General features: G+C 39.8%; 4 protein-coding genes across 18 annotated transcripts; 2 read left to right on the top strand and 2 right to left on the bottom strand.

Annotated features, from left to right (window-relative positions):
- Positions 1–2294: 2294 nt before the first annotated feature.
- Positions 2295–3231, bottom strand: MED18 (mediator complex subunit 18). Its single transcript, XM_027710038.2, has 2 exons — positions 3116–3231; positions 2295–2982 (listed from the first exon to the last, which is right to left on the bottom strand). Exons 1-2 carry the CDS (start codon positions 3186–3188, stop codon positions 2429–2431), a joined length of 627 nt encoding a protein of 208 aa, XP_027565839.1. The 5' UTR covers positions 3189–3231; the 3' UTR covers positions 2295–2428.
- Positions 3232–11529: 8298 nt separating this feature from the next.
- HMGCR (3-hydroxy-3-methylglutaryl-CoA reductase) lies at positions 11530–30369 on the bottom strand. 4 transcript variants are annotated; one of them, XM_039384559.1, is made up of 20 exons: positions 30347–30369; positions 26781–26976; positions 26279–26390; positions 25614–25701; positions 25435–25519; positions 23819–23924; positions 22370–22476; positions 21860–21976; positions 21205–21356; positions 20107–20351; positions 19794–19963; positions 19140–19334; positions 17942–18100; positions 17651–17808; positions 16439–16544; positions 15328–15498; positions 14345–14485; positions 14063–14221; positions 13641–13795; positions 11530–13492 (listed from the first exon to the last, which is right to left on the bottom strand). In XM_039384559.1, exons 2-20 carry the CDS (start codon positions 26943–26945, stop codon positions 13438–13440), a joined length of 2646 nt encoding a protein of 881 aa, XP_039240493.1. In that variant the 5' UTR covers positions 26946–26976; positions 30347–30369; the 3' UTR covers positions 11530–13437. The 4 variants fall into 4 exon arrangements, with proteins under 4 accessions (XP_039240493.1, XP_027565813.1, XP_027565814.1 ...); XM_027710012.2 differs by lacking the exon at positions 30347–30369 and adding an exon at positions 29966–30027; XM_027710013.2 differs by lacking the exon at positions 30347–30369 and adding an exon at positions 29600–29811.
- Positions 30370–32757: 2388 nt separating this feature from the next.
- ANKRD31 (ankyrin repeat domain 31) lies at positions 32758–93877 on the top strand. Of its 8 annotated transcripts, none has more exons than XM_027709998.2 (24): positions 32758–32969; positions 33697–33752; positions 35382–35461; positions 38826–38872; positions 39490–39584; positions 40597–40637; positions 40821–40913; positions 45692–46351; positions 49427–49548; positions 50006–50127; positions 52719–52889; positions 55769–55911; positions 58746–58890; positions 64396–64602; positions 65393–65535; positions 68126–68285; positions 68724–68806; positions 69567–69648; positions 71727–71823; positions 73391–74420; positions 76591–76731; positions 79038–79134; positions 82263–82460; positions 92339–93877. In XM_027709998.2, exons 1-24 carry the CDS (start codon positions 32788–32790, stop codon positions 92488–92490), a joined length of 4347 nt encoding a protein of 1448 aa, XP_027565799.2. In that variant the 5' UTR covers positions 32758–32787; the 3' UTR covers positions 92491–93877. The 8 variants fall into 8 exon arrangements, with proteins under 8 accessions (XP_027565799.2, XP_039240492.1, XP_027565801.2 ...); XM_039384558.1 differs by having other exon boundaries at positions 49424–49548; positions 68147–68285; XM_027710000.2 differs by having other exon boundaries at positions 49424–49548; positions 68126–68279.
- Positions 93878–96750: 2873 nt separating this feature from the next.
- On the top strand, positions 96751–112716 carry GCNT4 (glucosaminyl (N-acetyl) transferase 4). Of its 5 annotated transcripts, none has more exons than XM_039384561.1 (3): positions 98656–98734; positions 100783–100989; positions 111128–112716. In XM_039384561.1, the coding sequence occupies exon 3, from the start codon at positions 111129–111131 to the stop codon at positions 112494–112496; it is 1368 nt and encodes a 455-aa protein (XP_039240495.1). In that variant the 5' UTR covers positions 98656–98734; positions 100783–100989; position 111128; the 3' UTR covers positions 112497–112716. The 5 variants fall into 5 exon arrangements, with proteins under 5 accessions (XP_039240496.1, XP_039240495.1, XP_027565819.1 ...); XM_027710018.2 differs by lacking the exon at positions 98656–98734 and adding an exon at positions 103301–103376 and having other exon boundaries at positions 100969–100989; XM_039384562.1 differs by lacking the exons at positions 98656–98734; positions 100783–100989 and adding an exon at positions 96751–96821.
- The last annotated feature ends 7992 nt before the right edge of the window (positions 112717–120708 follow it).

The raw sequence follows: 120708 nt of genomic DNA, 5'->3' as shown, positions 1-120708 counted from the left end.
ACAGGGTAAGCATCATATAGAGCAATTCCAAAGTATTTCAGCTCATCTTCCTTTGTACATAATTAACAACATTCTGAAAGCTTCCATGGGAAGAACAGAGATCCAGTACTGAGATGTGCCAAAGGATACACTTGTGGCTTTTTCCAAAGTAAGCATAACTTTAGGAACCGAGATGAGCTTCCACAGAGCAAGCTTTCTTAATACTAGCTGATGCCTAATGGATCAATAGCAATCCTACCTTTATTTGCTACCCAGGGATTTCTTTTTTATATAGTAATCAGTAAATTTTTAGAAACCTTATAGGTATGCAAGACTGGAGAAACAGTTTGAAATAACAGAAGGCATTACTTGCACAGAAAAGAAAATTATCTCAAGCTCAGCTGCATCAGGCCTCAGCTAATATATTGCAACAGAGTCCTGAGGCAAGCCCTGTCCTTGAAGAATGTGGCTATTTCATCTTGCAAAAAGAAATCCCCAAAAATAGAATGAAAAAAATATGGTCACGCTTGACATTCCTGGTCCCATAACTTATGTGCTTAGTTTAAGAACTACCTATTTTCCAGTAAAGAGAGATTGAGCATTTCTGTGTAACTACAATTTGACCCTGGATAATGAATGATAATTAAGGATATGCCATGCAATTTACTAGTGTGTATTACTGATACTAGTAGTCTTTAGTCTCCAGCTTTTATAAGCTAACTTTTATAGGAGAAAAATATATTTCATTAGATAGGAGAAAGGGAGATGCTTTTTGAGTATTTCAACTGCCCGAAAGTGTTCTCAGCTGTAGCCATTGATGCAGTAAGCTCTTCTCTGCACACCTGCCTCTTCTGTGCAAGGATTACAGCTAAAATAAGGAAGCCTGGTACTGTTGGTAGCTGCAGTTTGGAAGGTTTAAACTAATTCTCCCTAAAAAGAACAAATTTTTTAATTATTATTTTTGGGTCAATCTATAGTCAGACCTATTGTCATCTAAAGTGTAAATGCTTCAGTTAGTGTGAACAGAATTGCAGGTGTGCTTGTACCCTCTAGAAAACACTTTCAGTCTGGGTAATGAGCAGTCACACAGCTTACACCTCACTGCTTCTGCCCTGCTGGAAATCACTGCTCTGTCTGCAGCGTAGTTGTGCTCACGTACCATCCAAGTACTCGGCTTTTCCCCACATCCACACTAGAGCCTGTGGCATTGGAATGCTTAAGACACTGCACTTAGGTTAAGTGCTGATCAGTTGTCAAGGCTTATCTTGCCCAAACTCCAGTGTTGAAAATGTAGCTGTTAACTTAAAAGGCTTTTTTTGAAGGTTTTTCTGGGAGTGGTCCCTGCCTTTAGTTGTTACATAAAGCAACTTGTGCTGAAGTGTGGCAACGTTTCAGGCAGAGGTTGGTACAGTATTGGGTAAAATGGTTGTCCTCTGTAAAAAACTTGAGAAATGTAAATAAGTTCCTTTATATTTCCTGGTTTTCCCAAACTTTTTTTGATTGAACTGTATTTGAAAACCCTCAAAACCTAATTCAAATAGCACTGAATTATCACTGAAGTATTAGGTTACTAACCATTGTGCTATCGAGAGAGGTACGAAACAAAATCATCAGTAGTTCAATTAGCAGCTGGTACTATTTTAATAATTTTTTAAATAAAAATTGCGAATAATTTTTTTTATAAAAATGCAGCAAAAGTGCGCTTAACATTTCAATATTCAGTATTGCTGTCAGCTGCGACAAGCCCAATAACAAAAAACAGCTTGTAACTTACTTTTTATTAACTAAGACTGCCATACTCAACTCCAATGAAAAAGATGGAACACCATTAAAAGATGTAAAAACCCCTTGCATATGTCAATATTACTAAATTGTCTTCCACTTCCAACTTTGGTTATATCAGAAACAGTTTCCCTACAAGCGTCTTTGTCCTGGCTGTTCCTGTCACATGTGCTATTATGAAGAGGTGTACACCTGCTCTTTTATACTGCAGTTCCTGGGTTTATGCTTGTATTAAACAGAACCTCCTGTATTAAAAGATATTAACTTCATGTATTACGTAAAAATTTTGGATGACTGGGTAGGAAACGCAAATGGTGCTCAAAAAAACCAAACAAAGACAGCACTGGGTTGTGGGTACGAGAGGGATGAATTCCAGTAAAAATGACATTTTTAGAGTGTTAGGCAATAGCCTTTTAATAGGTATCTTCCCAGCAGGAAAACTACCAATATTAACATTTAATTTTTTTTTTTAATGGTGTTGAAGTCTCCACTTTTGTTCATATCCACTAGTGAAGGGAAAAGACACTCAGTAATTGCAAGTAACAGAACTGGTATGTAGTCCTTTATTCCCCTCTCCCTGTTTTGATTTGCCCTCAAAAAGCTTTTTAGAAAAACAGCCTTTTCTGGAACCCTTACAAAACCAGTGCCTTAACCGCCCACATTGCAGTCACATCAGTCTCTTGGGGTCAATCTTCTCCAGGTGCACCAGAGGCTTCAGCTGCTCAGCAAAGTTCCTCATGTCATCAGAGACCACGTCTTGCCCCGCTGGCGCAACCACGTTGAGCTCCACCAAGTAGGACAGGGAGAGCGGCTCGATGCTCTCCGTGTTTCCCGGCATCAGGATGCGGAAGATCTTGTACACCACGATCTTCATGATGCCCTTGCGGAACACGTGCCCCTTGGCCACGAACTCGTGGTCCATGCGGAAGCCCATCTCCACCAGGAAGTCCGTCAGGTTGTCGGATGTGGCAATGTCCACGCAGTTGCGCACCAGGGCGTGGCGGTTCTTGTCGCCGATCTCGGGCTGCCCCAGGTAACGCAGGTGCCAAGGCATCCCGGTCTTGTCCATGGAGCGCCGGGCGCGCAGCACGAACGGGCTGGCCTGCTGCCCCTTCAGCAGGAACACCATCTCGTGGTCCAGGAACGTCTCGGGCTCCATGTTGTCGCACAGCCCGCGCAGGCGGTGCAGGAGGCTCTCCAGGCTCTGGTCCAGCACGCTCCCTGCGGACACAGCGCCGCCGTCACCCCCTCCCGGGCTCCCGCCGCTGCCCCCGGCCCGCCCGTGCGCGGCTCCTGCCCCGCACCCCCCGCTCCCCGGCGGCCACCCGCGTCGCCCGGCCCGCCCGCCGCCCACCTTGGAGCAGGTACTCCATCATGTTGATGGTTCCGCCCGTGACGGGCATCATCGTGACCGGCGGCGCCTCCATCGTGGCCGCCCGGACCAGCGGCGACGGGCGGGGGCGGCCGGAGCGGCGGCGGCGCGGGCGGCAGCGCCGCCTGGCGGCCCGGAGGTGCCGCCGGGCGCTGAGGGGCGGGGACGGAGCCGGCCCTCCCCGGTTCGCACAGCCGGGACGGGGCCTTCGGCGCGCCCAGCGACAGGACGGGCAGCTGTGGGCGGGAACTAAATCACAAGTTTAACGTCAACGTGAGGAAGAGCTTCTTTACATTGAGGGTGGCAGAGCACTGGGACAGGCTGCCCGGGAAGGTCATGGAGTTTCCCTCTCTAGAGACATTTTAAATCCACCTGGACATGTTTCTGTGTCAGCTGCGCGAGGTGACCCTGCCTTGGCAGGGGGGTTGGACTAAATGATCCCCAGAGGTCCCTTCCAACCCTAACAATTCTGTGATTCTGTATTTCTACTTTTTATTTTAGTCTGCACAAAGCAGGGATCTGGGTGGTTACCCATGAAAGGCTGGCTTGCCGATCATCAAAACTTTACGCTATTGATACATTTTAACAAACATGAATGCACCGTCATTCTTTGGTTACAAGTTGCATAACTTCTCTATTAATTAGCAATCAAACCCCTATTTGCCAGTTGTATCTCTCACTTCTCCTGCTCATTAGTTCCCACGTGCAGTTCTTCCCTCCATTTGAGCCAGGGGGCCGTTTTGAGTAGGTAGTGAGTCCATAGTCACAGTCACTCCCTGTCGGTATTATGTTTCCCCTAGGTACTGCCCAATCCTGCTGACTTCACTCCTGGCGGCTCTCGTCCAGACAGCCTGTTCATCTTGGGGTTGTCTTCTGTTTTCCTCAAAACAAAAGATTATCCAAGCGTATGACATTCACAATGCAAGTGCTTAGTCATAATTGTTCAGCTACAGCTACTGATAACAACCAATAAAAAAATCTGCAAAGTTCGGTTCAGACTTTGAGGGGTTCAGATCTTGAGGCACACAGCACAGCTCCTCCCACTCCCCTCCGCAGGGGGAGGTGGTGTGTGCAATGATTCCATGTAACATCTCCATTGAAAATACCCCAATCTGTCTCTCGCTACCTGCCATTCAGTGCACCAGGGTGCAGCAGCAAAGGGGCCAAGGCTCTGAGATGTTGTGGGCTGGGCTTCAGCACCTGCAGCAGTTTGGGTTAAAAATTGTTATCAGGGGTGCAACAGGTGCGATCCATTGGTTCAGAAAGGCAGAAATCTCACCTGGACACAGCCAGGTTTGAACTGTTTCTAGGTGGAAAGCCTCTGTGTTCAAAAACTAGCAAAAATGCCCAGTATGTACCAGTTACATTTGCTCCTGTTCGTCCCCCAAACTAGAGTTATATATTTGACCTTTTCCTCAGCAAACAAACAAACCTTCCTGCCACACAGAAGGTGAACAGTGAGTCTGTCTTTCCTTCGTCAGCACTGACACAGCAGTGGTGTCCCCTGCCTCCCCCCATTACATTGTATAAGTTTTCACACAAGTTGAAGACCTGGAAATGAGAAATGGCAGAAGTGTGCACTCCCAGGGCAGCGATGTTTTATTTCAGCACTGAGGTATTAGAGGTCTCTTGGAGTAGTGCCAGGCAGGGGTGACCTGAGGGGCACAGTGCAATCCATAATGGAAATATGAGGGAACCACACCCCAGGGAGCCACCACAGTCAACACACATTGTACATACTTCTCAGATTGCAGAGAAGAGGCCTGTGTTGAAGTAAAGTAATAAAATAGTCAATAAAAGGTTTGGGTAATGGTTTAAAAGCTTCCTTACACTTCAAGGAGCAAAAAATAAGTTTTCTCTTATATACAGATCAACTATAGTTAATCTGATCATAATACAGTTAGCATGAAAAAACTGATATTGAGAGAGATACCTAGAAAAAGTAAAAAATGCATTTTAGCATTTCACAAAGAGGCTTTTCTGAGGCTTGCTTCTTTCTGTGGTGATACAAATTGTTTCTTCTGCCTAGCTGAGGTGCACAGTAGGGTTAGTTCAGATACCTAAAAAATCTAAGAGGATGTCAGTCTTCTATTTTGAAGTGCAAATTGCTGCAAAGCTGCAGCAACCTTAAGTATTTTTGCCCCACAGTCTAAGAAACTATGCAATGGTGCCATTCAGAAAATAAATGTTTCCCCAAACTGGTCAACCCCCCTGTAGTTCTCTCCTCACCAGTAGTGTAAAAAACAACAGAGAAAGAGCTGCTGAGCTCTTTCACGTGGGCTTGGAGGCTCTGTGGTGCACCTCCATACTTTAAAGGTATCCTAAAAAAACCTTTTTCTGCAGTTCTTGAAGATAAGATGCAGCAGACAGCAACAACAGTTGATCAGGCAGATGGAGGAGGTGGAGAGAAACAGAGATAGAAATGGAGGGTAAACATGTTATTCCAAGCCACCTACCTAAGTTCTATTCCACTCCCTTTAAAACCCTTCTGACTCACCTGTCTGAGTCAGGGAAATAGGATGCCCTTGTGGGGCCAGGCCTTTATCTCAGCTCTGTGTCACAACTTGTCAAGTGCTCAGAGCAGAGCAGACCCATGTTCACACTGAAATAACACCAGCAATAGGGAGGGTCAGTTAGATGTAAACTGGATGGGAAGTTTTTTTCTTCCTTGTTACTAAAACTGGGACTTTCTTTTCTCACTCATCTCACAGGCTTTGGGTCCAAATCCCCACTGTGTCACATCTATTAATCAAAAATGCTTTTAGACTAAGCATACAACATGTTCCATTCATTAATGGTGAATTAAAAACAACAAGTCTTTCACTGTACAATTCTGTGTGCGAGCTTGTTGAAATTAGTTCACAGAACCACAGAATCATTGAAATTGGAAAAGACCCCCAAGGTCATTGAGTCCCACCTATGACCAAACATCACCATGTCAATTAGACCATGGCACTAAGTGCCACATTGTCATTTTTTTTTTAACATCTCTCAGGATGATGATTCCATCACTTCCCCAGGCAGCCCCTTCCAATGCTTGACAACCCTTTCGGTAAATAAATTCCTCCTGATGTCCAACTGTAAGGGGGGTACTTTTGAATTAGTTGATCAATGGAGCATAGAGGCGTGAGAAAGGAATCATATTAGGATGTGAAACCAGCTGGAGTATGGTGCAATGTAACTTCATGGCACAAGCTAATTGTAAGGTCCATTGTGCTTTTTAGCAAGTCAACTTGATAGCCCCTATTATCAGAGCTGAGTTCTTCCTTGGTTTTGCTACACATTGCAGGATAGATACATCTACCCTTGAAACACAATGGTAGAGGTCATACATAGGGGTGAGAAAGATGATGATGGGAGGAAGATTATGTGGGCAGGGGTCGCTCGCCCCTTGCCCTACAAGTAGGGCACGCGCAGACTGTTGCCATGAGGTAATGATTAGCTGGTGTTTGGCTGCCATTCAGGCATCACCTTATACTGTGTACTGGCCCTACATAGTGTAATGTGGAACTGATAAAAATGGGGTGTCAGAGCTGCTGAGCTGAGCGATCCTCATCCTACCACCGAGACTGTGTTGCTCCGCGGGGACGCCCGCTAAGCACGGGCACCGACCAGCTGCTGCAGATCCTGACAGCCCTGGCCTGTCTGTGTGGGCAAGCACAGTTTATTGATAGGAAGCAACTGAGAGAACAAACTTTTTTAATATCCCTTTAGTGTCCCTTTAATTCCCCTTTTGCTATTGAATATTTTTACATAAATAAGTTTTTCATAGTATTTTTCCTTTAATTTCCCCTTTTACTAACTGATATCATGTTAATAGTTATCGATAATATTGTGTTAAGATCCCTTTTTGGTATCCCTTTAAACTCCCTTTTTACTAGTTAATATCGTATTATAAATGCTGTTCGTAGCATTTGTTTTTAAGGCCACACAATAAGGTAGTTATTTTGTATCTTTTTTAGCTTTTGATTCTTTTTACTAAGTTTATTATTATTATTACTATTCTCACTGTAATAAAAGATACTTTGTGTGTTTGAATGTTTCTGGCACTTATTTTTATTCGGGACATGTATCCAAATGAACTGTTACACCAACCTGAACCTCCCCTGGTGCAGCTTGAGGCCATTTCCTTTCTTGAGGCCATTTCTCCTCAAATTTGTTGCCTGGGAGAAGCAGCCAACCCCCACCTGGCTTTCAGGTAGCTGCAGAGAGCAATGAGGTCTCCCCTAAGCCTCCTTTTCTCCAGGGTAAACAACCCCAGCTCTCTCAGGTGCTCCTTGTGCACCAGACCTTTCATCAGCTCCATTGCCCTTCTCTGGACTCACTCCAGCATCTCAATGTTTTTCTTGTAGTGAGGAGCAATTACTCCACTCAGTTACGTAATAGGCAATTTATATCACAAGTTCATTACACAATTTGCATTTTTTAAAAGCCATCAACAGAATTGCAAGACACGGATTACTCACTAAGTGATTTTCTGTCTTAGATAACTCAGGGGCTGGGTTGTTCTTAGCCATTTCACCACAAGCAGTGATGTGTCAATAGCAGAGGCACTATTGTAAATAAAGGGACTATATAAGCTTACAGCACAGAGAGAGGAAACAAAAAAGTCAGGTAATTGATGACTAATTACCAGACTCAGTGTAATACATGTTATAATTTATTTCTCCCCACCTCACAAAGCAGGAACATTTTCCAAGATAGATATTTCAATGAGCTGGCCAGCCTGGTGGCTTCCAGACTTGGCTCTGTTCCTAAATTTGTATCACCAAAGCAAAAACTGAAGTTGCATTTAGTTTTCTATATTATGTAATTCTGTTCCCTGGATTTTAAATGGTCATTGTTAAATATTAAGAGAGACTGCTGTGAGAAAATTTATTTAGTGAATGTTCAACCCTTTAGACTTACCCCAAAACAATTTCCATATGGGGAAACCAAGATTATTTCTCAAAAAGTACAATTCTGTTTAGCCAGAAACTCTACCAAACAGCAATGTGCTCCTGATAGACCTGCTCATTTTCCCAGTGTTCAGAAAAGTAGAACTAATTTTAACTTTTAGAGTTGTTAAACTGGACCTTTTTCAAAGGGTTTTCACCCTTGGTAGCACATGCACCCTTGGACAGTGTATATAGGAGGCTTTGGCTGGTTGTGGCTTGTGGGCAAAACACTGTTGGAGTAATCAGTGCTGGGTAGAGGAAGGTTGCAGTATTGCCAAGTGGTTTTGAGGGTGAAGATTTTCTGGGCAGCTTTACATGGTGACTGACTCCTTGGAAGACCACTTTTCTGAGATTCTGGATCGATGATGGCAGCCTATGGCATACACACATTACAGGATTGACTTCCATTTGTCTTGGAGACCAATGGTTCATTAAGGGGAAGTAGGAAGCAATTTGGCAAACCAGGTGGAGAGCTAGAAGCTACAAACTCATGTGCTTAGACTTGCACTGAGCATGATAGACTTGCCTAAGTCTGGTCCTTCACTCGGTGGTTCTAGGAGAGACTGGTAGTTGGCTTAATTTTTATGGCATGGTTAATTTCATCCTGGTGTTACAGTTTGTGAAAATGGACTGACCTTGTAAAATTCTTCTCCAGAAGAATAAAGTGGCTAAGGAAGGAATTATTTACTATCAGGCTGCTCATACTGGAAGAGAGAAGTTGTAGTTGAAAGTGTTCAAGGCCAGGTTTGATGGGGCTTTGAGCAACCTGATGTTTTGGGTGGTTGATAAACAAAGAAATGCTTTCCATTCTGCTACTGCTGCCTAGTATGAGCTGCAAGGAGAAAGGATAAAGGGCTGGCTCCTGCTGACACACAGGCTGTGTCTAGTGCACTGTGTCCATGGGAGAGGCCTCCAGGAGGATGCAGGGAGAGGAGGAAAGCTGCATAATTATGTCTTCACTGTGTGCCACATATGGGCCACATGATGGGAAGAAAGAACCATCAGGTCCATTAGGCTGATGCCTTTTCAGCCTGTGTAATCGGCAGTGTTAGGTTACAGTTGGACTTGATGATCCTAAAGGTCTATTCCAACTTAAACAACTCTGTGATTCTCTGGTCTACGGAAGATGTTCCTGCCCATGGCAGGGGGGTTGGAACTAGATGATCTTTAAGGTCCCTTCCAACCCAAACCACTCTGTGATTCTAAGAGCTGGTCTTTACTCGGCTGTTGTGGATCTCAGCTGTTGTGGATACTAGCGCCAAGATCTATATTTTCTATTTTTGTACAGGCTGTGGCTGGAATGGAATTAGTTGTCTCCATAGTAGCCTGTACAGGGCTGTGTTCTGGATGAGACTAACAGCACTGGTTACATAGCAGCATTTTGGTTGTTGCTGAGCAGTTTGCCCAGCACCAATGTTTTCTTTTTTGTGCTTATTTCAGCCCTGCACCTGTTGGCCAGTGAGTAGGCTGCAGGTGGGCTAGAGGCTGTGAGGGAACACAGGGGGTCACATCTGATCCTGACTGACCACTGAGATATTCCATACCGTATGGCATTGTGCCGAGCACTAAAAGCTCTGGGAAAAATATGAGAAGGGGGGAACTGGTGTTTATGGCATTTGTCCTACCAAGTAACTGATGGTGTGTGGAGGGTCTGCCTGCTGATGGGAATAAACTTTATATTTTGCTTTCCATGTGAAGCTTCATTTTCCTATTAAACAGTCTTTATCTCAATCTATGAGTTTTCTCACTTTTGCCCTGCTGATGCTCTCCTCTGTCTTGCTGGGATGGGGGTGAGCAACAGCTAAAACCCCCAGAGTTCCCTGAAAGCAGACTGAAGATAAACCAGTAGTGAAGATGCATCACTGGGTAATTTGCAAAAGACCTGGAGCTCTGTAGAGATCAGGTTAGCTTTGGAGGCAGGGCTTCTCCTTCCCACAGGCCAGCAGTCATCTCTGAGCAGGAAGAGAAGGTACAGAATTGTCAGTACTAAGAGTGGCACTGGATGCACAGCACTGTCATTGCATTGTGTGTCAGGCAAGGTGGACCTGAGAGGAACACAAGCTTCCCCTGAGGCAACAGAGAGGATCCCAAACCATCATCTTGTTTCAGCAGATATCACTGTGCAGTGTAAACCTTCCCTCACTAAAGCCAAAGAAAAGAGGACAACACCCCAAAAATAGTAAGTGGTGTCCCAAAAGAGAGATGATAAGGTACCTGAAAAGCACTATGAGTAGCAGTAAGAGCTCTCACAGGACCCCAGAAGGCAGTTGGGAGTAGTAGGAAGACAGCCCACTCACCACAGCTGTATTCACCTTATGAGCAAGGGTCACACCAAGGATGAAAATTGTCCAAACAGTGTCTGTGCACGGACACACCCAGAGCCCAGATGTACTTGCATGCTCCTATGAGAAAGCAAGTGGTCTCCCAGCCATGCTCTTTTCTGGGAACTGGAGTGCCTGCCAAGAACACCTGTGCTAGGGCCTGTGCTGCAGGGCCCCATCCCATCTCCTGGAATCACAGCTGTGCTCGGAATGCAGCAATGTTGGTGTGCATCCCTGTGCCACAGGCACAGGAGCCGCTTCTTCTGTCATGAAGATTCAGTAACACGCTGTTCACTGGTGAGGTCTTACACCAGCTGAGGGAAATCAAAGTGGGCAACAAGTATGTGGTTAGAAACAGCTGGGGCTGCAGTGCTTGCAGCCTCACAGCTCCAAAACTTCCACACCAGGCAGTAGGAAAGGACTGGTGTGTTACAAGGGAACGTAAATACCAGCAGATTCAGGACATGAAGGAGAGAGGAGGTAATCTAGGTAAACAGAGAAGCAAAGCGTTACCAAACACACTACGTTTACTGGTTTTTTTCCTAGGGTTTTAAAATATTTGGGAAACTATATCAATTGTAATAGTACGGTATTTAAGTCACAGCAACTCCAGAAATTTGATTCCAGACAGGTGGTTTGGTTTTGCCAAGGACACAAAACAAACAGTGTAAGATGGTTTCTTGTACTAAAATTGCACACAGATTTGCAGTGATGTTGAAACACTCTACTATGGTGTATGCAGGGGAATGAGACTCATTCAGTTCCCTAAACTTAATGACGTTTGAAATGGTCGTTTTGTACCAGATGCCTCTGGTACAAAACCCATATGGCTGCAGAGACTGAAAAAGCACATCTGAGACTGCTGAATATGACTGAGATCAAGGATGGGAGCTGCACTGCAAGTGAGGAAAAGAGGGAGGAAGTAGGCTCCAGCAAGAGGCATCTCTAATGCTGCAGTGAGTTAGCTCTCCCCTTGGACAAACTGCCTCACTCAGCTCTGAGGAGAATACATGAGAACATGTCACAGCCCTGCTGTGTTTAGCACTGTACACCAATCATATCTTCCTTAACCTTCTTAATTTAGTTTGTATGTCACTAAGTTGTGAAGTAAGCTTAAAATATCACAAGTAAGCAGATGTCTTTTCCATGGTTTTACTGACACTGAAAAAGTAGTTCTGTACCAAAATGTACACAATTTAGTAATAATACAAAAAGTTAATTCTGCAAGACAGAATGTCAGTTAAATCCACCAAAATGAACACTGAACCACCATTTATTGCCAGAACAGTGTTACTTTAAATAAGATCACTGAATGAACAAAGAAACAATATATTTCCAGCTTTCCTTAAATAAAAATAGTAGCTATTAGCAACAAAATGCAAGAAGATAAACATTCATGGTATTTAATATTTACATGCCATCATAACATATCTAGCATGTAGTATGGCTTCATGCCTGCACATCAGCTATATGAGCTCATTACAATGGATATTAATGTGTTGATTTGACAAAGCAACCCATGATTTACATCAAATTTGCACATTAGAAGAGCACCTCTGCTAGTCACCCCTTTAGGAATGATGCTGTAGGAAACCCAGTCCAGTCCACTGATTCACTCCACAAAAACTTAAAAAAAAAAGCCCAAACAAACAAACAAAAAATTAAAAAAAAAAAAAAAATCAAGCATATCAATAATTTTTCTTCTGTGACTAACTAGGCAGGGCAATGCATTTAGGAATATTCTCAAAGATGAATCAAACCAGAATAAACCCGGGTTTTCTTTATTACAGTAAGAACACCTGAGACTGCTTCACTGGTCCAAGTACAGTATTTTATTAAAAAAACTGCTTGTTACATTAACATGTCATTTCATTGAATTTCCTTAATTAGTAATTTTCATTGAAAAAAGGGTAAGGTTTCTTCTTAAAATAAATACTCCCCCCTTAAAAAGAAAGTTTAAAAGGGAATTGAAACATAATAATAAAAAAAAAAAACTACTTTTTTTTTTTAAGAACAGTGTGATTTTCTGGCTTCATTTTACTTCAGCTTAAACAGTGGATACACACCTATTCCTGGGGAATAAGTGACACTGTATAAAAAAAATCCCCAACATAAGGTACACAATGTGTTTGTATATTCCTAAAGAGACTTCTTCTAAACTAAGTGTAAACATCTGGTTTTGATGCGTTTGAATGCACTCCTGTCAAAGTTTGAGAAACAGCATTTACTTAAGAACCTGCCTTGTCTGACAGGTAACTGTTTTTGACTTACCAGTTTCATTTTTCTACCTGAACAAAGCAACAAAACAGTTGAAGACACTGTTTTTTCCTACTTCAGTACAAATTATGCTTAACGGTTCAGAACTTTACAGATCACAAGTTTTACATAAAGGAATAACCTAAATTGTAGAGTTAAAATATTGAACACTGCTTAGCTGAAGCAGCAGCAAATTAAGTACTATATATATAGACAGATTTCTATAAAACTAGTATCATTCAATTAAACTGATAGCCTAAGACCTGTTTTACATGTGAACAAAACTAAAACTAGGAGTTCATAGAAAGTGATGAGGCTTGCCATGACTTAAAAAAACATGCTTGTCTAACCAGAAAATAAAATGGCAAGGGCCTGTGCATTAAAGCCAAGTTTACACCAACTTTTTTTGTTTTTTTGTTTTAAACACCCAAAGTGCATAACATCACTTTTCAGCTTAGTAAGTACCAGGACCTTGGTAAGCAAAATAATCTCAACCTGTAAAAACCTAAGACTGACCCTTTAAAAAATGATGTGTAAGATTAAGAATTCCAAAGCCATGTTCAAGACATCTGACAGAATTTCAGTCATGAAGTCATCACTAGCCACTGAAGAAGGTCAAAGGTGTAAACAGTCTCACGTAAGTCTGTTGATCTCTTAGTTTATCTTACACAGACATTATTGAGTTGAAGACAATCTTCATTCTAAACTTCACAGATTTTGGTTATTTTTTCCCCTGTGCTCCTTGTCAGTTATTAGAAAAATTCTTCATTTCAAAGCCATTTTAAAGTATTCAAGCTGCCTTCTTAGTGCAGGTTCCTTTAAGATCCTGTAGATTTATTTTTGACCTAATAAAACAGTAAGATAACTAATTAGATAGTTAAAATGTTACACTGCTCTTATGTGTTGCAGTTATTCATGTAATCATCACTGAATCTCATGTATTTATGAGAAGGGAAAAACAGCACAAAATTCAAGAATTTTTCCATTTTTTACCTGTTGTGGATCATGTGGCTTTTGACTAGATGCCCAGCTGCCAGAGCTGCCATTAGTGATAATTCCCCTGCCATCACTGTAGCACAGACAATTTTAGCAAGCTGACGGGCATTTTCACCAGGGTTATCTTGGCTGGCACCTTGAACCCCTAACATCTGCAGAGAAATGCAGGCAATATTATGCTGTCAATTTATGCTAAATTTAGTATGAACTTCCAAATTACTAGCTTTAAGTCCCTCTGATGTTATAAATGTCTAACCTTAGAACTGGCTATATGAAAACAATTCATTAGACAATTCTGAATTTTCATGGAAGATACAGCAAGTTTCAAGGGGCCCCATTCCCGCAACATTACTTGGACATCACATGAAAGTGAGCTTTAATTGAAGAAGCTATGTTGATTTGAGCTTTCTGAATTTTACCTGCAAACAGGCCTGCTGCGGGAGCAAGTTGGTGCCTCCGCCAACAGTCCCTATTTCTATGGAAGGCATCGTGCAGCTGATGTACAGGTCTTCGTTGGTGGAACCAGTGCGCTCCATCAGAGTGATGCAGTTAGAGCTGCCCACATTCTGTGCAGCATCCTTTGGATCAGGAAGGAGAAACAAAACAAATTCGAGATGCTCGAGTAAGTGTTTGATTGAGAATTACTGAACTAATCTGAGTTCAGTAAAAAAAAAACCTGAGTTGGTGTAAAACAAACCTACCTGACCACAGGCAATGTAGATGGCTGTCACAATGTTTGCTGCATGTGCATTGTAGCCACCTATGCTTCCAGCCATCGCAGACCCCACCAGATTTTTGTTTATATTGACTTCAACTAGAGCTTCTGTAGTTGTTTTCAATACCTAGACAAAGAGATAGATACATTTTGACTACCCCATTCCTTAAGCAGGAGTAGAAATACTCTATTTATGGTTAATAAGCCCTCACCCCTTGTTTGCTTCTATATGGAATGTGACTCAATCATTATCCTAACTTTTATTTTTGTTCCAAAGGAGACTTTTAAATGCAGGATGTTCCAGTAACAATGGAAAAGTCAGTGCTAAGGGTTTGGACTTGCATAGGCCTTTGAGAAAAGCTCATAGCTATCTACTCTATTTCAAATTCTCATTTATATTCAGAATAAAATGAACAAAATGAACTTGGCAGAAATATCCCATTAATTCACCATGACACAATAGCAACATTCCTGTCAAGTTGCTCCAGACTCTCAACTCTTCCCAATTTTGCTTTGTGTAAGACTATGGAGCCAAACTCAAGAGTTTCAACAGAAAACACTGTGATACATGGGCAAATAAACATTATGCACAGTAATATAAAATTAAGTGGCACATTTACACTATACTGATTGTATTCTGAAACCTTCAAGTAAGAGATTTACACTGAATTTAATATAAAAATGACCAAAGAGGGTCAAAAGAGAGAGTGTTGTGAGCAAAATTTAAGATATTCCTCCATAACAGGAATAAGAAGTGGTAACACAGATCTGCACAAAGTCTGCAACACTGAGAAAAAAAAAAATAACACTTACGTACTGGAGTTCAATGTCAGTAAATGTAATGATGTACAGGTCTGGGGGTCGAGGAAAAAATTCCCAAATTTACCTAAAACTATCCAGGCCCATTACAAAAGTTTTGCAGTTTTGCAAAATGTATGTATTTTTATAAACAAGAGAGCAGACACTTACTTCTCTAACAACCTTGGCTGGAATGACTGCTTCACAGACAACAGACTTCCCTCTTCCTTCTATCCAGTTTATAGCAGCCGGTTTTTTGTCTGTACAATAGTTACCACTAATAGCTATAACCTGAAGGTCAGGAAATTCTTCATTCAGCCTTGCCAGTGCTTTTTCAGTACCCTGTTAGGAGCAAAACAGGTAGTAGGCTAGGTTTATCATTATGGTTGCAAAATAAGCTACCCAGGGACAGTGGAACAGTAAGATTAGATTAAGTCTAATCAGATAATCAATTACAGTGGAAAAAAAGAATATAATTTCACAAAGAAACATGAAACGGGAGAGAAAAAATCCAAACTATTTTGACTTTTTTCTAACCATTTTGGGAATTATATGAGGAATAACTGGTTCTTCCCAATATATATGGACTCCCTGGATATATTCTAGGTGCATGGGCATATGGTACCATACTGAAGATACAACATGAACCCAGTGAAACACTACAGCCATTAAATTAATTAACTGTGGATAGTGGAAAGAGCTTCCCTATGGGTAATCAGTAGGAAATCTGTTACATTAGGACTTGTTTTTGACCAGATCCACTTATGTAATGACTATGATTGCCTATTCCATATAAAATGTAAGTCTAAGACTATTAATTTCAAATAGCTCAAGGCATCCCAACAATCCATGGACCACGTTTTTCCATGTTTGCATAAAAAAAAACCCCAACCAAACAAAACTAGAGAACATCCCTCTGCCACTATTCACCACACTCCTAACCCTGTACTTAGAAGGAAGTGATAAACACAGTAACAGATGAATTACTGCTAGATAAAATTTTTGGCTCAAAGCAACAGAGCAACCAGCTTAACTTCCCTATATCAAAAATACTTCCTTTACATAATTGAAAAAAAAAATTAGAATACAAAGTTACTTTTTTCTTTCATCATTTTCATCCTATTCTTGTTTACACTTGACAAACACTGGCATTATTTCATAGCACTGCAAACAGCATTATGTCTTGTCTGTCTTTCAGAAGTCAGTCACAGATTAATAGGCTATCTTTACTTTTAAAAGAAATACACATTTATCAAAAATGCTTAAGAGAATTGGTCCTTACTTTTGAAATCATATTCATTCCCATTGCATCCCCTGTTCCAGACTGAAAACGGATATAAAGGTTACGACCAGCCAAACTGATGAGAAGTTTTTGCAGGCGGGCAAACCTGCAAGAAAAAGATAAGTTTTAAGTGGCAAAATGACAGTAAATCATTGCAATACAGAATCACTGAATTATTGATGTTGGAAAAGACCTTTAAGGTCAACAAGTCCAGCCTCTGACAGAGCACTACCTTGTTAACTCAACCCACAGGACCAAGTGCCACATCCAGTTGTTTCTTTAGCACCTCCAGTGATGGTGTTTTCTCAGGTAAATACTATAAAAACATTCACTGTAAAAGTGTACACCGCCTTTTTATGTTTTCTACCACTGGACTTCATGAAATGAAGTAATCTGAGGTGTTAACCAATCCAATTCATTTGTACTCCTTAAAACATCTGTCTACCAGTTATAAACTAACAACAAGGCCTTCAGAAATTCTGCTGTCAGTTTTACTGCAAGGCAAAAGGCATACTTATCTTCAACAGAGTAAGCCCTAAAAGTCACACAAAACCCAGGAAATACTGCATTTTAAAAGCAGCATGAGTTCGTTCTGGCCGAAATACAGTGTCAGGCCTGTCATATACTCGCCTGACACTTTCAAGAAACAAAACAGGTGAGGAAATCTCTCTCTGAATCTTCCTAAAGCAAGCAGGTAATCATAAGCCTTAGAAAAAACTCCAGGGCTTAAAACAGACTTATTCTTAGTATTGGTTTACATTTTTTAGCATTTCATTTCTAGCATTAGTTTATCTTGTATTCTCTGGAACCTCATAGATTAGTTATCAATATTAGTCGTATCATCTGAAAGGTTAAATACCAAACTTTGAGGGGTTTTTTGCGTAGTAACTACTAAATATCAAAACAAGCTTATGCAAAGTTTTTTTAAATGATTAGACAAATTAATATTCTACTAAGTGTTACACAGTGTGAATGTATTTTTTGCTAAAATATAGGTGTTCACCATTATCATTGAATGATGTTTATTGATTGCAACTTCGGTATGGAGGCAGAGTGACTTTTGTTCTCTTAGATACATACTACACAGGATAGTAAAAATGAAGATGTAATTTCCTGTATTGCAGAACTCAAAAAAAAAACCAATTAGGAGTTTTCTATCATTCACAGAAGTCTTATGTTGGGCAATGAAGCTGGAATAGCCATTGTACTAACCTACTTGTGCTGTCAAAAGCTTCCTTCATTATTTTAAAGCCTTCAGGGCTCTCAAGCCAAACCTTCACCTCTGCAGCCTCGCAGGCAGTGGGCAGCCTTACAACAGGTCCTCGAGTCATCCCATCTGCAAGAATGCGGCTACTTGCTCCTCCACCAAGCTAATAACCAAAGCAGAAGGGAAACACAGTAAGATTACCGAAATTTTAGGGTTTAGGAAGTCAAAAATATGCGTTATATAACCCCAAGTACATTTTATAACATAGGAAGTTTTTCTAGTCAAACAATACTTACACATATTGCTCTACATCCTCTGTTTGTGCTTGCTACAAGACATCCTTCTGTTGTTGCCATTGGCACCTGAAACTCTTTGTTATCCAAAAACAGTGGTCCTGCTACACCTACAGGAATAGGCATATATCCAATCACGTTTTCACAGCAAGCTCCCATAACCTTAAAAAAAACATACAAAACAATCATTAAGGTTACACGGCAGTGGTACAGTACAGCATGCCACATACTATGCCTGACATATGTACCTGACTACAACAACGTATCTTAGTAAAAAAACCACAAACCTACCCATAAAGCAACTAATTCCCACCTCAAGAAGTTAACAGCTACAGCTGTCAACAGCTAATAGTGTTCAAGTGTAGGTAGATGTACTGAATTTTACAGAGTCTTAAATGCTATTAAAAAAACCCTTGTATTGTTAAATTAATTTTAAATAATCTTCAGTTTTGAGCTCAAAGCAGTATTATTCAGCTGAACTATAGCTCAGTATTAGTAGAATTCTGCATTTCTGAGATAAAGCAGCTGCATACTTTGATAGGAAATATTTTTTGGATAGCCTGCAAAATTCACCCACCTCCCTAGGTGGTGTTTAGAAACATCAAGAGCAATAAAAGGAAGTTTATGTTTGCCTTTTTATTTTTCCTTCTACATCAGTTTTGACCAAGCTCATTGTTAATTCACGTGTATCACTGCGTATTTATTTCACAGGATCACAGACTTCGGTTTGAATTGGAAGGGACCACGAAGACCATCCAGCTCTAACCCCTCCTGGGACACCTTCCACTAGACCAGGTTACTCAGAGCCCCACCCAACCTGGTCTTGAACATCTCCAGGGATGGGGAGTCCACAACCTCTCTGGGCAACCTAGTCCAGTGTCCAGCACCCTCACAATAAAGAATTTCTTTCTAACACCCTATACCCTCCTTCAGCTTAAGGTCCCTTGTCCTGTCACTACATGCCCTTGTGAAAAGTCCCTCTCCAGCTCTCTCGTAGGTAGGCCCCCTTCATACTGGAAGGCGTTATAAAGTCATCCTAAAGCCTTCTCTTTTCCAGGATCAACAACCCCAACTCTCTCAGCCTGTCCTCTCAGAAGAGGTGTTCCAGCTCGCTGATCAACTTAGTGGTTTTCCTCTGGACTTGTTCATGTGTTTGGAAAATCGTTTTACAATGAGTTTTGCTTGTCTACCTTTTACTTACCAAAGAATAATTATAATTCCTATAAGGAAGATATTGCAAAGATGAAGGTTCAGGGAGTTTCTTGGATAACATCTGTCTGCGAATGGACACACCTCGCTCCTGAGTTTCCATCAGGGTTTCCAGTTTGTATGCAGGAATATGCTTAGCATTAACTAAGCTGATAACCTCAGCATCGGTTAGAAATTTTGCTCCTTCCTGGAAATATAAAAGAAGGAGAGAGAAAATATAGATTCTCTTGGTGAAAATCCTTTTTAATGTTTCCAAACAAAAAAGGGTAACAACTTTCCTTTGATATTATCTGAATACAACTACAGGAGTCAACTGCCAACATTAGGTTTTACAGTAGGCCAGGATGTGATCAAAAACTTTTATGATCAGACACCCACCTACATATGCACATGAGGAAGCTTCAATGAATGACAATCCCTCCTCCCTTCCATCTCAACTGACTTAAGGTGAAATAACGCACTAAAGGGTTTTGTTTTAGTTGTGGCTCCCATGCACTCCCAAGTTATTAATGTAATGTAATTTTCTGGAGAATGACACTACAACCAGTGGGAACACGTAAAAGCTGCAAAATGAACTCTTAAGAATTCTTAAATCAGCCATTGCAGTAGAGGTTAAATAAAAGAGAAAAAATTTATTTTGCCATACCTGTGCATTTCCAAGTATACGAACACATTCCTCAATAGAACGTGGCTCTTTAGGTAACTCAATTTCTTCCTCTTTTTCATTAACAAGCGAAGAAGTTTCCACAGGGCTGCAACTGCCAACTACAAATGTAGCCTTGGTTGATGACTCTAATACAGGTTTTATGACTTCAGCTGCACAAAGACAATTAAAAGGAACTCTGGTTTACAAAATACTTAAGTTTTGGTACTAAATACAACATGTTACAACAGATTTCACTATTTATTCCTAATATTTATGAATAGGTTCAGACTTCAAAATGATAAGAATTACCTACCATTTCCATCTTTGGGAATGAAAGCTTCTTCCACTGTGTTAGATTTCTGATTGTTTTTCAGAAGTACAGATTGCTTCCTGCAACAATTCTCAGGGACCTTTTTCTGGACCATCACAGGAGATGTTATGGGATTCTTCAGTGAGAGGGTAGATTCAGTCTCTGCTTGCTCAAAGAAAATGTATTTGACGGCAAGGAGAAGGGCTAATCCAAGAGTGATTACTTGCTCAATATCCATACTGGCCATTCTAAAAGAGACCGATCAGAAAGTAAATACACAGTACATACAATTCATTTTTTATAACAGCATTCTGACATACAAAGAGTAATTATTTCACCATAATTTACAGCTACAGAAATTCCAGTCAAAAGATATTTTCTACCAGGACATCTAAGTACACTAGGTTAGGGTAGAGAAATAATTCTTCATGTTATTAACAACACAAAAATTTTCAGATGTCATTAAAGAGTAACCTAAATCTGACTAAAAAGCAGTCCCAATAAGAAAATGACTGTAAAAGATGCAGTAACAGTTACATCAAATTGATGTAAATCCTATTCCCTAATGACAGGATAGTTTCATTTATCATCCTTTACCGATAATGACTACTATGATGCAAGATGAACTGCTAAGAGGGGAAAAAAATCCCACCTAAAACAGAGAGTTCTGAGTTTTCAGAAGTAACATGAAATCACACGTGCCACTAACTTGAGCTGAGCTGAAGGAAAAGCCACAGTGGCATGGCTTTTGCACTTTTTGCACATAAGTGTGAATGGTCAGAAGCTCTGCATAAATAATTACCCTAGTGTAGTTAAAAAATTTATTTTCTAGTGTACTCTTAAAAGTATCAGGGCTAGTGGAAAAGAGAACACTTTGATGCATACAGAACAGCTGGCTCAATCATATTCTTGACTACTTCAAAGAGATTGGACAAATGGCATATTATTGAAGCATTTCCTCTGAAATGTCATCTCTAGTTCCAGGAAGTCCTACAGTGGTCAGATCTGTGACTCTTTTAAGTGTTGTGCTCTAGGACAATGAGTTTGGCTCATTAGAGGATACACCCCAGCCAAGGAAACACACTCTGTGAAGTCACCCACCGAGATAGGTAGAACTGCCACAGGGAAACATTAGGTTCAATTCTCTTTGGTGCATTCTCATCCAATCCCACCGAATTTTCTACAGTACTGTTTTGAGCAGCTGGTTCCGCTATCCAACGACTGTGGGCATGAACGAGAACCAAACCCAGCGACTGTATCAAAAACAAAAACCAAATATTAATTTTTCAACTGTAACTTGGTATCTAGCCTACTAAGAGTAAATATTGTCCTTTCTTTGTTTGGGTTTTTTTGTGCCTTTTTTTCCCCCCATGCCTCAAAAGTTTAAAGCTAACAGCTGATTTTCTACACCTCTCATTAACAGCCTTTTTGGCCTATGGTAACACTGTTGTACAGTAGCTTTGGATGTGTCCCACCCACATTCTTCCCCTTGCTCAAGAAATAAGCAGAGGAAGGTGAGGATACTGGAAGGATAAGAGGGAGGGAACTGTACACATAAAAAGCCCCAAGTGTTTGGCACAGAAATGGCACAGGCAGGAAGATGATAGGGTTACATACAGGAGAAGTTATTAAAATCTACCACTGTAAATTGAACTAATGCGATGCAGAATACGAGTCTATGGGAAACAAAAGCTTGATTCATTCCATCAGAACACCTCACTGATTGCATAACTACAGGTGCAAAAGAGCCACAAACCATAATCATTTTGACCCTCTGTGTTACAGGATTTGGTTTATTCTCTTCTTCTTCCAGAACACGAGCAAAATGGCTGAGCTGCCATATAGGGCGCCCTTCACGACTCTCTCTTGAAAGCTGCAAAATATAACATAATTTAAAAATGGGTCATATATAGTACATATTAGAAGAACCAACAAATAAGCCTCAGCACTGCACTTTTATTTGATCGTTGAGAAATTACCAACAAAAGAGTCAGACTACAGTCTACTGTCCAAACAATGTTAAGACTTTCAATAGTGAAAAATGCTGAACAGACAATAATTTACAATGTAATTTGTTTACTCTGCTTTAGATCAGAACTCCTACTGTTGAGTGTGACTCATTTACAGTGACGTTTACAAGTTACTGTCACTAGTTCACCAGTGAAGGAAGACAAACATGTCATGTAACTCTGTGATGAAATATATAGCCTATAAGTAGCACAGGGGCTGAATACTAAGCTCGATGTTGTCTTGAAGTTGGTCTTACCTCCAATACCAAGGACACACAAGCTGGAAAGAAGGTCATGAAGACAAAGTAGTTGGCAAGAACAGACATACAGCCAAAGCAGCACATAATTTCAAGTTGCCGCACACCTAAATAAAAAGACATTTTTTACATTTGAATATGCAATGGGCTATATTGAAGAAGTGCTGCAGAACTAAGCAAGAAATCACTAAACTGACATTGCAGATTACAGAAGGCATTGTCTAGATTAATGAAAAACAAGCACATTAAGCCCTAGTTATTGTGCACTGGCTTATTCTAAGCACAATATATGTTTATGTATTGACAGAAAACTTTATTTTAATATGTCATTCTAAATGTATACAATAAATTTCACCAAGATTTTAAAGCTTCACACTAAAAGCTTGAAACTCCTTACTTACCTAAGCAAAGAACAAGTAGCCAACATTATGTATTTAAATCTTTTTTGAAAGATGGCCAATTAAGCGTTCAGGTAATATGAAACAGTATATACACTGCCTACTCTTCAATAAGTCTGGTATCCAGAAAAAGACAGCCATGCTGCACATGCATTACCGAACTGCCTTAGTAAAGATGAAAGAGCTAACAGTATAAAATGAACTATACGCAACATCAAAATGGGTTTTTTCCCTAAGATGTAAACAAGAGAAAAACTTATTAACACACAATACTGTGAAAGATCAAAAAGTTGCAGAGCAAGTGCTTTGGAAGATATCTTTAAAGTATGTGAAACAGGTGGGAAAAAAAACCAAACCAAGCCACATTAAAAACAACATATAAAAATAAACATGCAAGCAAAACTCCACTTTAGTCTTAACTATGGAACCTCAATTTATTTTACAAAGAATTTAGTTATTTTCATGTGAAAGTCCTTTGCTTACTACACTTAACTATTCTCTTTTTAACAGAAAACCAACTGCTACTGCACACAGAACTGATGAAGATCATAGTGTGCTGCCCAGTATGCCAACCATATCCTGGGCTGCATCAAAAGCAGCACAGCCAGGAGGCTGAGGGAAGGGATTCTGTCCCTCTACTCCAGTCTCCTAAGACCCCACCTGGAGTGCTGCGTCCAGCTCTGTGCCCTACCATGACAAGGACACGGACCTGCTGGGACAGCCCAGAGAAGAGACACTAAGATGTTAACAGGAGTGATGGGAACAATAGGAAGATATTAATTTTATGAAAGCAGCTGCACTGAAGTCCATTCCTACTGTACCATGGTCAAGGAAAGCCATTATCTGTATTTCAAACTTTGGTTTAACATGTACATATTATTCATACTAGCAAGAAACTAGTAAAATAGGCTAATTAGGAAGGTAAATAAAGAGATTAGGTCACTCCACTCTCATGGGTAACATCTATGATGTAAAGCTCTCAATATCTCAACATCTCTCAAATAGTCTTTTTTAACTGAAAATATTTGAACTTTTAGACTATATGGCTCACCTGACATGGTACCAACACCAATTACAAGACACTCCACAAGTGCATCCAGCGTAAATGTAGGGCCTAAAATTGCCATCCCCCGTGAAATATTTTCTCTTACTTCATCCTAGAAAGAAAAATTTCTGTCCATTAACATGAAAACAAAAAGGAAATTAGGTTTATGACATAAAGTGATTAGTAAACTGAGTAGTATTATGTTGATAAAGCCTTGTAAAACATATATTGAAAATGAACTCCTATGAGAAAGCATATAGAAAATGTATTCTATTTCTTCTAAGTTAACATACTTCGACAGTTTTTAGTCACAGAAGGTTATTTAATTTTGATTAATTTGTCTACCTTTGTCCATCAGTGTTATAGAAGCTTAGAATACTGATGAGGCAGAGACTCTACACTAAATTCAGAATAAGACTTCTACATTTTAAGACATTAAGAAGCCACTTGTGTCAAGGTATTTCAAAATTTCTTGGAACCGCATATCTGTACCCTAACTACTATTACTTTATTATTTTACTATTTAACTCTCTAGACTCAGCTGATAGAAAAGAGCACACAAAAACCACTAAAACTTTGCCTGGGGGGAAAGGGATTTCCTCCAGCAGGCAGGCATGGCAAACTCTAGAGTTTGCTGCTGTTTTTCTGGTGGTGTTGTTTTTGGGGTGAGAAGGGGAGAAAACTGTAGGAAAAACATATTTGTGAAATATTTTCTTGAAAATCAGTAAAAAATTCTGTACTTGCAATTATCATCAAATAATATAGAACGCACTATAACAATATTACATATATAGAAAATGTGCAGCATAATATATACTACATTAAAATATAATAGACAATATTTTGTCACAATTAGTATGCTCAAAGACCACATACAGTATTTTGTAAGTATAAATTAATTGCAAGAAGTATACTTTTACTTCAGAACTTAAGAGTATTGGCAAAAAAACATTACTAGGTATGACAAGCAAAGTGTCCTGTCAATCCCTCCTATTGTGCTGCGTTAAATGCAGTAGAGCATGACTATTCCTGTCTGCACATATGCTCTATCTGCTAAATATTTGGTCTAGAAATATGTTTTTTTCCAGTAGAAGCACTGTAAAATTACATGTCTCTTTATCTACTGTTCCTGAGCCCTAAAAATTAACTTTTTTATATCAGTAACTGTTTTAGGGAAAACTTTGGCCTAGGAACATTAGCCTCCTTAGAAGAGCTGTAAGCACTGCTGGTTTTAAGTTTTGATTTTATAAAGTCACACTCATAATTAACTTAGTGCACATGACTGTGCACACTAATTTAAACAGCGTTACTACTCACTTGAACACTGATCTGGCTGGAAGACAAGAGAACACAGAATCTGGATAAAATCTGATCCTATTGACATTTATATATCACCAAGACAGTATTTGCCTGTATGTCTCTCCATCTGGATTATTCACTTATAATTATAAAATGGTTTGGCTTGGAAGGGACCCTTGAGATCATCTAGTTCTAACCCTCAGCCACGGGATAATGTTCAGTTTAGAAAATTAAACTTAAAATCTCCATCGCAAAACAAAAAAAGCCCCAACAAAGTAAAACACCAACCAACAAATAAAGCCCTCAAGAAGAACCCCCCTGACCTGTGAGTTGGAACTGAGAGCAAATTTGGCTAATGCACTTGCTCTTGACAAATCAATCAGGAGCAGGAAGAATGGTAAAGCTTCACTGAAAAAAAAAAGAGGCATATGTTAAACTTCAAGGTTTATTGTACAGGAAAAAAAAGCAAGAAAGAAATCAAGAATAACAATTCATTACTTACTTTAAACCTGTCAATTCTTTATCCAAGAAGTGAATTACCACTGTACTAAAAACAAAACTTGAGAAGATTGTAAAGAGGCCAGCGATACCTTTAAAAAACAAGAGAACAGGAAATTTTTGGTGTACAGAGAGAGAGAGAGAGAGAGAGAGAGAGATAGATAAGGAGGAGGAAAAAAAAGGGAAAAAAAGAAAAACCACACCTTTAGATCAATAATAACAAATGCGTGAGAATTCTTGTCTCTCAGAGTGTATTAACAGCACTCAAAATACAAACAATCAAAATACAAAAAGCACATGTTGTTTTCATAGATATTTAAAACTCAAATTTGTACTGCATTCAAAGACTCAGAGATAAAAGCCATAAATCTTCTAAATTTATTTCAAGTAAAATTAAAACTGGCTTAAACAGCTCTATAACTTTAAGTGATTCACACAACAGTTATTTTAAGAATTAAATTTCCAGTGTTTATATAATCTCACAACCTTTCATTAAAAAAAAAGCACTTTGATAAATGTAAAACATGTCTTCTGCTATGTAACAAACAATTAAAATAATGCTTTCTTGAACATAAGGATTAAAGTGTTAATATTTGTTACCAATTTACGTAAAAAAAACCCACCAACAATTAAAAGGCATACAGCAAATATAGAAGTCAGACACAGTACCTAAAATGTATTTTGATCCAAGCTGCCTTAGGTTCTGAAACTGGAAATAGATATAAAGGATTGCTATACAGCGTGTGATTGTCAGGATGATGATGTCACTGCTCAGAACATCCTGTTTGAAACACAAAGAAATTTAGTTAGCTTTTACAGTAAGAAGTAACTTCTTAAGTTTCAGTAATAAAAGATTCCATTGTGAAGCTGCACTAAAAATGAAGTTTTAGAATAACATAAGTATCACTGATAGTCTTGTCTTAAAAAACTAAAATATGAAAATCCTTGTTCACTAGACACTGTGCAGATGAATGTTAGGTTTAACGAAACCCATCTGTACTGCATCACTGTTTGCATACCACTTTAATATCCACAATTAAAAAATAAGGCAATAAAGAAGCTTCTGCATAGATACTTTACTCCTAATACATCACACCCTCGTCTTATTCTACAGAAAACCCTGGATCTACTGATTAACACCAAGTACAATAAAATTAATTCAAATACTTACTTCTTCAAGTTTGGGGCACTCATAATTCCAGCCACAGATCTTATCATTCCCAGTGAACATCTTCATAGACATCATACAGATGGTAAGAGTCACTGTTCCCACAATGACTTCCCATGGATGAGAGGCTACAAAAAGGCCATGCATTCGAAACAGTCTGGACAACATTTTCAAGACTGTTCTTCTATACTTAGCAATCCTGTAACAAAGGAATATTTTGCATGTTAGCAAGTCTGACATTCAGTGAAAAGACAGAAATCTACACATTCCTGCAAGTCATCTTCCAGGAAAAAAAAAGCAAAACTATGTAAGTAACAGACAAGTGAGGAAAGTAATCTTCACCTTTCAACCTTCCATGTAAAACACATCTATTTCTAAGATTCCAAAATATAATACAATCTGCTCCTGCCTTCTCAACGTGTTTTTAATACAAATCTGCCCTGTTTCTTCAAGGTCTTGCTGTTAAGTCCTCACTACTCTCACATCTCTCAGCATCGCACAATTCCGATACACCTTTCACTTCTTGTTTTTACCATCTATATAAGCACTCACCAAATTCTGTTGCTTCTTTGTACTCATTCTTCCTATCAAAAGTATTGCTGAACCATAAAAATTACCAATTAACCATTACTGGTAATGCTCAACAGCAAGAATTGCAATGTTATCTCTCTGGCTGCATTTTCTCTACTTTCTGTTCAATATTATTCTGTGACACAAATTAATTACATTCAAAAAAGTGTTCCTTCTTCATCTCAAGCATGCAAGTCCTCACATACAGTATTCTGTGATAGTTATCTTCTACCCATAACTAATTCCCAGGTTATTGGTACATTTCATCATCCCTTTGCTTCCATAACAAACATTTGCCAAAAATTCTCACAGCTGTGTTTCACAGAACTAAAAACATGGACATTCTTCGCATCCTTCAGACCCCATCCTAGTCTATTTGCTGTGTGTTGTACCTTTACATAAGTTTATCGAGGAAACAAAATGTGGTAACATTCTCTCTTAAATGCATTAATAACTGGAGTTTCCTTTTCTCATTACACAAAAACAACACCTTACAAAACTGCATTATAAAGTTAAAAAAATGCTTAATAGTAGTCTGGTTAACAGAGACAATCTATAATTCAGTATTTACATGTACCAACTTAGCACTGTAAAGATTTCCATAGAAGACTGAGAGCTGTACACACTGCCACTTCAAAGTGGATTAAAAAAAATCCCTTTGCATTGCTTTAAAAGTAACAATCCATCCATTGGGCTTCTGGTATTATTTATTTTGCTCAGACATCAAAAATGAAGCTGCCATTCAATGAAGAAAATAACAAGGCAAAACTATCTGATTAAGTGTTCCTGAAGACACCAGAATCATCTTGGTTTCCTACCAGCGCTGATCTCAATCACATGAGCACCAACAGCACTGATCTATTTCTCTTTATCCTTCCACAGGGAAGGTGTGGACAGACATTTGTGCTTCATGGAACCAAGTGCAGAAAACGATTGAGAGGACTGCCTTCTTTATGAACAAACTATTTCATTTCCTGACAGAAAGCTTCTTAAGAATAAAATTAAAAACCAAAAGCAAACATCTCCTTTATAAAGTAGTTAACCCTTCTTTTTCCCTCTATAGCATAATCTACATTCTGGTTTGTAAATTTATGTTGCCACCAAGCCGTACCAAAGTGGTATCATTTTTCCTCAGCAGAATGGAAGGTATTTTTTAATTAGAAAAACATTACCAGAGAAATACCTCAGTGCTGAATATTTCAAAACAACACAAAAAATAGGAAAGGCAAAACAACATTCTTTGAAAATATAAATACTTTTGAATATCATTCTGTTTCAGGAAAATCAGAACTAGTAGTTACTACATGACTTTTACAGAGTTGTACTAGTAGTACAGCTAATACAACTAATTCTGAGAGTTGGAATGATTATCTGGCCATGAAAAAAATAAATAAACTAGTAGGGCTAGAAAGATTTCAAAATCTTTTTTCAGAAATTATTTGTCACATTTCTACACAAAAACAGTAAAATGGCTTCACATAAATCAATTAGAGGAAAAAAGTGCATAAATTAATTTGTGAAAACAATTATCCATAATATCTTAGTTTTTTTATTAACTGCTGCTATGAAATAGAGGATGCCTCATGGCTGATCTTGGGGTTAACTGAATGATACTAACTCCTAACCTAAAAGGATTCTTTAAAGCTTTCATGTTAGTTTAACCTGCCTGAAGCACATGGTGGTTTTTGCTATGCAGTTGACTTTTCTTGAAAATATTCATGATTACACACACTGATTCTGCATTACAGTGGCGTAAAAAAAAAAGTCAATGCATAACATGAGCTCATATTTCTGTTTGAAATATTTATACAGTTACATTGACTCATAGCTTGAAATTAGCAAGACATAACGTTAAATATAAACCCAAAAGTTAACACTGAAGTAATTCTGCTAAGTTTCAAAATGGTGGTACAAAAAGGGTGCTTTATAAATCCCGCTTGCCTTTGTTTTCGACGTGGGAAATCAAAACAGAACACAAAATACAAACAAAACCCAGCTGCAACTCCTCCAAACCAGTGTAAAAAGCAAACTAGATCAGTCGTATGTAATGCTTCAGAGCAATTACCTATCACGTAACTGTACTAGTCTGTTAAATACCCAAGGTTTGTCACCCAGCTCTAAGCTCAGAGTAGTCCTCTGCAACACCATCAATGAGATCAGCACAAATTTCCCATTTGTTGCGGGCTGACTCAGCAACAGCTACAGGAATCCAGCGGCAAAAGCAGCCGAACGAGAATTTGTGCGGAGCTCACCTGAACCGCAGACACAGGGCACAGACCTTGCAGCGCTGCCCGGGACCGCTTTCGGCGTTCACAGCGGGGGAAGGCAGCCCCTCAGAGGCCCAGAGCTGCAGCTACCGGGCGAGAGTTGGGGGGGCTCAGCACCGCAGCCCGCGGGCGCCAAGGCGGCCCCGGGACCCCCACACAGCGCCCAGGGCGGCGCCCAGGCGGGGCGGCCGCCGCTCCCGACGGGCGGAGATGGCGACGGTGCCCTCCCTGCCCCGAACGGCCGCCACCCGGCCGCTCTCGGCCCGCAACCGCAGCCCGCCCGCCCGCCCGCCGGCACGGCGCGCCCGTGTGCCGACCCCGCGCTCGCGGCCCCGCCGGTCCCCCGCTCACCGCCGCGCCGCGGTCCCCGCTCACCGCCGCGCCCCAGCCGCAGTGGCAGCTCACTGCCTCCCACCCGCTGTCCCCTCCCGGCCCTGCCGCCCCGCCCCGCCGCGCAAGGACACGCCGGCTCCGCCATCGCCCGATCGCGCGGCCAATCGCGAGCGCGCGCCCCGCCCCGCCCGCCTCGCGTCACCCGCCGCGTCGCCGCGGCAACGGCCCGGCCAGCGGCGCGCGGCCCCACGCGCCATCAGGAGCGGCGAACACGCCATCGCGCCATGGGCCGCCCACCAATGGGCCGCCGCGCTCCCCACTCCGCGTCCTCTAATTGGGCGGCCGTAGCGGCTCATTTGCATGGCCAGTGGAGCGGTGCCGGCGCTCTCGGGCCCGTACCGTGCTTCGCCGTGCTCTGGGACCGCGGTGCTGCCCGAACACCCCCGCGCCGCTGGTACCGCCCGGGGCACCGCGCTGCGCTGAGGCACTAAGAGTCCGCGCAGAAATGCCCAGCTCCTGCTTGTGGGAAGCCGCGGTGCCCCTGACGTTCGGGGAGAAAGAAAAAAATAAAAGGCAATATATTTGTATTTGTGTCTTTCGGCCAGAGAGGAAGTGCGTTTTTTTGGTTCATGAATTATTGGGAGGCTCTCAAAGACCCACCTGGATGCATGCTTATGTAACCTGCTCTACGTGACCCTGCCTTGGCAGGGGGGTTGGACTAGATCGTCTCCAGAGGTCCCTTACAGCCCTAACAATTCTGTGATTCTTTTTGGGCACCGAGTCGGGTGGGACACTATGATCGCTGCAAGACAGCACTCCAGGCTGGCGCTGCCGTTACGTGTTTCTGCGTCTGAGCTTGCCGGCTAACACGTTCAAATACAAACCAAGTGGTTTTGAAGCAGATGATCCACACTCTGGCTTTCCCGAAGCTGCTTCTTACATATGGCACCTCATTTGGAAATATATCTACTAGCTCCACATGGTGCTGTGCTGTGAAGCATCAACGTGATCCTCAAAAAACGAAGCTTTTTGAAAAGGTTTCCTAAGAACTCCACCCAGAGTAGTTATCAATGACGAAATCATTCATGCCAGCTCAGTCTTTTAACATGTAGATGGCCTTTTTGTTCTCATCTTCAGTGGAATTCTTAAATATCTTAATAATACTACTGTGTATCCATCTTTCCTGACAGCTTCTTTCTTAACATGTTTTCTTCAGTATCTCACCTCTGTTAGCTGAAAATTGTAAAGTATTATCAGTGAGATTTCTGGACTCACTTGATAACATGCACAGCAATTGCTATAATTGCATACGGATATGACTAAGCCAAAGCATAATAACAATTTGTATAAAGATTCAAAAACTATGTGCAAATTATATATAATTTAAGATGACCTTTAGTATCTTAGCTCTGTTTTCCACATTTTCCATGAACGCTATTTGGAGAGTACTAAAAATGCTAATTTTATCATCAAGTTCACTGGCAGCAGGAGTCACTGCAGTGATTTGGGGTTTGCAGTCTGTGTGACACCACACGTGCTGACATTAAGTTCTCACATCTGTAACTCTTTGTGGTGGCCTGCCTGCAGCCCAGCCTTGTGCTGACAGAGGTATGGGAGCAGACTGCCCCACTGCCAAGCAGATGGCAGGTAAAGCAGAGCCAGAACAGCTCTGCCTCAGGAAAATGTGATTCACAGACGATCACTGAAGAGTGCTACTGCAAATACTGTCAAAGTATTGTCAACTAATAATTTGGTTATCTCAAACATGTTCCCACTCATGAGCGCATGAACATTGTGCTCAGGACAGCAGGTGAAGTTAGCTACTTAACCATGGCCAGGGAAGTGTTGCCAGTGTAGGGACTCCAAACACAGATACAGGGCCTAGTTTAGAAAGGAGACATTGTTTATTCTGTGCAGGGTGCAAGGTGGAGTTTTCTCAAAATTTTACACTATATATACATTTTAGAAACCATAGAAGTCACAGTTCATTGGCTACAAGTTACCTCGTTTGCTTATTAATTAGTAGTCTATCATATTTTGGTTAAATGATTCTCTTGCTTCTCATGCTCAGACTTTCTCTTCTTTCAAGTTGGTGGGTTTCTTGAGTCACTGGTCCATGAGTGAGTGGTTGCAACCTTTGACAGTGGACTCAGACTCAAGAGGCCATGAACTGGCACAGATCCCTTCCCTTACAAAGGGTATGGAGACCTGTGGTGCCAGCAAGGTGACCAGAAACACAAGAGGTGACAAGAGACACAGCAGGAGTCGACAAGTCAACAGGAACGTTTAGTCAGGAACTGTAGCAATAGGACAAGGAGTAATGGGCATAAATTGAAAGAGGAGAAATTTAGTTAGATATTAGGAAGAATTAGACAGTGGAACCGGTTGCCCAGGGAGGTTGTGGACGCCCCAGCACTGGCAATGTTCAAGGCAAGGCTAGATAAGGCCTTGAGCAACCTGGGCTAATCGTCCTTGCCACTGGGGGTTGGGACTGGATGATCTTTAAGGTCTATTCCAACCCCTTATCATTCTATGATTCTAAGACCCCAGACTACAGAATAAAAGTCCAGGTGGTCCTTCATTCTGGGTCCCTCCTTTGAGGCTATGGGGCCTCTCACTGATAAGGCCAGACCCTGTTTCACAACCCCCCTCCTCGTTCTCTATAACTCTCTGGGCAAATAAGCATTTCTGACTCTTGAGATATCAGCATCAGGAGTGCACAAACGCCTAGAAGTGAGCCTTTTTAACCGCACAGAGCACGGTGTATGTCAGTGCTCTGCGGCTCTAGGGAACGACGTGCGCCCGTGGCCACCTGAGGGGCAGCGAGGCGCCTCCACAAGATGGCGGCCGTCTCGGAGTGCAACCGGTGGCCGCCTGAGGAGGTGCCGGGACAGCGCCGGGGCCAGCCCACGGTGGAGCGCCGGGTGCGCGGGGGGGACACCGACACGGACAGCGACGAGACCGTCGTGGAGGGCTCTGTGACGGAGAGTGATGTGGAGGAAGAGGAGTTCTGTAGGAGGAGGTAGTAACGCAGATGGCTCTGAGCGGCACCTGCCTGTGCGAGGGCGGCGGCAGGTGTGGCGCGCCCGCGGGAAAAGCAAGGGGCCCGCGGCTGAGGGGCCGCTCCGGGGATGAGGGTTTTGCCCTCTTTGTTTCTTTTTTTTTTTTTTTCTTCCCCCCCTCCCCCTCTCCCCCCGCTTTCTGTATTCAGAGCCGTTTTGTATACCCTTAGACTCAGTGGTTCTTAGCTCCGCTGATGGCCTCGGAGCTTGTGCCTCTGGACCCTCCTCAGTAACATTTCAGTCCGCAGAAGTGAAATGCCCCAGAAACCAACTCGGAGGAAATAAACACTGTTAAATGCAGTTGGTGCTGATACTGTTTCCCTGCAACCTTGACTTCATACCATTTTCATTCCATTTTCTCTCATTTAAGACATGGCAAAGGATTGAAAACACCTGCGGCTGCACCTCTTTGTGCTGGCTTTGTGGCCTGGCATTTCTTGGAAATACATAAAGCAGTGATGTGCTTCAATACCTGTGATTTTCTATGCAGAAAATCAGATATATCCCTACAGTTTGGGGGTCCTTTGCTGTTGGTGTTAGCACTTGCCCAGTTGTGTCCCAGTGTCAGAGGTTGGGATGGGCACCTCTCTTAAACTGAGGGTTTAAGAGAACTTAAACTCTGACCTGCCCTTTGAGTTCATAGGACTGTAATGCTTAATGACCTTTTATTTTATTTATTTTTCAAAGGTTGGCTTTTCTTAATGTGGACATAGCTTTAACCACTGAGATGAGTATTACTAAAGGTAGGATGGATTCTTTTTTTCAGTTTGTTTATTTCTTTAAACTGTTGCTTTAGATATTGCCTGAGTCTATGTTATTTATGCTTCAGTGCTGCGTGAAGTTCATTCTTAGGAATGTATGTGCTCTTTTATTACATCTATAATTTTAGCTCATATTTTAGAAGATTCTTCGGCACTTTTTTAATATTTGAAAATTAGGTTTTCTCTTGACTTCTCTATTCTTTCTGTGTACTATAACTGAGGATCCCTGTCTTGGGAAGTGTATGAACTATATATAGGGATATCCTTTTTATTTACATGTATGTGTTTGAACAGAATAAAATAAATGGAATCTATACACATAATAGTTATATGTAACTATAGTTGCTTATAGTATTTTTAAAAACCCTTTAATATTGTTAATATATCCATTCTCTGTAGCATATGAAGTTTGGGTAGGTATATTTAAGTGCATTATTTTAAGTGTATCATTAAATTACTTTCAGCATAAATGATTGCATGCTCATTTAAAGTCTTAAAATCTTCCATAATAATACCCATAACGCATGCTGCATGAGCAAGCATGTCTTAGTTACATAATAGTTTCACTGGTACCTCCTTTGCATTTTTATATAATATACTTGACTTGCATACTGTAGGTTTTATTTCAGCAATATTTTGGACTGACTATTCTTTAAGTGACACATGGTGTTCTTCTAGATTTTTTTATTGTTTGTCTTTTTGCCAGTTTGAAGATCTGAGTGGACTGTCGTTTTTTATCAGCATACTCTGAGTTAATATAAATCTTACCTAAAGCTCATTGGAATCTGAAGAAACTTTTCCAATGGCTATGTTTTCCTGATGCTGAACCTTTTATAGTTGTTTAATAGTTTTGACTGAGGAAAGAAACATCGTCCCATTTTGAACTTACGTGTGATTATCCACTGGAATTAAGACCTGGCAATGTTTGTTTGACTCATTCTTCAGTCTGTGGAGTAGGCTTTTGTCTGAGGGGGTTTTGTCCTTGCAACTGTAATAGATTTCTACCTGCCGCATGTTGTATTCAGTTGGAATTAGAATTTAATTATTCATGGGTTTGTACATACTTGTGTATTAGCAATTTGGAGATGAGATACATAATGCAAATATTAATTTGATTAGTATTTTACTAATGTCGGTATCAACATCATAGTTTTCAAACTTAAGAGTTTAACCTTAAGGGCTTCTATCCTTTTTTTTCCAGAGAGAAGGTCTTCCTTTGTATATTCATTAAAGAAATTACTCCATATAAGAGTACAAGTATACTTTTAGTCAAATGGATCAGGCAGCTTATCAAAATTGCAGTTGTTAGTTTAAAAAATAAGAGGAAAGAGTTAATCTCCAATACAAACTCAAGGAGGGTCCCAGAACACTAAGTGAAATAAATCTTTCCCCCTGGCTGGTTTTATTAATTTCTGTTCCATTCATTGTAATTTCAAAATCTAGTGAGAGAGATAATTTGGTCACTTAAATCCCTTGCATATCAGAAGCTTTGATGCATGTAGCTCAATTACTGATTTATGTGATAATGTATGCAATTACAGAAAGTTATGTAGAAATTAAGGCAATAAAACCTTTAATTACTGGAGATTTTTTGTTTGTTTTTTTTTCTAGGAACTCCTTCTCCAGAAATATGTTTTATACAGAAATTTGATGGCCAGACATACTGTCAAAAGGAAGACGAGATAAATCCAGTAAGTACACCAATGATAGTGTCTCCTGTAAACATATCTAAGGATTAATTATTAATAAACCCACTGGGCCTCCCTTTGATTACATGCGAAAGAGTCTGGTAGCTTACAGCTGAAGTGAATTTCAGCACGTTGTCTCCAGGAATGTATCCAAGTCTCTTCCCTGGTATTTCATGAAGTATTTCATATGTGAAATTTCCTTTCTAATTTGAGGAACAAGCCTAGGACAAAAATAAAGAAGTCGTGGAGCACAATCTTTTTAGTATGTTCCCTTTAGGAGCTGAAAGATAACCATGTGGATTGACTGTGCCAGAATACACCCTTAGTTACTCACTGTGAGATTAGCTGTGATCCAATGACTGAACAATTGTTTCTTTCAAAAACAAAGAGATAATAATCTGAAATGCAGTGTACAATATCTACTTGCATAATGATGGGGTAATAGTTTTACTCTATGGATAATTCTACATTCCCTAATCTAATAATTAGCCTACATTTTAACATATTTACCATGGTTGCTAGCTGGGCCATAAACCTCTGTTCAGTTGAGCAATCAGTTTGCACCTGCATATGATACGGTCATGAAATAATTAGAGACAAACAAGTTCTCTGCTTTTAACTGTGAGTGTTACACCATCTTTAGCACTGTGGATTCACCATTCCAAAGCCCACAGTCTGTATAACCTTATTCCAGTGAAAGAGAGGTGTAAGAGCTAAGCTGTTTCCTAGATGACAAAAGCTACGTTGAAAAAAGACATTTCTACTGGAGTGAATGTTTTTACAGCTCATTATAAAATTGCAAATAAATTTGTCTTAGCTGACAGTGTGGGAAACAGTGAACAAAAATCCAAAAGATGCTGTTATTTCAAAGACTTTTCTCTATAACTTTATTTTGCTCCTTGCATGTCCCGGGGTTGTCTTGACTGAAGTTTATCATGGTTTTCTAAGGATGGAAGGAATGAGGGAAGTGCACATTTGCTCTCTTCCTTTCCACTCTGGGAGCTGATCTGACTAGCCTCTTCCTAACCTAAGTCTTTGGCTTCATAGTTACCAGCAGATTAGCCAGTCTGCAATGCCATTAAGGGATTTTTCCAAGTCTAAGGACAAATACCCTGTACACTAAGGAAAAGGTCAGAAAAGCAGAGAAACCTAGTACTTCTCACCAAATAGTTTGGGTAATCCTTACTAGTTTTTTTGGGAGGAGACCTCTATAGCATGCCACTGGTAGTTTAGTTATGCAAAGCTTGGGGACAGCGTAAAACTTAAATCTTTATTGAATGCTATAAGGAGTGGTATTGGCCTGTCATCTTTGATACCCACATGTGTAGATTGCACCAGTGTGGCTTTTCCAGCCACTCCAAGAGCCAGCATGGAATATGGTTACATAGAAGCTTTCCTTCTACTATGTCTTAAGAAATGATCTTAGGTGAGTACAGCATTTAGATGTGATGTGATATGAGGGTCATGCAGCCTGGACTGGCTGTGATTTTTTTCAGGAAATGTAACATCCATTCCAGTTGTTCCAGAGAGCCTTAGCTATCTTTGTACTTTGGATGGGCTGGGGGAAGGCTTGGGATATGCAGTCCTGTCTTTGATTCCATCATGTAAGAAATTGTAATTAAGAATTTTCTTCCACCAGAAATGCAGTAGACATACATTTTCAACTGACAAGTCATTTTCCTATTCCATGGCTTGTTCAGACAGGTGTCATGATTGTAAGTTTGTGCTTTCAGCTTTTCCATACTTTGTTTTTCTTGCCCTGTTTGGTGAAGTGCGCCTAACAGCTTTTTAGCATTAGTCTGTCTTTGGATCACATCCAGAGTCCCCTCATATAGTTGGCTGTATAAGTGAGTGTTGAAATTAGAAAAATTATTTGGATTTTGCAGGAATTTCCCTACCAAAAACAAGAGGCAGGACAAAAAACCATTCTGGTACTTCCAGTCAGTGGCCACAAATACTATTTGTGTAACTTATATGATTTGAGAAGACCCTTCAACCATTAAGCAATATATGGATTTTGCTTAGAACTTAATTTTTTAGCAGAAAAAATAGCTCCTTTGTCTTCTGAGTTATAAGGGTAGTTCCCTGAGCTTTTAAGAGCAATGTAAAGCAGTCAGAGGGGTTTGATAGCTATTCTGTTATTCTCTTGACCTTGCCTGGTCTCTGTATAATGTTCTGTGTAAATATTCAGGCTGACTCGCCTGAAGGGTGTATTTAAGCAAAGTCAATAACTTTCTGTGAACTATCTCATTGCCATATTTTGGAATTACATGAGTTGATAATTGTTGGACAAATTAAAGAATCTGTTCTGTTCCAGGAAGCCTTTTAGCAGTCCTCCTGCTGGCCAATCTGCACCTGTTACTCTTCAGGTCATTATTAAGATGGTTGATCTTCCTGCCTTCCTAATGTCTTGTGTAAGACAAAAAAGTCATCACTTGGCGCCTGCACCAAGGTGTTCTTTCCCAGAATCTTTCTAGTGCTGTTAATGTCCACTGTATGTCAATGATTTGTTAAAAGGTATAGCCAGTGTGCAGATAGTTCACTAATAATACCCAGTCTTCAGCTCACCAGTGAGAGAACTGTTCTGCAGTTCACTTTCTGCAGTGTCTTTCTTAATCATTCCTAGTTTGCCTTAGACTTTATATAAAGGCTCCTTCTTCTGTAAAAGGTGTATGTATTTTCTGTAAAAAGTGTATAAAGGCTTATATACTTTATAAAGTAGATAAAGGCTCCATTTTCCATACTAGAGGAGATCTCTCCTTTATGTACAAAGGCACGAAAAGCAGATCCAGGCTCTTTGTACTGAAGTGTTGGAATTTGGCACCTGCTGTTGCATTACCCTCGTGCTCTTTCATGTGTTGGCATGTGGCAGCCCTGCCACTTAGAGCTTGCTGATGTGCAGGTCTTGAAGTAATTAAACTATGCTGTTCACAGGGGTATTGAGAGTGGTATACTGAGCTTCACAGTCTCTGGAGCAGCACCCTGTTTTATTTAATGAAAAAAGGGAGTTGTTATCAAAGAAAGATTAAAACTGTGAGTTGAAGTTAAAATACCTTGTGTTTTGGTCTTTTGATGTATAAAACATCTTAAGTTTGAAGCATTCATGTCTTAATTGCATGGCTATGTTTTCCTTCTGGGTGAGTGTTATCTTCCACAGTCTTATTTTTCAACATTTTTCTCAAATAGTATAAATAAGAAAAGCAGAATACTTTTGTGATTTATTAGTAATGTATGTAATGATAGAATCTAAAAATTCCATCTCCCAACTCAATTACAGATGGAAGAAGGTAGGCAATTGGTAATAAAACAAACAAACAAAAAAAATTAAATATTTTGTTTGCTAACTTGTTAATTTTTTTTTCTTTAGATACTTCAAGAGGCATACACATCTGACCAGTCTCAGTCTCTACTGCAGTGAGTATAATACATCACACAGGAATTTCAGTCAGGCATACTGTAATTAAACAATTCCATTATACATCTATTTGTATGTTATTTTATTCCCAGTGTACTATTTAGAAACAGTTTTCTTGTTTGCTTAGTGAAGGATATATATTTATGTCACAGGTAGTTCTATGTTCAGTATGTACCTGGATTTATTTATATTGATGATATTACCTTTATTGGTTTAAACCAGCAAGAGTAACAGAACTTGGAGAAAACCATTAGACAAACAAAAATTTATAATAAATAATATTAGACCTTTTGTTCCTCGAAGCTATGGAAGGATTTCAGGAGAAGATGGATTTATAACAGAAACGCAGAAAGAACTAATGAAAAACAAGAAGGGCCATTTTTTCACTTAGAGAATGAATGTGCAAACATAGCTAGTTCCATGTAGGAATTCCAGAAGTCTTATTTGTTGCATGTCCTTGTAAAATAAAAGTATGCCTCTGAAATAACTGCAGCTGTTTTCATGAATAATGGTTAGCACAAAATTACATAAATAAACTCAAAGTACTATAAAAATTTTTGTAAGGTGAGCAGATTACAATTCTTTAAGAACTTTTTATTGTATTACTTAATTCTAGGGGTTGGATAAAGCATTCATCACCTACTGAAAATATTTCTAAGTCTGATTTTTCACTAAATGCTGCAGTAGAAGAACAGCAACTTAATTCTGTAGGTATGTTGTACAAAACTGGAAGTTGTTCTAGCTGTGCCAGAATCATTTGAGAAAATCATTTGAGAAGCTGAAGATGAGTATCCATGTAGATTTATTTTGAATATGATATGTGTACTTTCCAACAATTGTTTAGTTTTTATAGTCATAGACTAGAAGTTCTGGTTTTGTAAGTGTTCTGCTAGGATTGTTTGAAGAGGTAACTGTTTTCTCAATCCAGTGCTATATATCCAGTATAAAATTATTTCATTACCGTGGAATTTTCTGACAAAAGTTACAGGCCACACAAATATACTTAGTACTCAAGTGCCATATGGTTGTGTAAGATAAATAGGTCATTGAGAGTTCCCAAATGTTTCTTACTAACATATCAAAGAATCAGAGACATTTCTAAGAAAGGAGAAACAGAAATGCTACTATTCCCCATGTCTGTATGTTACTTCATGCTACTTTAGTTGTGCCTCCGTTCCTCTGTGCTCCCAGCAGTGCAGGACTGCCCCATCTATTTATTTGTCTTCTGCCTTTACCTTATTTTTGCTAACTCTACAGAAAAACACTCACTTTATTTCTGATGAGGAAATTGCCAGGGAGTCACATGAATGTCAGAACAGAGTGATAGGAGCAGGGGGGTTGGGATCATCCCTTTCCAGAGGCAGTAAGTTATTAGGTTATTTTAGCACTATTGTCTAATTGCATTGTAATTGGAGAGGGCAGGGGATAAGTCTTATCCTGTGGAACGGGTGTTAATACCATCTGCTGACAGTCTTTGGAAAGACAGGCCTCTAAACCACAGTGAAGAAATGTGACAAAATAGCTCTGGGGTATGATTTAGTGGCTAACAGAGCCTGACTAGAAATTTTATTGTCAGTTCCATTTAGGGAACATGACTATAGTAATTTTTAAGGTTTGAAACTTTATGCTTAAACTTAGGAAATAGTGCCATTTTGTAGAGGCAATGAGAACTTTCAGAAGTGAAAAGTAAAACTGAAATATTTGTCTACTCTCCTTAATTTAGATATGAAATTGAATGAATTTCAAAAGGATTCAGAAGAAAAGGCAAGTGTATTTTTACAAGAGAATGTATATAAAATATCATATAATTTATTTAGCATTATAGAGTATTTTACTGAAAAATGTCTGTTTCTTTCATTTTAAAAAGCAAGCACATAGCTGTTGAAACTGTCACTGCTCATTAGGTGAAAACACCTTTAAAGCTAAACTTTATTTTCTGCTTTTTAGGTAAAAACTGTAGTTCCTAAGTTTGCAGAACACAAGGGTAGGAGCACAGCAGTAAAAGGGAAGTGGGGAAGACATCATCATGACACAGAATCTGTAAGGGCTGTTACTTAAGATAAGATAAAGTAATGAAGACTTTTGAGTAGCTTAAAATGTTTCCCACCAATGAAAGTTATGGGAAAGGCATTACATTTGGAAGGTTTCTGAGGAGGAATAGATTATCTGTAACTGTCCTTCTGATTGAGGTAATAGTTGGGGAAAAAGCAACTATTTTTGATAAAATTCACCAAAGGTAGATTTGAGATCAGTATGGCAAATTGTTCATGTCTTGCAGCAAATACCATTGATGACCAGGGCCAAGTATTCTTTGTCTTGGAAACAAGGGGAAAAAACTTGAAATCTCCTAGGCTTTTCTTTTCTAAAAAATATGCAGCTATAAATATAAGCCTGTAATACCAAGTTTATTAAATGAAACATTCTCATTGCACAGAAGTAGTCCAACAGAACAAAATCTAAATGCCTTGAAAAAGAGATTGTCTTTGATTAATAGCCTCTGGAGAATAGGCAGATTGAGTGCATTGAGAATATCTCCAGAGAGGATATTTTAGGAGCCTGGAGAAAGAAGGTTGGAAATAATCACTGCAGTGAATTATACTTTTTGCATATTGGCTGATGTTGGCACTGGCACGATCTGAGTCCTGCAGAAAGATCTTTAGTGAGAGGAACCAAGGGCCACCCCAGACTGATTTGCAGCAAGCGCAGAATGGACACCTTGACAACCAGCAGAGAGTCAGTGAGCGTCTTAATTCTGTGTGTCCCTGGAAACACAAGATAAATCTATAAATTAAGATAGTCTGCATAGAATTCTGACACCACAAAATTAGTCTTGCTGGGTTTTCTTGACCTTGATGACGTAGCAACACTGATTTCTGTTGTGGTCAGTCTGTCAGTAGTGGGGTCAATACTGTTCAACATCTTCAGTTAGTGGCCCGGAAAATGGAACAGAATGCACCCTCAGCAAGTTCAGAGATGGTACTGGGAGGAGTGAGTGATATACCAGATAGTTGTGTTGGCATTCAGAGGGACCTGGACAGATTTGAGAATGGGGCAGAGAGAAATCTCATTCAACAAAGGGAGGTGTGAAGTACTACATCTGGGGAGAAATAACTTCAGGCACCAGTACAACTGGGGATGAGCTGATTGGAAAATAGCTCTGCAGAGAAGGACCTGGGTATCCTGGTGGACCCTCTACTTTGCTCTTGTGAGACCTCACCTGGAGTACTGGAGTCCAGCTCTGGATGCAGGAAAGACATGGACCTGTTGGAGTGGGTCCAGAGGAGGGCCACAAAGATGATCAGAGGGGTGGAGCACCTCTCCTATGATGAGGACAGGCTGAGACAGTTGGGATTGTTCAGCCTGGAAAAGAGGAGGCTCTAGGGAGACTTCATTGCAGCCTTTCACTGCTTAAAAGGGGCTAATAAAAAAGATGGGGACAGACCCTTTCCTTGGGGCCTGTAGTGACAGGACAAGGGCTAATAGTTTTAAAGTAAAAGAGAGTCCATTGAGATTAGATATTATAGGGAAGGAATTTTTTATGATGAGGGTGTTGAAATACTGGAATATGTTTCCCAGAGAGCTGGTAGATGCCCCATCTCTGGAAACATTCAAGGTCTGACTGAGTAGTGTTCTAAGGAACCTGATATACTTGGAAGTGTTCTGGCCCATGGCAGGAGCATTGGACTACAGCCCATTCTGTGATTCTGTGATCTTCCGTATGAGAACAGGCTGATAGAGCCAGAACTGTTGAACCAGAAGAAGAGAATGCTGAGGAGGATCTTACCACTGTGTATGAACATCTGACAGCTAGGAATGAAGATAAGGGACACCGACTTCTCAGTCGTTCCTATTGATAAGGCAAGAGGAAATGGACACAAATTCAAAAGAAATTGTGAAATCTGAAATCCCGTCTGGACACAAAAACATACATTTTAACTGAGAAGGGGTGTCAGACACTGAAACATGTTTCCTAGAGCAGTTGTGCATTCTCCACCTACGTCCTGACTGGACATGGTCCTGGGCAACCTGCTGCAGCTGACATTGCTTGAGCAGCAAGGTCAGACTAGTTGGTCTCAAGAGGCCCCTTCCGCCCTCAAACGTTGTGTGATTCTCTGTGCCTTCTTCCTGTCTCAGTATATTGCAGTAGTCTTCAGCAAAGCACTCTTATAGAAGCTGATAATGTTGATCTCTCTGAAGGCTTAATTCTTCTATAGTGATTCTCTTGCATGTGTATATTGAACAACTGAACTTCTTTTACTCAGAGCTATCAGATACAGTAGTCCATTTAATATTTCTACTCCACCCTTATTATTTATACTGCAGTATTAGTAATTCCCTTTTTGTGTTGTAACATTTGTAAGACACAGGCTGTGACACCCAAAAGCCTACAATTTCTTGATAATTTTCACATTGTTCTCAAACATATAGGAAAAAAGTCCTTGTGTGTCATGATTCACCAACACCAAGGTGATGTGAATGTCCTGCTGGCTGCTGGAGCTGCCAGGCCAGATTTAACCTTGCTCATGTAGTGTGCAAGGAGAAGTAAACATCTAAGGCTTGGCAAAGCCTGGCTCTCTCACTGGCCTTTGATGCAGTACATGTATTAACATATAGTTTCTTTATCCATGGTCAAGTTGGTTTTTTTATGAAACCTCTTCTTGACTTCCCTGTCTACCTGTTTCCTTTGGTGCTAGGTTGTGAATCAGCTGAGGCTGGAATTGACTGTGTCTGTGCTCAGCTGTTACTCAGTGCATGCTTACTGGGTAAGGTGGAGAGGGAGACAAGACATTCTGGGCTGATGCTAGGTCACCAGAATTTGTGCCTGGGTTAAGGAGCACTATGATTTGGGTTTGTACTGCAAATAATTGAGACATGAGAATAGTGGGATTTAAATCAAGTTTTTTGAAGCAGTGTGACCAGTGGAAGAGATTCACAGATGCCAGGACATGGTTGGCATAAGATAATCAACAGCATTATGCTGAAGTGGTACATTTTTTTATGTAGAAACCCCTTTTTAAAATAATTTGCTTGAAGCATAGCTCTTCTGGTGGAAGATGGTCCTGAACCTGTGTTTACCACAGTGTTGATACTTTACTGCTGAACTGCTGACTGAGGGGGAATCCTGTTCCTCATTTGAATGAAACTTAGGTATTTTCAAACCATATTTACCAGGCTGGGATCGACAGAAGAGAGAGCTCCCACTTTTGATTCCAGTCACAGCTGGCTCAGCTTTGCTGCTTCGGCAGCTCCTCTGTTGCTTTTCAACAGACGATTGAAGGTACAGGGATCTTAGGCACAGGGGCTTTTAAGTGTCTTTGCGCATAAGTGGCAGCTGAGGATGGGTTTGGGTTTTAGGGAGGGAAAGTTTAAACTTCTTTTATGTTCTGCAGATTTGAATTATTTGTAGAGAAAGTCCCACAGGATTTTACCAACAGAAATGAGTGCTAAGGAAGTTTAGGCATCTGTATTGGACAGAAGTTTTTTGAACACATCATACGTAGGGTTTGGATTTCAGTTGGCATTTGGGTTTTTAGGATCTTGCAAAATTAATCCTTCGTTGCCTGCCTTCTCCATTAATATAAATGTAAGTTTCACCTGCCCTTTACACTGAGCATTTTTCTTAGGAAGTTTGTAATGTACATACGTGCTGTTTATACCACAGTTCTTCAAGTACAGAAAGTTGTGCCAGTAGAGGGGTTTTATGCAGTTGGTTTATAGTCTGCATACATTAGAGAAGTGGTCTAAAAAGAAAGTGTAGTTCAGTACAGCAAAGTAAAAAATAGTCAGTACTTAAAAAGGAAGAATTACATACAAAGATATAAGACAGGGAACAGCTCTCTGAGGAATAAGTTTTCAACAAAGAAGCAGGGATTTATGTTTACTTACAAACTGAATGTGACTCAATGCTGTCAGATTTCTGCCCTGTTTTACTGTGTGTGAGCTTTATTGAAATCATGTTACCAGTGGTTAAAGGTTTCTTGCACTGCCCCGTATTACCACTTGCTGGCAGCAAGACTCTAAAAATGCATTGAAAGGTATTTTCTTAAGACTAGTATTACTAAGTAAGAGCACTATTATATACAAATGTTATATGGAAAAAAATATGGTTTAGGTTGGTGGAGGCACCATACTTTCTTCTGCAGAACGTTTGAAACAAGGATAGGGAAAAAAATAAAAAACCTATGTCTTGGTATAAAAACAGATGCATGTGTTGAAAGCAACTCAAAGTGGTTAGAAAAACAGAAGCAGTATTACTTTTCCAAGAACAGTTGTGCCTTTGTGTTCTGTACTCAGTGTGGAAACGTAAATATGCAAACTTCTTAGCTTTTGAACTGAAGTTCGTGAGGCACAGATGTTCCACGTTTGTGTGGGATACACATAATCAAAACTCATGTTTTGTAGTTAGTTAGTGAAACTAACTAACTACATGTTTTTTATTATTATGAATATACTAATTTTCATTATTTCTACTTGACAGAAATTTTTAATTACTTTCTTTTAAAGCCTTTTAATACCCTCAGGTCACTGGCAATGACATAGTATCTTTAACAGATCTAGTCTCTCTTGCTCTGGATTTTCACTGCTATGAAAGTCAAGAGCTGAAGTGGTCTACTTTTGAAACTGAGACCTCAGTCTAAGCCTTCCTGCAATTGTGTGAAGGAGGGCTTTGAGTCTTGTAGTTTATGTAAAAATTGATAATAAAATATACATATATATGTATATATGTAGATGACTTCTAAAGTGAATATTAATTAAATGCTTTGTAGAAAAAGTTGTTCCATTATTTTTTGTGAACTTTTTTTTGTTTCAATTTTTAGATTTCACAAAAATTAAGTAATGAAGATCTCTCTCCAGAAATAAGCCTCTGTCTAGATGGCCCTGTGGAAGACGTAACAGTTCTAAATGAACAGGCACCAGAAGATACATTTCAGCATGTTTTAGATGATTGCCACAGAACCTGTGTGACCACTATTGACATTGATAACGTAGTAGAGGAGCATTCCCTTAATAATGATACAAATCTTTCTCTGACATCCCCAAGGAAGATTTTCATGGATGTATTCACTGAACAGAGTATAGAGACTGGTGGATTTGACGGCAGCGCTGTGTTAACATCCCCTGGTGATTCTGAGAGTCTTAAAGTGATAAACCCATTGCCTGACAAGTTAGAGTGTCAGGGTCATGCCTTTTCCACTGATCCATCAGCAGCTGAGAGCAGTGATGCCCTGCCGGTAGAGCTTGTGAGGCCTCTGGATGCTTTGTCAGGATCTGTGTTACAACCTATCACTCCTATGGTGCCAATTGAGAGACAGCTTAACACCGAGGGAGAGCAGCTAAATTCAGAACCCAGCATTCCCCAATTAGATGATGACTGTACACAAATAACAAACATGATGGACCCTCAACTTGCTACAAGTCAGGTGAAAGAAATAAATGCCTTCAGAGGATCCGACTCTCAGAGGACAACAAATGAGCAAGTATATACACTCTTTAATTCATATTTGGAAATCCCTGTTTATCATAAAATGTTTTATAGTAGCCAAATTACTTAGAGATGTGAATCTTAGTAAAGAATAAACTGGCATCAGTAATTTGCATGTTTAAATCACTTAAGTTGTTTTTGTTTTAAAAGTCCAGTAGTGTATTTTCTGCTTTGATATATCCATGTGATGAAAAAGTTCAGCCTGCTGGGACAGGAAATACTGTTAAAGTTAATTCAGTGACTGATGCGGAAGTCTAGAATCAGCATGGGAATTTCAAAAACTCTACGTTCCTACCCCATACAGTTCTATTTTTTCTCCTGGCTATAGTGTGCTGTTTTCTTCTGTCACAGTTCTCACTGCTGTATCATACAAACGCTTTGCAAGTACTATAAAATAAATTCAGCTGTGTCTTTTCTGTAGACTGGAAAGGTTACTCAATGGGGATTTTTTACACATGTGTTTAGAAGTGTATTTATTTGATTTAGTTGTGCTTATGTGAGACTTGATGAAAAAATTAAGGCATGGTTTTATGTCCATGTCCTCCCCTGAAGAAGTCAGTGAATGTATGGATACAGCATGTGATCCTTCTTGTTACGCCTTGTGCTGCAAAGGTGTTCTGGAACAGGTCATTTGTATTCAAATGCAAAAATCTGGAGAGGAGCATGAAAGGAAAGCAATGCCATAATCTCTTCCTGTTTAGATTATAATAAGGGAAAGAGGACAACATATAGGATGTGCATCTTTATGCTACAAAGTGTAATAGGCATCTCTTGTAAACCTGTAATCTGATTGTCTGCTCTGTGTTGTCTTTGAATAATCTGGATCTGCAAATCAATGATCAGTTATGTATAGCCAGCTATTCAAAGTGGGTTTACAACCACTTTGCTTCCCCACAATGGTATAAAGCATCCAAAAACTATGAGTTAATTCTGTCTTTTCATAGCGATATTAACTGAATATCATAGCATGTAATAAAATGTACCACAGATGTGGCAATTTCAAGGTGCTGAAAGGTCTGTCATATAATTGTCTCAGAACTATAGCACTTTACAAAGCTTTTTAAGTGACATGTTGATTTCTGAAATTTGTAGCACAGCTGTGTGAAGCTTTATGTATAGATCTACTCAAAATCACAGTTAAGATTATGAAGCAGAGTCTTGTGGAAATGGGTATCTATAACCTCTTGCTGATTAATACTCAATTTTAGCTTTTTTTTTTTGTGTCTTCACCTGGTGTTCTTGAAGGCAGGAAGTAAGGAGGCAATTTAATGAGAAAAAAAATCCCAGTTAATATGTTAGTAACTGTTGAATTCTAACAGTATATTCTTCACCTTGGTCTTTTCTCATTATTGTTTCTTCTGAGTATTCTTGTTGTGGTGAAACAAGTGCCCTAAAGAGGAGAGCCTGTCCTGTCCTGTAGATGCAGTCAGGGTGCTAGATAGCCCATTTATTTTAGTATGTGATGTCTTATAAAGCAAGCGTGAGGTTTCTTTTCATTGAAATGTTTTCTTCTTCTTCTCTAACCATCAAAAAGTACTGCTGTGATAGTTTTGTAAAGTAACATATTTGATTTTCCCCAAGTACCATAGAATCATTAAGGTTGGAAAAGACTTCTTAAGAACATCAAGTCCAACCATCCAACTGTGAACCACCCTGTTCACCACTAAACCATATCCCCAGGTGCTACATCCACATGTTTTTTGGACACTTCCAGGGATGATGGTTCCACCACTTCCCTAGTCAGCCTGTCAAATGCCTGACCATTCTTTCAGTGAAGAAATCTTTCCTAATATCCAATCTAAACCTGCCCTGGCACAACTTCCGGCCATTTCTTCTCATCCTGTCACTTGTTACCTGGGAGAAGAGGCCAGTCCCCACCTTACTACAATCTCCTTTTAGGTAGTTGCAGAGAGTGATAGGGGCCACCCTCAGCCTCCAGGCTAAACAACCCCATATCCCAGGTTGGTATGCATCATCCCTTGATCCAGGAGGACCACTTCTGGGAAAGCAATTCACCTCTTCAGTAGCTTCTCTGCTAAATATGTCAATTAAAAAAATTAATCAATGAATTCTCCATTTCTGTCAGTATCCCAGGAAAGGACTAACAAGTCCTCCCATGTCATTGAGAAAGAATTTCTATGCATGTGTGTTGAGGGTGTGTCCTAGAAGCTTTCAGCATTACTCAAGTGAGTAATGCACTAATGAGTACCCAGGTTTCAGCAGCTTGAGCGGTACATGACGGCATGTCACACTCACTTGGCTAAAACAGGGAATAAACTCAAGTAACTCAAATTAACTTGCATGGGATGACCTATCTTTAGGCTGGGGTTTCTCTCCATTACTGTTAGGATAAGTCTCTGGTATACACGAATCAATTGCACCCTCTAGGATGAGTAAATCACTCTCATCTTTGAAAGTAACTCTTCCTCTTAGTCAGTAGTGGGGGTAATGAGGATGCCTAGTGACATCTAGTTACCTGGCTTTTAGAAGGCTGAAGGTTAGTAAAGTGAATCTCACCAATAGTGTCTGTAGCTCAGAAATAACTTCTCAGTTAGGAGTCACTGAACTTCGAGTGAAACATGGTTCTTACCCTGTGTCTGTTTCTAGGCTTCTGCAAGGGTGAGATAAGATGGGCCAGCTTAAGACATCTAAAACATTATCTAACTTTTTAGGCCAGGAGCTCATGTCTATAAGAAACTGAAATGAGTCTGTTAAGTCAATTCATATGTCCAGATAACTTTCAGATAGAACAACTTTTGTTTGCTGTCAGCCAGCCGAGATTTATGTTTTAAGTTGTGATTCTGAGTATCCTAATTCTCTTGGCTGTTTCTGTCAGGAGCACATGGTATGGCACACTACTTCAGGGGTGCCTCTCCTATGGCAGCCTTTGTCTCTCTTATCTGTAGAAATCCAGTTATTCACTTAAGCAACACCTCTGTTGTCTGTGAAGACATGTACAATTTATAAGTGTTCTTGGAGCTCTTTTATATACAGCTCTTGTTTTACTGCATGCTTACTGGTTGCTTGTAATATTTCTTTCTTTTTATCACAACCTGTGGGTGATCAGCAGAGAGAGAAAGAAGTAATTCCTGATTACTGGGATGCCACCTCTAGTAAAAAGCAAACTGGTGAGGGACATTCACATTCAGTGGAGCTTACAGCATGTGCAGAAACAGCCCAAACAATATCAAGGTAAGTGAAGAAGTTGAGAGAGACCTCCTCAGGAAGGTACAGAGATTGTGATTGTGTTTCCTCTCATAAAATACTTGAAGAGACTCAGCAGAGAATGTCTCACAGTGGCAGTATAACATGAAACAAACTCAAGGATTTTGAGTATGAGAAATTAATGCATAATATTCTTAATTTTTTAAAAATATTAATGTAATAAATACAGTGCATATAGAATACTCATTTGTCATGCGAATGAGTTTAAAATGATCAAAAAGTAAAGGTTTTACCTTTTATTAAAAGATCTGGAAGTTTGTTTCTCCTCTGATTTACTCTTTATTAAGTACTACCTAAGTTAGCCTGTGTACTTGCATGCTGTTACTTCCTTTTAAAATCAGATACGTTCATATTATTACCTCTACTGTCAACATTGTTTTATAAAGAGAATAATTTTGTTGATTCTAAGCAAATCTCTTGTCAGTAAAATTCAGAAATCTACTTCTAAAGACAAGCAGAATCTAGAAACCAGAATATGGCAAGAAATAATTCTGAATGAGTATACAGAAGCTAATCGGAGAAGCAGGAGAATTGACAACAAACGGAGTAAGATATTTTATGCTGTTTTCATACAGATTATCTTATTATTTGAACAACTATACTGAATCAAATACAATTCATAACCTTACCAATATATTGTGGCATGAATTTCTATCTAAAAGGTGGTAGAAACATTCATTTTAATAATTAAATTATCAATAATTTCCCTCACTTCTGAAAACCTTCATATTAGCAACCTAACAGTTGACTTGTTTGCATAAACTCCTTAAGAATCATGAGTTTTTCAGGATGCAATTTTTATCACAGTGTTTTATATGAAAAAAAATTACAGTGTATTCTGACAAGAAGAGAAATGTTTTCATGCAGAGTGAAAAAGTATATAAACGACACGCATTTATATATCCTTTTGTCATTTAGTGTTCTGTGTGCAACTTCATTCTCAGGGCTGTGCCATCCGCAAGAATTGGCCTCTACAAAACGGTTTATTCTGTTTTGAATGCCTGGTGTTGTTATCCTACAGGCCCTACAGGATTATAGGGCCTTCACTACCACAGTTACGGAGCATCTTGTAAAGTATTTTTCTTTGTGATGTGCTTTGTCAGACAGAAAGATTACTATTTTTCATCCTTTGAAGATACATACAGACAAGTTCTTTACCTCACTGAGGAATTTTGTAGGAGGATAAAGAATCTCCTTACTTTTGTCCTCACTCCAGCACCTTTAAGATTGGGATCTTAAAAGTTGTTTTTTGTGGGTTTTTTTGTTTTTTTTTTTAAAGGCCACTTAGTTGGGATTTATCCATGAATCTACAGTCATTTAAACATCTTACAAAGTTTGGAAGTATTTGAACTGTAACAGCTACATTATAGATCTTACAAAACGTGAAGAATTCTGCCTCCAATTAACAAACCTTCTCTTTTGCAGGATTTTAAGTATTCATGATAGAAGCACTATGTTGATGAGACTTAAAGTTGAATGAGTAGCTGCTCCTCTATTTCAAACTGACTTACTAGTTTCCGCTCAATAAATAGGCTGTTGGTTCCTTAGCATGATTTCTGCAGAAAGAGTTGCAATGCCTGTAGAGGTAGCTTTGCGTTAAACCAGTGTAGAAGTTTATCTCCTTTTTGTGTCAGACCTAGCAATCAAGAGCCCATGAGTCATCTTAGTTTGGTAATTCTCTGAGAAAACAGCCCGATGATAAGTTTCATTTGGGCTGGCACAAGGTCAGGCACATGGAAGGCGCTAGGGAAGGCGAGGTGGAAGTGATGGGAAATAGGTCCTCTTAAAGGAGGAAGTTGAATCAGGTAAATTGCAGCATAAAACTGCGCCTTGTTCTGTGTATATCTATACAGTTTAATCCCTCCTGAACTGCTTGGCTAGTTTAGACCAGCTTTGACTAGTGACTGCATATCTGAAATGCTTAAGGTCTTGCAAGGCTGGGCAGGTAGATGAGAGGGACTGTCCATGTGCTCAACTGAGGGAAGGTCCCAAATAAACCCATATCTGTTAGATTCCAAAAATCTACAGACTCAAGAACTTAAGAAGTTCGAGAATTAGTCTGAGCTCACAGTATATCACCATGCACAAAACAGAGACATCAGGCTGTGTGAGTTACAGCTCTAGAAGAACTATGATTTTTAAGGTCTATTTCTGACACCTGGGCAGAGTTTTAGGGCCAGTGAGACACACCTGCTACAGCCTGTGGAGAGGAGCAGTGTATGTAGCCTGCTGTCCCAAGCGTTTTCATTAGTAGATGAAGTAATGGCCTAGGCCGTGTACTGTGTTTTCCTGCAGGCAGTTCTGCTGTTCTTCTTCCCTTCTTTCTTCCCTCTCTGTTTTTCATCAGATGCAGTAGCCAGGATGCTCTTCACCACAGTTTCAAGGGATGCTGGAATGGCACTGCTAGTGAAGTACAGAAGAGCTCATCTATGTATTGGAAATAATTTCTGCCAAGATGAAAACTGTGATGAGTGCATAATGGGAGATAGCATTTGTTTTGTAAAATAATAAACTAAAAATTAAAAATAGTATCTTTTACGTTTTATTTTTTTACATTTAGGCCTCATATTCACCTTTCACTCCTTGCAGAAAAGGCTGAGCTGGTTGTGAAGTAATGGGAAAAGGTAGTCTGAGGGAGCTAATCTCAATCACTATCCGAATGTAAAAACTTCCTTACAAAGCAGAGGTTTTAAAAGAAAAATTATTACAAAATAATGGTTGATAAATTTGAGTTTTCTTAAAAGTTAAATTATTGAATAACTGACTTAGTTATTGAGATGGTCTCCTTACAATGATTTGTATTGCAGAATAGCAGTTTTATCATCCTTTGGGAAGCAATGCACTTTGCAAAAATGTCATTAGAAAGGAAGAAGTCTAAAGTTAACATACCTTTACAAAGTCATATTTCTGTGTGTTGCATTTCAATTGCATTTTTGTTATAGAATTGCCTATGGCATCTTTTATTGAATGGTATTATTATTTAACTGGTGATGTGTTTTTTGAGATACTCATTTCTACTAGATTGAATGAGCATTTGTTTCTTCAGAAAGATCGTTTACTAACTGTAATACAAAGTGCCAAAATAAGAGAGAAAAGGTATTTTTCTGTGCAGCAGAGCTTTTAACATTATTTTTCAGAACGAGAAGCCTTTGGTAAGGGTCTGGCTCGCCCTCTTACACTTTCAGCAATCCACAGGAGGAATGTGTATGGTGAGAATTTACTGCATAGAGCTGTTACTCATCAAGATGTAGACCTTGTACGTAAGATCATAAAAGCTGGTGGAAATGTAAATGCTCAGGATTATTCTGGTAAGTTGCAGTTGTATTAAAATACTATTTTCAGTGAAGTGTTCATTTGTAACTAATAAAAGCATATATTATGAGTGTGCAGTGGACAAGACTGTAGGTTTGTTACTGGTCAGTAGATTATTATATTTTTATTGGTTTCACTTGGTACTTGTTCATGGTAAAATACGTAGATCTACTTATAAAACTATATGAGAAAAGAAAATTTGGAGGGAAAAGTAAGCACTTTAAAAATTACACAGTGATGCAATTAGGTTTACTTAGCCTTAATTCAACAGTTCTGTGCCTGCTTATCACAAAGCAGTCCCTAATTAAATAATCAACTTCATGGGTTTGAAAGTTGGGGTTAGTTTTGTCCACTTCAGTGACCAATTTGAGACACCAAGATGTAGATTTTTCAGTTTAATTTTTCAGGGACTTTGATTTTGCCCATTACATCTCAAGGGAACTTGTAGTTTTATAATTTGGCACTGTCCTAACTTTCTAAGAAAGTTGTGACTACTTGGTATTTTCCATTTTTCTTTCATCTTGGGTGTGAAAAAAAAAGGAATGACAAATAGTGGCCAGCTGTTAATGTTTTGTTTGAAGCAATTCACCTTATCCAGTTTCATGTGTGATACTCTGTGTCAAAGGCTTTGCACCTTAAGTATCACTTGGTTTTTTCAAACATAAGACTGTTTCTTATTTGCACTTCCCCATCTCCTCCCTTAATATCTGATAAACTTCCACAACAAAAGAGAAGATTGTTTCAGACAACTGGCTCATTTGGTAGAAAACTTCAATTCTTAGAGTGTTTTCATACCATACTAGTGGCTAGGATTTCACAACTGTTCTGTGGGAAAGGAAAAAACTCACATTCTGCAGTTATAGGCTATTGCATAATGCAGGCACTTAACAGTCCAAAATTAAGTTAAAAATTATCTATCTTCTGGAATATACTGGGAGATAGATTGGGTCAACAGCAGATTTCAGACTTTTGGAGTACAGATGTTTGAGCTAACAGAGTGACTCATAATATGTATTAACTTGTGCTAGAGGCAGGTGAGAAAATATTTTGTTGGTGGGGTTCAAAGCCTCATGCTGACGACAGAGAAGTGCTGATAGTGCAGCCACAGTAGACAAGTATACCAAAGTGCACTGCTTCTAGTTTTTGCTGTCACAGTTGCTTCCTTTTTCTGCCTTTTTAATGTTTTACCAGGCCACGATTTCTTCATTCCCCAGGCTCTGGTTGCTGGTTTTTTAGTGCAAAAACAGCACAGCTGCACAAAGTATCTTTTAGTTGTACTCCTTGAAGAGATGAGAGGTTAACCTGCCATGCTTCTTTTTTTTTTTTTTTTTTTTTTTTTTTTTTACTGAGGCAGGTATAGTCAGAAAGAAATAGTTGCCAGACCTGTGCCATTTTGACATGCACTTTCATCTTGATCTCTTTGGGAGTCATTGTTCCGAATTATATTCTGCCTCTGTACCTGTTCTCTTCCTTTAAAGCATCTCACCAGTGATTATCTATATTTTAGCCTAGTATTTTTCCTTATTCCTGTGCTACAATATTCTACTTCAGTACTTTGCTGAGTTCTTGTGATCTTCTGTTGTTTGGTTTGGGGTTTTTTTCTCCTTTTTATTTCCTGGACATCAGCATGTAGGATATGAACAGCATGTTAGAAATGCTGTCTTGTGCTCTTAGTTTGAGTCTTGATTCACGGTGTCTCAAGGGATCTGAAAAACAGTTGCAGTGAAACTTGTGTTTCTTCTTGATCTGGAGCATGCACAGCATCTTTGCTTCATGTCGCTAATCCCTAAGAATTATCAGTTGAATGTATTGTAGGTGCAGTTTTTTGGGGCCTTATTATTGTATCAGATAGAGGATACATTTTACTGAGGGAAAAATTAATACATTCCCTTAAGTGAACCTTTTAATTCTCCCCTTAACAGATTTCATAATAAACACAATTTGTAGGAATATACAATATTCCAGGTTCAGCTGTGTATAAGAGAGCCTTGAGAATTTCTCTCTCCAGTGAAATTAAGATAATTTTGCTCTATGGTAGCAAAAGAGTTTCATTAAGCCTTATTAATTCACATATTTAGTATGTGAATTAGGCCCCAACAACAACCTTCTTATAATGGAAGATTGTTGAAGAGTAAGACTGTTGATCAAAATGGTCTTCTGGAGGGCATGTTGATTTGAGAGTTGGAAGATAGAAAGTGGAAAATCCTCTCTGTTTTTCCCTTATTTCTCTCACCCTACATGTTTAAGGAGCTGATGCATGGCTATGCTAAACTCAGTTCAAAAGCTTATATTCCACGTTTTCCTTCAACACCTCTTTCATAGAGTAGAATTCTATTGTGAAGCTTATTCCATATAGCTAGGAATGAAGATGGAATTTCAGTAGGGAATTTTAATTTATTTGGACACTCAAATTATTCTTGGGTAGTCTTAAAAAACATTTCTGTTTGGTAATAGTTCACGTCTTTATTTTTGTAACTTCTTTCTTACTAACCTTCTTCAGCATAGCTATATAAATAAGAGTGCCATGAAAAACTGTGTTGTTCTTAAAACAGCATATATGTTTTGTTCCAGGAGAAGTTACCAAGATATGGGTCAAATAATTCTCTCATTTCGTAACAGAACTACCAAATCTAAAACTAATGTTGTTACAACAGCGTCTGCTTCTTCAGTAGGTGCAAATTTTGTGAAAAGCGAGATCTCACAACCCTTGTGACTTTTAAATAAATATTTCTTCATACAACTTACTGTAATGCATCAGTTTGTACCTTTTCAGTATACTCTCTGAAATCTTTATCTAATAGGCAACCTAAAACTGACATAAATTTTTAGAATTTTTTTTACCCGAATGTGAAATACATGCTTTTCTTTTTCATAGGCTTGACTGCACTACATATAGCAAGTATGGAAGGCTTTTATGGGATAGCAAATCTGCTTTTGAAAGCAGGTGCTGATGTTAATGCTGCAGAAAAGGAACAAATAACACCGTTGCAAGATGCAGTTAAAGAAGGCCATTATGAGGTATATTCCAAATTGAACACAAATTATGATTTAGTAATACAAATTATTGTTGTTGAGTCCAGAAGGTCACATAATGTTTTTGCATGTGACTGGTCTTTTCAGATTATAGGCAAATTCAGGAGCTTGCAAGTCCTTCCTGCTTGATTTCTGTTCAAACCATTCCATGCTTTACAAGATTTTTCCCGAAGGAGAAATTAATTGTTTTTCTAACTGTTGGGGACAGTGTACTACTGAGGAATAGATTGCTACTGTTTAATACATGATTTTATAATCACACTTGTATTGCACGCTGCCACAGCCATGCACACTCTGTTTTAACACGTAGCATGGAGGGTTATGAAGGCATAGCTTTATATTTTGTATGGTCTTAAAACTGAAAGTTAACTGAATAGTGAATGTGAAATAATTGTAAGATTTGTTGCCAAGTGTTGTGGTTTCATAAACCTGTGTTTGAATTGTGGATCCTCTTTCAGTCTGGCAGAGCTTGCCTCCAGCTGGCATGTCTGTGCATATTTCTAGGGTGACCCAAATTTATGTAGGAGTTCTACGTGTCCCTTTTATCTGCTTGCAGTTTCTTTCCCTAGAAGTGCACGTTTGCTGCCTAGTAGTTATTGATTTCCAAGATCTTTTAAGTATTTTTTTGTGGGATGTTTTGGCCCTAAATATTTGCTCTTTTCACAACTGAGATGAGATTTATTCTGTTTCCTCACAAATCTCCCTGGAGCAAAGAGGAAAGGTGGACTTCCAGCTAATAATTTTTTCTTGAACTTGAGAGCCCCAGGAATGGTTTTCAACTTGTGCGTCACAGACTGTTGTGGGTTCATGAAATATTTCTGTGTTCTGTGACTGTACCTAACACACCATGTCCATGGTTATGCATGAAGAACTCTGCATCTCTGCAAGTAATATTTAGGGGCCATCAACTAGAATGATGTTGGAAGAACAGTCATTTCAACTAGGTCACTTGAGGCACACCAAGATCATTCAGCACAGAGCTGAGTTAGGGTTACATACAAGCTGGTATGTCCAGAGGGAATGGTGCTACCTGGTGATGCTATATTTACTCAGTCTCTGCTCACTATCAGTAAAATTGTCTTGCTGCAGTGATCTGTCAGACTTAGTTTTTGTTGTTTCTGACTAGCAGCAAAACAGTGATAGTGATGGTGATTCAGACTTTTGGTAACATAGTATTTGAAGCTGTTTTTTTCAAAGCTGCATGAAGTTATTACTGTAGATTGGAAACATGCCTTTTATCTAGCCAAATTAATTTATTTCAGGAAAAATGGTAAGTATAGGAAAGATTTTTTGGTACAGTTAAGGGGGAGAGCATGCAAGTGTGTATGATCACAGTTGTGGAAGAAGAGTTCTCAACATTACTGGTTGAAAAAATCCAGAGGTTTGCTCTTGATTGACCCCATTTTATTTTACTCTATTGTTAGGAGCATGTATGAATTGAGAAAATGTCACTAACAATTTTCTCATTAGCAGTCTGGTTAGAAATAATGAGGGACTCGAACACATGGGTGGAGGATGTGAATCAAGGTCAGTCTGAAATTATAACGTGCTGAAGGGACAAAAGCAGAGGTACAAGTAAAATCACACTAGTGGTGGAATAAGATTGCAGGGTTACCCACAGAAATGAAACAATCAGATTGTAAATTTCTCATGTCCCATGCCTGCAAAGCTTGGCTGAACATTTTGCTAAAAAGGTCATTTCTTGAATAAGAACAAAATCAGGCTTTATATTTGTACAAAAATCGTAATAATGGTAATAAGACCATCAGAATGGGTTTCATTTGATCAGATATATCTTGCATATCTGAAATAGCTGTCAAAGCTCCCCTTTGCAGTCACAGGAGTCACAATCGACACATCTAGATCAAAATTTCTTTTCTCCTAAAGTAGATATCAGCAGTGCCCTGGCAGCCAGGAGGGCCAACTGTGTCCTGGGGGCCATCAGGCAAAGCATCACCAGCTGGTCAAGGGAGGGGATTGTCCCGCTCTGCTCTGCACTGGGGTGGCCTCACCTTGAATAAATATTGTGTGCAGTTTTGGGCACCACAATATAAGAAAGATATTGAGCTCTTAGAGAGTGTCCAAAGGAGGGCAGAGAAGATGGTGAAGGGCCTTGAGGAGCAGCTGAGGTCACTTGGTGTGTTCAGCCTGGAGAAGAGGAGACTGAGGGGAGACCTCATTTCAGTTTACAACTTCCTTGTGAGGCGAAGAGGAGGGGCAGGCACTGATCTCTTCTCTGTGGTGACCAGTGACAGGACCTGAGGGAATGGCTGGAATTTGTGTCAAGGGAGGTTTAGGTTGGATATTAGAAGAAGGTTCTTCACCCAGCAGGTGGTTGGGCCCTGGAACAGGCTGTCCAGGGAAGTGGTCACAGCAGCAAGCCTGACAGAGTTCAAGAAGCACTTGGATAATACTCTCAGGCACATGGTGTGAGTCTTGGGAACAGTCCTGTGCAGGGCTGAGTGTTGGACTCAATCCTTGTGGATCCTTCCAACTCCACGTGTTCTGTGATGTCCTAAATGGATAAGCTGGCTCATACCCTGTTATTTTCTACCAGTTAATAGCTATGGGGCCATGAATCCTACCCTGTATTTTGGGAGACCTTGTCCTAATGGCAACTGGAACAATTTATAAAAATGAAAATAATAAGATGATAGGATAATGCCTTATTTAGGGGAATGCTTAGGGTATTTGAACTAGAATATAGAGAAATTTGATTTTAGTTGCTTGTGTTGTCAAGTACAAGAGAGAGAAGCCTATGTAAGGAGTATGGAAAATACTGCCAGAAGAGATATGATCTAAAAAACTTATTTTTTTAGATGGTGAACTTACTACTTTGGTATGGAGCTGATCCCTTATTAAAAAATAAAATGGGAAGGTGTGCATTAGAAGAAGCTTCTGACCCATCTATGAGGAAACTTCTTACCAGTTATGTGGAAAAATCCAGGGGATATTCAGTATCAGGTAGGAAAGAATTATTCTGTCGTAGCATCACCACTAAATGGAGAAATTCAGACCATCTGTTAAACTGTTTCTTTAATTAATGCTAGTGATTCTATGGACTTCAGTGTCTGATGCCTGAGTAGCAGCTCCTTACCTTCCACAGTTGCTGTACATTGATGAAGTATAAATGATAATGATGTCCAGCTGTTTCTTGGACTGGAGTTACCTTTAAATTTGAAATGAAGATGTGAAGCACAGTAGTCATTGTCTGTCTAAATGGAAGATGGGACATGGCTTGATTTGCTGATGGGTGAGGTATGGTTTAGAGCTAGGGATAAAATTTGGTTTTAAACTGGCATATAGTCTGAATTTTAAAGGATCCATGGGATAAAAAGTGGTGAATCTAGGATTAGGTGTAGATCTTATGAGTTGCCAAGCCTTAACTGCTACTGTTGGGCTGGGTGTAGGTAACAGCTAGTGAGTTTGTAAGGAAATAGTTGAGTTAGAGTTCGTGATTATGGCTAAGGAAGAAGTTGGGTCTTGTACAATCTTGGGAACTAAGTTGAGAAGAAGGTTCAGAAAAGGCTGTTTGATCAGAAGCGAGTACAAAGATGTGTCACAAGATAAGCCTTGATTAGAGCTAAAATTAAGACTGTTGGACACCCATTGGCCAGTGTGAGCTGTGGCATGTTTAAGTCTTGAAGGAGTCCCCATCCCTTATTGCTTTTCCATGTGGGTGGCAGTAAAGCCACAATGCATAGTCCAGGGAGAATCAAAAGAGACTTCAGGACCTTGGGATAGTTGGTAGGGGAATCTGGTGCACAGATAAATTTTTTCCACTGTCCCAGTTGTGAGCCGCGACACTGGAAGAAACAGACAAAGCCAGTCTATTAAAACATGGCTCCATAGCTGATGTCACTGCCACAGTTCTGGGTTTTTCAGTAGTGGGATGGTTTACATGTCACCAGGCCTGCTGGTGTCAGATGGCATTCACCTTTCTCAGAGAAAGAAGAGGGTCTTTGCTCTTAAGCTAGTGGGGCTCATTGACAGAGCTCAAAACTGTACTTGAAGAGGGACTGGGACAATATCAGAATTGCCCATGACAAGCCATTGGGTGATATATGAAAGTTAGGTGGATGGGGTGCCAGTGAGCGCCCTCAGCCTGCTGCTCTGAGACTCCTTGAGTACCCTGAATCACACTTGCAGTCTTACAGAGAAAAGCCAGGGGTTCCTCTTAAGTTTCAAAAAAAATCACTTAGGTCACTAATCTTCAAAAAAATTTGGAGGTACAATGTCACTCTTTACTCTTGCCATTTCTGGTTTGTGCAAGGTGCTGTTTGCAACAAAGATTAGACTCCAGTATTTTTATAAATATTTTATATATTGTTATGTTTTAGTTTCAAATAAAACCCTTATGGCTTGAAAATTTTTCTAGAAAGCTAAATATGGTAAGTACTATTACACACAATATTGTAGACAAGTTATACATATGTAACAGCATGTTCTATATGTAAAGTAAACTGTGATCTCTTTTCAATTTTTGTTTCTTTCTGTCTTTCAAATAAAACTTAGGGAATTATTTTTTCTGGTTTTGATAGGTTTTTAAAATAGCACATTCTTAGGACTTCAGCTGTCTGTGACTATTTCCTTGTGTTCTTTTGTTTTCCACATCAGTTTTTTACAACTCCTTATTTATACTTGTTACTATTCATTTCCATTTTTTTAATTTCTCATTTTTTATTGCTTTGTATTTCCCTTCCTAAGCTAGGTTAGTTTTTGAATCACTGCAGCTTTTCATCTTGAGTGTGAGATATGTTGTGAAATACTTCCTAGCTGTTATTAATATTTTTCTGCTGACATTTTTTCTTCAATTTTTTTAATTTATAAGTGTTTTCAGCTCTTTGAAAACTTCTCTTTCAAATAACTACTGTGTCAGTATAAATGTATGCATATACATACATAGGAAAAAGTGGATTTATAGATATATATGTATATATAGGTTTATAGAAGCATATGTGAGTGCATATGTGTGTGGATATAACATTTGATTTTTTTTTTTTCCAAGTGTGTGCAGCAAAAAATTTAAGTTTTTTCTCTGAACTGCAGTTATGTGTTGCTGGGGTTTATTGGTCAAACTTTGGTTACCTTTGAGTAAATGAATGCTAACATCAAGTATATTTTGAAAGTTAATGGGATTCATGCTCCTATGTGCATTAAATTCTTTAAAACCGGTGTATATAAGAGCATGGTTATGTAATAATATAACAAATATACACCCAGCCCCCATAAATGCACACACAATATGGACAAATACATCTGCTCACATACCATCAACATGCACATTTTTTACTTCTGTTTGATGAGTACTCTCCTTCTGTTTGGAGACTTCAGTTTGGTCTGGATGCTCACTAGTCTTAAAAGTTAAGGGGCCATCAGCCAATCTGTGCAGTGTCCTGTTACACATGACAAAAACCACTCAAGAAACTGTTTGAAGTTCTTGCTGATCCTTTTCTCTATGATAGAGTCGTCTTGTCTTCTGCCTTCAGTTGTACAGAACACTCTTCCCTCTTCCTGTCTCAGGTGGTTGCTTATTTTCAACCCTTCTTAAGTCCCTGCTCTCTTGAGTTTCTGGACTACAAGTGTGTGTTCTCCTTTGGAAGCTGAAGGGAGAAGGAAAGGAGTAGGTGCTTCTTGTTACTTACTGCTTTCCAGTTCTTGGCAATATTTTTCCTATTTCTAAATTTTGTTCTTCCTGCTGTAGGAATTTTTTAAATCATGCTGGAAAAAAAATCCATGGCATATCTAATACATGTCATCACCCATGCTAATTACTGGAAGAACAAACACTGAACGTAGAAATGTTTCCTTTTTCTATAGGTGTTCTTTTTTGTAGCTCTTATGTTCCTACTGAACCTTTATAATAAGGTCTGTGTGCATTAATACGGGTTTGGATTTTTTTATTTCTATTTTTTGCCTCCTATATATAAAATTATGATTTAAAAAACTTTATTCTGAATGTGTGTCTTATATTTTGGTCTCCATTGAAATAGCATTTCCCAGGCTGCTTTTTTCCTCAAAAGAGATTCTTCAGGTAATATTTTGTTCAGATAAAATTTAATTATTCCCTTTGTACCAGGAGAGTGTTGCCATTTGAGAGGCGGTGCAAGAAGGTATAGCCCTTTGTACAACTGAAGGCCTTAATAAGTTTGGGGTCCAGGACAATGACATTCAGACTGCAGTAGAAAAAAAGGGAAGATGGGATAATGTTTTCTTACTTTTGGAGTTTTCAGATTTTTGCTCTCTTATGCCTTTTCTTCATTAACTGGCCACAGTATGTCATCTGATTGTTCCTACCTCCCACTGCTCTTCCTTATATTATTCTATTCTTGAATAGAAATTTTTCTTCTGAAATGATGCAGGGCTGCTGTCATCTACAGTCGGTCACTTACTAGGCTCCCAACATTCCTAATGTGCTTATACGGAAGGAAGGTACAAACAGTTTGCTTCTTTTATTACAGTTCAACCTTGCTCTTAGACCAATGTTGAGGTATTGAAATGTCTTTTTTAAGCACAAAGTTGAAGTTGTTGAGGTATGTCAGCCTGATCTAGCCTGATTGCTGGTTACTGTAATCTGTTCATTTTATCTTTATACTGTACTGAGTGGACTTTGTTTTTGCCAAGATCTGGATCTTTCCTGCTCATGACCCACCTGGCAGTGCATCCAACAGAGGACCAGTATTTTGATTCACATACCAGTGTCCCATTATGCTTTTGCAAATGTTTCCTAACAGCCGTGAAGCAAACTGTTGTGCATGGCAATTTAACTGGAAAACTCTGCAATTATTTCTGTTCACTGGCTGCCAGTATTGCTAAGGGTCATTAGCGTAATGGGCTGCTGTGTGCCTTTTTTTTCTTAAATGTCTGTAAACAGTCCCTTGGACATTCTCCCATGAATCAAAGGGAAAGAAAAGGAAGAACCAGAAAGCAGATGATTGCTTTGGGAGTTCAGACCCAGAAGCTTTTAGACAAAACACAATACATTATCTTATGGAAAAGTAGGTCTCAAATTGGAGAAGTATTTTAATAATGTCATGGCTCTGTGTGCTCTAGAATCTCAGTTTTCATTTTAAAAATGAACTCTTGAGCTTTTCTGTTTGCCAATACAGTGTGGGCCAAGCACCCACAGTGCAAAGAGGACTACCTGAATGCTTTCAGACAGGTTTGAAAAGCCTAACGTGAGCTCCATGCCACCATAGTCTGGCTGGAGCAGTGCCTGAACAGGATAGTTTAAAGTTAGTATGGATCTATCCTCAGTGAATATCTGTCTCTAATATCATTTCGTGTTCTTGCAAATAGTCTTGGATGACAAGCTCAGTAGTTTACCTTCAAGGAAACATTGGAAAAGCAAATTTTCCAGAGTGCAGGAGGAGCCTGAAGAAAGGCAGCTGTCAAATCATGGAAGATGTTTGATACCAGTGGATACTGCTGACCGCACATATTTGAGAAAACAGCTTGTCTGATGAGAAGAGGAAGATGCAGCAACTAATTGTTCATAGGAATAAATTGACAAAATCTCCAAGAATAAGAGCATGCAAAATGCTCGTTTTAAACCTTACACTTTCAGGTTTTTTGAATGAATTACAGATTTTCAAGAGAACAGAGAAAGACCACTGTGAATTTTTAAGAAAATATTGATAGCATGATATTAAAATGAAAAGTACAGGAGTTTTTAAAAAGCTGACATGCATGATAGAGCTTTTGAAGATTTATATACCTTGTCTTTTTGGTTGCAGTTTGAGAAGGGGGTTGTCCTTACTCTACATGCATAATCAGTACTTTGGTCATCTGGGTTTTTTTTTTGTATTTCAATTTGAATTTATAATTTGAATTAGTTTCAGAATTAGAACCTGTCTGATGATCACATGATAAAATTAAAGTAGGCGTTGTTTGCTCTGTGAACCAGTAAGGATTAAATCAAGTTTATTTACAATTATGGGTCCAATCCTGCATAGGTTTAATTAAAAGACAATTTATCTATGCTACTATATACACGCATATGTGTGTGTATATATATATATATATATATATATGTATACACACGTATCTATCTTTTCCCGATACAGAATTAGGAACTGATATAGTTTTATATGGTTTCTTAAATACATTTATGTGTGTAGTTTATGTGTTTAGCAGCCACGCCTGGTATCTTGAAAGCAGTCCATGAAGAAACATAACATACTCCCTATCTCTGTACAGTATAGAACTTTAACCTTGTTACCTTTTGTTTCATCCCACATTTGTTGTACCCTTGTTAAATCATCTAGATTTGAACTTTAACTTCTTTTGTTTAGGGTCTGTTTGTTGTCTGAGCTCTTACACACTACCTTTTAACCTTTTGATGTAGTCAGTTAATGTTATTGACTAATTAAAGCAACAGTATTGCACACATTTACAGTAATTCAAATGAGTTATGAAGCTTAATTTTCTGTTTATAATTAAACATTCTTTGTGCAAAAATTTCTTAAGGAACACCCAATATGCTGTTAGAATCTACCAGAAAAGAACCTGTAATTGTACACACTACCCGTAATTCAAGAACTGGACGAAAGAAGAAAATTAAGAGAAACGAAAAAGGGGAAACTCAGCTGCATATTGCTGCTAAGAGAGGAGATTTGTCCTTGGTGAAGGCGCTGATATCATCTGGAATTTGTGTCAATGAACAGGATTATGCAGGTTTGAAAATTACTCTCTTATGGGCTTGTTTATGATACAGTTTTACATAATTTGTAGTATAAATATGGATTCTTGACTTAAAATTGTGAGGAGAAAAGGAATTCATTAAACAAGTGCAAGCACAATCAGTGAATACCTGGATTTTGTGTCTCAGCGTGGAAGTAATGCAGACCTTTTCTCAGCAGAGGTATTAATAGGGTCTTGCTTCTCTGCTGAAGAACACATTTTCAGAGATGTGTACAGAAAGTGAACTTGAAAGTTTGGTGAGAGAAATAATGCTCATACACATGTATATGTATGTGTGTGAAGCACATTCAGACAGGTATTATTTCCTTAAGAAATAAGGACAAAAACCAGATGACAAGATTATCTTTTCTTTTTTCTCTGCCCAAATGTATAACATATTTCTGTTTTCATACTCTCAAAATGCCTTGTATTCTATTCTAGATGCCTGGCAGACTTAATATTATACAACGGTAGTGAGATTAGAAATGAGACTATTAATGTTGTGCTTCTGAATTTCTAGAGTTTTTCTGCTCCAGTGTTTTGTTTCTTTTATTATTTTTAGTACTGTAGTAGAAAAGAAAGCAGTATATTTTCTGCTTAATATTGGTTACATTTTTCTCTGAGGTAAACTGAATTACACAGAAAATAGTTGACCTTGGCTTTTCAAGATGGTTATTTGTATAAGATTTATCTTAAATGCAGCAAAATGTATAATCACTACTAAGCGATCTGTATGGATCTTTCCAAATCAGATGCATGCTGTGTGTCGTCTTGCCTTTATTAGGTTGGACAGCACTTCACGAAGCTTCCAGTGGGGGATTTACTGATGTGATCTTAGAATTACTGAAAGCAGGTGCTGATGTCAACAGCAGAAGTCTGGATGGTGTTTTACCAATACACGATGCTGTTTCTGGCAATTATTTGGAGGTACATTTTTCTTTTTCGTAAGATTTCCTGAAGCTGATTTCCAGCAGAGGGTCAGCAGAGCAAAATCCTCTTTTCATTCAAGTTATTAATACAATTTTAGTGTAGATTTGGATTTAGGAAATAAAGTAGGATTTTTAAAGTGATCCAAATTAGAGAAAGAAATATTTTTCAATAGTGACAGTTGAAACTGTACAGTTAGTTGCCTTTTTTAGTACAGCAGACAGATCATAAAAATTCAGAAACTTCTTTTGGTTTTCTCCCAGGTTTGGGCTTTTTAATACTAAAATTGAGCATTCTTGGTTTGATTGTCTAGTCCAACCCTGCTGCAGGGAGGAGTGATGCTGCAGAGTGGAGTGATGCATTTCACACGTAAGAGAGAAGGAACAATATACTTTATTGATAGAAAAGAGTGAGTTAGCAAAGTTCACTGGTAAATGCGACAGTTGTTTAACAAGATTTGAGGCAAGATACATTGATTATTTGCTGCATAGAGGACAGGAACAGAACCGGAAGGGGGACCCTCCTGTTGAGTCATGATGTCCAGAAAGGACCCCTTTGCTTTCTAAACTCCATCTCAGATGACTAGATCCAGACTTGGTCTCAGACTTAGTCAGCAGTTTGTAACTAAAGGATTATGTGTGCACAATGAATCCTTTCTATCAGTTAGGTAACATATCAAAGTTTAGCATACAGTTAATCACTGAGAATCTGTTGTGGCAAGGAATCTCTCAGTCTTGAGGAGCAACCTGTGAGAGTTGTCCCTACTCAAGGGGAGATCCTGGTGTGCAGACCACTGCTACGCAGGAGAGCTTGAAGAGCCCAGGGCTGTCCACTATTTATGGAGTAAGATGATTTACTTACAGTCATATTCGCATACCAGCAAGACACCTGGGTCACTGTTCCAGACAGTCTTTGGCTACTTTATTGCCATTCATCCCCCAAAGTCCAGGTAAGCTGGATGCAACCACCACAGCTACCCCTGGTGGTTATGGCTTAAGCAGAGGAGTATATGGCCACAAAGCCCCTGCCATGGGCAGGGACATTTTTTTACTAGCTCAGCTTGCCCAAAGCCCTGTCCTACCCAACTTTGAACATTTCTAGGGATGAGGTGTCCACAGCTTCTTTGGGCAGCCTGTTTCAGTGTCTCACCATCTCCATTGTAAAAAAATTCTTTTTTGTAAAGACTGTAGCCCTGCTGTTTAAAAATGGTTCTACAGAATAGACTATTTCAGCTGGAAGGGACCTATGGTGATCATCTCGTCCAAGTGCCTGATCTCTTTGGGGCTGACCAGAAATCAAAGCATGTTGTTAAGGGCATTGTCCAAATGCCCCGGTCTTGGGGCATTGATCACCTCTCCAGGAAGCCCATTCCGGTGTTTGACCATCTCTCAAAGTAAAGAAATGTTTCCTAATGTCCAGTCTAAACCTACCCTAGCACAGCGTGAACCATTCCCACACATCCTATCACTGGATCCCAGGGAGAAGAGATGGACACCTCCCTTTCCACTTCCCCTGCTCAGGAAACTGTAGCTTCAGGTTGTCCCTCAGCCTCCTTTTCTCCAAACTAGACAAGCCCAAAGTCCTTACTGGCTCCTCGCAGGACATGGCTTCCAGCCCTCTCATCAGTCTTGTTGCCCTCCTCCAGGCACATTCGAGGACCTTCACATCATTCTTAAATTGTGGGGCCCAGCACTGCACACAAATAAATAAAGTGTTCTTTTGGCAGAGTGAGTTCTGGTGAACTGAGTGTAAAGAAGATAATGCCAGATTGGCTCAAACATACTGCTTCTGTATCTGTCAGAGGAACATGTTTGATCACATTTATCTTTTTCTGTGAAAAACAGTCAAAGGGGATGATTCACAGACCTGGTGCCAAACTATTATTAGGGTTCTTGCAAACATATAAGCTTATTATTCAGTATTGCAAGGGAAAACCAATGGAGAACATTCTGAACTTCAAGACAATATTGTCTTTCTGATACTTTCTCATACTTAACTACACTCTGAGTGTAAGAAATAAGAAGAAATGCTAAAATGGGGAAATCAAACATACGAAAATTCTTTAACATCTGAGCTCTGACCTCATCAGCACTTTCATATAATCTGAATTTTAGGGTGTAGATGATTCCGCTGGTGCCACTAATCTCATTTCCACATTTTACAATTAAGCAGATTTGCAAGTTATTTGGAATTAGGAAAAAAATTATCAGTTCATGTAACCAGAAAACCGAAACTGCTATTAAAGAAAAAAATCCACTTCTTTTTCGCATTTTGGTCTTAATTCAATTGACCAGCTCCTTTTAATTTAGATATATGATGTTTTGTAATTGCTTTGTATAACAGTACCATAAAAGTGATAGGTTTAATGACAATTTGTGAACTATTTATGTATTTTAATGGAAAAATTAGAAATGTAAGATGGAAGTCTTAATAGCCAGTTAATCTGGTTTGTTTAATTTGGATTGCAAGTGTAACAGGTTTTAGAGTATCTTATTTGTATGTGTATTATTTGTGATTTATGTTAGATACAACACACATAGTTGTCCACAGTAAGAATTACCACAATACAAATAATAAAAATACATAATAGGCAGTCAGGATTCTACTGCAGCATGGAGCGAATCCCTATGAGAGGAATGGAGCAGGGGAAAGTGCTGTGGATCAAGCTTGTGATGAAGAAATGAAAGAACTTCTGAAGTCTTACAGTGCTATGGACTCTCTACTTCCCGTTCCGACAATTGAAGGTAGTGGTATGTTGGTTTTGTAATGTAAATTATAGTATTACCCCATAGTCTTAAGAAAAAAAATGTACATTCAAATAGTGCTGATTTGTGGAGCTGCGTATTGCCTGGCACTTATATTTTTAACTCTGTTAACTATTGAATTATATTAATTTATTTACAGAAAATGGGATACATGAATGGGTTTTGGTTTTTTTGAGAGAATGAGGTATAAGAAAATATTCAGGTCTTCAAATTTTCTTATTATCCATATTTTCCATCACAGGAAGGGAAATAAGTGGTTTTCAAAGTGTTGACTTTAAGAACTTATTTCCTTATGCTACCTAAATTTGATTTCATTTTTATACAAGATATTTTTTATTATTTGATCTGCAATTGTATCTTTGTAACCTATTATGCTTCTGCAAATTCATATTAAATTTTATTTATTTTTTCTGAATTGTGGAGAGAGGAAATCAGAACATTGTTGCTTTGACTACTGTAAAAATGATGATGCAGCTTGGGAGCCACAACATGAGAAATACAGTATGGTAAGTATAGATAACAGAGTTTTGTTAAACTGCTTCCTAGTGTAGTAGTGCATAGTGACATTTGCTGACTGAATAATATAAAAATATAATGTAAATAATTAATCCATTAAAATGTATGTAAAAACAGCATCATGCAGAGGTTTATAATAGGTAAGTTGTGTTTTACATATACAAGTGTGTTTATTATTCGCTCTTTTAATGATTCCTGTGCACTTACATTTATTGTACAAAAGGTATTCAATACTTATATTTCTTACTGGTTATATGAATAGAAAAAATGTCATGAGTCCTGAGGCTTTTCATCATGTTTCCAAAAGGGTTCTTTTTGAAACGGTAATGAATTGGCTTCATGATGAAGGTATTTAGAAATCGTTTATCTTAATGTAAAACAACCAGGAAGATTTTTGCACAGATTGTCAGGAGAGCTCTTGCTGGTATCTGTAGGCTGTATCTGCATTGCCTAGGTGATGCTGTCATGCTGAATTTCACTGTCTAATCCTTGCAGTGTGCTCAGAGGTGGGTCTCTGAGTATGGACTAGTTTGAATGCCTAGGTAAAACCAGACTGTGACAACCCCTTGCAGAGCAAGCCCTTGACAGTATGTATGTCTGTCTTACCAGCGCCCCATTCCCTTCACATGGTAATTCCCTGCCTGGAATGACTTGAGTCCACCAATATTTAAACCGCAGGCCATGTGTCATGGCCTGTTTTTATGGTGCACTTGGCTCTGCTTCTTAATGTAATTTTGTGTTCGTTAACAGAAGTCTGTTGCTGCCATACAAAATACAGAAAAGAAGCAGAAAGAACTGTTGCTATATGAACTGACAACTTCCAAAGATGCAGGTAGACATAAATTCAAGTGTTTCACCTATTTTTAGAGGGTAGATATCTTTGGTTATATAATTTTTTTAAATGTTATTGCATGTAATATATTTTGATTATTTCCTCTGGAAAATATATCTTTAGAGAATAAGATTTTAATAGCATCTCTCAGGTAAGTGCACTTCCTGAAGTATTTCCAGTTTAAATAGGAATTAATATTTTGACAAAAAATTGCATGCCACTTGGAGGCACAGATCTCAAGTGAACTGGTTATATGAAAATGGATCATTAGATAAGAATGCCCACTGTTGGCAGCATTATTCAGTTACAAGTACATGAGCCTCTCCATGATCAAGAACATCTATGTCTGTATGTAAAGCAACAGATGCAGCATTTTCAGTCTACTGTGGCAGGACTTCCAGGAGCCTGAAATAATTTATGAGAGAAAAAAGAGAATTCTTTAAGCAAACACTGTGGATGATGGACAGTTTCAGAAATGCTGATGCCCAGAGGTGTAATTTGTCTTAGGCTATCAAATCTCAGTTCAGCTTAATCTCAAGAATTTACTAAGTGACAGTGACTTCTAGGAGATCACGATGCTGCTGCTGTGAAGCAGTTGGAGTCTGTTGTGTCTGTGCCGTGACTCTTCAAGTTGGCATAGCTTGCTGTAGGAACGCCTTTGATGAAGGCCTCTCTCCCCAGCTACCTTTGCCACCTAGGCAGGGCTGTTCACTTTGGAGCAGCGCATGCCCATGAAACAGTTTGGATTCATGACAGAAAGAAAGGGTTTGGTTTTAAATCTATTTTCCTGAATATAGGGTGGAGCTTTCAAATTATATTTACAAGTAAATTTTTCCCTTTAAAAAGAAATGTGAAATATGGAAGTATGCAGATTTATAGTTTAGCAAATTTGTGATGTATGAACTCTTAATTAAAATAGGTATGTTTTCTTGAAAAATGTTTGACAAGCAGGTAGATGATACAATAAGCAGGAGCCTATGGACAGAGATAAGTGCAATTTCATAAAAAGATTGAAAAGAATTATCAGACTTCTCCTGTTTAGGAGTATGAGAGAAATGAACATGGTGCTCTGTTACCACTACTGGCAAAAGCATTAATAATATAGCACATCTTAAACTAAGTCATAATCATTACTACTGAAGAGGCACAAGACTGAACAAGAACATGGAAGTACATTGACAAACTTAAAACATAGAATAAAATCTCAAGGTATTTGTGTGCACGAAACTTCCTGTAAATAGCAGATTCAAATTCGCTATTAAGCTGCCTTAATAAGAGCAGTATGTATGTATTACTGAGTAAGTAAATATCTGGTAGATGCTGTAAAACCAGTTTGGATTTTACAAATGCTAATTTTAATCCTATAATTTCGTTTTTCATGATTAAGGAAAGCTTACACTGATTGTTGTAGACTTTGAGCATGTTTAGCAAATTATCCCGGTGGTATCCACTGGTCGTGACTTCTAGCCCTCCCTTATATTATATGTCTTAAGAGATAGGGTATATAAAGAGGAGTTGATATTTGTTCTTCTTAATTTAGAAGAATATAACTAACAAAAAGGGACAATTTATCATTCTGGTTTATAATATGGGTTTGAAACTGTGAAAACTTGATAGATATGCTTTTATCATTGTATGTAACTTAGAACAGTCTTGGTTCATTAAACTATTTTATAATACTTCAAACATAAAAGTTTTATGCACCTTCTGTGTAACTTCTGCAGGTATCCTCAGTATAATTGTCATGGTAGGTAGCTCTTTGCAACACAAAGAACTTCAAAATTTTCAGTGCTTATCATCCATAGGGCAGTTCTTTAATCTAGACAAAGTACGTGCACTTCAGAATTTTGCAGTACAAACTATTTTCTTTAAGTTAAACTTGCATTTAATTCTGAAGAATTTCATTCAAAGTAATCCAGTTGTAAAGAGCTATCAGTATGCATGACAGTATAAGGTACTGCTATAACTATATCTTCATACTCTGGCTATGTATTTGCTACATTAAAAAGGATATTACTGTAATTATTTTCTACTGCTTATTGCCATCATAATTTTGATTATTTCAAAATATTGAACAGATGTGTATATACAAAGGCTGTCTCAAATACAAGATACTTTGAATGAAATGCTTGCAAGCCAGAAAACAGAGAGGGATGCCCTTGCTAAAAAATACAGGTAAGTAGAATAGAGGGATTATATTGATAGGAAGCTGTTCTTCATAGAAGTAGTGTTAGAAGTTTTTAGGAGTGGCATGAAAGTATATCTATGTGGTTTTCATTCAGATTTTGTGGGAGCATGATCCACACTGGCTTCAGTTACCTCCAATAAGTGTTTACATCAAGGAAGAACTTCAGCTGAGCTAGTGCATACAAATCAGTTGCTGTGCACACAGTGAGCATTGAAATTCAGTAGTGAACATGCAAAAAGTGTGGAAAAATACCTAAGAAGAAATTGGGAAATGGAGGTATTGAACAAAGACATTAATTTTGAGCTGTATCATGGGGGAAAGTAGTAGCAACTCAAGACACTATTTGGAGTGTCTCTGCCTCTGGTTTGTTTCTTTAGCACCCCTAGATTAGGAGTGTTCAGCCAAGAGCCCACAAGAGCCATTTAAAGAAATGGCTTGAAGCATGCTTGCAGACATTCATGTTTTGTGAGGACAACTCAAATGTAGGATAGGAGTGCTCACCTTAGTGTGAGCATGGACTGTGTGAATTGTCAGCTTCATGACTCTAGCTCTCACAAGGCTTCTTTTTTCTTCCTTCTGAGAGGGACTACCTCAGTGCTAGTCATGTGGCGAGATAAGAATATAGCATCCTGTTTAATGGATGCTTTCTAGGCCAGCTTCTGAGGATGTCTCCATAATGTTTGTGTGAGCAGAATTGGTTGATTATGTAAAAGCAGCATGTACAGCTCCCAGGTAGACCCATAGCAAAACATACAGGCTGTTGAGCAGAGACTGAAATATTTCTGCCACGAGCCATTTTGCCAGCTATAAAATGTAATGTGTAAATTACCAGATAATAAAAAAAATTATGAGGAATTCAGGTTCCAAATTAGCCTTGTGAACAAACTGGTGACTGAATTAAGAAACAAGGATAGTAAAATTAATACCTACAGAAATTTATTTGCATTTTAATACTGAGAGTGAAACTGCTCCAGAGGGAAGTGATAAATATTTCTGGGTATTGCAGATACCCTGCAGGTAATCCTAAACTGCTCTGTTCTCTTTTTTTAATGGTCATGTGGTACTTTTAGTGTAGCTTCACAAAATATTTTGTTATGTGCACCATAAAAAAATTCTGATAGTATCACCCTTCAGTAGTTCGTCCTGAGCTCATTTTAGAAGGCTCCAAATTAGAACCTGAAAGGCATTGAATTCAATGAACTATTATTATTTGTGGTAATAAAAGAACAGACAGCTATAATATAGACCCAGTTTGGATTCTGTGAATTAAGGGTGGTATAGGAGTACAAGGTTGTTTTGATGCTTTCCATCCAAATTCTATGGGATTCTTACTTGCATCTTACTTGTACATCCTGCTGTGAGATTCTACAGTTTATCCATAAGCCTGTGATTTGAACTTTAAACTTCATACAGGATAAAAATATTGTTGAAATTTTAGGTGTTGGCAGAGTCCTTTGAAACATATTCCTGTTCTTAGTAGGTTACATCTATTAAACTGTCTTTATTTTGTGTTTGCAGTAACTCTGATGTCCTTTTTTATTTTATTTTCTGTAGGGCTTCAGTGGAATCTTTCAAAAAAGGAGCACTGAGGAAACAATTAGTTAACCTTGCTTCTAGGCAAAAGAGTCTGTTGACTCTTGCCCAAAACCAGGAAAAATTAGTGCAGAAAATACAAAGTTACAGAAAAACAAAGCAAATTTGCAGTTCATCATCTTCAGAGAAGCAAAGCTCAAACTGCGTTATTTTCTATGGAAATGATGTAAGACAAAGTTTAACTGCTGATGAAATCGTATGTCCTGATGTAGTTACATTTAGTATGGGGCTTTGTGCCAGCATGCCTAATAGAAACAGAGTAGGAGTACATGTCTCTTTAGAAAATAGATTTTCAGCTCAGGACTTCAGCCAGCATCCACACATCTGCTTGGATGAGACAGGAGCAAATAAAGAAGCAATTAGAAGCAAAGAGGCTTCTGATCATGCTTTGGCATCTGAAAACAGTGTAAGAGAATATCCCTTTGACAACATGTCAAAGCTGACAAACGCTGCGGAAGTGGTGACATTGCCTTCAGAACCTACTGTTTCCACTGCTAAAACAAGATGCTCACAGCAAAAAGACATTGATTGTGTAGCATTTGCAGAACAAGGAAACAAGTCTTTAAATCCCACTTCAGTGACCAACACATTAAATATTGTGAATAAGAATGTCTGTCAGCCAGCCAGTGACTGCCTGCAGGGTATTACACATGGGAGTCTACACAGATATGTCAACAAGAAAGAAGCTTTCCAGCAGCAGCAAGTAAATTTTTTAGCACCTATGAAGAACTTCCCTAATACTTCGCAGCAAATGGTCCTTTTGAGTAGTGAGAATTCTTTTAATACCAACTTGGTGCTTACAAATCTTACCTCAAATAGAGATTCTCAAGTAAATGTTAGTGAGAAATCTTCACAGAGCTATAGTAACCAGGAACGGGAACAAAAACAAGTGAGGTATGAACGGAAAAGTAAGAAAAAGCTTCAATTGATAGATCTGCTTGAATTGGGAAGGATTAAGCCAGGAAAAAATGTTTTAGAATTCAAACTGCAGGTAATTGTTGAGATCTAATAATATTAATATTAGCGTATCATGAAAAAACCCCACACACTAAAATGGGAAATCAGCAGTTCTCATAGTTCAGTCTGTATCTTCAGCACTCATTATTGAATGTGTTTGTTCATTGGTTACAGATAATTGTTTATGAGTTTTAAAGGAAAATGCTATGGATGAAATCTTTTATCGACCTGTAACTATAACACGCAGACTATTCCATGTGTAAAATTTGTGTTTGACTTTGCATTATCAGTTTGTTAATATTTCCTACTGCTAGAACCAGAAGGAAGGAGCGAGAGCGTAAAGGTTTTGTGATTTAATGTGATTTTTGGAAGCAAGTCCCTCAAATAAAGAATTGTGACATCAAGGATTTCATAGGCATAAATACGTGCAAAATTTTTTGTTTGTAGGCTAACTGGTTCTTTAATTTTACAGTCTGATACAAATCATACTTGAATAAAAAAAAATAAAAAGAAACCTCTTTTTTAGTAGAAAAGCGTGTCCATGTCCCTCCAAATACAGAGCAGATTTGCAAGGCAGCTGGCAGGGGCCTGGTTTAGTATTGAGCAAATGAGGGAATTATTGACTGAATTCCCACATGAGGGCTAGTTATTTGCAGGGCAGCATATTGATAAAAACATGAAAGGTTCTCTTCAGCCAGCTCACCAGATGGAGTTAATGTAGAAAGGACACTTTTTTCTACACCTGTAATCTGCTCGGGAATGCTTTTCTGTTGAGAGTTGCCATTTCATGTGGTCTTGTGTTAGTAACAAGATAGTGTAAATCACAAGGCTCTACAGTGGTCCGTATGATAGGTATGTAGACATGCTTCTTTTCTTTAAAGAACATATAATATTCCTTTGAACTGCAAGATGACTAATTCAAAGGATGAAGAATTCAGTATGGTTACTGTCATTTCTCTATCTTTGATACCAGCTTGATGCATGTGGATCTTAAGGAATTATGACCCCTTGTGGAAGTACTGGGTTCAGAGTGTAGAAAAGTCAGTGATCTTTACTAGGATGCAAATGACATTCATTTATGTCTTGGAAGAACGTGCTATAGAGATTGAAATTTAGAAACCAGTGTCTGTTGCGTTGCAAAGAGGAGATGATCAATAAATTTTCCTTTTTCGTTATAGAGATGTACTTAACAACATACAGCTGGTGCATAGTCCATACCTATGGTTAGCTTTGGACAGGCTGAATGCAGTTGTTAAATTCTGTAGGCCTAGGCTGTGAAACTGTGAACTGGATTGAGTGCTCATCAAAACATTTGGGTTAATCATCTTAATTTAAATTCTTACGGACACCCCAAGCCAGTGGATATGGTAGGAGGTGGTTCAATATTTGCTGGATCATCCTCTTATTCTGATTTATTTATTTAACCTCATGCATGATAAGTGACTTTACTCACTTCTAATGGAGTTTATCAACAGCTGATTTTTCCACTGTTTAGCTCTGTTAGTCTAACCAAGACCAATATGACAAAACCATAACTTGCTCTGTTATAAACAATTGTTTAACAGTTATTTATTTTGCTCAATTATAAACAATTATTAAGCACAATGAGTTGTGCTTCTGGAGGTTGTGTTTGCAGAACTGAGCTGTATTTACGTTATCAAAGGAGCATTAACAATAAGTTCTTTTAGACTTAATTTTGCATAAGATAAGACTGTCAGGTTCCTCCTAAAACATATAAATTATATCCCTTGATATAAGGGAAATTTTTATGCAAATAGGTTTCAGCTTTGCATTTTGCTGGAATTTCACTGTGACATGCATATTCCATATGTGTAAGGCAGATTGCATTTGAGTAGCAGTTCCTTGTTGCACCGACTTGCCTCCTATGAGTGCCTGAGTTAACTGTTGCAAATTAATTTATTCAAAGCCTTGTTATGTCTAGAAGGAAATAAGATGTAAATACAATTTTGATAAACACATAGGGAGATTTGTTCTCTTATTGGCTACAACATCTTTTTCTGGTGGAATAAATCCTCTTATTTTACATCACACAGTTTATGATAGTGGCAATAAATTCTTTCACTTTTAGAGAAAAAGAGAGTTACCTGCAACTTTTCAGCTATATTGTTCTTCAGCATTTTTCATGTTTCAAGAATGGTATTTCATATTTTTTAATATATGAGTTGAAATTTTTTTTTTTTTAGGAATTTAGTCATAAAGCTACAATCTTAAAGAATGGCAAGATCAGAACCAGTAAAGGACGAATACTGCAGAATCCAGTTCAATGGGTTAAAGACCTACTAGGAAGTGATATTTCTGTGACATGGAAGTATGTGTGGAATAAGGTAGGCCTGATTTTACTGCCAAAAATAGCAATAATAAATGGATATAACAAATTTCACTAATCTAGATCTCTGTACACTTCTTAAAGCAGAAAAGAATACGAGCCTAAATTTTAAAAGGTCTTCTTACTTTTACTGAGGGAGCAGCAACGACAGAGCTACATTACTTTAGCTGTACAGAGATGAACTACTCATAAGTGTTGAAAGAATGTGGAATGCTTGCACTGTGAGCTATCAGGGATTTGAAAGAATAGTGTTAAAGATCACAGAATATACCAAGTTGGAAAGGACCCACAAGGATCATTGAGTCCAGCTTCTGGCCTCACTGCACAGGACTGTCCTGTGCCTGACAGTATCATCCATTCTTGAACTCTGTCAGGTTTGGTGCTGTGACCACTTCCCTGAGGAGCCTGTTTCAGCACCCAACTCCCGCTGGATGAAGAACCTTTTTCTCTTGTCCTATACAAACCTCCCTTGAAACAACTTCAGGATGTTCCCTCAGGTGACCACAGAGAAGAGATCAGTGCCTGCCCCTCCTCTTCCCCTCCGAAGAAACATGTAGGCCGCGATAAGGTCTCCCCTCAGTCTCCTCCAGGCTGAACACCCCAAGTGACCTCAGCTGCTCCTGATACAGCTTCCCCTCAAAGCCCCTCACCATCTTTGTTGCTCTCCTTTGGACACTCTCTAAGAGCTCAATATCTTTCTTATATTGCGGTGCCCAAAACTGCACACAATGTTCAAGGTGAGGCCGCCCCAGTGCAGAGCAGAGCGGGACAATCCCCTCCCTTGACCAGCTGGTGATGCTTTGCCTGATGCCCCCCAGGACATGGGTTGGCCCTCCTGGCTGCCAGGGCACTGCTGACTCATATTCAACTTGTCCTTAACCAGGACCTCCAGGTCCCTTTCCCTGACACTACTTTCCAGCATCTCATTCCCCAGTCTGTCTGTACATCCAGGGTTGCCCCATCCCAGGTGCAGAATCCTGCACTTTCCCTTTTTCAATTTCATATGGTTGGTGATTGCCCAGTCCTCAGGCCTCCCTGCATTCAAGGGAGTCAGAAGCTTCTCCCAGTTTTGCATCATCTGCAGACTTTCTTACTATCCCTTCCAGTCCTCCGTCCAAGTCATTTATGAAGATATTGAAGAGCACAGGGCCCAAGATGGAGCCCTGTGGAACCCCACTAGTGACAGGTCACCAGTCTGATGTTACCTCATTCACTATTACCCTGTAATTGCTCACCCACCACATGATGTGCTTATCCAGCTGTGTGCTGGACATTTTAACCAGAAGGATCGTGTGAGAGACAGTATTGAAAGCTTTGCTGAAATCCAGAAAAGTTACATCAGCTGCTTTCCCTTGATAAATTTGGAGGGTTACCTTGTCATAAAAGGAAATCGGGTTTGTTAAGCAGGACTTTCCTCTCATGAAGCTGTGCTGGCTGTGACCAGTGACTTTGTTGTCTTTCAGGTTTTTTTCGGTACTTCCCAGAATAATCTCCATAATTTAACCAGGCACTTAAGTTAGACTGACAGGCCTATAGTTTCCAGGGTTCTCCTTCTTGCCCTTCTTGGAAACTGGGACAGTGTTCACCAGCTTTCATTCAGCTGGGACCTCTGTAGAACCCCAAGACCACTCAAAAATCACTGAGAGAGGTTTTGCAATGATATCAGCCGGCTCTTTGAGGATTCTGGGATGAATCCCATCAGGCCCTATAGATTTGTAGGGATTCAGCTGGAGAAGCAGATCCCTCAAAATTTCAGGGTTGACTGGGAGTTGATCGTTCTCACAGTCATGGTCCTCCAGCTCAGGGCACTGAGACCTCTTTGATGTGTATTCCATGTTGAAGACAAAGGCAAAGAAAGTGTTAAACACCCCTGGCTTGTCTTTGTCCCTGTTTGTGAGCTGACCATCCTCATCCTGTAATATTCCCATATTATTTTTAAACTGCCTGTTGCCATTAATGTATTTGAAAACTTCCTTTTAATAATGATTCAGAGGGATAGAAAAAGCTGAAAGGTAGTTTGAATAAAAAGAGCAAGCTTATTGAAATGTCAGGGTGTCACAGACAAACGTTGCAAACATACTGGCAGAGTTTAGAGGGCTTTGCACATGGACTGTATTGTGCTTGTGGATTTTTTCTTTCATTTAGAACTCAAATTAGCAGAATTCCTCCTTAATCTTGACAGACACAAATTAGACTGATAAGTGCATAAACTCCCTTTTATAAGAAAAGTGAAATTTTTACACCTATCAAAAAAACCCCCACTAAATCAATCAATGAGTTATCCATTTAGATTTCTTTGTGCAGGTTACATATCTTGGGACAGAATTGTCAAAATTTATTGTTGATGAAGTGTCAGTTTCCAGTGACCTGGAGTTACCAACACAAGAAGGAGAGCCTTTGGGTATGTAGCACTTAAAATCTAATATTCGCCATGACTGAAAGCATCAGAAAGTGATTTCTGAAGAACTGAAATCCCAGAATTCCTCTATTGCTTTCCGATTGCTTTTTCTGGGGTACATAACTGTCACAGATCTTGGGCTTGAAATAAAAGTAGTGCTAGAACCTATACATGAACCCTAGAGAAGTACACTTCTTTTCTTCCATAAATTTGTTGTGTGAAGAGAATAGTTAATAATAACTTGGTTGCTGTGTTAAAATTTTTTATGTAAAGTTTTACATTAAAATATTTGATATATAGTGAAGTTAATAAGCTATTTTAATACTTATTCTGTTGCAAACTCAGATACACTAGCATAAGTTTTAATTTCATGTACATCTTCAAATCATATTGAATTATCTGTGTTGGTGGAAATCCCAGTATACCCAAGCAACGGTAATAACCAGGAGGGTATTTTACTCTCTTTTTAGAGATAAGTAGTCGTAAGAAACAGAGTGCATAAGAAACAAAATGACACCGAACAATTTTTTTGGAATTGCCCAGCAGACTTAAGAACTTCAGTCCAATTTTGATAAGTAATGTGTTCTCAGGGAAACCCAAGTCCCTTTGACAGCCAGTTTTGGGCTTTTGGGATTGGTGCCATTAATTGGATGAGATTTTGCATTTTATGTGAACTGGGATACCAGGTTTAGTCTGTTCTTAAAAAGTAAATTAAAATATAATAATTCAAAGTAACTAATTTGATATTCAAACTACCATGTTCTGCTGGTATCTTCTTCAAGCTAATACCATCCAGATGATGCGTTCAGTTTGCCTTGCTTCAGTAACTGCAGTTTATACCAGGTGTAAATGACTTTAAAATGGGTTTAGTTTTATAACTTTATAATAGGCTTTTGAAAATTTCACTAGTTCTTCTAAATTATTCCACTTGCAGAATATTTATGATAAACGTTGTAACTTCTAGAACTGAGAAATCTATTTATTCAAAAAATACTATTGACAAATGAAAATCAGCCTAAAGGGCAGAGAGTGTTTTTTCCCAAGTAGTCCAGGGCAATCCGGAAAAGAGTACTTAAAGAAGTTGTTTTTTGTGATGTGTAATTAGCTCTAGGTGAAAAATTGAGGAAGGGAAAGCCAGAGTGTTCGCAGTTTCAGTTCCGTTTCAGATGGCCAGATATATACTAGGAAATTAAACAGTGCCTTAAATAGTTTCAGGAAAGGATTAACCTGGACTGTTGTATTGTGAGAACAGTTGCGGTCATTTGGCAACTCCCAAATGGTTTTGAGGCCCAGTTCAGGAGTTAGTTTGTTCCAAACACTGTTCGCAACAGGCACTTTGCCTGCAGCCAGCCTGCTCAAAAGCAGAGGAAACGTTGCTGGTGTGGATGTGAACTTATTCCATACTGCTTGCCTGGACACATTCCCAGGCACTCTTTTATCTTTCTAATATACTTGAAACCTTTGTGTTTATATAATAGAAGTTAATGCTGCTTTTGTAAAGAATCAAACTTCTGTTTTTCTCACTGTATTAATGAATTTAATTTTTTTTCTGTGCATCCCAGAGCATTGTTAAGAAAGAAGACTGAGGTCTGTAATTAGAGTGATTTTGGAGGAGAATGCTACTCTTTTAAATACCCCTCCTTCACTGTCCTTCCAGCTTCCGGTATCTTAGCTCAGTGTTCATTGAGATACTGTTTGAAGGGTGTGGAGAAGTGGGAAGACAATGATATGCGCGGGGGCTGCATCTAGCCATTTTGTAACAGAAAGAAGCAGCTACCAGTGAACTTTGTATGCAGCCCAGTTTACGAAATATGTTCTAAGAACATCTACCAAATCAAGGCCCCTAGGCAAGACAGATGGAGTTGCTGTTCTGTTGCTGCCAGCATAAGAAATCAATCATAATCTCAACCAATCTTTCCATCTTGGTTGAGATTAATAAGGTGCTTGAAGGTTTGTACAGCAGCAGACTTCTAGGTACTTTAGGAGTGTTAGTGCAAAAAAATTGAACAGCATTAAATATTGCAGTTTTGGAATTGGTCATCTGAATTCCGACTAAATTTCAGTTTATGTCCCTTCTTTGAGACTGAGTCTTTGGTCCGTTCCAGGGTCACACTAGCAGAAAGAGGGAATTACTGTATTCAAGTCTGAGTGAGAACTAAACATTAAGCAAATAAACAGTACTTTTAGACTATCTGTATATAGGAAAGCAGAGGAAACAGTTATTATATGGCTTGGAATTTATTTCTCTATGCTTTCTGATACATGTAATGATGAGATAACGTTTGCTAAAAATGACCAAGAATAACAAGGATTCACAAGCAGATGTCAGTTGCAGAGTAGATGTTGATGTTAGGTAATTAATTTCATATTGAAATTCGAGAAAAGTGGCTTAAAATAAAAGCTTATCCAGTTGTTACAGTAAGTGTGATATGCATATTCATTTTGAATTGCTATTTCAGGAAGGCAGTCTTTGGAAAACAGCTAGTCCAGTTCTTGTGCTCTGACAATCCTATTATGCCTTTAATAACCATTAATGCATTTAATAACCAATCTTTCCACCTAGAAAGATTAGAACAACTCTTGTTCAACTTTAGTTCATGAAAGACCCCAAAGTTGTATAGAATAGAGAGTGTTTTCAAGGGTATCTGGGTGATTTCTTAATGTCTAAACCATAGGAGCTGTTTCGGAAGGTTTATGTTAGTGTTATTTCAGGTATGGAGCATAAAATGAGCAGCTGAACTCAGTAAGTTTTCTTGAAAGCAAGTAAGAATAGTTTTGCTGGGATCATGATATGGATATCATGTGATATGGTATATGTTTCTGTGTTCCTTGAGGCAAGCAACGAACTCATATATTTAGTAGGCTACTTTTCAAGTTAAATTCGTGTGACGTCTAGTAATTTTGCCAAGGAAGGCATATATTTTTTTTAAAAAATCATCTTACAGCAGCAACAATTGGGCTGCAAAGGAGCAAAGGAAAGTCTGCCCTTACATGTGTTAGGTGGTGTAAGGCTAAGTGGAAATTTAGAGAAAAAAGTTAAGAAAAATAAAAAGCATATCTGCTCTGTGCATTAACCAGTGTTAAGTGTTACTTTTTGTTCTTAGAACAAAACTATCGTTTTATGCTCTCAGGAAAGAATTTTATCACAAGGGGCTGCAGCAACCACAGCCAGCACCATCAGAGTTTTAGTACTGTCTCCATTGCTCAGCCTCTTGGGAGCTTTGACCTGAGCAACGTGCATCCAGACACCCCATCCTTGCCCCAAAGAGAAGTTGTGAAAACTTTGCTGTGTACTGAAAGAGAAGCAGCTGTTGACAGGGAATTTATGAGTAAGTGTTCTTTTAACTGTCTAAAAAGCTAATGGTGGATTCAAGGACTGTGCAAGAGGTATGAAAGGAAAAAGAAATAGGTAGCATGGAATTGATCAGTGTGTGGGAGGGAAAGAGTGCTGGAGAAAAAGGATGACGCTGCTGATGGGTTGGATTCATCTAAATGACCCAACAATGATTTTTTCAGAACTCAGTATGGTTGACTCTCCTGTGTCCAAATTAGAAACATTTTGCTATTTTGATGTAGTTAACAAAATAACTCCATATCATTTTGAGTACTGAGTTAAATGTCTTTCCAAAATAATAGCATAGCCAAATGTCTTCTGGATTTAGGTGGAGAAATATGATACATAAGCATTGCTAAATAATCTCATGTAATCTAATTTAAAGGAAGATGTGGAAATGTTCCTAAACATTCTCTGATCTTTGTGTAGTTGACTGAGCTTGTAACATTGTGTTTTTTCAGTTTTACATTTTTATGTTGATTGCACATTAAACCCTATGTGTAATATTTGTGCGATTTGAACAGTGCTTACTGCACTTGGACCTGGTACTTTTTTCTTTACTGCTTGTGGTTACACTAAGAGGGACGATCCTGATTGACCAAAGTGCAAAGTCAAACCTCGCTCAAACCCTGGTGTCAGGTAACACTGCACTGAAGTGGGAAACAGTGCGAGTGAGATCTGCTCTGGGAGGCAGGAGGACAGAAACCAGAAGTGAAGGGCCTAAACTTTGTCAGTCATTGCAAACTGAAAGTGTATCCACACTTTAAAGCAATTCTTCATGTGCTTCTGTACATAGGCCCTGCAGCTACCTTGCAAAGGATGAAGTTTACCCCAGGGTTGACAAACCTCTGCAGAAAATGCTTTGTTATCCCACGTTTATTTTGTTTGTTTTGTGGTGGGTTTTTTTTGGTTGTTGTTTTTGTTGGTGGTGGTGGGTTGTGGTTTTTTTTTTTTTCTTTTCAGACTTAGTAAAAGCCAGAGCAGAATATTTGGAGGAAGGTAGTCTTTAAAGTTACAAAAACCAGATTGTGTAGTGGATCGTTTTCAGATTTATGTATAAAAAGCCCAAATTGAACTGCCCTATGATATGAATTGAAAAGTAATGTCTCGTAGGAGTTATGTTTCTCTGCTGAACAAATTAACAGCCACATTCATGTTTTTAGAAATATAGCTACTAGTTCTGCTTAACAAAATAATGGTCTTGTAGCATGTATGGTCCTTGGGTGCTCAGTCCTGTGTGGAAACTGTTACAGCAAGAGTGTAGAATAATTTTGTAGCAAAAGTAACCATAGCAGCCAGTGGAGGTCATGCAAAATTAAAGTTTCATTATATAATAAAAAATAGTAAATTGGAAATTTACAGAAATGTCATTCCATATATAAATTTTTGTTTATACTTACTATAATTACCCTGTTAATTGAAGGGAAAAAAGCTACCTAAAATGCAGTATAAGGCTTAAAAAATTTAACCACCATCTCAGTTTCGATTTCTCTGCCTTCTGGAATCCAAATTTTTTGCATCCATAATATTTTTCAAGCTCAGAGGTATTTCAAGGCACAACTATTACACTGTTTTCTCTTCCTTATGGCTCATAGACAAAATATTTAAAAGTATTTTCCAGTACTGTAAAGTTCAAGACAGTTGCTTTAGGTACTTACTTTACTGAGAAGCACACAGTTCTGCCTGCAGAATTTACCAAGCTGTGTTTTCCAGTACCTTTGCATACCGTGACTGAGGTATAGGCTTTCTTCATCTGCACACTCTTCCTTTCCAAAATCCTCTGTCTGCTGTTGTTTGACTTCCAGCAGGTTAGAAGGTACTATGTCACATGACTGACTCAGAACTGAAGTATGTGGCCAGCAAGAACCAAACAAAAATCACTTTTTAGATGGCCAAAAACTTGTGGAAGGGGAGAAAGGGGGGAAAAAGAAACAGCTATCAAGGACTACATGTCATGGAAGCCAATTCTAAGAATTTAATATCTGTCTTTCTTACCTGTAAGTTAGATTTTTCTGAAACTGGCAAATCACTGCAGAAATAACTAGGTGATTGCACAGAATCACAGGCTAATGTAGGTTCAGTGGGACTTGTGGAGATCTTTAGTCCAACCCTCTGTTCAAAGTAGGTCCAGTTTCCAAGTTAGATAAGGTTGCTCAGTGCCTTGTCCAGTCAAATTCTGAATATTTTCAAGGATGGGCATTCCATAATATGACTGTACAGCATATTCATGTGCTTATGGTGATTTTTTCCCAGTGAATGTAGTTGGAATCTTGCTTGTTAAAACTTGCAACCATTGCCCCTCTTTGTTGATACAGAAACCATGTTTCCTTAAAAAAACTACCTAAGAGTACATAAACTGACTCCTAGTCAAGTGCTTTGAACACTGGCTTTCTGGCCTTTTTACTTTGTGAAACAATTGTAAAAAATAATCCTTTGATAACTGACCCATCTTCTTAATTCGTCAGCTGCACTATGATGTTTTCATCTGCTTTGGTGGTCCCATGGAGACTGAGAGAAGACTAAGGCAAACAGAACTGTTGTAGATAATCTTCCTAGAACACATTTATCTTTTCTTATCTTACTTTTGGAAGCAATAAACAAAAGGCAGTGTGATACACAGCAAGCTTCAAGAGGCACTGGCTTCAGCTGCTGCTTTGCTTGAAACAGAGAGGAAAGACTTTTTTGACACTGTACTGGTAATGTGAAATGAAAGCATTTAGGAGACTGCCTGATGATTTTACCTTGGTGAGTGTTCAGATTATATCATACTTCTGTCTTTTTTTCAGTGACTTTTAACAAAGTTACAACAAAGCTTCTAAACAAAACAATTCAGTCTTTTAATCACCACATGATAATAGCCTAGGAGAAGGCTCTATGAGTTGTTCTGAGGCTGTACATAAAACTCAGCAAATGAGTTACAGCCTCTGTAGATTTTGCCAGTGCTTGAAAAACATGAGCTGTTGGTTTTTCTACAGGTGGCTGTTCTAATCTGGGCTGAAGTTTGATTTATACTTTTTCTTCCACTTCTTCCAGTCTGCATCTCAGTTTGCTATAAACTGCAAGAATTTTAAAATATTGTGTTTTTAATTACCCAGGTTTAGCCCTGTAACTGCTTCTTATGCACTATCTCAGCACATTAAATTCAAGTTTCTTAAAGTGGTTAGAAATAATTTTAGAGAAGCGTTTTCCTTCCAAATGATTATACATTTGTATAATCAAGTCTACAACAATAAATCAATAAGTTTGAAAAGAAAGAAACATATGCTGGAAACCTGCACCCTGCTAGTCATACCAAGAAGTAGACTCCTAGGAATCATATTAAAGCAATCTTTGTCCCTTTTAATAAAAGGTACTAGGTTGTTGTTATTGAACTTGCAATTTGATATTGGAGTGATTGATTTAATTGAGAAACCGAAAAGTCATCTAGACAACTGTGTAAAAATATTTGTGTGAGAAAAATGGAATCAGCTGTTTTATTTTAAAAATACTTATATTTTATTTCTTTATAAATTCAGTCTTGAATATAGATTCTTCTGTGGGAGGCTGTTTACATTTCTCAATTGGTATTTGCATGTATGTCAATTATACCTCTCTCACCTTTTGAGGAAAAAATCATATCTGTATCAAAGAAGGCAAGAGTCACTGAGATTTAAATTGTTATCTTGTTTCTCTTAGAGGTTATTGAAACATCGGTGGATTTCTGCAGTACACTGGAGGACTTGACTTCCTCACATTGTTAAGTGAAAAACTTAACAATATCTTAATACACCAATCCAAGGTTCCTAAAGAATAATGATTCAGAATGTGTCATGTATAAGTATTTGTTACTGGCTAACAGGCCCAAGGATACCTAGAAGAAGATAAAAAACAGTTACCGTATGAGATTGTGACGTAGGCAGAAGTGTAATGGAAAATAATGTATTTGTGTTACTTCATATCACTTATCTGGGCAATGCTTTAAAGAAAGCTTTTTTTTTAAATATTATTATTTTACATTCTTCAGATGTTTAGAAACAGAAAAAGTATATCTTTTGAAAAAGTATACCATCTCTGAGTCCTTTTGTAGGAATAATATTTTCTGCCAAATGAAACATAAAATAATTAGAGATTTCAGCGTAAACCTTGAAAGTGATGCTTTAGAATAAAAGGCATGAATACTTAATCTTTAATCATACCTGCAAGTCCTTTTCCCATGCAGATACAGAGTGCAACAAGAAAGGCCCAGTTATTAAATACTTTGAAAGAAGAATGATTCTAAACACCTAATATTTTTTTCTGCTTTGTGACATTGTTTTTGCCAATCTCACTGGAGGGCAAAAAGGAAAAATGAACTTCTGAGGAATACTATCCTTTACTGAGTGAAAAAGGAAATGTTTCTCAAATCTAGCATTTTATCTAGAAGCAACAAAATAGAATAGTGAATTGTGGAAGTATGAATTAAATTCCACATTATTACTATACAAATTCCAGTTATAGGAAAATGATAAACTGAACTTATAGATCATCCACGGTGACTCATGTCTGATATGTGAAGGGAAGAAAATGTAGGCTAAGATACTATCAGAAGGTGCTCTACGTCCTTCTGGCACTGTTATAGCTGTTCCATGAATTATCTGGTCATTAAAGTCCATTAGGTAGCTTCCGAACTAAAATGATTTATTTATTATAATGATGCTATAAATATCCTTTGACTTTTTTTCGAAGGGTTATAATTACTAATTCAAAAAAATGCAGTGTGTGTAATTTACAGTTGCTTGATAAATTAATTCTTGGGGAAAAGGTACTTTCAGAATTGGGATGGGATAGCCAAAGAGGATCACAATTGACAAAATCCCTGCTGACCTGTATGTTATAGTGGATGGACTAACTTCAGGTGTCTGACTGACATGGTTGATCTGAATGTTAAAAAAAGATCACTCCTTAGTAATTGGTTTGTAAGGACAGAGACCTTGGACTCCAGCATTTACAGGAGGAAAAAAGAATTGATATCAAGTGAAGTGAATCAAGAACTGTGGAGAGACCTGGAGAAAAGCAAAAGCGTTCAGAGGGGAAAAATATTAAACTACTAGGAAAATGTATTTTGTTGGAGAAAGCTCTAGTCTTACTATTCAATCTGTTCACACACATCTCTTTTTCCAAAATGTCAGGTCTCAATCAGCTGAAAGAAAAGTTATTTTCAAAATTACTACTAGCATGGGCAGAATTCTTGTGCCTCAATTTAGTAGAAACCTTTTTTTAAGAGTCAGAGGGCCCAAAAATGTTATGTGAATTGCTGGCTGTCATTTCTAAGGCCTTGTTTGGTCTGAATAGACAATGCCTATTGAGACTCCTATATTGTGACTGGTCTTCTCTAAGTTCTTGAGAGGAGTGTGGATAAGTCCCAAGAAACTTGAAAGCACTTAAAAATAGATTTTTGTTTTATAAATACTCCCTTGTGGCACTCTAGATCAAAGGCTGTCACCTTTAAGTGTGTTGTTCTTAGATCTTCTCTTTGCTTATGCATCTGTAAACCATGTCTAGACCAGCTGTGCTGAACCAGATCCTTTTGAGTTAGAAGAATAAAATCTCCTGTGACTCTGCCAAATACTGCAAATGAGATCATCTTTCCCTCAGATGATCTCTCAGATTATTCTAACGGTTACCTGTTTTACAGAAGTATTTAAACTGGATTTACTGATGCCTGTAAATTTACTCAAATATGTTGCTTAAACTACAAAAGCATTTAAATTCCTTTTACAAATAATTTCCCCAAGTAAAATAGTTATAAAATGCATAACCGTGCCTCTGGGTAGTCCCAAGCACTTTCTTGCTTGGGATAAGTAAGGAAGATACTAGTGGGATTTTCAAGATGTAATCTTTCAGGAGCTGTTTTAATGATCAGAAAATGGTGACTCTGCACTGAAGTGGCAGTCTTTGCTGACTAACCTCTGTGCAACTGGAGATTATGGTCTGATATTCATGTAGTTTCACATTAATGGGAATTCTCCTTAAATAAAATTTTTGGATTCTTAGCAGCCCCAGAGAACTAGGTCTTGTAGAGATGCAACAAAATGGAAACAAAAGTTGAAAACTTGGATGAGGGGATCGAATCTACCCTTAGAAATTTGCAGATGACACCAAGTTGGGGGAGAGTGTTGATCTGCTAGAAAGCGGGAGAGCTCTGCAGAGGGACCTGGACAGACTGGATAAATGGGCTGAATCCAGCAGTATGGGGTTCAACAGGGTTGAGTGCTTGGTCTTGCACTTTGGCCACAACAACCCCAAGCAGCGCTACAGGCTGGGGACAGAGTGGCTGGAGAGCAGCCAGGCAGAGAGGGACCTGGGGTACTGACTGACAGCAGCTGAACATGAGCCAGCAGTGTGCCCAGGTGGCCAAGAAGGCCAATGACATCCCGGCCTGTATCAGGAACAGTGTGGCCAGCAGGACCAGGGCAGTGATCCTTCCCCTGTACTCAGCACTGGTGAGGCCACACCTTGAGTACTGTGTCCAGTTTTGGGCCTCTCAGTTCAGGAAGAACACTGTGGTGCTGAAGTGTGTCCAAAGAAGGGCAACGAGGCTGATGAAGGGACTGGAGCATAAGTCCTCTGAGGAGAGGCTGACAGAGCTGGGGCTGTTTAGCCTGGGAAAGAGGAGGCTCAGGGGAGATCCCATCACTCTCTACAACTACCTGAAAGGAGGTTGTAGCCAGGTGGGGGTTGGTCTCTTCTCCCAGGCAACAGCAGTAGGATAAGAGGGCACAGTCTTAAGCTGCACCAGGGGAGGTTTAGGTTAGGCATTAGGAGGAATTTCTTCACAGAGGGAGTGATCAGACATTGGAACGGGCTGCCCAGGGTGGTGTTGGAGCCACCATTCCTGGAGGTATATAAGAAGAGACTAGATGTGGCACTTAGTGCTATGGTCTAGTAGATGAGGTGGTGTTAGGTCATAGATTGGACTCGATGATCTCAGAGGTCTTTTCCAACCTACTTGATTCTGTGATACTGTTTCAAAACTGTAGAACTAAAATAGATGCCTTCAGAGACAGAAAAACTGTTGATAAGCAGGATGGAAAAGCTACCAAGAGACAACATGTGTATTCCACATATTTTTGGGGAAAAAAAAGCTCATTCTAATATTGATACTTTATCCTGTAGAAGATGACAGAAAACTGAGAACACCTAACAGGACAGCAAGGGTAGGAAAGCAGAGAAAGACCCTGCCTGTCTGTGTCTTCATTTATTAAGTTTTCCTCTATACCGGGGGCACTGAGTTTTGGATAACAGTATAGCAACATTTCTCTGCTGTTTACAGCCTGGAAGCTGCCAGTCTTTTGTAAGGGTCTGAGAGTTAACAGTCAGCAAAATGGAGGAAGGAAACATCAAAGTGGGTATTAGATGATTAAAAATAATAGGAAAGGGAAAGAGAAAGGGGAGAAAAAATTGAGAAAGAAAAATGGGAAGGATATTAATAATCTGTGTCAGAATATAGAGGAAGAAACACAGGGACTAAAATACTGATTCATCCTTACTGGGGAAGAAATATTGTCTATGGATGTAGAAATTTTGATATCAAACATTGATGCCAGAATTGAGGAAGTCGGCTTTAGGAAATATAAATTACTGTGGTTTTGCTAGCTGTTGACTGTTACCTAAATTATTGAAAAATAGAGGTTACAGATATTAGATATTTTAATTATTCACTCGGGTATTTACAGTAGAATACTGATATTTAATTTACAAAATCTTAATCGGATAAGTAAAACATAAATTTAACCCAAAGGAATCAACAAGCTGTCAGCTGCTGAAGAAAAAAGTTACTTCAATAGATCTAATTGGTCAGATCTCTCTTACACTTTTGTATTTGAGTTGAGAATTTTTAGTAAGTAAGTTAAATCAATGTGGAGCATTTCTAAAGAGCATTTCCGAAGTAAGAAAGGAATGTCTTTTCTCCAATTATGATCTCTCAAAACATGATGTTAAATTCAGGCTGTGCTAAGAATTTTCCCTCTGCTTGTATACAAAATGTAGAGATTTGAGAATGAAAAAGCTTATTTTGAACAAACCAAAGCGGGTTGAAGCCATGCCTGTCATGTCACCGCAGTTCAGACTCAGAATTAATGACAATGTTTCATCTCAGTTTCTGCCAGTTTCTTTTATAAAAAAAATTCCCAGGCATACTTTTAAGATTATTTTTACCTGAAGTTGTTCTTAAAACTATTTTTTTTATTTTCTGTCCAAACATTCCTGTTTGTGCCCTTTAAAACATCACTTCTAGATGAGTGTATAAGTTGTCTTCTTCTAGTGCAACTGACTGACAGCTGCTTCACAAGTGGTAAAGACTATGTGAGGAGGGTTTGTGATGTAACTTCTTGCATGGGACTTGTGTGCAGCCTATTTTTGTTGCAGTCAGTCATACTTAAATATACCCCAGACATGAGATCATATACTTTGTTCCATTATGTCCTATGCTGTGGCTGAGGGTACTGCACGGATGGTGTAAGACGCCGAATGCAATCCTGTCCTCACTGGAGTCAGAAGTTTTGCTGTGGATGTCATGGGTGTGGAACATCCACACACATAAAACTCCCTGTTTGCATTTCTGAACACAGACCTTTTGCTTCTAATAGCAGTTTTCTGCTTCGCTGCTTTGGATGGTGAGCTCCTGGGATTCAGGGTAATCATTACCAAGACATGGAGTTAGAAGGTCTTAACACTTACAAGCTACACTGTTTGTTTTAGCACTGGCTCCTTCTACCAATGTTTTCAGCAAATATATTTTGCTTTTTGGAAGTGGTGTAGGTGATACAAATGGAAAACTGTAGTAGCAGAGAAAGAGACTCTTGGTGTGGCACATGGGAGCCCAGAAATAGGTGCAAACTAAATGGCCAACTGATATCACTTCAAACATGTTTTCTCTGTACTTTGACAAGGATTTATCTTGACTGATCTAATAGTCCTGAAATATGTACCCTGTTTTGTTTATCGAGACACTTGAATGTTGTTTGGACACCTTCTTGATGTGGCTTGTTGTTTGGTTTTGTTGTTTTTTTTAATCAGAATACATCCCTACTTTAATGATAGTCTTCCCTCTCTTGATACCGCCTGCTAAGTGTGACAGTTCTGCTCTCACTGGCAGTTTCTGTGCTGGGCTGGTTGTGGCAGCTCAGCAACTCTGTTACTTTGTGCAAGGGTGCTGAAGGGAGAAAGTGAGGATGAAAGATAAACAAAAGCAAGTAATGCTGAAATCTACAGTTGCAAGTGCCTTTTGGAGTCTGTGCTGTTACGGAGAAATGCCTTGTAACGTTTCCTACTGCTGGATCTTTACAATGTTACTTTGTGAATGATTTTTAAGTTTTAAAAAGTTCAGTTTTTGTACTGACACGAATGCCTTAAATATATTCATTGCAATAGTTAATTCAGTCCAGCAGATATTTAAATATTGCAAACACCCATTATTCAATCCTGCAATTTCTTCTCTACGAGTGTATGCCTTCCTTTTTATATAGTCCTTTCAGGACTGTAGGATGGGTATTCCCTGTGAGACTTCTCAATTTAGGGAAGTACACCAAGCATATCTCTTTGTAGACATAATATGTGAAATTCCATCAGTACTAAAGAAAAACTGCATTTTCCTGTTACGTAACTGGAAATGTCTGGGATGGTTAACTTTTCAGCCTGGGCACCAGAAGGTCTACTGGATGTGGGTGAGAGATACTGGTAAGATGTCCTGAGTCTTTTCCCACAAGAATCCTAGGATATGTTACAGATTTGTAGGGAACACTAATGATTACATGGTCTAAAAAATAGCAAACACCTTTTTAGAAAGTAGTGCCAATGATTGCTTTCCATTACTCCAATAAACACTCTGTTATCATTTGCATTCATTTTCAACAGGCTCTTCTGTCCAGTTTAACTCAGTGGAAAGTCTGACACATTTTCTTCAATTCCATGAGAGAGTAATGGTATGTAAAGAGGAGTTTCTGCCATGCTCTGTAATGGAAAAGCACTGGAGTTTCTACAGAGGGTGTGAAGATTTTGGATTCTAAAGACTTCTTGAGTGCTAACATTTCTTCTCATCACTTAGAAGTAAATACTTGCGCTTTTAGAACTAAGTGCTTTGTTACCGTCATTTTGATAAATCATTTGCCCAGCACTTGGAATGAATGGAAAGATTGATTAAGTGAGGAACAGGGGAGTACTTAGTAGCAGATAAGGATAACTGTCAATATTTAATTTTGTGCTGCAAAATTAAGAAATGGGGAAATAGATGAGGACTGTTATACAGTGGTACTTATGAATTATATTCCAGGTTGATAACTTTGTATGGAATTCAAGTTTTAATTTAAGATTTAAGTAACTGCTCATGCTTGATGGGGCAGCACAGAACCTGACAGATATCAACACAAATAGTTACTTCCTACACCTAAACCTGGAACTGCTCTGGCTGAGCATGTGCTATCAGAAATAGCAGCACATGTTTTTGTAATAATATAAACTGTTAGGGTAGGCAAAAAATCAAGATGGGCAGCTTTGAAAATCACCAGCAGCTTTGCTTTGTGTGGCATGGATATAACATTTGAGAAGAGGGGCAGGTGCTGGGAGAGGTTAAAAGAGGAATTTTGGCCACTGGAAGTGCTCAGGGAAACTCCATTCATGTTCCAGACAAGTCTTTCTGACAGGCAGAAAATGTGCTGGCATATGGCAGGAATTACAGTTAGCCTGTTTGCAGAACACAAATTTTTTCATCTGACAGCATCTTAGATGTTCATTCCAAATTCTGGCGGGTTTCTATTTATTTTAATTTTACAATGTGCGAATCTGCCTTAGCAGCATATTTGTAACATGTCTGACTGTCATGAGAGTTATCTGCATTCAAATGGCATTCTTGCTCTTTCATTCTCTGGATTATAAGAAGGAATGAAATAATTGTACCTGCTACTGCTAACTCCAGTGAATGGGATGAGAAGTATCTCTGTCAATACAAAACAACCTCAGCAAGACATTTGGAGTGCGAAGAGATGTTCTGGAGAGATTTGATTAGTGTCTTAAAGAGAAGTTGGTTTAGGGAAGAGAGAGGGGTCTGACACGCAGACAGCTAATACTGTGCCATAGGATGCATGAGCAATCATAGGTGGGCTGTAAGAATGAAGAAATGCAAATGGCCTGGAAGTCAAAAAAAGGTAAATGCTATTGAGTAACAGGTATTTTGTAAAGGTCAATTTCCACACAGAAGGAAAATGGAGTGGTCTCACAACTGCAGCAGCAAAACAAACCTGAAGGCATGTTGTTTTAAAAGGAAGTGTTCGTTCAAATATGGCACTTACACTGAAAAGCAGAAAATATTTGACTGTTAAAATGACCTCTGAATTGCATGTTTGTTTGACATTTTTTCTTTGTTGCAAGATGTCTAATAAAATTAATGTAAAAAACCCATGAGTGTCTGACAGTAATATTTTGGTCCATTACATTAACGTGATTTCCCTTATATTAACATGATTACATGACCTAAGGCAGTCCTTAGATAGTGACAGAAAATTGAAATTATTTAAGCTGAGCAAAGAGGTAAAAATGCAAAGTGCTACATGAAAACCACTGGTTTTTACTGATGCCATATGTAAAAGTAAGCTACCAGTGGTTTTTTGTGGGGTTTTTTTCATTCTTTATATTATATATAAACGTCCTGAGAAAGGATAGCTTGATAACATATGGTTTAATATGACTAGCAAATGTAGGATTCTGCTCCCCAAATCTTAAAACTGTGAATATTCCCCATTCTCCCTGCTGGAATATTGTTCTTAGTGTGAAGATCCATTAAGAGATGGGAAAAACTTACCCCATAATGTTCTCTCTGTTTAAATTTATATTTTTAAGTGTACTTTTGCATAAAAATATAACTGGTTATCACAGGTCAGATAGGCAGCTATTAGTGGTCTGAAGTGCAGCAGAGTAATAAAGCTTTTGCTCACAAATGGCAAACAGATTGTAAGTCCTCCCAGCCCCTCCTGCTGTTTCTGTAATTCAGTTCTTTTATTGGGTAAACCCCTTTTCTCCATTCCTAGGCTGTGAGTTAGCATTTATTTTGCATGGTGCAGGCTAAAGTAAAAAGGATATGAAATGCAAATAATAATACAAAACCCCCAGCATTATGATGCTCTTAATATTCAGATGGGGAATAAAAAGAGAAAGAGATGATGCAGTGAACAAAAGCTACAAATTCAGATTCATATTTCCACAGATTTATTTATTTATTGCTAAAATGGAGTTAAAATCAGTGGGGGAGATTAATACCAGTGAAGAAGAATGCAAGACTCGAAAGAATAGGGATGAGGAGGAAGATAAGCAGCTGGGAGACACACAGTACAACACAAGATACATAGATTTTAAGTCCGGCGGGGACCAATGTGATAAGCAGACCTCCTGAGTAACACAGGCCAGAGGTTATGAAGCTCTGTTAAGCAAGGGAAACACGTGGGAAAGAGAAAAGAGAGAAAGACATAGGTGAAGAGAGAGCTAAATTCACACTAGGTAGAGGATCAGCACAAAACATTTGCACTGTCTTGGCAGGCAAAGATGAACTGTAACCAGCAAGAGTTTTTGATGGTGGAAATGCAACTAAGGTGGGGAGTGGAGAGGAGGAAGGGGTGAATAATGTTGCCATAGGAATTTGGATAAATTCTTGAAGCAGTTGCAGTTTTCAAGTGTTTTGTCATTATGACACAAAGACGAAGACTTTGTTTCTGGTTTCTAAACTTTAATAGTAACTGGAGGAAAATACCTTCTTTAAGTAGTCAAGAGAATGAGCAACTGCATACATGAAATTCAGGCCTTTTTTCTGGTCACCAGTAGTCAATTAACCAGTAAAGTAGGAAAATATTATAACTGATTTGGAATTTGAAGTCTTAAGTTTCTGTCCATATCAAGAAAACAATCATGATACAGGAAGAGAGTAAAACATTTCAGAGGAATGGGACTTGGGAACTCAATTCAAAGAACTTTTAAGTGTTTCGTATCTCTGCCTTTCTGGGTTGCGGTTGTGGGTTTGGTTTTGTTTGGGGGGTTTTTGGATGTTTGTGTGTTGTTACTAAGGCTTTGGCTTTGTCTCTGGGAGAAAGTTTTACCACTTAGACCAATATTTCTGTAGCAGAGCAAACCCACAGGTGAGTTGTTCACCATCTGTGTCCCTTTGATTTCACTCACGTGTTTCTGTGGCGGGAGTTCAAGCACACATGTAACTCGGTCACAGCGGCTTAAATAATTATCACTCTTAAGCTGAGCTACCACAGCTGTGCCCAGCTGCACGATCTGCGCTATGGCAGCAGACAGATGCTCTCCGTTCTGGTGGTGGTTTCCACATTTCCCACCGAGCCGGGGTACTAGGGGTGCAGGCCCGCAAGCTCTGCCTGACTTTAAAACACCGGCCTTTTCCTGGAAGTCGCTGTGGAACTGCACTAGTCCGGTGCAGCGGCAGGTTATCTCACTCTTAGTAGAGGTTTAAAGCTAGACCACAGCCCGTTGGTTCAGAACTGCAGCCATCGCCGGCGCCCCGCGCCCACGCGACCCGGGACCGCTGCAGCCGGGTCCTGCTCACGACTGTGCGCTCCCGGGGCAGCCGCGGAGAGGGTGAGGAGCCCGGGCCGGGGGCATCCCCCCAGCACAGTCCTGTCTTGTTGCCGGGCCCACGCCGGCCGCAGTGTTTGCGAACCCGCAGCGCAGCGCGGCTCTTCCCCCGCTCCGCCCCCGCGGAGCCGGCGCCGCGCTCGCCGGAGGGGCGGTGGGGAGGCTCCTCCCGCACCCAGGTGCCGACGAGGCCCTCGCCGTCTCCTCCTCCTCCTCCTTTTACCCGCCAGGTTGCGGGGCGGGTGGCGGCCCTTCGTATTTTTCCTCCACGTCAGGGAGCAAAATGCCGCGCCACGCACACGTCCGCACATGTTCGCGCAACCCCCGCACACAGCGCGCCTCTCGGAGCCGGGACGGCCGCGATCCGCCCCGGGGAGAGCGCGGCTGGCGGGCACGTCCCGAGGCAGCGGCAGCGAGGGGGCCCGGCTCGGCTCGGCCCGGCCCGGCCCGGCCCGCGGAGCTCAGCCCCAACTTTTTGCGCGGAGCGGCGCTCTGGGGCCGCAGCAGCTCCTGTCCTTCTCCCGGCGGCTTCGCCATAGGCGCAAACTTGGAGGCTCGGCAGCGGCGGCAGAATTTGGAGGAGGAGGAGAAGGAGGAGGAGGAAAGGGCGGCAGCAGCTCCGTGGCTCCGCGGGAGCGCAGCGGGGCGGTGCTGTGCGGGGGCGAGAGGGCCGGGCCGGGCGCGGCGCTGGAGGCGGCCGGAGCAGCAGGAGGAGGAGCAGGATCGGTGCCGGCGTCGGCGGTGCTGCGGGAAAGTTCTGGTAAGAAGGCGCCGTGTGTCTTAAAAGTTAGTTACGGGGTGATTTTGCATCTCGGAAGCAAAACAAGGCAGAGTTTACCAAGGGGTGCCTGGAGCCGGGCACGCACCTGCCCGCACCCCCGCAGGCAGGCGGCTGCCCAGATGTTGCAGCCGCACAAGCTGCTCTCGAGGAGCTGTACACCAACTTAGGGTGATTTGATAACAGAAATCGGGTTTGTTGTGATGTTAGCCTTTTTTCATCTCTCAGTAAGTTGCTAAAAACGTACATGTTAGTCTGCATCTGTGTTTAAATGTGCTAAGAGCACTTAGTCATTTCTTTAGTATGGAAAAAGGCTCTTTTTCCTTGTGAGGAAACAAAGAGTAACAATAGCAAGAATCTGTCACAAATTTTTTTTTTTTCCTGGAAGAGAGACGGTAGCAGCTTCTCCCTCATTATGGGGCTGACAGATTTATTAATATCAGAGTAAGGTTTGAAGAAGGAGACCTTAAGGGGAACCTCCACTGTGATCCATGTGCTCCAATGTGAGCATCTGCTCCATTGAACATCCTCTAACTCATTCCGAAGACCTAGTCTGTAAAGCAGCCTGTTTCATTTTGAGTGAGGCACGTGTCCTTAATAGTAACATAGTGGAGGCAGTGAACAGGAAAGAGCTGCTTGCTCTCTTTCCGACTAGGAACTACAACAGTCAAATGACACTGGAGGGCAAAATATTGAAAGCAAGTATGAGAAAGTGGGTTTTTACACAATGGTCAAGTCAGCTGTACAGTGCTTCCCCCCACCCCCATACTCCCTAGTCTCTGGATGTCAGAAAATTTAGGTAGGTTAAAAAATGACTGGATGGAAGAACCCAAAATTTCATGAGAAATGGACAGTTGTAACCCCTGTCTTTGGCAACTGCTGAGCTGTAAGGAAATGGAAGTGGAAAGAATGTGTGGAAAAGGTGTTCAAGAGTTCTGTTTCCAAGTATCTGCTTTTGAGTACTCTTAGGCGACATCTTGGGCTGGATGGGTCTGTTCTTTCATGCATGTAGCTTTTCTGAGAAGGTCATAGAAAGGGAAGTGAAATGCTACTATGTTTGTGCAGATGTGGTTTCTGGTTTTATATATCTGATGCTGCTGGGGTTTGGTCCATTTCTTATCTTTTTCTTTATGCTGCCCAGCTGCAAAGGCATTTAAAGATTGCCAACAAACTTGGCTAATGCTTTTTGAAACATGCATCATATAAACGAGCAATTCTTAAGGACTCTAACTTTTTGAAAAGCAGTAATGGTGATAAGGAATACATTCAGGCTTCAGTTACTTGTATTGGCTGCACCTTTGTGCTGGTATTACAGTGGGAGTGCAAGAAAGTGGTCCAGACACTGAAAACTGCTTGTGCTTTAGGTTCTATAGATTTTGTAGATCATAGCCTGTACTATGCATGCTCTTTTCTGGCCTAATATGTGCAAATTATTCTAGTAAGTCAACAGGCTGTCTGTGATGACCTTAAAAATGCTTGGTAAAAGGCAAGAGACTATATCTCTGAGATTCTTTAGAAGCAGTCCAGATGAGTTCAGAAGAATTAACCTTACAGCATTTGCATAGCTGTTACAGCTACAGAAAGGCATTTTGAGGTCTTCCAGGAAATATTGATAGAGGAACTAAGAGATACATCAGATGAGTCATAAAAAGCTCTTTTCTATGACATAAACAGCAGGGTGCTGAATCCAGCAAGGGAGTTACATTTTGCGTAGCTGTCAACAAGTCAAACCTCATCAGACTCTCTCACTGAAACACTCAAAAATGAAGAGGGCTTCACCAGGATTTGCAATGTGCAATGCACAGGTCCCTCTGCTTTGAGTACAAGAGAGACAACTGTGAAGAAAGAGGAGCTCTGTAATTGCATCATGCCCAGAGAGAGGCATCAATAAGCAGGTGACAGGGTACATACCAGCACGTCAGAGACCCACCCATCCTCCTACAATGTGTTCTGTCATATTATCTAACTACAGTGTGGCTTGTTCTGGTGTCTCAGGAAGCTAGTCCCTGGCCCATGCAGGATATCCTGGTGCCAGTCAAAGACCTTTTCCTTTTGTATTGGCTGCGGAGTGCAGTTGTCCTGTGTGCATTTTTATGGTGTCTTGTTTGGTGGGAGGGGTCTTTCTGCATACTTGATTCTTCAGGCAAGGACAAGTCAGCAGCCTAAAGATTACTCAAAAGATGCATAGCTGTCTGCAGACATTTCCCAGTTTTACATGTGCTGGAAGCTTTTGTCTCACAGAAAATGTTCTATGTTCTTAATTTTTTTTAATAAATTAATAACATTTGATACAATTAGCCACTATACCCTACCATCAGACTGAGAAGAGGTAATGTTGACCCAGCTACTGTCATGCCACATGGCATCTTATGCATACAGAGAGAGCCAAATATTAAGTGGGGAATCCAGAAACTGTGCTCTGTACGATTTTGCTGTGCTGGGGCCATCGAGCTAAGGCAGGACTGCAGGATCCCATGATCCTGAGCTCTCTTTGGAGCTTATGAGATTTGGAGCTTATGAGATTCAGCCTACTCTAGCCACAGAAGTGCAGGTTATAAGTCTGATGATGAAGAGGAGGCTGGTGTGCACAGTATTTTGGTCAAAATATGGATGTAGACGAGTTACTGCTGCTGTGCTTTCCTTGAGGGAAAATACTGTGATAATTGTTTGTTGTATATGCAATTAGTACAGTGTTTAGTTCCTCAGACTTCTTTGTAACCATTATACACAGAAAATTTAGGTATAATAGCCTAAAAATATATTTCTTGCCGTGTAGGAGACATTGTACACCATACAAAGTACTTGCGCACAGGCGAACTTGCAATGCGGATCATCGTATCCAAGCAGAATTTCAGGAAGTATCACCAGGATTGTGGGTCTCAGAACAGTAGCCCAAATTTCTGGTCTTGGCTTAGTGTCAGAGCTATTTAATTTGTGAAAGGAGCAAGACCTCCAAGACCTGAGGTCTCAGTACCTGAAGTACCATGCTCATCTTATTGGTGAGGCTTTTGACAAAAACTCCTCACATCTCAGTGCTTTCCTGCCTATCCCCAAGTCCTCTTCAGCGTGCTGTAGAGGAAATTAGGTTGCTTTGATGTGATCTGTTTTTTTAGGTTTTTTGTTTTGTTTTGTTTTTTTTTTCTCCTTACCTTCTTTTTTTTCTCCCTACCTTCTTGATGCTTAGAAATGCTGTGTGGGTAAACAAAAATATAGGATTCTGTATTGGGTTTGTGTGGCCAGGTTTTGGTAGTGATGGGGGGAATACTGGGGTGGCTTGTGTGAGAAGCTGCTAGATGCTTTGCCTGTGTCTGGCACACCAGCACTCAGAGGCAGCGTGACTTCATTCAGGCCACAATAGTCTACTGTCTCCACTCTCCATTAGACTTTTACACGGGCCATATGGGGCTGTTAAAGGGTGAACAAGTCCTGCTGAGCACTCCTTGGCTCTCCAGTTGACAAATTAGCTTATAGATGGGAATTATGGAGTCTTGGTTGGTGTGATTTCTGCTGGTGCACTGCTCCAGTAGCAACTGGCACTTGCTGGTCTTCGACTTGCAGCAATCTCATGATGAAGGGATCTTCTGAGAGGCCAGGCAGGGTACCTAATTGTTTGATCTCTGTATTCAGAGTAGCTACACCAAAAGCCTATCGATAGCCCTTTGGATTCTTGGAGTACTCTCTCCTGAGGTAGTTGATGCCAAGGATACAAGGGGCTTCTCCTGGTCCTTGTCTCAACCCATAAACCCTGAGTTATATTTTCTCTCCCCTGTCCAGCTGCAGAGGGAAGCGATAGAGCAGCCTTGGTGGGTACCTGGTGTCCAGCCAGGGTCAACCCACTACAGGTTCTTATACAGATAATGTCTTCCACAGCTTTTCATAGAAAGCCTTGATGCTCACTATTTTTCAGCTAACTTTTACAATTTTCTTTTGTAATTTGTGCAAGAAACAATGTCATCCCTACTACTTCTGTACATCCGGCTTCATACACGCTTGAAACACTGATGATGGTGAAGGCTGCAGGCAGTGGCAGGATGAAGCAGACACCAGGACTTCGCTCACCCACCAAGCTGGATGTGCCTGTGCTGATATCCTGGGGCAGAGCATCCTAAAGAGCTCTGCAAGGGGAAGAGACCACAGCAAAGTCCAGGAGGTAGGTCTGCAGCCCTCCATGAAATGGTCTTGCTGATGTGACAAGCTGTGACTTTGGCGGGGGGAATTGACTCAAAGAGGGTGATTTACAGCAAGGGGTTTGCAGAGAGTCTGCAGGCAGCTTAGTGGAGAGGTGAAGGAAATGGAGAAATATTTTGAGCTCTTAATGGGAGCTTTTCTGCAGTGTGGTGCAGTTTCTCCTGTCTTCCTGTCTAACAGGAAACTTCCACCCTCTTTTACAGTGCTTCTCCTTGCCAACGAATACACGTTCTGGCCCTTTGGGTCTTATTTTTTTGTTATACTATAGCTTAGGAGTAAAAGTTAACCCTCTCTCCACTGTAGTAGTATTGCTTTAAACTCCTGTATGAGTCAGAACAAAGCTGTTAAACTAGATTGCCGTGAATTAGAAGGGAGTAAACTCTATTTGCTGAGGTATGTGCTTTGTTTTTTTTTTTCCTTGACTCCTGGCTTTATAGTACACTAAATCCTTGGTAAGCATGAATACTCCCGTTTCAAAAAGCCAAGAGCATTTAAATACTCAATGTGTAAGCCAATCAGGCTTGGAAATTTTCAGGACTGACTGTCTCTGGGCATTCTTAACACTTTCTAATTTTAAGAGGGCTGCAAATCCTCAAACTGGCAGGACAAAGTACTATGTGATGTACCAAGTGATTTGCTGAGAGACTTTTTCTTTTCAGGCCTTCACCAGAACAGCTTCCATCAAAAGTTATTGTAAAACAGGTCAGATTAGTTGGGGATGCAGAGGAACCAGGTTCACATCTCTCTTGTGCTGTTGTCTTCTTGCATGACCCTACAGAAGTTGCTTACTTCTTCTCCTAAGCAAAGAGTAGAGACACAGACTTTCTTTACCTCAGCATATATCTGAGACAGGGGCATGCAGGAATTAATGTAAGATATTTTACTGAAATTATGGGGATTGCCATTGAAGACAACTGGAAAAGAGCATTTGGCCTTTTCTAAAGAGCATACAAAGAGTTGGGACTGAGTAGCAGACAGACAAGCAAAGCAACTTACTTTGTGCTCAGCAGGTTCTTTTAGGAAACACAGATCTGTGTATCCTGTGCAATGAAGAGTCCTCATGCTTAGCACTAGGACAAACTCTGGTGTGATACCCATAATTGCCAAATCTTTGGTGAACCTGTGTTTCCCATGTATGTGGTAGAACCCGTCTTTCCTCTTCCAGAAGCAAAAACCAGGCTGTGTTAAACTGTAGATTTTATTTTCCTGGTGACACTGTGTTGTTTTAAGTATTCAGGGTCTTAAAATTGGCAGACTTATCATTTAGTTAGGGTGGGGTCTAAAAGTAATGACGTATTTTTCCACATCTTGCAATTAAGTATGTAAACAATAGTAGTTACTTAGTTATTTAGTTGTGCATCATTTAGAGAATATCTAAGTAGTACATCAAACAGGCAAGCCAAAACAAGGTTGGTAGTGAGTGTCCATGTTACAGGGACATAGGCTGAGGCTCCAATGCAGAGGAAGAGGGTAGAAAACCAGACAAACTTGATAGAATCAACTGATTTAGATTTAATGCCAATAAAAGGTATTCCTACAGAAATCCCATGATCCCTATCAATAGATAATTTTGCAGTGGAAATAACTGGCTAACAGCAGTAGAAACCAGCCCATTAATAAATTAACTTTTCCAGCTAGCACCATTGAATAATCAAGTAGTGTTAAAAGTTTAATTCAGTCAGACAGTTTACTAAAAATAAAATAAAATAAATTGCTTAGTAAAGCATATGATTACTTTTCCTCTTCACCAGCTTCCCAGGAACAGTACCTCTCTACCTTTTCCAGAGATCCATCAAGACCCAGACTTGATTTGTATAGGCCAGAGGGAAAAACAGATGGAACTAACTACATCTTTCCATAGAGCTGGTCATGCAAACATGTCAAGTTTGCACTGCTGTGTGAGCAGGTGTGTATTAAGCAAACAGAGATATTTTATCAGGGAGAACTTTCCCAAAGTGTTTTTGCCTGGAGGAGAGGGAATTGTTCCCATAGTTCCCAGTGTTATGTAGTAATGGTGTTGGTTGCTGAAATACACTGTGACCTGGTTTCCAAGAAAAAGTGTAGACACTGGTTATTCCTCAGGTGCCTTTGAGTGATGAGCGAGTTGGAGAAAGCACCTGTTTTGCTGCTTTGATTTTTATTGTTGTTGTTAATGCTACCTACATGAAAGCACTTACCCTCCCTTCCTCCATTCTCCTCCTTCATAATTTCCCAACCTCTGTTCTGATACTCCTCTTCTCAATATCCATTCCCTTTTTATTTTTTTAACCTAGGTGACAGCAAGGAGCTTGGTTCATGCTGTTCTTAGGCAGAAGGGCTTCTGCATGCAAGAGAGAATCACATGGTGGAGTAAGAGCACTCCTGCTCCCCTGCATCCACTCTCCCAGTTCCCTCTCCTTCCACAGACTTGCATTCATACTTGACCTTTTCACTTAACTCTTGCTCCATGGTGAGCACGGAAGTAGTTTGCCTCACGACAGCATTCATAGAAAGTACTGTGTATTTCAGAACCACTGAGGAGAGAGCACTGACTACTCACAGCTTGAACTTTTCAAGAATCCCTATTCCCACTGATAGTGGCATCTCTAGAGAGTCACAGATGTCTGATGGGTAATGATAAAGTAGAAAAGAAGTAGTATAAATTCAGTAGGTCTACACATTAGGAGAGATCATGTCTCAAACAAAGTAGTTCACAAGCTGTTAATAAATCAGTGTGCTCTGAATATAGACAAACTAGGAACACCTCTGTACTGTACAGACCACAGGTGAGACTTGCCATGCAGAGCAAGAGCAATGTGAGTTGGTAGTTTGTTCCTGCTCAGGGTGAAGGGAGCTGTAGACTCCTCTTGTGCAAGAATGACATTGGCATCACTAAGTTGCACAGACTGGGAGTTGCTGTTACTCTGGGTAAGCTGAGTTGATGAAAACAGCAGAAATACTAGTGTGAGGAGCTGCAGTAAAGCCTTGGTCTCTCTCAGGAACCAGGGCTCTTCATATGTAAATCATTAGGGTCTTAGTAAAGTAGAAGCATACCTTCAGAGAGGCAGTGTGAGCCCAAAGCCTGCCAGTTTTGCTGTGCTGAAGAAGGGAACCTGTCCATTCCTCTGAGTTGCTCAAATGCCTCCTTAACCCTATACAGATGGGTGGCCTCAAAGAGGGCTGAAGCTGCTGCAGCACTGGTGCATATGAGCCATTGAAGGTTAGAATCAAGCAGGAACTTGATTCTCTGGGCTGACTCAGACTTCTGCTGGCCAGATCAGCTTTCAGGCTGGCTTTTCTCCATTGCTTCTGAGTGCCACTCTGGGATGGAGGAGATGCTGGGGTGTTCCTGGCAGAGGATCAGGGTTGGGTGCAATGCTGCTATCCCCAGAATACTTCACGTTGGAAGTACAACAAAGCTGTACCATCACAAGCAGAGCTGGCAGAGCTTGCAGTCATGGTGCAGAAGCTGGGCTCTTTTCCTCTCTCCTGGTTGCTGGGGCCAAGACTTTCCCAGGAATGCTTCATCCAGTCCCTCTCACAGACAAATTGATGATCCTGTGCAGTTCCTTGTATCTTTCCACCAGCTGCAAAGGGACTTCAGATGGTTAGTCTGGGCGAGGTGTGTCTTATGTGTGTGGTAGAATGACCAGGATACAGAACACATTCTCCGCTGGTTTCTTTCAAGGCAAAATCTAGAAGTGTCTGGGTAGTTTAACCACATTGGGTTCTGCTCCCTGACATAAAATATATCTAGATGTGGTGGGACAACTACAAGCAGTCTACTGGAAATGTCCCTGCCCATGGTAGGAAAGTTGGACTAGATGACCACTAAAGGTCCCTTCCAACCCAAGTAATTCTGTATTTCTGTGATTCTATGAAATAATGTATGATGGTTATACATATATACTTATACATAATAAAAGTGGTTATATGGTTTCTCAGTAGGAGTGCTGCTTTAAACTTGATTTTACTCTGAAGGAATTTTTTTTTAAATGCTATTCCAGATAAATTAATTTATGTGCTCACAAGAGGCTGTTCAGAGCAGAAATTTGGACCACCACAACTCATAATGTACAATTTCAGGCAGTTAATATCTGACTGTTCTGTTCTTCATCCAATGAACAGCATCAGCAACTCCTATTTTAATTATAAGAGGCTTTGAGCTTGCAGGGAGGTGGACACGGCTTGTCTGCATTCCTTTTTGTGTATTTGTGGTCTACTTCCCCCCAGGGAACATATCCTGAACTGGTACGAGGTATCCTATGTTGCCCAGATAGATAGTTCACCGGCTGACCTGCAACAATTTCTTTGTCTGCATAGCACTGAGAAGATGCAACAGTTTATAAGGTTCACTTTTCAGCAGTTTGGTAAATACAGTGAAACTTCAGATGGGCACACTCAAAACCAATTTAAATCTAGTTTACAGTCATTGGTATTGTTTCCACAGCATCTTAGATATTCGATGTTATGGAACTATTAGTAATACAAATTAAACAACATAGGAGTCACAAACTTCAATATTGCAATAACCTTAATACCTCTGTGATAGTGCACAGTGGCCTTAGCAAGTGTGTTTAGATCACAATCCAACAAAAATTACCGAGTATGCAGGTGAAACTGCAGAACAGTTTTTTGGGGCAGGCAGATCATCATTCCCTCTTGGGGTCTGCCTTGGAGGCCAGGATTGCCACTTCTACAAATTTTTACAGAAAAGAACATTCTTTTTAATTGTGAAAAAATGCAAATGAAGAAGAAAACATTGCTCTAATCCACCCTAATTTTGACAAAACCCCCCTAACCTGTAGAATAAGCCAAAGTGTAGATTGTTACCATCTCTAATACTTTGTTCTCATTCAAAACTGGATTTCTTTTAGGACTTATTTCAGTTCAGTTTAAACAAAAAATCCCAAAATAGGAAGTGTTTCTATGGAGTTTAAAAGAAATACATTGACTTGAGGCAATGCACATGTTTTTTGGGAGTGCCAGTGAAATGCAATCAGTTTTTCATGTGGCTTGTAGAACAGGATGTTCAGGGTTTTATAACTAGATTGCATGTGAGTTAGCAGCACACCTGACCTTTGCTTAACCCTTTTAAACTTCAGTATTGCAGAAGGCACACTAGAGCCTTGCTCTCAGTCAGAAGAGTTGCAATTAACACCTGCTGTTCATGACTGGAAGCTTTTAGCTGGGCCACTTCCCAGCCACCATTCTGTACTCCTACCTGAAGCGTGAGCAGGATTTCCTCCTCTTCCCAAAAACTTCACCCATTTTCATTTTGCAATTGAATCCTGAGCAGTGTGCATGGCTTTATGAATTAAGTAGCCTTTGACACAGTGATCTTTGCAATTGAGGGCATGATCTTTGAGAGGCTAAGAGCTGTAGTCAGTGCCTGAGGGATGGATGCTTTGCTTTCATTCATCTTCTCTGAGTGTTAGCAGCAGTTGTGAAGGGAGAGATGCTTCCCAGATTTTTGAAATTTTTTTTGTATGTCTTGCATTACAGTGCTCATGACAAGGGAAATGCAGATTTTTTGATGTAACAAATTGATAATGGGTCTGTTAATCAGACTGATACAAATGCATGTGTTTGTTGGCCAGCTTGAAGAGGGTAAAATGTGAGAAGTTTAGCAATAGTGTGGTGCAGAGGCAGGAGAGGAGGATTTCCCTGGGAGTCAGAGTTCATGAAAGGGCTGTATAACCTGGTGAGGATCTGGTCAGAAGTCTTATACCAGATGAAGACCTGGGGCTCCTGCCCTCCTCGAGTCCTGAGCCATGCAAATATGTCTCAGGAGTCTTCTTGCATATAGAAAAGACAAGACAATGCCAAGCTTATAATATAAAATCATAATATAAAATCTTTGTGCAAAAGATGGAACTTTGGTGCTCTGTATGGCATCACCTGAGGAAAAAATTTGCATGGGCAGGATAACTGGAGTTAGCATCTGGTCAGTGCTACCCAAGATAGGTGCTTTGGGTAGGTATATAAGTTCCTGTTTTCATCTGCCACATTCATCCATTTCCTGCTCCTCTGGAGAGAACATCTATGTTTCAGTAGGGCTCTGAGAGCTGCATGTGGTAAGAAATAAACATTTTGCACTTGAGTCAAAACCTGCTGAGATTTGCAGTGGCACTTCTGTCCCATGGGATTTAATTCCCTGGTCATACACTGTTCCTCAAAAAATCCCAGTCTTTTGCAGAAATTAACTTTATCCTGGTGAGAGTCAAATGATTTAGAAGGGCAACAAAGCTGTTGAAGGGTCAAGAAAGTCCCTTGAGGAGTGGCTGAGGGAGCTGGGGTATTTAGCCTGGAAAAGAGAAGGCTCAGGGGAGGTCTTATCACTCTCTCCAACTACTTGAAAGGAGGCTGTGCCATGGTGGTAGTTGGCCTCTTCTCCCACACAGCTAGTGACAGGGTAAGAGGAAATGACCTCAAGCTGTGCCAGGGAAAATTCAGGTTGGATATCAGGAAGAATTTCTTCAAGGCAAGAGGGATGACCCTGGTAACTACAGGCCTGTTGGTCTCACTTCAGTGCCTGATTGAATTATGGAGAAGATTATGCTGTGAGTTATTAAAAAATACCTGAAAGACAATGCAGTCATCAGTCACAGCCAGCACGCGTTCATGAAGGGAAGGTCCTCCTTGACAAACTTAATTCCCTTTTTGGATGAGGTAACCCACCTGATCAAGGGAAGCCAATTAATGTAATCTTTCTGGATTTCAGTAAAGCTTTTGATACTGTCTCTCACAGTATACTTTTGGACAAAATGTCCAGCACACAGCTGGATAAACACATGAGCAACTGGCTGATGGTACAAAGGGCACAAAGGGTTACAGTAAGTGGGGTAACATCAGGCTTGTGACCTGTCACTAGTGGGGTTCCACAGAGCTCCATCTTAGGGCCAGTGCTCTTCAACATCTTCATAAATGACTTGGATACAGGACTGGAAAAGATATAAGTAAACTTGGTCACTAAATTGGGAGGGGCTGTTGAAGGCCAGGAGGCCCTGCAGAGAGACCTCAACAAATTAGAGGACTGGGCAATCACCAACCATATGAAATTGAAAAAGGGAAAGTGCAGGATTCTGCACCTGGGATGGGGCAACCCTGGATGTACAGACAGACTGGGATACAAAAGGCTGGGAGAGCATCCCCATGCAAAGGAACCTGGGGGTCCTGGTCGATGGCAAGTTGAATATGAGTCAGCAGTGCCCTGGCAGCCAGGAGGGCCAACCCATGTCCTGGGGGGCATCAGGCAAAGCATCACCAGCTGGTCAAGGGAGGGGATTGTCCCGCTCTGCTCTGCACTGGGGCGGCCTCACCTTGAACATTGTGTGCAGTTTTGGGCACCGCAATATAAGAAAGATATTGAGCTCTTAGAGAGTGTCCAAAGGAGGGCAACAAAGATGGTGAAGGGCCTTGAGGGGAAGCTGTATGAGGAGTGGCTGAGGGCACTTGGGGTGTTCAGCCTGGAGGAGACTGAGGGGAGACCTTATCGCGGCCTACGTGTTTCTTCGGAGGGGAAGAGGAGGGGCAGGCACTGATCTCTTCTCTGTGGTGACCAGTGACAGGACCCAGGGAGGGAATGGCATGAAACTGTGTCAGGGGGAAGGGTTAGGTTAAATATAAGGAAAAGATTTTTCACCCAGTGGGTGGTTGGGCCCTGGAACAGGCTCCCCAGGGAAGTGGTCACAGCACCAACCCTGTCTGAGTTCAAGAAGCTTTTGGACAACACTCTGAGGGGCATGGCGTGATTTTTGGGGTGTCCTCTGCAGGGCCAGGAGCTGGACTTCGATGATCCTTGTGAGTCCCTTCCAACTCAGGACATTCTAAGATTCTATGGCTTTGTTTGGTTTAGTAGCAACAGAATGTTTGGCACTGGGCTGAGGCAGGCCATAGATAGAGAGGCTTTGGAGCAGTGGAGGCTGTGTTGGTTTTTTCCCCTCCTTTTTCTTTCTCCAGACTCACCTTTTTGAAGGAGAGAATAAGAGAAGATTTGCTCCTTGGGTTAGGCAATCGCTGTCCAGTCAGGACTGGTAGGTGTTGTCCTTCGTAGCCAGGGAGATCACTCAGCGGACGCACAGGGTGGGGTTCACAAAAAGGTCACACCACACAGGTCTTCTCCCTCCAAAGAAAAAAATACGGGCAGGTTAGCTGTGTTCCCCTCTACAGGGCTTTTGTCATATGGCTGAAAACCTACCTTTGGTTAGGAGCAGCTTTTGAGAGTGACTTTTCTCCAGGAACACAGATAAAGGAAGGGAGTAGGTAAAGGAGAGATCCAGATTAGACATTGGGCTGGGATAAGTTTGGAGAAGATGTGAAGGAAAGCACGTGCTGGCTAAAGGGGAAGGTGGGATTGTTAGCTTCATGGGGATATGAACACCTCACTTCACTGTGAGGATGCTGAGGCACTGGAACAGGTTGCCCGGAGAAGTTGTGGATTCCCCATTCCTGGAAGAGTTCAAGGTCTAGTGGAAGGTTGGCAACCCCCTGCCAATGGCCAGGGGGGTTGGAATGAGGTGGTATTTAAGATCCCTTCCAACTCAAACCATTCTATGATTCTATGAGATAGATCTGGATTTTTTCTTTCTTACCTGGAGACTTTGTAAAATCTACAGAGAGCTGCTGAGCTTTGGCTTCTACAAAATAGGTAAATGTTGGCTTACCCTGGTCTGCACCTGGCACTTCTAGGTGAAACAAGGAGATGACATTTCCTCCTCCTTTCTCTTGCCCCAGAAGAGAAATATCAAGGACAAAGATACACAGGGAAAGCTAAGGTCAGGGAGAACAGACTAATGAAGCAGCTCTGCCTTGACAGGCTGCTATTTAAATGAACTTACAGCTTGCAAGACCTGACATTTATGCAAATGCTAAAGGTGCCCAAGTTAGTCTTGCAGTATGTTTGCATGCACACCTTAGTACTTGGTTTTACGTGCATATGTGGGATCTTCAGGCATCTGAGCCACTTCTGCTGGCCTTACCTTTTATTGACTCTGAAGCATTCTGGAACAGCTTTTATTCAAAAGAAAATACTGGAAGATGTTCAATGTAAAGACGAAGTAGAGCTTAGTTTAATGCTGGATTGTATATAATTCTGGTCTGATGTTCATTCAGGGATAGCAACAATGTTGCTTGCTCAGTGCTCAGCGCTCAGCCATTAAAGCAAACCTGTATCAAAAGAGGATCTCTGTATTTAGCTTTTATTATGGTTATTGTGATTAACTAATACCTTAGTTAACTTGCTACACAGGAATGTTATTAAATGACCTGCTGTATGAAAAGGGGCCATGTGTTTTTGCAGTCAGATCAAAGGTTGTGTCACATGGCAGAGAGCAGGATAAGTGTGGTATTGCTCACTGCTACCTCTTCTGTCTTCTAAAGGTTGCATTCATTATATGGTCATACCAGTGGATGAAAATATTGTGTATTCATCCACCTCTTTCTTAAGGGCAAGTTAGCACTATTTTCCAGGAGAAACCTGAACCGAGGAAGGACTTTGGACTTGCCAGATCCTGTTGGGTGAGGACAGGAAAGAAATTCATATCTCCTTGGACGTTTTTATGAGCTGGCTCCAGTGTTAGAGAGAATGAGAATGACCTGCTTGAATTCTGAAGCTTTCAGTTCCATGATTTATTTTTTAAAAATGCTAATATCTACCATTAAGCACACATTCTTCGCAAATTAAAGAGATCCCAGTGCTGCTCCTGTTGAACCCCTTATAGTTACTCAGAAAAAGAAACAATCCTTCCTACTCACGTATAGGACAGTGATGTTTATGCCAATTCAGGGGTTGCTGTACTTCAGTTTGTTACTCATTAGAAATTTAAAAAAGGTTTGGAAAGGAAACAGTAGGAGCCTTGTTCCAACACTCTTATTCAGCTGGAAATCATCTTAAATCCAAGTTGTTTTTTTAGTTTATTGCCTTCGATTAGCTAATTCAGGGGAATGAAATTTTAAAATGATGATTAAGAAGAAACTGTGGATTACCAGTGCCCTATCCTGATAAGGTGGTGTTTATGGTGTAGGCTGACTCATATGTGCATGTCTTTCTTAGAAGCTGGAATTGTCTCTGATGATTTCTTTCTGATTTAAAATAACTCTATGTCTCTCTTTTCTTGCAGAATGAAGAGACGAAAGTGGCCCTACACATGCCCCTCACAAAGGAACATCCTGATCCTTTGTGTTACTGGGTGGTTGATTGCACTGCTGAAGATCCTCCATGTTGAAAGACACTTTTTTCCTTCTAAGGGCATTTACTTGGTTGAGCACTTCTTAAGCACTTCTTCTTATGTTAGAAACAGGTATTCATATCCTAGAAATGTGTTCCACTATGAAATTAATTGTTCATCTATATATGAACAAGATCCTCATGAAATTGGCAAGAGTTTAGAGATAAGAAGAAAAGAAATAGTTGACTTAGCTGATGAAGATGTTGCAGCAATGACAAGTGATTGCCATGTGTATCGTTCTCTTAGGAAATACCACCTAAAACCTGTTTCTCCAGAGGAAGAGAGTTTTCCAATTGCCTATTCTTTGGTTGTTCACAAAGATGCAGTAATGGTAGAAAGGCTCATACATTCATTGTACAGTCATCAAAATATTTACTGTATCCATTATGATGAAAAAGCAGCAAGAAGTTTCAAATCTGCTTTGAAAAATCTGGCTAAATGTTTCCCAAATATTTTCATTGCATCAAAGTTGGAGACAGTGGACTATGCACATATTTCACGTCTGCAAGCAGATTTCAATTGTTTGTCTGATTTGATGGGCTCTCCAGTCCCTTGGAAGTATGTTATCAATTTGTGTGGTCAAGATTTCCCTTTGAGGTCAAATTTCGAGTTGGTCGCTGAACTGAAGAAACTTCGTGGAGGAAACATGCTGGAAACTACAAAGCCAAGCAGTAGCAAACGAGAACGATTTACTTATCACTATGAACTTATGAAAGTGCCTTATGAATACATGCAGATGCCTGTAAAAACCAACATTTCCAAGAATCCGCCGCCTCACAATATTGAAGTATTTGTAGGCAGTGCCTATTTTGTTTTAAGTCGAGAATTTATTCAATATACACTTGAAAGCTCACTCGCAAAAGATTTTTTTGAGTGGTCAAGGGACACATACTCTCCAGATGAACATTTCTGGGCCACTCTTGTACGTGTTCCTGGGGTCCCTGGGGAAGTTCCAAGGTCATCTCAGGACATAACAGACTTACAAAGCAAAACTCGTCTGGTGAAATGGAATTATCTTGAAGATTATTTGTATCCTCCATGCACTGGTACCCACCTTCGCAGTGTTTGCATCTACGGGGCTGGAGAATTAAGATGGCTTCTGAATTATGGGCACTGGTTTGCCAACAAGATTGACTCCAAAGTAGACCCTGTTCTGGTAAAATGCTTGGCTGAAAAAGTGGCAGAACAACAGAAGGAGTGGGTACATTTGTCCTCTGACAAACGCTTTCTGCACTTAAGTTCTACGAATGCCTTGCTATAGCAGCACTGTGCTCTCTGCTGTCCTTGCCGTGTCCTGCTGTAGCACAGCACCTGCAGTTCCTCTCCCTTGTCTGCTGCAGGATGTCAGTGAGCAAAACATCCATTCTGTATGAAGTTCAAGCCCCTGGAGAGCCAGGTGCCTGGCGTTTATTTATGAAAAGTTATGCCTCTCTGATTAATTGTTTTGTAACTTGCCACAATAAACCTGTAATTGTTCTTCAGGGTGATTCTGAGAGGTGAAATTTTCTTTTGGAGGCTGTGGCATTGTTTGTCCCAAAGGAGTATTTCAGAAATGGGTTTTACTTCAAGTGTGTTTGTGTCTTTCATAAGAAACTCCAACACGTCTGTCTGCCTGTCCCCTTTTCCTTCACTTTTACTTTTCTTAAAGGAATGAAACAAAGACCTCTGTGTCTGCTGCCTCAGGAAAACTGCAAGTGCCCATCTCACAGACAAAACCAAGAGATCAGCATGACACCAAATGAGCCATGTGACCTCACCTGAAGTTTCAAACTTCTCATCTGTGGGAGCTGCACAGATCTTTGCAATGTGAATATGACTGGATGATATAAGGGAAAGAAGATCCCTGTGTGCTGCATTGTCTGTAGCATTGTTTTCTTCTCCCAACTCACCTGTGCGTTGCTTTTCCTTTTGTGAAGCATGTGCTCAGCATTGCTGTGCAATGCTATGGAATCTGTGATAGTTGGTTGAAACAGAATTGTGCAATGTTATTCTTCAAAGTTACAAGTGTGTTCTAAGGGCAGTCTCTGCGGCCCCTTAGGGTAGAATCCACACCAAAAGAGATCAATCTTCATTTCTATCTCTGCCCATAGAAATATCCTTCTGTGAAATCCCAATCTATACATAGTGGATAACAAGTGCTATTTCTAGTTAGTGTTGAGCAGTGTGGTGCTATGTTGAAGTGCAGAACGTGCGAAGTTGAGCAGTAACCATAAGAATAGCCATATTGCAGAAATTATGACCCTGTGTAAAGTGTCTTTCTGTGCAAGTCCGTGGCTTTGTGCCACCACGATCCCAGGCTGACAGGAGCCTGAATGAGGCCTAGTTTAGCTGTAGAGCAATTATTTTCCAACAGCCCCTGCTTACCATGGCCCTCCCAGATCTTCAGATAGTGAAGTGTCTCTGGAGCCTCCTCGCAGATGTGCTTCTCATGCTACAGCATGCAGGAAGTGTTTGCTAGTGTAGGGGTCTCTGCAGAAACCCTTGCAACTTAGAAATGCCACTTGGCATTTTGGGGATTTCCCTGGAATACTGCTCTGCCAGAAGTTCAGTTTTGGTGGTTCCAGTGGACCCTGGGGTCTAGCTTTCTCCATGCCACTGTCTTCTTTCTAGCCATCTGTCTTTTATTATGGGGCCTCTTCCCATGAGTGACTTTAGGACATCTGGCCTTACTGTTCTACAAATTGCTGCAGTAATGATCATGTCTCATATCCGTGCTCCTTATTTGATCTGAAAGAACCAAGTCACTTTTTGCTCTCACCTTCTGTTTATAAATTTAGTCACTGTCAAGTCATCTGTGGCTTAAGACTGGTTTGAGAGTCAGGAGTCTCAGGCCTTTTCCCACATTTGCGACACTGATTTTCAATAAGACCTCAGACAAACCATGTGAGTTTTCTGTTTCAGCTGTTCCAGCTGTAAAATGGGAACCACAATCTTCTATTATTTTACTAAGCACTTTGGAACCTGTGGGTCTTGTGAGTTGGTTGCACAATACTAATTGTATATCAAACTATTTATGGAATCTGTGGGTGCACAGGTCACATATTTCTTTAATATATTGTTTCTGAAATAAATGGGGATTACTTTTAAAGTCTGTGTTGCTTACTTAAGTGACTTGCCATGTCTACCTAGGGCTGTCCTGACTTGATGTAATTTGTAGACACTTTGTAGAAAATGAAATATTGATAGTATTTACAGATTCATACATTAGTACTTGTATATAAATACAGTCCCCATGTGGTAAAAAGGTTAATAAAAGAGAATGTTAGAATCCCAGAGGGCCAAGCTACAGCCTTCTGTGCACATAAACCCATGGTTAATGATATATTTAAAATTTTGTATTTAGTTAAACTGGCTTTATATATGTATGTATGTACACACACACCCATTCGTGTTTAATTGGAGCTGTTTGACCTGCAATAAATTTATAAATATAATTCACCAGCACAATAAACTTTACGGAAGTATATAATTTTAATCAAGATGAAACTTTGTGCTACTTTAGTTGAACTGGGTTTAATGATACCTGTCATTTAACTAGTTTGGAATAAGGCAGCTCATCCTTCCGAGGTCGTAGGGAAGAGGATGCGGATGTGGCACAATGTGAGGCAGCATCATGCATTACAGCAATATGTTTGCTAGATGTGAAAGTAGAAGTTGTGCAGACATAGCTGCAACTTTATGAAGTTCTGATTTTCTAATGAATTCTAGATATTTCTGCTTTTTTTGAAAGTAACTTCAAAGGCTCTTCAAGGTTGTAGAAAGGCAGTTCACAAAAATCACGGGGCTGATCAGGCCCTGAAAATCATCTAGCCCAGCCTCCTACTCACAATAGGATCAACACTTACTTTTAGCTGAGTTTCTTGGGCTTTCCAGGGATTCTTGCAGAGGACTCTTCCTCTAAGGAAGGAGGAACATTTTCCATTGTTTCCAAAAGAAGAAGAAAAATGGTCAAAATGTAAGTTTCTTAACTTTGGAATAATTTTATCTCTGTTTTTAACTTTACATTCAGCAGTGTTGCCATTATTTACTTTTGGCTTCATCATAGTTGCTCTTTACACAGGTAGGTCTGTTTTTGCTGTATATGTACCTAGGACATGATCCACTATCTTTCTGTGAGGAAAGAACCTGAACCTAGTTTATGGCAAAGCAAATATGAAGTTTTATTTGGGCCAAAACTTAGATTAGAGGCAGTTCTCACAGGGGTGCTCTCATAGGAGTTGTTAATTTTTATTTTGATTTGGTTTGGGTTTTTTTTTGGTTTTTTTTTTTTTTTTTTTTTTTTTTTTTTTTTTTTTTTTTTTGTTTTGTGGTTTGTTTTTGTTTTTGTTTGTTTGTTGTTTGTTTGTTTTTTTGGTTTTTTGTTTTGTTTTTGTTTTTGTTTGTTTGTTGGTTTGGTTTTTTGCCTTAGTAAAGCTTAGATATCCTTTTCCTCTTCCCCTTCCTCACTTCTGAGAGATTCCTCTTGTAAGTTATTTCCCAGATTTGAAGTGCACATACATTCACACATATTGGATAGTTTCCTGTGTACTTTTCCTGCTGAAAAAGGCCCATGCTGGCTTTCTTCCACCTACCCTGCCTTGTGCTGGTCACATGGAGAATCTGGACTATCAGTTGACCTTGTTTTCCTGTTCAAGAAGGATGCACAAGCACAGCAATAATGCTGGTCCTGGCTATCAGCACTAGTCCAGCCCACCATTTTGTTAGTGGATGAAAAAGCAAAAATGCTAAATGTGTTCTAACACGGACAAGTTAAGTAAGGAAGAAAAGGAAATAATAAGCTTTAATGAAAGAGATGCAGAGCCAACATTAGTACAACTTGTCTTGCTAATGAATTTATTAGGCTAGACATGGAGTCAGGACAATAGTATATACAAACATAAATGCCTCACAATATACTTTCTTCAATGTTGGAATAAAAGAATGTGAAAGGAAAGACTAGAAATTAGACATCTAATCTGCAATTGTAATTAAACCAGACTTGGACTGTTGAGTATTTTTATGACTGTAAAGTCATTTCTGTGGCACTTAAATCAGAATGTATAAACATGAAAAAACCAGGACTTGGGCAGCAGATATGCAGTATATGTGGGACACTAGTGTGTGTTTACAGTGTGACCTTGAGTTTTATTTCAGGTATAATATCTGTTTCTACTTGGTGTTTTTACAGAAATTGGATTGATCTTGGTGATATTTTCCACTCACATAGATACGATACTTCAGAACAATATGATCTGTTACTACAATGCAGTAAATCTGTGCTGGAAGACCCCAGTGCTGTTTGGTATTTCAAGCTGATAGTTAAACCCTCTATCCTGGGCCTGTTTCTTCAGAGCTACAAAACTGGTTAGTTTTTTATGGCTAAAGTATGCTAATCTTTGTAGCACTAATCTTTCTTAGAGGACGGAGAAAGCAATAGACGTGAAACTTTGGAGGAGGTGTTTTTTCAAGTGAGACAGTACATTGGTCTTGCGTGGCCAAGTAGGAGAGGAGGTGCTCCTGGTGCCAGAACAGAGATTCCCCTGCAGCCCGTGGTGCAGGCCGTGGTGAAGGCAGCTGTGCCACTGCAGCCCATGGAGGTTCATGGTGGAGCAGAGATCCACCTGCAGCCTGTGGAGAACCCCAAGCTGGAGCAGGTGAATACCCAAAGAAGGCTGTGACCCCATGGGAAGCCCATGCTGAAGCAGGCTCCTGGCAGGACCTGTGGCCCTGTGGAGAGAGATGATCACTCTTGAGCTGGTTTGCTGGCAGGACTTGTGATCCTGTGGGCGACCCACACTGGAGCAGTCTGTTCCTGAAGGACCGTGCTCTGTGGGAGGGATCCACACTACAGCAGTTAATGAAGAACTGCAGCACATGGGAAGGAACGACACTGAAGAAGTTCACGGAGAACTGTCTCCCATTGGAGGGACTCCACGCTGGAGCATGGGAGAAGTGTGAGGAATCCTCCCCATGAGGAGGAAGGAATGGCAGAGACAGCGTGTGAGGTAGTGACCCCAAACCCTTTTCCCCATCCCCCTGCACTGCTGAGGGGGAGGAGGTAGAGAAAATTAGGAGTGAGGTTGAGCCCAGGTAGAAGGGAGGAGTGGGGGAAGGTGATTTTTTTTCTTAAAGATTTTTTTCCCACACTCTAGATTAGTAAAAACTAATTTTTTCCATGAGTGATCTCTTCCTGTCCTTACCTTTACTCAGAAGCCTTTTGTTTTATTTTCTCTCCCCTGTTCAGCTGAGGAGGAGAGTGACAGAGCAGCTTTGGTGGGCACCTGGTGTCCAGCCAGGGTCAAACCACCACAGACAGGAAGGAGCCAGATCATATATTGTTAAGAGGAACAAGGAAAATATGTTTTCTTGCTGCTGAGCTTCCACTTATGTGTCTTAGCACAGATTTGCTTAAGTGGAAATGCTTGCATATAGCATGGTTGCTGCTGCCATCTCTGATCAAGGTAAGCTAGACTTGAGTTAGTACATTTTGAAAACAAAGATGATTTAGGAGATAAGTGCCTGGAGCCTGTATTAGTGTCCCATCTTACAAAAAAATAAGTGCTTAAAAAGTTACTGAAATTTGTCTAGGGCATCACAAAAAGACTCAGGAGAATGTGTTGGTTGCATCTGAGAGAGCAGAAGAAGGAATGTCTGACTTTTTTTCTCATGGCAGGTCAATGGTTTTTAATGATGCTTTGTGTGTTCTTTGTAGAAACCAATTTAAGTATGTGCTAATTTGAAGACTAGGGACTGACTTCCACCTTATATTTGAAGTGTTTGCTTCCAACACATATGAGTTTATTTAAAAGACTCTTCCCTGAGCTACAATTAGAGTCTTCATTGTGATTTAAATTAAAGGCAACAACTTTCCTATTGCTGAGCCTCTTTTCTCTGCCATCTCAGAGTTTGGGCTCTGAAATGGAAAGGATGGCAAGTCTAAGCTTTACCTAGGGCAATGAGAAGATTAGAGACTATAAAGAGATGCTGCAGGTAGCATCATTACCACCATACTGGCTGTTATGCTACTATACATATATAGCTGTTATGCTATTAATATGTTACTGTAGCATAGCAGCTGGGAAATAAGAATAACTGCATCTTATACTGTAGAGCTTCAAATCACCATTTCTTCATAAATGTAATAGGAATTGGAAATCACAGCTGGAAATAACTACACACAAATATTTCAGTGATAAATTGCTAGGGGCCAGAGGAAGTAGGATGAAAACACAGGTGGAATGTCCATTTTAATCTGATGCATGTAAAAAATTAGCCATAAATGGCTAATTTTGCAAGACCTTTCAGTCAGCAGAAAGTAGATGCCCTCCTGCTACAGAGGTTTGAAATAGCAGAATTGAAGGCATCCACTTATTTTCTCCAGGCAATGTTGTGGTTGGTTATTTTCCCTACAGTTGTTTCTTACCTTTTAGTGCAGCAGTCCCAGCTCCTTTATGGCTATGAGATACCCATACCAACTAAATTTTGTCACTTCTCATTTACTCTAAATTGCTTTGGAATCCGAAACTTGTTTTCTCTTCTGAAGCAGTTCTAAGGGCTCAGAGTGAAATTAGTGTGTGGCATGGCTGAATTTCTGTTTAATTGACTTTAGTGGTGCATATGCACATGCTCAGCTACCCTGGGCCTCAACTGGTACAACACTTATGAGCTTGCATCACTGGGAGATGAACCATATTTTACTCCACTGGTATTTCAAAAAAGTAGAAGAAAAGTTGGTTTGGAGAAGTAATTTCAAGTAATTGAAAAAACAGATGATGCTGTGGCTTGAATAGTGATAAGTGCAGCTGTTATTGCAGACAGTTGGAGTAACTTCTGTGACCTTTGTATTGCTAACAATATTCTTAAAAATATTCTTCAAGCTTTTTCTCAATTGGGATGTGGATGCATACAATTGGTAAAGCTTCATCCCTCTTCTTTGTGGAACAGAGCAGTAACCTGTGAAGCCATGAGCAGGTTTAGGTGATTTCTTTCTTTTCTAAACCTCAGATTCCAGCATTCCTGTAAGACAGAGCAGAACCAGAAAAGCACCTGGCTGTTGGCATGCAAGTGATTGGACAAGACAGCCTCCTGAAGATGTAGCTGCCTCCAGAAACCACACTGGAGCAGGAATCAGCCCACTCAGCCAGCACAGCAAGCATCGTCTCTGTTTCATTTCATTAGAGCACATCAGCATTACAATTTTCCAGACCAACCAGCTAATCGTGTTATCTGTGTTGTTTTACTGGCTGAAGAATCATGGCATTCTCTCTTACGCCTTTCTTAAATTAAGATTTATTTAAAGTCTCTACATACATTTTTGGAACAGACACAATATGTCTTCTGGTACTGCATATCTTGTCCTCATTTGAAACCAAGGCAGCCAAATCAGCTTGTGCAGTAATAAAACCATAAAGAGCTGAAGACATGAAAAACTGAGTAATCCTAAAACTGAGTAGCTGTAGCACTTTACTTCTCTGCTGTTATTGAGGGGATAGTTTTACATACAGTTTCAGAAATCTGAGGCATTTCATGAAACAGAATAGCAAGAAGTATAGATATTAAAGAAAAATTTACCTGGAGCACTTACCTGAAAGTTTTTGTTGCAGTCTATGCAAAGTGAGATGCTTCCATTTCAGTTGGACAGATCTGCACACCACAGAGCTGTTGCTGACATTGTGGCACTGTGGCACAGCTTCCCCAGTGCCACAGAAGCTGTGCTCTCCCCAGCTGAGGCATTGCTCACTGCAGCCATTAGGTGAGGGGGCAGAAGAACAGGCCTCTGTCTCACCACTCTAGAAATAACCCTTTGGGCAGTGATCCTACCTAACAGTGTTTCAAGGCCATTGGAGTAGATAAATATGACAGATCATTAAGCTTCAATATTGCAGCTCTGGGAAAAAGGGAAGGTAAGGGCTGGGCTACAGTGGATTTCAACTAGAAAAACACTCAGGCATGTAAAGATGTTCCCTTCACATGACCAGATACAGAAAGTGGAGGTTTGGGTTGTGAGGAGGTTGTGAGGAGATGTGTTGCACTCTGCAAGCTAGTTTAACCTGCAGCAGGAACTCACTTGCTTAGCCCAAGAATATGTAGCCACAGTTCTCTCTGCTGTCGTATTTCTACTATTTTTCTTTCCTTGCATTTTCTGACAGATTTTTTTTTTCAAATCTATTTAAAATTTCTTAACAATTGAACTTCTGAATTATACATGGTGTGCAAGTCCAGCTGAGGGGTGGCATAATTTGGCAAGGTTTTCAGCTGCCTTAGAGCTGAGACTTTCTACATTTGCCAGGTTAGCTGATGGTTGCATGAAATGTGGATACTGTTCGCAGAGAGTTTAAAATTAAATTGAAATGTTTCCTGTCAACCAAGTGACACTTCGCATAGTGTCTGAGAGAGATGGCTCTGAATATCCACTTTCCTCGTGGCTGGTGCCTTCTTCAACAGAGGCATGATGAGGTGGTGAGCCTTTGTGCTCACCACACAGGTGAGCACAG

This window comes from Pipra filicauda, unplaced genomic scaffold, assembly GCF_003945595.2.
Source record: "Pipra filicauda isolate LSUMZ 115617 unplaced genomic scaffold, ASM394559v2 scaffold35_size7292922_pilon, whole genome shotgun sequence".
Classification (NCBI taxonomy): Eukaryota; Metazoa; Chordata; class Aves; order Passeriformes; family Pipridae; genus Pipra; species Pipra filicauda.
Note: the sequence above shows the minus strand (reverse complement) of the source record. Positions and strands in the feature narration are given on the sequence as shown.

Bases quoted from the DNA above. Each gene is read 5' to 3' on its own strand.
- MED18 (XM_027710038.2), bottom strand. From the start codon at position 3,188: ATGGAGGCGCCGCCGGTCACGATGATGCCCGTCACGGGCGGAACCATC. The intron at 2,983-3,115 runs GTGGGCGGCGGG...CTGTGTCCGCAG, and splicing joins GATGGAGTACCTGCTCCAAG to GGAGCGTGCTGGACCAGAGC.
- HMGCR (XM_039384559.1), bottom strand. From the start codon at position 26,945: ATGTTGTCCAGACTGTTTCGAATGCATGGCCTTTTTGTAGCCTCTCAT. The intron at 25,520-25,613 runs GTAAGTAATGAA...TTTTTTTTTCAG, and splicing joins AAAGAATTGACAGGTTTAAA to TGAAGCTTTACCATTCTTCC. The intron at 13,493-13,640 runs GTAAAAAATGGA...CTGTTTTATTAG, and splicing joins AGCCACATGATCCACAACAG to GTCAAAAATAAATCTACAGG.
- ANKRD31 (XM_027709997.2), top strand. From the start codon at position 32,788: ATGGCGGCCGTCTCGGAGTGCAACCGGTGGCCGCCTGAGGAGGTGCCG. The intron at 65,536-68,125 runs GTACATTTTTCT...AATACATAATAG, and splicing joins TTTCTGGCAATTATTTGGAG to GCAGTCAGGATTCTACTGCA. The intron at 79,135-82,262 runs GTATGTAGCACT...TTATGCTCTCAG, and splicing joins ACAAGAAGGAGAGCCTTTGG to GAAAGAATTTTATCACAAGG.